General features: G+C 41.0%; 1 protein-coding gene and 1 pseudogene across 1 annotated transcript; both read right to left on the bottom strand.

Moving 5' to 3' along the window:
- Nucleotides 1-26,066: 26,066 nt before the first annotated feature.
- On the bottom strand, nucleotides 26,067-104,216 carry OTOL1 (otolin 1). Its single transcript, XM_025879478.2, has 6 exons — nucleotides 104,191-104,216; nucleotides 72,381-72,431; nucleotides 34,904-35,275; nucleotides 30,926-31,015; nucleotides 27,602-27,673; nucleotides 26,067-26,965 (listed from the first exon to the last, which is right to left on the bottom strand). The coding sequence occupies exons 3-6, from the start codon at nucleotides 35,265-35,267 to the stop codon at nucleotides 26,067-26,069; spliced, it is 1,425 nt and encodes a 474-aa protein (XP_025735263.1). The 5' UTR covers nucleotides 35,268-35,275; nucleotides 72,381-72,431; nucleotides 104,191-104,216.
- LOC112834875 (small nucleolar RNA U3) lies at nucleotides 53,885-53,986 on the bottom strand (annotated as a pseudogene).
- Nucleotides 104,217-130,282: the final 26,066 nt, after the last annotated feature.

The following is a 130,282-nucleotide window of genomic DNA, read 5'->3' on the forward strand; positions in this document are numbered from 1 at the left end:
TGCAGGAAATTAGACCCTATTCTAAATAAATTCTTTTAGGGGCACCTGGGTGGCTCAGTCAGTTAAGCGACTGCCTTCGGCTGGGGTCATGATCTCAGGGTCCTGGAATCAAGCCCCACATCGGGCTCCCTGCTCAGCAGGAGGCCTGCTTCTCCCTCTCCCACTCCCCCTGCTTGTGTTCCCTTTCTCGCTGTCTCTCTCTGTCAAATAAATTTAAAAAAAAAATCTTTAAAAATATATGTAAATTATTTTATTCTAGAATTTCTCTTTTTTTTTAAGATTTTATTTATTTATTGAGAGAGAGAGAGAGAGAGTGCAAGCAGGGGAGGGGGAGAGGGAGAAGCAGACTCCCTGCCGAGCAGGGAGCCAGACTCAGGACTCTATCTCAGAAACCTGAGAGCATGACCTGAGCTGAAAGCAGATGCTTAACTGACTGAGCCACCCAGGTGCCCCTAGAATTTCTTTAATAAATATGCATTTTTCCTGATCTACTCTAAGACCAATTTTTTGCCCATTTCATTTGCCAATGATTTATTTCCCAAACAATAAATGCCTGTGTAATGAAATAAAATTATTAAGAGGCAAACTTTCCTCTATTAAGACTATTTACAGATTTGTGAAATGTAGCTACAGAAAAGACATTAGGCCTAATGAACAAAATAGCCATTTCCACTCATATAAATAATGTGATTCTATTATTTTAACAGTTTATGTCCATCCCTCATTGAGAGAAATAAGCTTTGAGATTAGGAATGCCAAAGACTATTCCACCACCAGATACTTTTATCAACTGGGTTGGTGCCCTTTCAATACCAAATTGATGAGCAGTCATTGAAGGCAATCCTATTAAGGTAGTTTGCATATTTATGAAGACCCCGTAGCTTAATAAACTGTTATAGAGCAATGAAAGTTTATGGAGATCACTAGAAATGTCAGAATAGTACTTAAAAGACACAATAAAATTCAGTAATTCACATTTAAATCCCAACCCATCTAAAACAGAAACCAGTAGCTTTTTTCATTAGCCCTGTCTCACTCCTAACCAAACCCAATTTTTTCATGCAGTGTTCTGTTTACCCAATGTTTAGTTGACCATATTGAAGTCCTGCTGTGGTCTAGAGTGTCTACAATGAATTTAAGGTACTTAGGTTTAATTTCATGAAAGTTGACTTCTATATTCTTTAACTTTATGTGTAAAGGGGAGACAGATAGAGAAAAGGAGAGCGGTAGCTAAGATTATAATACACCATGCCAATAAAACTGCAACAGCACTACCCCTAAGGCAAAAATATTCTACTAGCACACTGTGGTCTGGAACGAGAGAATGAATCACATGTTCTTCTTTTAAACAGAGCGTTTATCACTTAGAGTTTATCTCCACAGTGATGACAATTACTGTTCAAACTGGAATTATAGTTACAAGCTTATGTATTATATAAACTAAAACTGATAATTTTATGATGAAAACAGCCTTTTTTTAAGATTTTATTTATTTATTTGACAAGAGAGAGCAAAGGAGCACAAGCGGGAGGAGGAGTAGAAGGACAGGGAGAAACAGGCTCCGCCCCGAGCAGGGAGCCCAATGCGGGGCTCAATCCCAGTGCGCTGAGATCATGACCTGAGCCGAAGGCAGAAGCTTAACCATCTGAGCCACCTAGGGGCCCCGACAATAGCCTTTGAAAGCAGGATTCGGTAAGTTACTTGTCAAAATCCAGTTCCAGCCCAGGGCCTTTTTCTCCCAGCTACAGCATCCACCAACCTTCTCCTATTTCCTGAGTCTGGACTCATTTTCATGGCTGGCAGAGAAATGATTAGAACAGTACCCAAAGCTATACTGTATATCCCAGCCCATCACAGAATATAGGATTATTAAAATGATTTCTTCAAAAATCAAAGAAGAAATGTTTCTAAAAACATATTTAATTATTTATTTATTTATTTATTTGACAGAAAGAGAGAGAGAGAGAGTGAGAGAGGGAGCACAAACAGGGAGAGTGGGAGAAGCAGGCTTCCCGCTGAGCAGGATGCCCAATGCAGGGCTCAATCCCAGGATCCTGGGATCATGACCTGAGCCAAAGGCAGATGCTTTAACGACTGAGCCACCCAGGCGCCCCTAAAAATGTATTTAATTTTAAGTAACTCACAGATTATTCCTGAGAAACTCATAGAATTAAAATCTCTGGCAAACCAAGTTAAATGGATAAGTTGTTTTGGTTTTTTTTTTTTTTTTTAACTAAGCTACTGAGTATTTTTTTCAAAAGAATTCTCTATATAGATCCAGCCAAAACTGTCTATACTTATAAGCCAAACTCCCTCAACTAGTATCTTTTCTACATATCTACCAGTCAATGTATGTTTGAGATAGCTAATAGAGAGAAAAAATCTGGATCTAAACCAAACCAAAAGGAAAACAGCCACTAGATTTTGTGTCCTTTAATTTACAACCAAATTAAACAACCTTTGAGAAGACTCAGTTTACAGTTAGAGCTGTATTAGAGTTGAAGCTTTTCTTCTCCATATCAAGGTTTCTTCCCCAAACCATGAAGTCACACCAAATTGGCTTTAAAAGATACTGTCACAAAAAGACCTTAACTTCACTTTACTTTCTTGCTGATACAGTTATATGGGTTTTTTTAGATTTTGGGGTGGGGGTGGGATGGTTTTTGTTTTGTTTTTTAACTTAACGTTCAATCATTTCAAATCAAGTAAGCAAATTTAATACTTTATAAAGTTGAATGCATTGCTAAGAATAATAGTTCCCATGTACATCCTACTTAAACAAGTTGAGTCCTTTGGACTCCATTAAATCCCTTTAAAATAATTATTGTAACACCTTTATAAGCTACACAGAGCCAATACCATTGTCTTCATTTTACAGATGAAGAAACTGAGGCTCATAGAGATTGATTTCCCCAAATCATACAAGTAATTAACAAAAGAATTAACAATAAAGGTTTCCTTCCACCTTTATTGTGCTTATTCAGAAGTAGTCACAATTTACAAATATATTTTTAAATAAACTTTATTCTAATTTGAAAAAAAAAATGTTTGGATTAAAACACAGAAATCCATAACGTACATCTTTTACTTTCCTTTTAAATTTCAGTTGGATAACCCCATATGCTGTTATTACTGTCAGTAACTGTAATATAATCTTAAATTTATCTTCAATTAATTCAATGTAGGAAATCTTTAAACAGACACCTTTTTAATGACTTTAATTGATTCCGAAGCCAATTATGCCTTATTTCTAGTCTCCCACGGAGCCCAATTCTTAATAATCTTCCTTTTGTGCAACTTAACCATTTGCATGAATCTTTTCTGCCTTTTTCAAAACTCAACATGCATGCTCAGCGGAGGAAGTTTAAACACATACCACAACGATGGAGGTACCAATTACCTACAGAAATGTGAGAGCTGTGTATTTATCAGAAAATGTTTCTAGAAGATGGTACTCAAGTGGCTTACTCTAACAAAATCATTATGACTTGATAATTTTCTAACAGATGGAAGTAAAATGTTTTACAGAAGGATGACTTTTTTATTTCACAAAAAGATGTCTTATGGGCTAGCAGTGGTCCTGCAGAAATGAAATATCTATAAAATGTTAGCCAGGCAAGGCAACCATATAAAAATCTTTAAATGTCGGGTGCCTGGGTGGCTCAGTTGGTTAAGCAACTGCCTTCGGCTCAGGTCATGATCCTGGAGTCCCGGGATCGAGTCCCGCATCGGGCTCCCTTCTCAGCAGGGAGTCTGCTTCTCCCCCTGACCCTCTTCCCTCTCATGCTCTCTCTCGTGCTCTCTCTCTCTCAAATAAATAAAATCTTTAAAAAAAAAATCTTTAAATGTCTCTAAAATGGGAGGCTTCAAGACTAAAAGGAAAATGGGAAACAGGCAACAGATGTGACAAAAAGAGTTAATAGCTTCAATTTGTAAAAAGCACTTTTAAATGAATATGAAAATAATTTTAAAAAGAAAACAAAGAATATAAATGGAAAACTTCTAGGAGAAATTATTAAATAGCACATGTGTTCAACTTCATTAGCGTTCAAAGAATGTGGGCAAGGCCATGGTGAAAGTATGATAAAAGCATGCTGCCAATGGTATTGTGAACTGGAAAGTCCTGCTGAAAAGCAATGTGAAAATACATAGTAAGGGGCACAAAAAAAAAAAAAAAAAAAGCCATTGCACCCTGACCTGACCATCCCCCTCCTGGGAGTGTATACCAGATAGAACAGACACTGTCGAGTCCCTGACCCATCCTCAGCCCTCTGTCCTCTGCCATCATCTGGCCAGATGTGGCCATGCGTCATAGTAATTAATAGTCAAGGAGAATAAGAGTAGGTCTGCTGGTGCACCTTTTATTCTTCCTGCTTTAAATGGGAAAGTGGTAGTTGCAGCTGTAGTAGCCATATTCTGAACATAAAAGACCAAAAATATTGTAGAGACATGGTCTTGAAATCAGTGAACCACCACACCCATGCCAACAACCACCCTGTAACCTCCAAACTTGTTATGTAGGAAAAACAAACCCTGGTTTATTTGAGCCACTTGATGATACACAAAGGAATGAATTCCAGAGGAGAAAAAAGTGATACGCTTATGACTATTACAAGATTTTTCTACAGGAGTGAGAAAGGAAGGCAACCTATTACCTACAAATGTTTAGGAATAGTGATGCAAATAAATCAGATTTAAATGATCACAACCTGAAGAATATGAGTCTGATAGATTGCTTGTATTAATGACCCCAATTTTTTTTTTTTACCTTTTCTTAGATTCACACTCTTTGCCATGAGACTTTGCAGTTATTCTCAACAGAGGCAAGTCAGTTTTCCTCCCCCTTGATTCTGAGTTCAGCTATAGGACTTGGACAACGAGATGTGAGCAAACATGGCCCAAATGTTCTTGTCCCCACACTAGCACCATGGCCATCTCTATGAGAATAATTCCAGGAGAACCTGCTAGAGGCCAAGACATGTGGAGTGGAGCCATGTATCCCCAATTGTCTGAGCTGAGGGTATTCTAAACTGACAGCCAGGCAACTCCCAGATACATGAGGGAGCCCAGCCAAGATCAGCAGAGCTGCCTAGATGGCCCACAGCTGCCACATGAGGATGCCCAGATGAGATCAGCTAAGCCTACCCAGACCAGCTGATCTCTGCAGATTTGTGAAATAAATGTTTACTGTTGCTTGTCACAGAGGTTTTATAGTTGTTATGCAGTATTTATGTGGCAATAGATAACTGGTCTAATACAAAAAACACAAACTTTGTTAAATATTTATTTATTCATTCAACACCCACTGCACATCTACGATATATCAGGCATTATGTTCAACGAACAGAGGCAGGGCACAGAATTGCATGACTGTGAGGATAAAGTTGTCAACAATAGGACCTATATGGGGAAAGGCTCAGAAGAGTGCTAATGCCATACGTGGTCTTTATTTCTTTTTGTGCATTTTTACTTCCTTTAAAATGGTCTTTCGAGCACCATTTTTGTAGGTTGGTGGCCTGCAAAGGGTGGAAGGGTAAATGTGAATTGAAAGAGTGGGGAAGGGCGCCTGGGTGGCTCAGTCATTAAGATTTTCTGCCTTCAGTTGGGGTCATGATCCTAGGGTCCTGAGATCGAGCCCCACGTTGGGCTCCCCGCTCCCCCTGCTTGTGTACCCTCTCTGGCTGTGTCTCTCTCTGTCGAATGAATAAATAAAATCTTTAAAGAAAAAGAAAGTGGGGAAGACGTGTGACAAGGATGATACAGAATTGGGTGCAGAGATATTAGAATGAGGTGAAAATAGGAAAACATATTTGTAAGCTCAGGTGAAAGCACTGTAAACGATGGAGCATTGGAAAATATGGGAGACAGGAAAAAACTGATAGTCAGTGACGAGAAACAGGAGGACACAGGATGCCCAGCACAGGTGAGGGCTTAGGTGAGGGCACAGGAGATAGCCGCTCGCTCCCAAACAGTGGGGAAAGCACAGAACAGTTTTATGTGCTTTGAACGGCGGTGGGCAGAAAGGTGATAAAGCTGCAACCTCAAGGTCTCTATTTTCTGAAGTCCTGATGCAACAAAATTATGTGCAAAGAGTAGAGACTGTCATGAGGAGGGAGCCAAGGGCTTGAAAGAAATAGTAAAGGTCTCTGCAAGGGGGCTGAGTGTGGGTCACCCAAATGATTCCTGAGTGGTGCTCAAACTTACTGTCATCTGCCTCATAAGAGAAGTTATGTCTGAGAAAAATTTTGAGAAGTACTTGGAACAGGAGAGAAAAACCCATATAAAAATAATGCCTTTTTTATTATCTTGATTATTGGTATTTCTGAAAAGTTTCATTTTTTAAATTCCTTGCTAATTTATTTAGGGTTCAGCATAGATTCAGTAAAACATGGAAATTTCAGTAAAAAGAATTTGAAATATAGAAAAATGCCCAGATGAGAAAAAATTTCAAGTTTTCTTCATGCACTCAATTTACAATTATAACTTTAATTAGAACATCTTAACCGCTCCATTACTTGGTGTGTTTTTTTTCCCCCAATTCTATTTGTGCTGCCTTAATAGTTTCTGCCCTAAACTGCATTAAAGATTCTATAGCTATAAATTCCTTAGGATTTTTGAAATAAAGTAACAAAAAAAATGTGAATCTAACCAGAAATATATATATGAGATAATGATGTTTTTGGTGAAAAACATGATTTAACTCCCCTTCACCAACTGCCACCATATTACTTTTTTTTTTAAAGCATGTTGGAAGAAGCTGATATAAATTATTTTAAAAGCTAGCTTAACTTTGACAACCAGGGAATTGAAAGTTTTAAGTTTTGAGGAAAGGAACAGAGTGGAACCCACAGTTAGTGACATCCACTCTTTCTGGGACTTCACCAACTTGAGGGATAACCTGAGTAAGGAACAGGATTAGCTTTGTACTCACAGGTGGCTGGATCCTCAGAAAAAAAGGCACTGTATATGGACAAATTCTGCATACGTGGTCCAAAGGTTCCTAACCTGTTTGGAGTCCTAAACCACGCCCCCAAAAAACGTATGTCTTTTGACATTGTAACTTTGTGCATCATTCCAGGAGGCTACAGATCCCAGAAGGCCCATCCTGGGGTCCTTGTTGAACCGCTTCTAAATCCGGATTTTGAAGGTTCCATCAGATTGAGGAGTACCGAACCAAACAAAGGTTACTTTTGTCCTGTTCACTGTGGCATCAGCCTTACCCAGAGTGACAGTTGAGCATTACCAAACTGGGGTTTCACCCTGAGGCAGCCACCTGTGATAGATAGCAGATCAAAATGTAGAGTTGACAGAGAAAATAATGAAAACTGGTCCCCTGACTCTTGAACCTGTCGGCCAGGCTAAGGATTTAAAAAAAAAAAAAAAGTTCCGAGAAGGGGTTTTTGTTAAAGGATTCCTTTGAACAAAACCACAGTGTTGGCCCCAACTACCCCTCTCCTAACTGCTCCCTCACCTCAAGCCTAGTAAACAGGGACTTCAAATAGCTACTCAGAGAGCCCAGTCTATGTGATTTACATCCCCCCTATTGGGAGGCAGAGTGGACTGGGAGCTGACTCCTAGCCTGAGAAATCCAGGGTGGCAGACAAGTGACTGACTACCGTAGAGGGGAGTTGCTGAGAAGAGTTGGAACTAGCCTGTCCTCCCAGAAATTACCAGAGGAAAGAACACACAAGCATCCCCATGTGCCTTCACTGGCCATACAAAAGTAAGAGCCGGTGTGAGGTCAGCATCAGTCGGGTCCAGCAGGAAGGAAAAGACTCAAGCAACAAAAAGCTAAGGTGGAGTTCAGACATGCTAGAGCTCACAGATGAAACCTCAAACTGATACTCATTTGCATCCCCTCCTCCTCCCAAGACAACTAGAGGCGAGGAATCCCCAGCAATGGGAATCACGGAGGGAGCTATGAAAGAACCCCAAAGAGAGTGAATGCTAAGTACCTGCCTGAGCCAGCTCACTCTAGCACATCTCAGGGAGGAGCTTTATTATAATCTGTACCTCCCTGCCTCTCTCTGTCCTCTCTCCTCCTCCCCTGCTGGGGATAACAAAAAGCTGTGAGTTGAGAGAGAATCTGAGGAAGAAAGAAAAGGACATAATCCTCTCTCCCACGCAGGGGGCCAAGCTGAGGGAAAGAAGACACGTGACAAATCAATTACGAAATATGGGTTATTGCGGAGGAGCGAAGATTCTAATTTCTGAATGCTTGTGACTTGAATCCATTGTGGCCATGTCTTTTACCTAGGAAAAGTTCACTGAACCTGCTCACACTTTTAGCGGGATTTTCCCGCTCGCATTTTTCACTGAATAAAACTTAAGAGAGATAGAAGGAGACAAAGTCAAAACTGCATTTTGATTTTGTCTCTCCAATCTATTTGTTCAATCTATGCATTCATTTAATCTAAAGCATGAAAATTTAACAGCATTTAGGAGGTTGCAAACTCTTGGTATGCATGCCTGATAAGGGTAGAAGTTTGTTCCGCTGCCAAAATGATTTTTTAAATTTGATGCAAGTGCCTTTAGGCAAAATAGACATCGTCCAGTTCAGCCTCTATGTGGCTTATACCCCCTCCCACCTACCCTTCAGAATCAGCCGTTTATGTCCCTGCCTAATTGGTGAAGGCATGTGAGTTCCAGATAGGAATGCCTCTACCTTAGAGTAACAGAGATGGATTTTATTTGGATTCTGGCAACTCTGAGTCAAAATTCCAGCTCCATCATCTATTGGCTTAGTGACCATGGACAAGATATTTAATGTTTCTGAAAGTTCTTATCTACAAAATATATCAAATGTCTGCCTCACCAGGTTACTTCGAAGGTAAATAAGGTACCGCGTGCAATGCAAGGCATCTACACAGTGATGGCCCAGTGACTATTAGCTTCCTTCTTCCCCTTTATTTTTTATTGCTCAGTTCATTGGATGAGAAAATAGGGTAGTATAAATAACTATTCATTACATATACTGCTAGCTTTTTTTAGCTGTTTTGTAGGCTTTAGCGAAATTACATTAAGGGAAAATTCTAATTATAAATAATAACCAAAAATTGAGTTGGCCTTAATTAAAACAATTTCATCCAAGATTCTTCAAAACATTAAAGTTAAAATATGTAGCAACAGTGTAATTAAAAAGTCAAATGTCTTGTAATTGCCTTGTTTTTGCAGTGAGTAAAGGTAAATGCATGAAATTTTTCAATTCTCTCCAAAAGACTGTGTTTACCTTTCACTTGGCCTCATCAATTTTTATTTGTTTTTTACTGTCATGTTGAGGTCCTTTTCAATGACTACTTCAATAACTGTAACTTCGGGGTGATTAGGCTTTGTCTTTGAGCGAGTAGTTTTAACTGCTGGCTTTTCCAAGGAATTATACATTCTGACTGGCATTGACGATTCACCAACTGAAGAGTTACAAAAGCTTATTAATAGATCAAATTCTAAATGAAGGCTGTATTTATGTTGACATGACTAGAAATTAAGGCATAGTCAAAGCAGCTCAGAAGTAAGCATAATTTAAGCAGTCACCTAGCCCAAATATGCATTTTGTATGGGAGCCTCTCAATCATATCTCTGATCAACGATTGTCCCCCTTCTGTCTGGAAACCTCCAGTAACACAGCTCACCATGATCAGGAGAATCTAATTAAATTTTAAGACAGGTATAATTTTTAGATAGTGTCATTTTATACTGAACTGAAATCAACTGGCTCATTAGCAGAGATCCTTCCAGTCCCTGTATCAGATCCCTACATCCCTACAGACTCTGTCTGCTCAGAGTCCTCAGCTGAATGTCATCGAAGATGAATGTTAAACCAGTTGGCAGTTGTCTCTAATGGCATCAAAATTGATCCCTTTTAGTGGTGACTGAGTGGCTCAGTCGGTTAAGTGTCTGCCTTCAGCTCAGGTCATGATCCCAGGGCCCTGGGATTGAGCCCCATATCAGGCTCTCTGCTCAGTGGAGAGCCTACTTCTCCCTCTCCTGCCTGCCACTTCCCTTGCTTGTGCATGTGCATGCGTGCATGCTCGCTCTCTGTGTCAAATCAATAAAAATTTTAAAAACAATCAATCCCTGGGCGCCTGGGTGGCTCAGTTGGTTAAGCGACTGCCTTCGGCTCAGGTCATGATCCTGGAGTCCCGGGATCGAGTCCCACATCGGCCTCCCCACTCGGCGGGGAGTCTGCCTCTCCCTCTGACCCTCCCCCCTCTCATGCTCTCTCTCTCAAATAAATAAATAAATAAAATCTTAAAAAAAATAAAAAATAAAAACAATCAATCCCTTTTAAAGGTGTCTGTGTGTTTAACTTCTTTATGAATGAAATCTAGGATAAGCAAAATTTCTGGTCATGTTTAGGAATGGTTCCTAGTAAAAATGGAATCCTCAACTTAGAGAAATCCCTTTTCCCATGTCATCTGAATGTTCTTCAAAATGAAGAAACAACTAGAAAAGAAGCTGGGGAACCCACATGACCTGCAGTGACTTTTGTGATGTTCACTTTCCTATGTAACAGATCCTGTGCTAAAAGCCTTGTTCTTATTTAAACCTCCAGTCACCCACAGGTAGGTACTATCATTGCTGCCTTTAATAGTGAGGACACAGACATTGGGAGAGAGCACTCGTCCAAATTCACACAACTAGGAGGCAGGATTTTTATACTCTCAGTTGACTCCTAGAGCCCAATATCTTTACGGTACAAATCAGTGGCTTTATCAGCATCTAGTTACCCAAACGATTTAATGCCAAGTTCCTAACCTATATTCTGTGTTTTCTTCTCCAGGGACCACCTGTGCAATCATTGATCTACTTAACTTCTTCGGTCCTGTTTTTCATAAGTTATGCACATTTTAAGGTCTTGGTCAGGGACATGTGACATCCAGGAGGGTAGCTCAAGATGGTTTCCAGCAATATAAATGGGTGTCAATGCCAGGTAAAACAGCAAAATTTGTCCCTTCTTCTCTCCATCTAGATAACACTCTCCACCTTACTCTCAGAAGTCAGGATAGTCAAAGCACTGGTGGGTAGTAGGTCAGTTGATGAGCTCTTAAACTATTTAGGCTGTTAGTGGACTGATCAACTATTGGAGATGATTTCTTTTATATTCCTGAGGCCTGGTGGCAACAGTTCTAACTAACTCTCAGTTAACAAATCAAACAAGCTTTTCTCAGATGCCAAGATCCAGAGGAAGAACTTTGCCCATCCCACCCATATGTAACATGGATCACCCCCCTCAATACCCACATGCAAACACACATGTGAATAAATGAAAACCAAACATGCTAAATCTGAAATAACATCCAACATTTAGGCTATGATCTCCAGCCCAGGCAATCTAAGAAGGAGAATGCCCCCAGGATTATATCATAAGAGTGGACTAAATTAGTCAACTCTTATTTTCTCAGACCACTATCTGTTAGCTATGCCAATGAGAAGAGACACACTTCTAATGGATCTTGCTGGATGAACTATTCCTTCAATCTTCCTAATAGAAGCCCCAATATGACCTAACCCTCCAGTGACCCCATTAGGTTCCTGCTCCAGGAGTGGCTCCTGAATAATCCTAACCAATCATTGTGATCCTATCCCTCTTTGCCAGTGATTAATTCAGCAACCTAGGTTTAAGTCCATTAATACACTCTGTTGGTTCCCGTGGAGACCATTTCTGGCCCAGGGATGAGTACATGACCTAAAGGGATATAGAATCCTGAAGAGTGGACTTTATTCCACTCTTCTATTGGTGAAGACATCAGTTCAGGAAATTTATTCACAAAAACTTGAAGTAAAACTGATAGTTTATTATTCTCCAAAAAAAATTCAAGCTGGTAAGGTAGCTTTCCTCCACAAAGCTGTCAAACATCCCAGCTCCTTTCTTCTACTTTACCACTCTGCCTTTTTCCATAGCAGACCTCCATCTCAAGGACTAAGCCCACCAACAAGCCCTCATTCCACTACATATATGAGATTTATCATAGAAATTGACTCACATGATTATGAAGGCCACAAAGTCCCATGATCTGCCATCTGCAAGCTGGAGAACAATGGTTCAATTCAATGGAGTCCAAAGGCCTAATAACCAGGGAGGTCAATGGTGTAAGTCCCAGTACAAGTCCAAAAGTCCAAAAATGGAGGGGGTGCAACTGTATAAGTCCTGGTCTGAGTTTGTAGTCTCAAGAAACAGGAGCACCAATGTCTTAGGGCAGCCCCGCTCAGGCAAAGAGCAAATCTGCCCTTCCTCCTCCTTTTTATTCTCTTTAGGCCCTCAACAGATTGAATGATGCTCACCTGCACTGGTGAAGATGATTTACTTTACTCAGTCTACTGAATCAATGCTAATCTCTTCCAGAAACATCCTCACAGACACACCCAGAAATAATGTTTTACCAGCTATGTGGGCATCTCCTGGCATAGTCAAGTTGACACATAAAATTCACCACCACACTATGTAACAAGGGAGAATAGATATTGGATAACAACTAACGTGTCTGACATATTGGGGAAGCATTATTTTCACTGGAACAGGATCAGGGTAGCATGCTTCCCTGGATGTTACTGGCAACCATGTTATCACAATGAGAGACACCAGCTTGAGTATAGAGATGATGCACAACAGAACAAAGATCCAAGAAAATAACAGAAATACAGTGAGTATCCTGGTCTCTCCATGACTGGGGCCCACACTACCTCTTGACCACCTGTTACATGAGCTAATAAATTTCTTTATTGGTTGAATTAGGCTTCCCATTAGTAGCAGCTGAAAGGACCCAACTACTATAATGGTCAAAAGATAAAAGGAGGAGGGAAGGAGAGAAGCAATTGCACCCCAATGACCTCATAACAATTTAATGAGGGTTTTAATCTCTCTCTTTAGGTGTAAGATCAAACTTCTTTCCTGGCTTTTTACTCTATCCCCTCAACACATTTTCAGTGGCTTCAAGAATTCTAACAAGTAGGGGCATCTGTTAAATATCTGATGATTGATTTCAGCTCAGGTCTTGATCTCAGGGCCGTGAATTCAAGCCCTGCACTTGAATTCAAAAATTTAAAAAAAAAATTTTTTAAATAATACAAGTAGTTTTCTAAGGGAACATTTTGTGTCATCTGTATTTAAAAACAGAACTGATTTGATCCACATAACAGGATGGGCTGCCTTGTGTTGAATTGTGAGTTACTCTAAGCATGGTACACAATGATATTTCTTAATTAGAGAGTTTCATTGTGATCTCTACATCTATTGAAATTGCTCAATGGCTCAGTTTTAAGTAGTGGTCACTGAAGCTGCAGAAGTGTGAATAATAATCTAAAATCATTATCATTGCACACTAAGAACAACACCTAATACCAGCATAAAATATAAAAGTACAAGGAGGAACAGAAAATGTGCTGTTTCCAACACACTATGAAATGTTCTATAGTCACTTCAATATTCGCACAAAATACACTGCATTTAAGCTCTTCTAAGTTTTAATCCATACTATAACCAAGTTTAACTCATGAGTTCATACCTCAGACAGAGATTTATAGTCCCATTACAAAAACTGATTTATGCTTTTCCCACACACAGGGAAAATGACTACTTCTGTCATTTGTTAGAGCAGAAATGGCGATATACCACCTGGTTTTGCAGGGGAAAAGGGAGGCACACTCTTCAACTAAACAGAACATAAAGACTCTATCGGTAACATAGTAATTATATATAGTTCAATCTACACTGTAAAAGATTCACTGTCTCTCCCACTCCATCCCAATCTCCCCCCTAAAAAAAAAGTGTTGCCATGTTTGAAATGGGTCACTCTAATCCTGCCTGAAGAACTAGTATTATCACATCAGTTCTAAATTAATGAATAACTACACAGACATTTCTCACAAATGAATACCTCCAAATTATGATAGCCTGGATTTGAATTTTTCCCACAGCTATCTCCCCCCAAGCCAAGCATTTCAGATCATTACTATGTATCCACTTCCTTTTTTCTTTAAATTTTATTGTTTTATTTATAAAAAGTATTTTTTGCCAGCTCTTTTATTTTTTTATTATGTTAGTCACCATACAGTACATCATTAGTTTTTTTTTATTTTTTTCTTTTATTATGTTATGTTAATCACCATGCATTACATCATTAGTTTTTGATGTAGTGTTCCATGAGTCATTATTTGTGTTTAACGCCCAGTGCTCCATTCAGTACGTGCCCTCCTTAATGTATCCACTTCTAACACCAACTTTTCTACTATAGCATGAAAGAAAATCTTAGAAAGAACATTTCCTTTGAAATGTATTTTCTTATAGCTTCTGATCACAACACTTCTGAGAGACATTTCAGTTTATCTGTAGAAATTATTTTACAAAACAAGTACATAAATGCATACATGCATACATACATCGTGGTAGGTTGTTTTGAACAGCAAACATTCACCCACCTTCTCCCACCCATGCCCTATGGAAAGAATATCCTTCTCAGCCCAGTTACGGGTTTGGTCAGATGACTGTCTTTGCAAATGGAACCTGAGTGAATACAATTTATATCATGTCCTAGCGGAAACTTTCAGCGGAATTGCAAGTTTCCATCATTTGTTGAGCTTCAGCCCTCCACCATGAAGAAAACTTTCCCTAAGTGGTTGCTTCTTCTACTTGGCTCCCAGAATGAAAAGATATATGGGACAGACTTAAATCCCGTACAGAGCCTAGAGCCCAGACCAGCAGAGCTATGCAGAGCTGAGGAAAGCTACAACCAACCTGCAAACACATGAGTGAGAAACAAATGTTGCAAGCCATTGAAATTTGGGGGTTGCTTGTTACTGCAGAAAAAGCTCACTAATATACATATGCAATACTTTTGAAAGGCATTTAAGAGGATATAATAAATGTAACCCTACATTGGCCTTTTTGGGGGTGCCTAGGTGGCTCAGTTGGTTAAGCACCCAACTCTTGATTTTGGCTCAGGTCATGATCTCAGGGTTGTGAGATTGAGCCCCGAGTGAGGCTCTGCACTCAGAGCAGAGTCTGCTTGAGATTCTCTCTCTCCCTCTCCTTCTGCCCCTCCCCTTCTCTCTCTCTCTCTCTCAAATAAATAAATAAAATGTTAAAAAAAATTAATTGGCCCTTTTGAACCTGATACTTTCAAGTTATTTGACCAGAAAATAGTCATTAGAAACCCAAAGGGCCATTTTCTTCTTGACACTTTAATAGGTTTATCTTTTGTCTGCTCCGACACTTCTCAGTAGAGCTGAATAGCCCAAAATCACTACAAAAGTCTTTGAACACTTGAGGATAAAGGAAGGGAAATCCCTATTGAAAGGTCAAAATTCTATCTTGATTTTGATAGAATGAAGCCGAATTGAACCATGAGCCTAACTCCTTCCATCTAAATCCACCTGTTTCTCTCACCTTAATATCATTTGTAAATGGCATTCCTATATTCAATTAGAAGAATTTTTAAGGATAAGATAGGGACCATGTCATATTCATCTCCATATGTATCTCCCCAGGGTTTTTAGTTACCATCCACAGACTAGGTCTTACTTTTAATTACCATCCTGCAGAATAGGTCTAACTTACATAGATAAGATGACAAATAGATAGAGAGACAGACTTGAGTAATTTATCTAGCTATCCCAGCCTGTGGTAGATTTTAGCTGCAACATTTTTGGGAGAATCTACTTCACTGGATTCTCATCAAATGCACTCCACATGATTGCAGCCACATTCCGCTATTTGTAGTTCTCCAAATTCACAGACCTCTTTCTAAACCCTGCAGTTCTATCTCTAGGAGCCTCTGCCAGGAATTGCCTTCCTCCCTTTTTCACCAGAAAAGTATTTCAAGACATAGTTTAATGACATCTCTGCTCTCTTTCCCACTAAACCGCCAGCTCCATGAAGGCAAAGACTCTTCTTTCTCGCTGAAAGCTGTATCCTCGGCATCTAACATGATGCCGGGCATGAGGTAGATGCTCAATAAATACTTACTGTATGGAGAAATAAATTAATGCAAAAGCTCCCCTAATCCTCACTGACTGCTTCCAACCTCTTTTCTGTTCTAATTAATAAATACTTTAAAGAATTTATAAAATTGTATGATGATTATCAGAGCACCTGACAGTCAGTGATCAATAAATATTTGAGGAGTGAAATATTTATGGCAGAAACAGATGGATTCTCAAATCTGTGCCCCCATTCTGTTTTTAGCGTATATAACTGAGAACTAGATCTACAGTGAGAGATTAAATAGCTCAGTTTGCTTAGGTTGGACATCTCAGAACCACGCTTTCTTTTCCAGCATAGTCTTACCTTGAGGATGGGCAAAGACTGCTTGGGTCCACCAAGGACACACACCGTTTTGTTTTGTTTTGTTTAAGATGAATTTATTCATTTTAGAGAAAGAGAGAGAGCACATGCAAGCATGGAGGGAGGGTAGGTCAGAGGCAGAGGGAGAGAGAATCCCAAGCAGACTCCACCCTGAGTGTGGAGCCTGATGTGGGGCTCCATTTCATGACCCTGAGATCACAAAATGAGCTAAAACCAAGAGTCTGATGCTTAATCGACTGCACCAATTAGGGACTCCCCCCCCCACACACACACACACATACACATGCACACCCTTTTCTAAATTTCTTTTCAGTGCTTTTGGTCCCTCTTTCACATCACATAAATAGCCTTCATTGATATTTTTTTTCTGTTTTTTTACCCTTATTTTCAAGGTCATGTTAAATCATTCTCCCCCCTATAAGGTGTTAGACTCCACTTCCCAATCTAATGTCACTAACTTCATAAGCGTGCTTTGTAATCTCCTGGAAAATCATCGTTGCAATATCAGCACTGGTTTCTAAGAAAACAGTCTCCCTGGAACACCAGACCATAAGGTTCCTAGACTGGCAATCAGCCACTGATGGTCAATCTTTGACAGGCCTGAAACCAGTGATCCAGGTATAGCCCCATATATTTTAATTCTTTATCTTTTAATGAAGCAATTATTTGTTGATAAATTTCTTTTTTCCTTTGTCCAACATTCCTTAAACCTATTTGGCCCAAATTCAAAGAAAATGTTAAGAAATAGTAGCATTGTTGGATTTCAGAAACAAAAAAGTGCATCTCATTGGTCATTCTTGTCCCCCAATCTCCCTCCAAAAAATTCCCCATCAACTTTCTAGTTTCTAAAATTCCACTATTAGAAATTCTGTTGGTTGGCTTCACTTCCTTTGAAGAGATAAATATCTAGGGGCAAAAGTAACAAAGTACTTTTAGTCATTTGCACCTGAGCATTAATTTGTTTTTTTGGAGAAAATGTTAGTCCTACAAAGATAGAGAACCATCAGGGGAGCTTACTTTTGTGAGTTTGAGAAACCTAAGAGGAATGAATAAAAGGGAGGAAGGGGCTCAGAAAACAAACTGACCACTTGTAGAAAAAAAGAAGTCAATTAAAACTCAAGAGTCTTGGGGTGCCTGGGTGGCTCAGTCGTTAAGCATCTGACTTCGGCTCAGGTCATGATCCCGGGGTCCTGGGATTGAGCCGCGCATCGGGCTCCCTGCTCAGCGGGAAGCCTGCTTCTCCCTCTCCCACTCCCCGTTTGTGTTCCCTCTCTCGCTGCCTCTCTCTGTCAAATAAATAAAGAAAATCTTAAAAAAAAAAAAAAAAAAAACAGCAACAACTCAAGAGTCTTGTGTGCAAACAGTCTAAAGAACTTCTACAGGAGCACCTGGGTGGTTCAGTCACTTAAGTGTCTGGCTCAGACCATGATCTCAGGGTTGTGAGATTGAACCCTGCATCAGACTCCAGGCTGGGCATGGAGCCTGCTTAAGATTCTCTCTCTCCCTCTGCTCCTCCCTGCCTCTCTCTCTCCCTCTCACTCTTTCTCTCCCTCCCTCTCTTAAAAAAAAAAAAGAAAAGAAAAGAACTCCTATGGATAACCTACTAAAATTTGACAAAAAAAAAAAAATTGGACAAGCACTTCACAAGAGAGTACATACAAATGGCCAGTTATCGCATGAAAATATGATCAACATTTTAGGTGCTACTGATACACACAGCAGCATGGATAATCTCCCAGACAGGATGTTGAGGTAAAAAGCCAAACGTGAAAGATTACAAACTATGTGATTCCATTTATATGTAGTCTAGGAACATGCAAAATTAATCTATGGCAATAGAAATTAGGGTAGCAGTTAAGTTGGTGCAGTGATTTGACTAGAAGCAGGCACAAGGAAGCCTGGCAGGTGCTGGAAATTTTCCATATCATGACATGGTGGCAGTTTCATAATTACCCATCTGTTGAAGCTCATCAGCCATACATTCCACATGTGTGCACTTTTCTGCAGGCATATCATATCCCAATAATTTTTTTTTCTGTTTTAAATCAGAAGACTTTGGTTGGAATGTGAATGCTATAACCTGTGGATCCTTGGGTCACATGTTTTGAGTTACAGAATCCAGGCTTAGGACTCTTTCCCTCAAGAGAAGCTGGTGACATGATTATTGAGATTCCTTCTAAGTAAGCTCAAGTAAATGCCTTTGACGTCTTTGTTCTGTTTTTTTTACTTTGCCAGGTCCACTTCTGATTTGCCCAGAGAGTTCTTTCAGTCCTCTCTTGCTTGTCAATCCAAGGATTTAGAAACAAGATTTAGGATCCCACATGGTAACACCCAATTGTGAAAATGTTGTTCTTGGATTTTTTTGTTGTTGTTTATTTTTTTCTCCTGCTGAGGCTGAACCTTTTGAAATAAATTGCTTACCTAGTACTCTGTGCGGTAGTTAAATAAGAACATCAATCAACCAACTTGCTGGATTAAGTGTTTTCTCAATTTTCCCTACAAAAGCCCTGACATTTAGGTCCTTGTCCATTCCCGAGACAAAAAAGATGGAATATCCATTGTCCTCACTTAGTCGCCTCTTCCATTCGACTGTGACTTCCTTGAAGACAAGAAATTATCTCATTCGTCTTCGTATCCCTGGCATGGAGCCCAGTGCCTGGTACATAGTAGGTGCTCATTAATTTTTCTTGAATTAAAATGAATGAATAAGACCTTCACAAAACCTTTTGCCAGAGGCAATTTTAACTTGCATTCAACATCCAAGGAGAGTGGGCATGCTCCTTTGGCAATAACTCTGACATTGAATAATCTGGATGTTCCAAATTTCTTGTTGCTCATTTATCCTCAGGGGGAAAAAAGAAAAAAAGGAAGCAGGGGAGGATCGTGTTTGTGGGCCTGGCAGACACATCTCAGACTCATCACCCTGCGAGATGGATCAGACGAGGCAGCAACAAGATCAAGGCCACCTGCCCTGCTGCTGTCTTCTGACGGCTGAGGTTGCCTTAATCACTGAGCCGATGCAATTTCCTGCCACTAACTCTCACTATGGTCCACTAGGAGTTCTCATTTGTCATTGTCATTACCTTTCAGATCAGCAAAACATCCATCTTTAGTTGGGCCCTCCTTCAGTGCCTTGTTCAGGTGTATAGGAAGCTCATGGTCAGCACGACAATCCAAAACAATGGTCGTGTGTGCCTCAGTATGAAGGTAAATCCATGCATTTGGTATGTTAACTCTTTTAATAGTGATTTTGGGGCGCCTGGGTGGCTCAGTCGTTAAGCGTCTGCCTTCGGCTCAGGTCATGATCCCAGGGTCCTGGGATCGAGTCCCACATCGGGCTCCCTGCTCAGCAGGGAGCCTGCTTCTCCCTCTCCCACTCCCCCTGCTTGCGTTCCTGCTCTCGCTGTGTCACTCTGTCAAATAAATAAATAAAATCTTTAAAAAAAAAAATAGTGATTTTGAAGAAAGGGTGAACCTCAATCTCATTTCAAAGGGAAAACATTTTATTATTATGTATCCTTTATAAAACACACATTTTTGGTATGTTTTTTAATAACTCAGGTATTTCACTGGAAGGCCTTAATTAAATGCATAGCTCCAATTCAATCAACACTATGACCTCTGATAGTACACTAAACCCAAACCAGCCCTGATTTCACCTCCCTTTCTACTCATAAGCTCATCACCTGAAAAACCATAAGCCCATCACCCGAAAAACCAATACATTTCTGACCGTAAAAAGGAGTCTGAACACTGAACCATACACAAAATATGCCCTCTCACATTTAATAGAGCAGGCTTTCTATGTGCCAGAGACAGTTCTAAAAGTTTTACAACTATAAATTCATTTATAACCTCAAAATCCCATTTTAGAGAGGAGAAAACCAAGGCACAGACTAAGTATCTTGCTCAAGGTCACATGGCTAGTAAATGAAATTCTAACCCAGCACCTCCACGTCCTGAGTCCATGCACTTAATCACTATAGTCAGCAAGCAGAGGTTGTTTGGACCTAAATGTCAGGCCCAGCGCTTTCAATGGTGCTCCGCAGTGTTAATTAACTAAATAATTCTGCAGCCCTGGCCCAGAACAAAGGAGAAAAGTGTGCGGTGTGTGTATGCTCATGTGTGAGTGCACAATGACCAAGTGGCCCACAAAATTCTGTCCTCTACCACTTGTTCTCACAGTTTACATCTCAGAGTCACCAGCTGGGTCTCTAGAACCAGATGTGCAGAGAGAGTTTGAGTGCAAGATGTTTAGGAATCAACACCTATGAAGGGAAGGAAAAGAAGACCAAACTGGGCAGGGAAGAGCCATAACACCATGAAGACCCAGCAAAGCCTCAGTCACCTACAGAAAGCTCTGGATAGAGTTTGGCTCATCCCGGTGGCCATGAAGGGCTCACCCACCTTGCTTGGTGACCAGATTTGAACTGCCCTGGGAAAGGCATAACCTCAAAAGAGGCAGTTCTGTAGCTCAGGCAGAACCTGAAGGAGCTGACAGCCAGAACCTGTCTACTGAACACAGTCCCCTTAGCAGGGCATCTAATCCTTCCTCCAAGAGGATCTGGGGGGTGCACCTCTATGTCTACCAACTCAGCGGAAAAGCTTAGCGCATCACAACAGCCTAAAAGTCCTACACACTCTGTGACTCCATTACTTCTCTGACCTCACCCCCTACTGCGTGCAGTCCCACTGGCCTCCTCACCAAGCAAGCTCCTACCTTCGGGATTTTGTCCCTGCACTCCCTCTGCTTTCTCAGATACTCATGACATGCTCTTTCGCCTTCTTTATATCTTGGCTCAAATAGTACATTTCAATGAGTATGTCTTCCGGTGAAATACCTGAGTTATTAAAAAACATACCAAAAAAGTGTGTTTTATAAAGGATACATAACAATAAAATGCTTTTCCTTTGAAATGAGATTGAGGTTCACCCTTTCTTCAAAATCACTATTAAAAGAGTTAACATACCAAAATGCATGGATTTACCTTCATATTGAGGCACCCAACGACCATACTCGTTGGTCATCTGACCTCTATTTTAAATCTCTCTCCCTGCTACCATCCGATTGTAATACTCCCAGTCCTCCATCCTGCCCTGTGTTCCTCCCTAGAATTTATCAGCTTCTGACATACTAGATAACTAGTAGCTTATCAGTTTTTCATTCTTTCTCATCATAAGTTCTGTGAAGACAGAGTAGTATTTTCTCCCTGTTGTGCTCACTGACTTATCCTCAGTACCTCAGCCAGGCACACAGAAACCCTAAACAAATGAATGACTTCACAGAGAGCATGTGAGCCTTCTGCCTCGTCAGCTCTTTCCACAAGCTCAGGACAAAAGAGGCTTCCATGCATTTTCCTACCTCAGAAGGAAGGACCCTGAATGTACAAAGCTCTCATACCGTCTCTGTTAGATGCAACATAATTCTTATAATTCAGTCAACAATAAGGATACTTTAATCCTAAATTCTTAGAACAATCAAGCACTCCTACTAAATTTTTCCACCAAATTCTCACGGAGACACTAGGCTGATCAGAACACCCAACTATAGTCTCGATTATCAGTAAAGCCCTTGGTTTCACCTGCAGTTTTATAAGAAGCCCACTCTTTTACCCCCTGCTGAGATGTCAATAGATTGTTGTCCCCCTCCTCATTCCCTTTTCCACCTGGGGTGCTAGCCTTGAGAAACTAGGCTACTACCATTCTTTTTCCCATTATACCAGGTTTCACTAGCCAAGCTTTTTAGGAAACTGCCCTGCTCCATTGGTTAAGAGTGGCTTCATGGATCCCCCACCTAACAGATGGGTGCCCTTTGGGACATGGCCTAATCAGCCCATGCTTAGTCTCCTCACAGGGTACGTATCACTTAAGGCACCGTAGACCCCTAAAGCTCTGTGATTGGCACTTTGGTAGGACCTAGGAAACAGTGGTTATTATGGCTCCATAATTCCCAACATTTCTCTCTCCTGCCTGCCCCCACTCATCTTGGTAATTGGCAGCAGCACTGCTCTCAATTTTTCCTTCTCCCTATGTCCTTCTTCCAGGTCTTACAGCATTCTTAAAACTTCTAGTTTGGGGGTGCCTGGGTGGCTCGGTCAGTTAAGCATCTGACTCTTGATTTTGGCTCAGGGTCCTGAGATCAAGCCTGGCGGCGGGCTCCACGTTCAGCGAGGAGTCTGCTTGAGATTCTCTCTCTCCCTCTGCCCCTCCCCTTGCTCACGAGCTGTCTCTCTCTAAAATAAATAAATCTTCTTTTAAAATTGAATAAATGAATAAATCCTTCAAGTGTATAGTCTCCTTGCCTCATTTTAAACCTTTTTGTAAGTCTACAGCTGTAGAATATATTAATGCCCAGGACTCAAAATGGAGTCCTTTTGGGCTGGAGTGGGAGATAAAAATGGATTGGGCCCCCACTCAGAAGGAGCGTCACATGCAGACGACAGGCGACACGCTCCCCCTTCCAGAGTTTTAAGTCTCTCACTGCAATCCCAGAGATCATCCCAGAGTCCTACGTCCCAACAGGGAAAGAAAATGTGTAGTTCTCTGAAACAAGATGAAACATAAAACCTGGTATTTCAGGAAGCCAGTTTCTTATGAAATCCAAGTCATCATTTTATTTACTTTGCAACTGTTGTTTTTGAAGGTGCAATCCAAAAGCAAAAATAATCTGTGAGCACCACCTTGTGGAGAGATCTACAACGACCACATCAATCTTTACTCACTGGACGCGTATTTAAGGCACCGGTGCTCGGGAGAGAGAGATAAACAGACAAAAGTCCCGGGGTTCATGGCGCTTAGTTTCTAGTGGAAGACAGAAAATAAACAAGATCAGTAAGTGAAATACATGGGAATACATGATGTATTAGAGGGTGCTGAGTGCCATGGAGAAAAACAAAGCGGGGCAGGTCAGGGTATGGGGACTGCAATTTAAAATTTCATGGCCAAAGAAGGCCTTACAGAAAAGGTGGTATTTGAACAAAGGCTTGAGAGAAAGGAAAGGGGCCAGTCATCCAGTTACCTGGGATAAAAGCTGTGTAGATAGAAAGGCACACACGAAGCCATAAGTGGACATATGCTGGGCAAATTTGAGGAATTAGCACTGAAGGCAACACCCAGAGCAAGTGTGGAGTAGATGGCAGGAAAGTTCGAGAGAAAGCGGGGGGCACGTCACATGAGACCTCTCTGGTCATAGTAAGGATTCAGCTTTGACTCCAGATGAGACAGGAGCCTGAAGAGGCTGTGAGCAGAGAGAAGTAAGATGATCCAACTTTTTTTTTTAACAGGATTGCTTTGCTAGAAGGAGCCAAGGGCAGAAATGGGGGATACTGCCTTTAGACCCAAGCAAGAGTGGTGCCTGCCCCAGGCCCCATGCTTTAGAGGGTTCTGCATAAAACAAACACACAACATGTAAATTTACGATAGGGCCCAAGGCACCATTTTTAGAGATCAAGGCTCAATTCTAGCACAGCACAGCCTGCAGTCTTAAATACGTATTTCTACTACTACCCTGGGGAAACTCTTCTCCGCACCTCTGGCCTAATGTGCATCAGATAAAAGATGACCATCTCCAAATGCCATCGAGGCTAATGGGTTGTACTGCTGCGAACATAGGAGATGGACACTGCTTTGGGGTGTGCGCAGAGCTTGAGCAGTGAATGTGCTTAATTAAGTACAACTTATCAACTTCCTAAGATTATATCTCAGTTGTGCTGAGCATCCATTTCCTTGCTCTCTTTGTGTTCCAGTTTATCATTCTTGAAAATTACCTGGTGTTTACAACAGTTGCATGCTTAGTGGCTGGAAATATTAAACAATTCATATCGCCCTAAATTTGTATTTATGTAGGTCCAGACAGAAAATTCATGATGCATCTAGATTCTAGAATATTGTGTTGAGACGGCGAAAATGGCAATAGAAGTGACCGCCGTTTATATGATAAAATTTAAATATTTGCAAAACTGTTTACAATAGTGATAATGCATTATGCACAACCCCAATTACAATTTCTGAACATGATATGTACAATTTGTGGTTCATTTCCAGACCTTATGGCTAACTCAGCTAAACAAACGTTCACCAAATTGAAATTAACTTTTAAAAGTTAATTTCTTAAATACAATGATTCAACAAAAGTGGTCTAATTTGGTCAAAGTATCAATAGAACATGAATTATGTGGAAATCTTGATCATGAAAACATGCATTTTGCTAAAACTCAGTTTTAAAAATAACATCTAGAAGATAAAGGTATAGTAATTCATGAATTAACATCTTTCTCTTACAACTCATTCAAATATCACCTGCCAGACACACACAATAGTAATGCAGTCCTATTTGATGTTTCATTAACTGTCAGTCATAAAAACTATAGCTTTTTCTTTCACTTTTTCAACGTAAAAATATACATTAAAGCAGGAGAATAGAACATATTTTAAGTAAGTATATTTTAAATGTATATATAAATCTCAAAAGGGAATCATGTTTTTCAACATTTATTTGTCCAGCAGAGCAAGACCATCATCCATTTCCCAATTTAACTCACTAAGCCTTGCAAATGTATGTAACTATAGGCCTTCATTGAACCAAGTTCCATTTGGAGTCAATAAATTAGTTTCTTTTAAAAATGAGGCCGCCAAATTATTATATATTCACAGTCATTAAATATTCATACTACAAGTGAATTCCCAAATACTCACCTGTTCACTGAATAACCAGAATTAATTATTATAGACATGATGATAATGAAGCCAAAGAATTTATCCAAATTAAATGTCCTCCCATGAAGAAAGGAAGGCTGAAATTTTAGATCAATAGTGATTTAATTTCACTCTTGTATCTTTGGGGGACATTTAGTTTTTCTAAATACAATAATCTGATGAGCGGCTGGATCTTTGGTATGACTGAGCAATATCTTTATCAACTTTCCTTTATCTTTTACCCAACACACAAGTCCATCTAAAATGGGGTATTTTTATGGGCAAACCTTTACAGTGACTCATTTTAAAGACAGTTTAGCTAGTCTTTAGCATTCTTTCTGTGTATTCTCCCTGAATTCTACTAACAGGGGAATAGCTCCATTTTGTTGGAAGGCAATCCTCACAGTTTCTAAACATTTGAGAGATACCCGCCCATCATGTGTCACTTGTTAGCCTTACACTCACACAGAAAAGAGTTCCACACATTGATATGAGATATAGAAGATATTCAGTAAGAACATATTTATTAATTACAGATGTCAATCATATTTCCATACAGATATTACCTAAATGGCATGAGAAATGCCATTATAATGCTAAATGAAAAGAAAGTTAGCTACAAAGTTAATAGATACGCGCTTTCAAGTACATATAAATATATTCTTTTAAAAAGGTGATGTCTTAAGGGATACCTGGGTGGCTCAGTTGGTTAAGCATCTAGCTCTTGGGCTCCACTCAGGTCACAATCTCAGGGTCGTGAGATCGAGCCCCACCTAAGGCTCTGTGCTGAGTGTGGAGCCTGCTTAAGATTCTTTCTCTCTCCCTCTCCCTCTGCCCCTTCCCCATTCTCCCTCTCTTGCTTGCTAAAAAAATTTTTTTTTTTAATTTTTAAGAAAAGGTGATGTCTTAAGATAGGCATAATAATTGACTCTAGGGATATCATTTCTTCTTACATTTTCTGCATTATTTTTATAATTATAAGAAAAATAATGAGTCACTCTTTTTAATCGTGCTACCTCATGTTGCCTGACTTATTCCACTGAACCTAAACTACAGTGCTGGAGACACGAGTTTATGGTGACATTCCAGAATTTTCCTCTGGGTACAAAAGGAACCCGGTAAAAATGCTGTCATCCTCAGGGCTGACATATACCCCGTTCCAATCTTTTGAAACTTCCAACCAGACTTGGTCCCCTGCACTTAATTTCAGGATGACGAGAAAAGAGGCCTGGTCTATTTCATGAGCAGAGAGCGTTTCTCTGGATTTGAACCTCTTCCTATCCCAGGCCACCAGGCTGACGTGAGCGGGTCGGCCCCTCACAGTGACATGGTAGGAGAAAACATACGCCCCAGGAATACTACAGTTAAATTTGCCGGTGATGGGGTTGTAATTCCCTTGGTCATTATAGAGAACCTTGTCAAATTTGATAGGGATGTCGGGAGGAGGGAAAGGCTTTGAAAGAGCAGCACTGAAAGCTGAGCGCTCGACTCTGGCTGCCTCCCCCTTGGAGCCTTTGAGGCCCCGAGAGCCCTTCTTGCCAATAGATCCTCGGACCCCTTTGCTCCCAAGCTCACCTTTTGGCCCTGCAGGTCCCACAAGACCAGGGGGACCTAACTCTCCCTTTCCCCCTTTAACCCCCGGCTCCCCTGGGGCCCCGGGCAGGCCATCTGGGCCACCTTTGCCTTCCGTTCCAGGATCTCCTTTGCTACCTTTTTCTCCTTTCAGACCCTCCTCCCCTTTTTCTCCTTTCCCCCCCCTCTTCCCAGACTCTCCGCAGTGGCCCTTATCCCCCATCTCGCCCTTCTCCCCCTTGGCCCCAGGCTCTCCGCTCAAGCCTGGTGAGCCCGCAGCCCCCCGGGCTCCTTTATCTCCTCGGGTGCCGTTCGCACACGTGTCGCCCTTGGAGCCTTTTTGTCCCTTCACTCCTGCCAGTCCGATGTTTCCTCTATCCCCCTTAGGACCAAGGCCACCTGAAACGGAAAATTAAAACAATGCTTAAGGATCGCATAGACTATGAACAGAACCCTATCCTCACCGAGCTCACGGGACAGAAGCAAAACCTCGCGCCTGGGACCGGAGACCTGACTCTTGCGGCGGCCGCGGCTGTGCCGTTCACATCACACTGCTCTCTCGCACGGGGAAGAGTTAACGCCACCAAGAAGCCAGGGCTTCCATTTAGAGCTCATAAACCTAGTTCTATCTGTCTTTCACTTTTAAGGCACTAAAGAGTTTCGAACTGTAGTGGCCCATTATAGTCCGTTACACTTCGCATTTTGGCCCCACCCAAGTGTTCTCCTAAATCTCCATCACGCCCTTCCAAACCCAGCATCCTACTGGCAAAGAGACGGAAACCCACAAAGTTTCAGGGATCCCGTATCCCAAGGACAGCCAGACTGAGGTCACGAGTTCAGACGCTTGTATCTAGTCTCCAAACTACCAGACCGGTATTTGCTACACCCCAGCAATCAGTAGTACGCTGAATTATTAGAATAATAGCAATTCATATTCCATCTTACCTCCCGGATAACTTTAAGCACAAGCGGGAAGAAAATTGGGAGCTATGCTGTACACATGCCTGTACAGGATAGGTATAGTCTATGCTCTACCTGGTTCTCCAGGTTTTCCTGGGTATCCTGGAACTCCACTTGCTCCTTGGTCCCCACGTTCTCCCTTTAACCCTGAAATGATACCAAGATTACCTTTCTTCCAACTATAGTACCCATGATGTAACTAAGATCCATTTCCCAACCATGTCACATTCCAAGGCGTCCCTTACCAAAAATGCGTAAAGGTAAAACCACATGGAAAAATGATATATTGAGCATCATTAAGAATATTTTGTCCCAGTTGATGGTAAAACATTTAAAAGAGATTTGGGGATAGTGCCAATCTCTTCAAACAGAATTCAGCTTTTCCACCCCACCCCACCCCCACCCCACATTCACATAGCTTTTCAAATCTCTCATGAAATTCATGACATTTTGCCAGGTGTTACTTATGTATGTGTTTGTGTTTTTCTTCTCATGAATTCTGAATGACACTGAAAACATCCCCTTCTTTATATTCCCCACAATGCCTAAAAAAAGAGTGTCACCACCATGTAAGTTTAAACAAAGAGCGCAATATTCTGCAGTTAGCTAAAACTAATCATATCAAAAACCTTTCCAGGAAAGTAAATATAAATATAGATACAAATATAAATATAAAGTCCTTGACATAGAACATAAACGAGAAACCAATTTTCATTTTGTTTGGAAAATTTTTCATACACACTTTGGACAAACCGTAGAAGTGTGAGAATTTATGTTTGAAAAGAAATCTAAACATGCAGGTTTTTAGATATTTGCCAGAATACCACAAAGTGGATTTTCATATTGGGCATGGCTAAAGGCCCATCCTGTTACAGTACAGCCACACTGAATTTATTTTAATTATAAATAATAATAGTTAACTCTTATTGAGCATTTCCTTCGTACCAGGTAATGTTCCAAGCTCTTAACATGATTTTTTAAAATTTAATCCAGCCTTTTAAATTCAAAATGAATTCTTATTTGATATTAATACAGCCTCTTGTATAACAGGGAGGCTCATATAACAGAGCACATGTCATTAATTGGAACATTTTTCACTTACAAAAATTTATAGCATCTCCCTTCAAGAAAGGTAGAGCAGATCTTTTTATCACAGAAAAAAAAACTGAGGTATGAGGGGCACCTGGGTGGCTCAGTCGGTTAAGTGTCTGCCTTCAGCTCAGGTCATTATCCTGGGGTTCTGGGATCGAGCCCCACGTTGGCCTCCCTGCTCAGTGGGGAGCCTGCTTCTCCCTCTCCCTCTGCCACTCCCCCTGCTTGTGCTCCTTCACTCTCTCTCTCATACAAATAAATAAAATCTTTAAAAAAAACTGAGTTATGAAAGTTTACAAATTTGCATAGAGTCAAACATGACCGCATATAACACTGGTTGGCATCAATTTGCCAACCATGTTATTTATGATATAACTAACTTTTTTTGTTTTATTTTGCTGGGGAAAAAGAAATCCTAAGTCAAGTTACAAGTCATGAGAAGAGACTCCCCCAGATTTCACAAGACCAACTAGAGAAATTCCACCATAAGCTGCTCAGCAGTTTCCTAAGTAGCTAATCCCCTCCCATTACCATTCCACATAAAATTTACAATTTGGAAATTAACCCATAGGCCATCAGGAAAATGTCTGGATCCCTTTGGAGAGAACCGAACTCTGAATGGAAGTGAAGGACCAATTCTATTCCCCATGCTTGTCAATACTCATATGCCAACCATCACTGCACAGTTACTCTGGTTCTCAAATTCATTTAAGGAATTTAACTGCTTACACTGGATGTACTTAATCAGGTTGTGGTTAACCAGAGTTGCAGTCATTCAACTCATTTATTTTTCTAACTTTCAGTCTTAACCAAGAGTCCAAGCTAAGTCTGGAAGTAAAAGGAAAGTAAAGTTGCCACTTTATAGAGACTGGCTGAATGAATTTCTACTTTTGATCCTTCATCAAAGCATATTCTTAAGAACCTTATCTTATGATACTTCCCTGTTTTTTCTTCTACTTCCAGAAGTCTAGCTTCCAAAAAGTATGAATCACTGGGGAGGTTCATCACTCATCTTTATTTCACAGGGTTTTCTGCTAACATAATACAGCCACAAAAGGATTAAATGTTTCTGAGAATGAAAATCGCATAACTGACAGGTGTGAAGTAGCTCTCTCACCTTAGCATTTTTTTGAGTAATTACTTCGCTGAATGTTCTACCAGAAACGAGTTAGACAGTTCCTGAGCCATGTGGAGGGTGATGTATAGATGATATTAGGTCTTTTGACATGTGACACTGAGGCTAAAACATTTAACTTGATGGATGGATGGTATTTCTACAGGCTGGCAGTATTCACTGAGGAATTTCTAAATGTCGCAGTGAATCTGCAACCTTCCCTCAATGTCTTGAAGCACTTAGAGAACCAGGGATTTCCCAGGGCAGGACACCCTCCTGGCTGATACATCTGTGGAATTATAGAATTTCTGAGCTGGAAAAGATCTATGAAAGCACACATAACCACAAATCTTCTTTGCTGGTAAATAGGGTATAAGTAAATATCTAGTCTATTCCCCCTTGGTTTCCAGATAAGGTAAAGGTCCAAGGTCATTCTTACAAACTCGATTTCTTTCATTTTAATTCAGTCCTCTTTTCCCACCGTAGGCATTGCCTAGATTTGAGCGAGCCAAAGGCCATGTCCTGTTCTCCTTAGCAGAGATGCTACCCACCTAAACAGAATGTTCTATAGGATTGCCTGCTGTAGTTAGTTCTATCTAATACAAAATTAATTTGTCTCATACGGAAGAGCTCACTCAGTAGTGTATAAGTGTATAAGCCCCCCCTCCCCCCCCCCAGAGACTATGCCCTGTGGCTCCCAGTCACTAGGTCACCTGTGTGGCCAATGAGAGATAGAAAAGATGTGTAAGAGCCTCTGTGTATGCAGGGGGAGGGAGATGGAGAGAAAGAGAGAAATGTTACCAGGAAAGTGTAAAATTTTTCAACAGGCTATATATAAAGTTAAGTAACTTACAACATGCTTTACCAAGTTTTTGCATTTTTAAAAGTGGTTCCACCTACAGGACACCTGGGTGACTCAGTCGGTTAAACATCTGCCTTCAGCTCAGGTCACGATCCCAGGGTCCTGGGATTGAGTCCCACATCAGGCTCCCTGCTCAGTGGGGAGTCTGCTTCTCTCTCTCCCTCTGCACCTTCCCCCGTCCATGCTCTCTCTCTCTCTCAAATAAATAAATAAATCTTTTAAAAAATTGTTTTATCTGCAAGAATATGGTATTTACTTTGCAAGTTGCTCGCCTGAAAAATGATGCAGAACACATCTTGAGTTTTGACATGAAATCAATATAATTACCTACCCTTCTCTCCTTTTTGGCCTTTTGGACCTTGGGGTCCGACAATTCCTGGTGGCCCTGGGATCCCCATATCACCAGCCTCTCCCTTAAGACCTGGAAATGAGATTTAAAAATCATCAGGATAAAAAAAATTCTCTTTTGAAATGCATTAGTTCTGAAAAAAAAATTTTTTTAAGCAGTCATTTTATTGAGACCAATGACTGTCAGTGTCCTAATAATAAAATCTGGGTAAGAATAGGGGCACCTGGGTGGCTTAGTCGTTAAGCATCTGCCTTCAGCTCAGGTCATGATCTCAGGGTCCTGGGATCGATCCGGGCATCAGGCTCCCTACTCAGCAGGAAGCCTGCTTCTCCCTCTCCCACTCCCCCTGCTTGTGGTCCCTCTCTTGCTGTGTCTCTCTGTCAAATGAATAAATAAAATATTTTTTTAAAAAATCTGGGTAAGAATAAACTACTACATAACTCTCAGGACAATATTTTTGTCTGATTTGTAATTTCGTACTACCTGAATAGATAAATTGAGCCCATTAGTACTTGTCACTGGATTCGTGGCAGCAATCAAATGATTCAGGGAAGCAGTGCAATATCGAACAACAAGAACAAAATGATTATCTGGCTCTTCACTTCACGTGGACCACACTTTCAAATTGGAAGTAAAACCACAATACCTAGCACTTTTGGTTTTCCCATTCACTCGCTTATGCAATTCTTCAGGAACTATTGCTGAGGCACCCATACACCAGTACCCTGCTAGGTGCTTGGCATCAGCCATCGACATCCAGCTGTCCTTTCCCTCATGGAGTTGAGGAAGTTATCACATTGTAGTTAGTGATGTGAAAGAAAATAGGAAGGTCCTAGTATAGATTGTGGTAAGAGAACTAATTTATGGGAGCGGAGGAGACATCCCTGAAAAAAATGGCATTAAGCTAAGATCCAATGAACAAATTAGGATTTTCTGAAGCAAAAAAAAAACCATAGATGAGTATTTCAGGAAAAACAAGTGTGGAAAAGACCATGGTGTTTTCAAGAAACTGAAAAAAGAGCAGAGTGGGTACAGCTAATGATCGGATGAAGGAGGCTGAGAGGCAGGCTAGGGTCACATGGTGCAGGGCTCAGACGTCATTGGGTATCCTGTCTCATCCAGGCAGTGCAGGTCCTTTCCACTTACCTGGGCCACACAGGGACCCTGAACCTAGGATAATTACCCTTCCTGCACGCCCAGCCCTGTTCGAGCCATAGGAATTCTTTCACAACCCCTGATTGGAATAGTTTATGGCTACGTTCATTGGAAGTTAACTATAGAGATAAGTGAGCTCAATGAAATTGTACTATTTCCTCTTAATTTTTGTAACTAAGGCCAATGGAATGGAGAAAATTATATTCAACAGAATTTTTCTTTGAAAAAACACTACATTTGTTTGGAAGAAGGTGCTTGTGATGGAGGTTAAAGCCAAAGGCAAACTCAAATAACCAAAGGTGGTGATTAAGTTCTATGTAGAAAAAGAAGGAGAGCAGAGAGGAAAGGAGTGAAGGAATGGGCAGTGCAGGCAGAAGCAAGCAAGATGGCCAGTTGCGGTCCACTGTGCAATGTCTCCCTTCCTCACGAGTCCCAAATGCCTGGCATGGTTATACCACTGAGGGAAATAAAAAAGGGCAGTGCCCAGGTTGGCACAGGGAGCACATGGAAACCACATGGGAGGGCACAAGGGGCAGCAAGGCTCCCTCATCCATCTAGGTGACACATACATGTGCGTGAGATTGGTATAAATACTGTAAGGCCGGACATATGGGAAGAGCAGGGGCTTGATGGTGCACAAACCAAATCTGACTCCACATTCTACACTTAGAGGCAGTATAACCTCTAGAATTACCTAAAACTCTTGGGATTGTGATTAAATCATTCACTAAAATGCAATAATATTTTTAACAGTTTGTGTAAGATTAGATACAGTAAAAAGTGCTTAATGGTTCTTGGCACATAGTAGGTAACTACAATTATAACTCAACTAAATGAGAGAAGCTGGAGATAAAATTTCACACAGAATCTTACCTTTGCTACCTATTAGCTATATCTGTACAGTTTAAGACATTTACATTCAGAAACTATTAGGCTTGTGACTTTTAAAGTCTATAGTTAGTATCTACATTACAGGGGATAATGTAAATGTCATGTATGCCATGTGTTGTGTGTGTGTGTTCATGTGGCCAAGAACTGAAAGATAATGAAGAAAAAATTAAAATAGTTGTGTTTGAGTAGGTTCATGTTCATTTTCATTTTCAAGTTTGATTAATGTCCCTCTTAAGCTGGATCTCTAATTTTTTAACAAAACAGTATTTTTGAAACACTGGAAAAGCTAGAACAAGTGTCTATGAATCTCAGAAACAAGACCGTATCGGGCTACTTCCCAAGATAGGAAAAAGCTCCTATTACAGCTACTGGAAAAAGAAACACAGTTTATTCAGCATTTACCCTATCCCAGGTACTGCACTGAGCCTTTCTATATATATTACCTCATTCCGTCTCTTGATGACCCCATGAAGTTGGTATTATTCTTATCCCATTTTACTATTTTGAAAACTGAATACAATAGGTAATGAAGCTTCCCCAAGGTAGGACTGTGAGAGACAAGATATTCTGAGCTCTTAAATACTACGCTCTGTGCAGAACCAGTCAGACCAAAATATATGAGCCCTCCAGGCAGGCAAAGAATTTGGCACGTCTCCAAAATATTTGTCCTATGTATTTAAAGGAGAGACTCAGCTCGGAGAACAGCCCAGCTAATCCACTAGTCAGTAAAACAAAAGCTCTGATGCAACAGACCCATGGCCTTAGAAGACAGTTTAGCAACCAGCGGTGTTTACTTGACCATGCCCTTGGGGGTCTTCACCCCCCAAGCAGCTCACCAGCCAGATATGATACTAAGAGAAATTCTGGTAAATGTAATTTTCTCAGTATCATTGCATTTCCAATAATGTTTCAGCAACCCAGAAATCTCTGAGCCCTGACCACTGCCCAGCAACTGTACCCTTTAATTCCAGCTCTGCATGAATACTGATCTCATTTCCCAAAAGGTTCCTATTATAAGATGAAATGAATGAAAAGCTTAATGAGGATACACAATTCCTGATTTTATAACTTTAAGTTCTTTAGGCAAGACACAACAGATATATCTATATAGTCATTTTTCCCCCAGGGGATAGCAAATTTGAAATTGACATTCTGATCTCAATTTTACCTGAGTTCTCTGCTATATGACATGTAAAAGCTGACATGTATTACAGTAAAATTCAGCATATGCATCATGTATATATTAAAGGTATCTGGAATTTTGAAATACGTAACCATGATCTTCAATGGAGAAAACTGTGGGGCAAGGATACAGTGTTGCCTTGGAATTTCAATGAAGAGCCAACTGAATCCTGCCCCTTATTCTCCACCTCACAGACATGCCATTTCTAATCCAAACTACAAAAAGCACTCCAGAAACCCATCAGTCAGCACACACTCTAACTAGACAGCAGGATTTTCATTTACCCTTTTTATATCAGCCATTAATGAGATAACTGTACTGGTAGGAAATGCATAATTTGAAGAACCGCATGCCAGCACTTGGGTTGGTCGCCCAGTTTCTGCTCTAACCAGCACTGTCCAATAGAAGTTTCTGCAGTGATGGAAGTGCTTGTATCCATACAGCCCAATATAGCAGTCATTGGCCACATTCACTACTGAGCATTTGAAATGTGGCTAGTATGACTGAGGAACTGAATGTTTAATAGTAATCTTTATGTTTATTTTTATTAATAGCCACACATGTGGCTAACAGGCAACACAGCACCCATTTGCATTTGTTACCATGTTACACCTAAGCCTGTCACCATTTGTAGGACACGTAGAAACCCTCTGGGCAATTCTGCCTCCAACCCACCTCTCAGCTCCAAGGATACCCAGGTAACAAATATGGCTTTGGGTATTGTCAAGTACCTGGCTTTCCAGTCTCTCCGGGTTCTCCTTTTTGCCCTGGTACAAATGAACAACAATCACAGCAGTTGAAAAAGAAATCGGCCGTGTCAAGAGTGAAGTTTTCAAAGGGGAAGAGAGTGGTAGCGCCAAAGGCAGACTCTAGGGCTGGGGGGCTTGGGGTCGGTTCTGCCATTTCAGCCGCTTCCGTGAAAGGAATTTCCTCTTCTTCCGGAGCTGGGCCACTGGACGGCTTGAGACCCTTCGGCATCTCTTTTCCCTCAGATTTCTTTGTAAATTTGGTAGGTGGTGTGGTCTTTGCTACTGTGTCCATACCAGCGATCACCAAAATAATTAAAATGACACAAAGCCAAGAAAACATCCACATATTTGAGGCTGGAAGAAAGATATAATGGGAATAAATACACCTATTACATGAGATCCCAATGCAATTAGTAAGTGATATAAACATATAAGAAGGAAATATAGAGTCATATACGAACCATAAGAATAAACATTATGCATAATATTGAATGATATTTTAATGTATTTTAATGCAAATATATGCTTGAATCACAACAGGATATTTTATTTACTTAAAGTATTTATTATAAGGAACATTTTGCTTCAGTTCTCCTTTCTGGTTGTTTTCCTAGCACTACATGTTCTAAAATATTGTTCTCAATCATTCAAATTATCTTGCCAACTAGTAAACATGATCTATAATAAACGCAACACGACTTAATAGCTTATACACCCTGTGGAAAACAAATATGTATAATTTCCTGACTGACCTCACTCAGATTTATAGGAATCAAATACATTTGTATTAGAGGGAGATGAAAAATATTGAGCTAGGTAGTTTACTCCAGCAAACTCAATTATTTCAAGAAAAAATACTGGTGAAAGGGTTCTTAAATCTACTAGGGCTAATGGTCCTGTTGTGAGAATAATTTTTTAGAATCTATTGTAATAAATGGAGAGAGAGAGGGAATAAAAAATCATAAACTTGAAAATATGCTATGTCCTTAGATTCTTCACATGTCATTTAACTCTCCAATTCTTTGCTTTATAATTTGAGGAGTTTTTCTGAAAAGTCACATTGATCCTTGTATTACTTTAGTGGGGCAAAGAGTGACTCTTATTTTTTTTTAAAGATTTATCTATTTATTTGAGAGAGCGAGAATGAGAGAGAGTACATGAGAGGGGGGAGGGTCAGAGGGAGAAGCAGGCTCCTCGCTGAGCAGGGAGCCCGATGCGGGACTCGGTCCCGGGACTCCGGGATCATGACCTGAGCCGAAGGCAGTTGCTTAACCAACTGAGCCACCCAGGCGCCCAAGTGACTCTTCTTATTAAGGCTTTTATTAACCAGAGGGATATGATATAAAGTTCCCAAAGAAGTGAAATTGTGAAGTTCTTAGTGGTGTGGTACCCAGCAACTCTCAGCAGTCCAGAGGCTGCTAACAGATGGCCAGGGTTAGAAATGCATGTTTTCTGGTTGGAAAAAGGAACAGTACAAGGGTAAAGAAAATGGAAATAAGGACAGTGATAACACCTAGTATGTATAGAGCTCCTACGATGAGTGGGTGCCTTACATTCATCAATCCAATCAGTTCTCAAAACAGCTCTGCCAGGTAGAAGACACACCACTGATCGCCTTCACGAATAAGGACACAGGAACCGAGAGGTTAAATGCCTCAATCAAGATCACACAATCAGGAAGCTATGAATTCAGAACTGAAATCCGGGGCTGTTTCACTTCAAACCCTCCACCCTTTCCCATGAATCACGTGGCATTTATAAGGATGAGATTAAAGAACAATAAATCCAAGCATAGGACCAATGGAAGAGCTAGAGAGGAGACAGAATAAGTCAGAACAGATGAGAATGGACAATGACAGGATGTTACATTTCTAAAATCATATAAAAATCCAAAAATGCTTACTTTCCTTCAAGTTGTCTTTGCTACCATATTCATCCACTCAGCCAGTATTTACTGAATATCAGCAATGTCACAAGCACTGAGAAACAAACATAGGCCATGGTCTCTGTCCTCAGGGACTATACAGTCTACCAGCAAAGATGAAAAACAACAAAAGCAGAGAAGAAAGTATGAAGGGCGAATGATCACACTGCATTTCCCCAAATACAGAGCCCATGCCCCTTTCTCCCCCCAGGCCCCTGCAAGAGTGAGCACATAAACCACGGTTACCAAGCATATCTATCCAACTCTCTCTCTCAAAATAAATAAATAAATATTTAAAGAAAAAAAAAGAATGAAACTGGACCACTTTCTTACAGCATACATAAAAATAAACTCAAAATGGAGTAAAGACCTAAATGTCAGACCTAAAACCATAAAAATCCTAGGAAAGAACACAGTAATTTCTTTGACAATGGCCATAGCAACTTCTTTCTAGATATGTCTCTTGAGGTAGGGAAACAAAAGCAAAAATAAATTCTTGGGACTATGTCAAAATAAAAAGTTTCTGCACCGTAAAGGAAACAATCAATAAAACTAAAAGGCAACCTACAGAACGGGAGAAGGTATTTGCAAATGACATATTTGACAAAGGGTTAGCATCCAAAATATACGAAACATACAATATACACACACACTCCAAAAAATAATCCAGTTAAAAATGGGCAGAAGACAGAATAGATATTTTTCCAAAGAAGACATAACAGACAGCCAACAGACCAAAGATGCTCAACATCACTCATCATCAGGGAAATGCAAATCAAACTACAATAAGATACCACCCCACACGTGTCAGAATGGCTAAAATCAACAACACAAGAAACAATAGGGGTTGGCGAGGATGTGGAGAAAGCGGAACCCTGTTGCATTGTTGGTGAGAATGCAAACTGGTGCAGCCACTCTGGAGAACAGTATGGAGGTTCCCAAAAAGTTGAGAATAGAACTACCCTACGACCCAGCAACTGCACTACTAGGTATTTACCCAAAGGATATAAAAATACTAATTCAAAAAGATACACGCACCCCAATTTTATAGAAGCATTATCTACAATAGCCATATTATGGAAATAGCCCAAGTGTCCATCAACTGATGAATGGATAAAGAAGATATGAGATAGATAGATGATAGATAGATAGATAGATAGATAGATAATAGATAGAATGATAGGTAGATAGATAGATAAATAGATAGTCATAACAAAGGATGAAATCTTGCCATTTGCAACCACATGGATGGAGCTAGAGAGTATTCTGCTAAGCGAAATAAGCTAGTCAGAGAAAGACAAATACTGTATGATTTCACCCATATGTAGAATTTAAGAAGCAAAAGAAATGAGCAAAGGGGTAAAAAAGACAGACAGACACACAGATAGACCAAGACTATAGAGAACAAACTGCTGGTTACCAGAGAGGAGGGGTGGGGATGGGTGAAATAGATGATGGGGATTAGGGAGTGCATTTGTTTTGATGAGCACAGGGTAATGTATGTAAATGTTGAATCACTATATTGTACACCTGAAACTAATATTACACTGTATGTTAACTAAGTGGAATTTAAATAAAAACTTAAAAACTCAGGCACAGAGAAGTTAAGTAGCTTGTCCAAGCACAGTGTGAGTAAGCAATAGAGTTACAATTAACATCTAGGCCCATGTGACTCCAAATCAGCCTATGCACTTTGCACTGTGCCACGCTGCCTGGGGATTAATGTGTGATCATTGAGGCTGCAGAAGGAACTAAGTTGAACCCTTCATGGAGCTCAACTCTAGGCCCTTCAGTAGAAGAAAGTGATTTCCCACAGAGAAGAAAGAGGAACTTAAAAATGGGAGACATGAAGAAGAGAGATGAGAAATCTGGTTCTGACAGTGGAACGTATTAGTGTGGAGCAAACAAAGTTACAGAGGGAAACAAACACATTCAACCAGAAACTAAAGAGCTACAGAAAAAAATGAGCAGAGCAACTAATACAAGGAAGGTGCTCAGTGTCCCTATTTGGGAGTGTGAATTGTCCTCATATATGTTTTCCCTTGCATTGTGGTTTCCTGCTTCCCAATTTAAATATAGATGTTAAAGGATAATACAGTTGGTACCTTAAGACTATGATGAAGGTTCCCAGGAATCAGAGATGAGGAAAACATAAAGCCCTTTGAAAAACAGCAAAGCAAAAGTTGATAGCAAGCTGATGGTACATATACATAATTCTTTTTAATTGGAATTTTTTCATGTTTATGCAAATACATAAAAACCTAACCAAAGAAAACTTCCACAGTGAGTTAAGCAAGTAAGGACTTCTGACCAAATTTTAAGTCACAGTAACAATAAAACATAACTCAAATGCTAAGTCTGAAGTTTAATGCAGGTATAAATCTTAAGAGAGGGATTAGAAGTAGATTTAAAAGGAGGTTGAAGTCGGGCGCCTGGGTGGCTCAGTTGGTTAAGCGACTGCCTTCGGCTCAGGTCATGATCCTGGGGTCCCGGGATTGAGTCCCGCATCGGGCTCCCTGCTCAGCTGGGGGTCTGCTTCTCCCTCTGACCCTCTTCCCTCTCGTGCTCTCTGTCTCTCACTCTCTCTCTCAAATAAATAAATAAATAAATAAATCTTTAATAAAAAATAAATAAATAAATAAATAAAAATAAAAGGAGGTTGAAGTCCCTGATAAACACAAATACAGTAAGCCTTTTTACTCATCCTGAAGATCAGTTACTCATCCTGAAGATCAGCTGGGCTATAAGCATTTCAAGAGCAGGAAGTTAGGTTCTGTGTGTGTGTGTGTGTGTGTGTGTGTGTGTGTTCCCAGTGCATAATGTTTGCCAATAATATGTATCCCATAAAAGTTTGCTGAACCAAAATGAAGTAAATGCAGTAGATTGCATTATATTCTCCAATTTTCCACTCTTCCCTGTATTCACACTCTGATTTTGCATCATCTCCCACAAAAGAAATGAGGTCTATACTCCAAACTCTTGACTTTGAGTTCAGCCATGATGGGACGTCAGCCAATAGAATGAGGTGAAAGTGAGAGGGTGCCATTTCCAAGCCTAGGTCTCAAGAGCCTTTATGTGTTTCCACTTGCTCTCTTGCACTTTTTGGTCATTTCCACGAGAAGGATGTACATGACCAAGCTTGCTGGTCACAGAGAAGGATGAGAGACACGTGGAGTAGAGCCGCCTCAGGTAAGTTGCCCTAGCCAAGCACAATCTGGGTAACAGTCCCCAGCTGATCCATAGACACATGATGAGCCCAGGTGAGACCAGATGAGGCCAATCTAGATCAGACAGCCCTCATGAATCCCACAGACATATGCCAGTTATCTACCATTGTGCAACAAACTACCTCAAACTCAGTGGCTGAAAATAACCATTTTATCATAGCTCACAATTTCATGGGTCAGGAATTGGGCCTGAGACATCAGGCTTAGGATCCATGAGACATCAACTCAGGATCATGCAGCGGTGTTCAGCTAGTGCATGGGCTAGTCTGGAAAGGCTTCACTACAAGTCCAGTACCTTGACAGAAATGGAAAAAAATTGGGCTCTTCAACCACCCAGTCTCTCTAGCATGCCAATCTCAAGATTGTCAAATTTCTTCAGTCATGCCTTAGGGCTCCCAAAGAGAGTATTCCAAGAACATGGAAGTGGCCAATCCACTTAGGCTATACCTGAGAATGGCACAAAAGACACTTTCATTAAGTTCTATTAGTCACAGCACTTCACAGAGGCCAGCCAGACTCAAAAGGAAGGGGGCATCAGCTCTCATTCTCAATAGGAGGAGTGCCAAACAATCTCTGGCCATCTTGAATCCACCACAGACACTCAAGCTATAATTTGTAAGCCATAGAGTTTTGACAATGTTGGCAGCAAAGGCTAACTAATACCAAGAGTTCCAGCCTCTGGCCTAACATCATATTTGCTGTCATTGAGACAAAACTGACTAAGCAGGCTCCAGGCAGCACCATTTTATCTTTACCCCGCAGCAGACCTCCTGTGTGCTCCTCCTTCTCATCCATCAGCCCCCACAGTCCTGGAAGTTGCACCCATTCACAGTTCCTGAACAGAAGCTGGGCCAACCCTTGTTGAGATGCTATCAGAAGGGATCTTGAAGATTCTTCAACCTTGAATGCCCCTTCTAACCTTGAGATTCTGTGATGTGGTTTTATAACAGTAGATATTTCATCAATAAGTGAAAATTTCTCATAACATAAAATTTCACTCTAAATTTAGGAGACATTACATTTCTTCTACTGATAAACCTTTCTCTCTCATTAAGATAGAGCCCATGCTTGGGAGGATGTTCTTTGAAGATCTGTTAGTTCTTTTCCCAATAAAGGTAGGTATTTACACGGACTTAAGAGTCTACATTTGTAAAATGACTTGGCAAGTTTCATGCTGAGGCTAGGGCCATGGATTATAAAGAAATTTAGGGTATTATGCTAAGCGAAATGAGTCAATCAGAGAAAGACAATTATCATATGATCTAACTGATATGGGGAATTTGACAAACAAGGCAGAGGATCATAGAGAAAGGGAAGAGAAAATGAAACAAGACGAAACCAGAGAGGGAAACAAGCCATAAGAGACTCTTAATCTCAGGAAACAAACTAAGGGTTGCTGGAGTGGTGGGGGGGTGGGAGGGATGGGGTGGCTGGTGATGGACACTGGGGAGGTTATGTGCTATGGTGAGCACTGTGAATTGTGTAAGACTGATGAATCACAGACCTGTACCCCTGAAACAAATAATATATTATATGTTAATAAAATAAATAAATAAATTTACAATGAAACCATGAAAAAAAAGAAATTTAATAACTGACTAGCAAGTACTATACAAGTACTATACAAAGCCACTGGCTTTGTAGATAGTCAGTTATGAGTAAGTAAGTTCAGCTCTTCTACTTACTAGTCGTTTCATTTGGAGCAGGTTACTCTATGTCTCTAAGTCTTGGTTCCTCAATTCTAAAATGGAGATAATAGTAGCTTCATTTTGTGTGGTTGTGAAACTTAATGAGATAATGCATGAATAGCTCTTAACACAGTGCCCTTAGTAACTATGGGCTATTATTTTTAGTGAGGATTAGATCTAATGAAATTAACTAGCCAGAAATAGTATTTCAAAATACCATGGCAGGTATTTCCTAGTCTCATGCTGTGTCAGACTGGCATTTGGCCCCATTTCCATCTTCTTTTATGTACTCCTCTCTATCTCAAGGACTCAAAGCCTGAGAAATACTTTTCCCAGAATCTCTTGTCATCAGGGTTCCAGTTTAGTTTAGTTTCTGACATTTAGTTTCTGACACTTTCATAAGACGTAGAAGACAGAAAAATAGCAGAAGCCATTATTCTTCTGCTGGCCGCAGTTGGAATGTATGGACTTTGGGCAGAACTGAAGTTTGGCACACCAACATCATTTCCTGTCTTGACTCTGTGGGTGGCTGTGACCACGGGCCAGGGTAGAAACTGCAGTTTTCTGCAGTTTCTACTCTGGGCATCAAGAACAAAGTCCCAGGGGCGCCTGGGTGGCTCAGTTGTTAAGCGTCTGCCTTAGGTTCAGGTCATGAGCCCAGGGTCCTGGAATTGAGCCCCACATCGGGCTCCCTTCTCTGCGGGAAGCCTGCTTCTCCCTCTCCCACTCCCCCTGCTTGTGTTCCCTCTCTTGCTGTGTCTCTCTCTGTCAAATAAATAAATAAAATCTTTAAAAAAAAAAAAAAAAGAACAAAGTCCCAATTCTCTGAAGGCTAGAGGCAAACCTGGCAGCTAGTGGCAGCCCTGTGCCCCTCCCCCCTTCAATGACTGCATTAGTACCCAATTACCTATACTAAATCCCAGATTTAATCCTGTACTTAATCTTGAATCCTGTATTATTCTTTTCTATTCGCTTTAACTCTATTTCTTTTATTATAAACTCCCAGCCTGTCTTATCCTATCTCATATCCAATCCTATATTCTTTTTCTTACTCCACCCACTCCTTGGCCACCCATAACAGCTTAATCCATTAGAAACTAACTGGATCCAATTATGTCCTAAAAAGTTTTGTCATAAGGTCCTTGCACAGGGGAGTCTGGGTGGATCAATGGGTTAAGCATCTGACTCTTGATTTTGGCTCAGGTCATGATCTCAGGGTTATGAGATCGAGCCCTGCATCGGGCTCCATGCTCAGTGGGGAGTCCGCTTGAGATTCTCTCTCTCCCTCTGCCCCTCCCCACTCTAAAATAAAAAATTAAAATCTTTTAAAAAAAGATCCTCCCACAATGTTTTGAGCCTACAAATGTAATAATCTACACCAATGTTGTATTTCAGGTGCATTCTTGAATGCTGATCAAAGTATAAATATAAAGACTTTGAAATAATTTAAGGCACGTGTATGTGTGTGGATCAGTTATCAGGCTACAAAAATGATGACCTTTTCTGACTTTATACAGAGTACTCTTCCCCCTCTGACCCCTCTATAGTTATATAAGATTCTAAGATGGACTTTTATGTATATAGCATTCTTTTCCTAATACTTTTAATTTTTCACATTTCATTATGACCGATATTCCATGCTGTGCTCCTTCTCATACCCAAGTTTCACATTATTCTTTCCTTTTTTCCATCAACAAATGTTTATTAAACACTGACTCTGAGTCAGACATTGTATTATATGCAGGAGTTAGAGCAAAAAATATCTGCTGTCATAAAGCTTACATTCTAACGACAGTGATAAATATCAGATGGCAAAAATGATCAATATTTCAGACTGTAATAAGCATGATGGAGGAAATAAATAGGGGTATTTGATAAAGAGTGACAGAGAAAGATTGTTTCAGACAAGTTCTTAGAGAAAGCCTACTGGAGGAAGTAGCCCTTAAGCTGATAGGAAAGCCTGAGGAAAGAGCACTGACAAATCAGAAGGAGCTAGTCACAGGAGGAGCAAGAAGAGCTTTCCAAGCAGCTGGATCCCAGTGCGCCCTGTCACAGAGAGAGCAGGAAGGCCCAGAGGCTCTGCATGTCTGGGGTGAGAGAGTGAGAGAGAGCCTGGCATGGTTTCCCCGGGACACACCAAGTAGCTGCTATATACTGTCATAAGGATTTGGGCTTTGTTCTACAGGCTATAAGAAGTCACTGAATGTTTGAGCAGTGGAGAGACCCTGGCTGCTGTGTGGAGGGTGGTTGCAGATGAGACAAAACAGGAAGCAGTAAAAGCAAGTGGGAGCTGTTGTAGTCCAGGCAGTAAGAGACACAGAGGCTCACATTTTTGTTGCCATTATTTCACAAATTAAAAAATCAACCCCTTCCAGAAAATAATCATTACTGTATTTAATATCTATCTGAAAAGTACATTTGCAACTAGTTAAATTGGAATTTAACTTTACAGATTGAGTCTAGAAGTTTTCTTAGAATTGTGGTATTAATATATATCACCTTGAGAAAATGAAGATAAGAGAGCACAGTAGGAGTCTACATGTGGAAAAATTCTTGAAGACTATGATTAATAATTATTTTCCCTTAGGAATATGAGATGAGGTTTAGTCGTTGGTCCAAGGTTTTAGTTTAAAATACACAATGAATCTGAGATAATTTCGCACTAGGCAGCGCAACCTAGACACACAAATGTTTGCATAGAAATGATGCTCGTTAACTTTTGTCTCCCTAAGACCAGAGTAATGAACCCCTAGCTGCTCTGAGTGGATTTTAGGAATAAAGTGAGATCTTAGCCCCAACTGCTGATAGAACTAGCTTGAGTGGGATGAACTGGGTTGGGCTGAGAGGCTTTCCCTGTGCTCAGTTATGGAAGGAAAAGAGGCAGGGTTCTAAGACGCATGAGCTCCAGTCAAGGCATGGGGATGACCTCAGGGCTTGCTCATCCTGCAGGGCTGTCGGCCTCCCCCATGAATTTCCTGCTTCAGGAATAATCCAAGGTAGAGGGAGAGTTAGGGGCAGCAGCTACAAGGGATCACTACCATCACACCCACTTCCTGTGTGGTCACCCTCAGGAGGAAGGTCCCAGAACAAGGAGGAAAAGGAAAATGGGGAAGGACAGTTGCTGCCGCGACTTCCTTCTCTGCTGGAGAGCTACATCCATCCATGGACCGATCTTACTCTCCTTTTCTTTGTAACATGCCTGGTGTTGAGCTCTCAATGCTAAGCAACCTCGAGGGAGGATTTCCGATCAGCTGTTTCCTTCCGCCCTGTTCTTCCAGGCAACTCAGACGGGCCTTCTAAAGCTCAGATTTTGAGCTCGTTCGCAAATGTAATGCCATCAAAGGGAAGAAGGAGAAATTTTGTAATGGTAGATTCTTATTTCTCACTTAATTTTTTAAGGGCAACTCCAGAGTGATTGTAATCAGCTCTGATAAGCTTTGCTCATCCCTTTGTGTTGATAGATGCAGCAAAAGCACCATCATTTCTGTTATCCAGAAGACACTACTTCTCCCAGAGTGTCTAAATAAGCGAATCCATTACAATTTTATTAAGCACATTGAATATCATATTACATTCCACCAAGTTAAATGTTTCTTGTATTTAACAAGGGGGCGGTAAAATAAAAACCTTTTCAGCATTTTTCTGTTAGATAAAAGGGATTGGCTTTGGTTCGGAATCTCACACTAAAAAAAAAAAAAAAAAAGTCCAGCAGCAAATGTGGATACTGGTTTTTTCCCTCAATGCATGCCACCACTTTCTGTTACTCCTCTTCTCCTCCCACCCTGTCTTAAATCAAGGCAGTATGACAGGAAGCAGAATGTTCCAAATGGCAAGTGAGGCCTGTGGCACAGGACTGGGTGCAGAAAAGGAACTGCACTCAGCAGAGCTGGGAGCAATGAAAACGGGGCAGGACAAAGCAATAATTCAGGGGACTGGTTGGTGGAAATGCAAACTCACCCACATGGGTGAGTAGACAGGTTAAAAATATACATTAAATTTAGACATAAAAATAAGTCCTCACTCCACATCACCAAAACATAAATGAAAGCTTTAAGGATGGGATTAGGCAAAGCCAAGAACAAAATTATTACAACTCCCATTTTCTTCACAGGGATTCCGAGTGTCCGCCGAAGGAGTTTTCCTACTTTAGGGATAGGGAGAAAGGAGGTGGGGAGAGCACAGTATGAACATCTACGTGCGCAGCTGGAGAATTTTCGGGCTGATGCAGTCCGCTGGTTGTAAGACAGCCAGGGGGAACAGTGTGTGAAAGGTGGGGGAACTGTGTGTGAAAGGTGGGGGGACTGTGTGTGAAAGGTGGGGGGGAGCAGTGTGTGAAAGGTGGGCGTCTGTGTGTGAAAGGTGGGGGGGCTGTGTGTGAAAGGTGGGGGACGTGGAGGAGATGCCAGCTGGCTATACTTCCTGCTCCATTTTTCTGTAAACTCACAACTCATCTAAACAATAAAGTCCATTCATTGAAAAAAAGGAAAAAAGCAATGGAGTCTGAACATGATTGAATTGTTCACTTATTTGTTTCTTAGTTGGTCCTGGTAGCAGTTAATAATCTATCAAAGTTACTGTTGAAAAACTGAAATTTAAAATTGACACGTGCTCAGAATACTTTTTGTTAATAAAGGAATTATGGCATGTTACTAAATCTCTGATGAAGCCAAACTGAGTTCCATGTTAGAAACTTTCTCCATGAAGCAGAGATTTCACTGAGACTTTCCTACTTCCTTGCTATAAATGATCTATATACCCATTAAATAAGGACACGTAAACTTAAGTAAACCACTTTACCTTTCTGGAGACCATGGAGAATGCCTGCTGTAGGGTATTCCTCTGTAGGTAATCACGATGGAAAAGGAGTAGTAGGTCCTAACTCCAGCTCTATCGGATCCATCAACAATTAGCCAGAGGTTCCCTAAGGGGAGGTTCTGGGGAAGCTTCAGGAAACAGAATCTAACAGATTGGAGGGTTTTAAAGAAAAGGAGTTGGTCTTTGAAGGAAGAGGTGGTTTTCAGATGACATGCTAGACACAGAATTTCATCACTAGCAGCTTACCTTCCATTGATAGCCTTGCTCCTTGGTGTTGAAAGATGTGTGTTGCTCCTTTCATCAGCCTACTCACATGCTCAGATGTAGGGAACTCAAATACGAAGTAAAACTACTACAAATATGGCATGAAAGAAGTGCTTTATTACAAAAATATTTCCAATTACCAAACTTCTGCATGTCTTTAATTTCTGCAATGTGTAAGATCCTTCCCCCGCCTTTTTTTTTCAACCCAGGATTCTGAACCTACTCCAGTGCTCTGACCCTCTCATAAACAGACATTTGGAAAGGCAGAAGTTTGTCAACAGACATTGTGTACATCCCAAAATATATCAGTCCCTATCCTGCCCACTGGAATCTGAACTAGTTCTGGAGCCATTAAACAATTTAAATCAAGCTTAGAGCAGGCACCATAGAAATATTTTAATCAGAAGTTACCAAGAGAAATCAATCCAGGCCTGTAGGTATTGGAGTTAGTTCCTACCCTGTCTCTAGTTCTCAAAAAATTCTTGAAAAATCCTTAGTTGCTCCTCACCACTCAAAAGGCCATTATCACTGACCTGTACCATCATTTTAAAAGGCAGAAGCATCGAAGGATATAGGCCACACCGTATTTATCCGGGTTGTGCTGATATGCTGATCCTAGCACCTTCCTGCTTTGCTCAAACTTTGTAATTTGGCATTAGGCTCCAAGACTTCATTGTGGATCTGGGCTCTGTTAACTCCATGAGAGGGAGCCCTGAGCCTGGGTCACTAGCAGCTGCATGAGATGTGGGGTAAGTCGCTTTGCCACTAGGGCTCAGTGTCCCTATATTAAAAACAGTAAGTTTGGACTAGATGAGCCAGAAATAAAGCCTTTTCTAGTTCTAAAGTAGTGAGACTCTTTTCCCAATAAATTCTGCCTAATCACAGCACTCGGTAATTAAATAGTATTATATCTTCATTTTGTCCCCTGGTCCAGGGCCTATTCTAGGACTTCAGAATTAGGGCATGGAAAGCTCTACCTGGAGCAGTGGTTCTGGAAGACCCTCTAGAGGTCAAGGGCTCTCCCAGGGAGAATTGAGAATCCCAGAATAATGCTATCTCTGATAAGCATCAGGTTTGGTATCAGCCCAGAGAAGAACAGAAGGGAATCTGTCCCCAAAAAAGCTACCAAGAGTTAATGCTTCATATCAAAACCAGGAGTCACTTTCTCTTTCAGGACAGCCTTGCTATTTAATACCCAGAAGACCAAGGACAAAGAACGGCATTGTATGAGCTCTGTAACTCAAGCAATTAGCCAGGTAATGGTCTATGGGGTTCATTACAGCAGAATGTCAATTAAAACACTTAGAAGGAAATTATGCAAAGCCCTTAGATTTCAAATCTTATAAACTACCCAGTAAGACTAAATTATAGTAAATGTCATATCACTACAGTAGGTATCCCATAAATGAAAATAAATTTTTCTAATGTGGACTCTTGCCTAATATCTCATAAATCCCAGAAATTGAAAAGAGCGGCCAAGTGTCTAGTCTTGATTCAACAATAAAGGAAATGAGATCAAGGATGTCATGTTTGAACTGAATATCTTCTTTCCTACCTTTGGTCTAATTAAGTAATACTTTGTATATCTCCAGTTAATTGTTTTTTAAAGATTAAAAAATATAGCTATTAGATTTAATTTGGATTTCTGCCAATGGACCTTAAGGAGGGAGATTAGAAGAGGAATGGGTAAAATGTGAATTTCAGAAAGCAAATTATTTCTCAGAAAGATCTTTAGATAAAATTTCTCTGTTTAATGACTTGTCTGACTTCATTCCCACAGAAGCACAGCATTTCTTTCTTTGTGTATGTGCAGATACATCATCAAAAAATTGGCTTCTTTAAAATAGAAAATAAATAATGGTGTTCTTTATGAAATTTCAAAAAATGCAAATAGCATTTTGCATCCAGTAGTGACTTTTCCTAAACACTGGCAGAAAGAACATGATATATAAAAATTAGTTTCTGTCCTGAAAACCCTCAAGTCAGGTTTAAGCAAGCAGTTAATTTTTATTCATGAATTATAGATCCTTTAGAGAAGGGAGGGAAAATAAAATGACTAATAGATCTAGAAATGTAATGTTCCACTAATTCTATCATAGAAAGCTAAATGCATGTTGCATTTGTGTTTTTATTCATAATTGTTCTGTAAAATACCACAGCCATAACACATTTTTAAAGCAAAATCTTTTCTCCTTACCAGATAATTGTTATGATAGAAACCATATTTTTCATGTGACTACCTACATCATCTCAACTGAAGATGTACCACACTATTATAACCTAAACAAAAGCTGATTTTTAAGACCTTCATTGCACATCATCTCTGAAAGGGGATCAAATATTGCATGGAACCAAAAATATGTAGTTCTATCCCAGTAATCTCAATATATTAAAATCTGCCTTTAGAATTTATTTATTCTGCTTATCTCACAGATATTCATAAACTTAGTGACTTTAAAATTAAAAATGATTCTATACTCCATACCACAAAACTTCCACATTTCAAAAATCAGTACAAAAAGTAGATTTAATACCATAGATGAAAGACTGCCTTCTATCAATTGCATGCTTTTATCATATCTATTCATATTCTTATTTCCTTGAGGCAAATTATATCAACGGGACTTTTTTAAGCCTGGGATCTTATTGCAAAAGGCCTGATGGAAGATAAAATAAATCAATGTTTGTAATCATCACCTACCTTATGGGTGTTTCCTTAACAGTAATCCCTTTCCTAGAAGGCACATTGGAAAATTCAATCTCATTTATCATTAGACAGGGGTCTGTTTTATTTCTTTCAAGATCTGCCGCTACCCAATGAGAGGTGAGTGCCCTTGATGAGGGGAGTGGTGACTTTTTCTGACTCTGAAGAAGGTTCTGAAATCCGATGAAAGGCAAATGACTTGGGAATACTGAAGTCTTAGCTGTTCACTGGCCTGACCTTGTCTGCCAATCTCCTCAGCTTGAGGGATTATCTTTCAGCCTAATACTTTAAGATCATGATATCATAATGTCAAGCAACTCTCCTGTTTAATAAATACTATATTTTTCTGAAGGATCTCCACCGGAATCTGCTATTCAGGCAGCATTTGGGTATTCAGAAGCATCTGCTTCTGTTGCTGAGTGAGCCCTGAATGCAGGAGAACAACCGCTTGGGTGACATTTCTGAACACACACACTCCCCACCACCACCCCCGCCTTTTACTGCATGGACTTGCCACCCATTGAGAATTGACCAAGACTTGTAGATTCCTGGCCAGGCCCATTTCTAGGAAAATATCCTTGTCATCTTGTTCGGGACTATAATAAGATGTCCCCAAGAATTTATAAATTACAAAAGCACTATCGGCCTCTTGATAGATCACTCATTCGGCAAGCAAGAATGCAAGCAAGCGAGCATTCACGAGAGCCGGCCAAGCGCCTGCTCTAGATGCTGGGCACAGAGCAGGAGAAAGACCGACAGGGTTCCTACTTTCATGGAGTTTATATCTTAATGGGAGAGACAATATTTAAAGCAAAAAGATGCAAACAGTAAATATCAAATACTAATAAGCTAGTAAGCATTATGCACAAGTGAAAATAAAATGAAGTAACGGAGAGGACCAACTGGCTTCTTTAAACTGGAAGCTCAGGGAAGACCTTTCTGACAAGCTGGCATTGAAACTGCTGCAATCTGAATGAAAAAAAACCATCGAGGGGGAGGAAACCCAAGGATGGGCAAGAGCATCCCAAATGGAGAGACCCAGAGATGGCAACAAGCGTTAGACTGTCAGAGGGACACAAAATGCATCAGAACCCAGATCCAAAGAAAACCAAATTAAATCCCAGACAAGCAAGGTGGTGCTATGATTAAGTATCTTAACACATCTAAGACTGGATCCATAGACGAGGACTGTTCAATCAACAAAACACAGAAAACGGAGTCTGTGAGGCACAAAAAGAATTAGAACCCATCCAGACAGTCCCAAGGAGCCTAAGCCAATGGGATTTAAGTATCACAGTCCCATTAGTAAGTTGATCCCCATTATGAACTGGATGCAGCTGATTAGCTTAACCAGAAGCCATGAAATATTTGATTAATGTAAATCCTCTCATTCTGATTCCACACTTACCAAGTGCTTCCTGATTCTGCCCTCAGAGAAAATGTGCTGTCATAAGACTTCAAATAATTCGACACGGTGATTGCTCCGGGTTACATACAAAGTGGGTTTCTAATCACCATTTGGCTCCCCCTGTAACTTGCTGGTTTGGAGAAACAAATTGATACAAGTACAGCAGCCCATATGGTTATATTTCTCCTTGAAAATTAATGGGCCTGATGAAAGCTATCTGCCTCCTCCTCATTTTAGTGTTTCTGGGGTCCTGATCACTGCTGGACCCCAAAAATGCACATCTAATCAAGCCTCCATCTACAGTAGCCCAGCCAAGTTCTAGCTGGCCTGTCCTTAGCAGCCACTGTCTCCTGATGCTGAGGATATATATATATATGTCTGGGACTACCACATCTTCATCAAAAATGCCTGGTAAGTTCAACTGGGCATGATGAAGAAAGTTCACGCTCTGGAATAAGCAATCAAGCTCACTGAAGTCCATCTTTGAGTTTATCATGCTATCTGAGATGTTTGGAAAGCAAATATCAGTTTCCTCATCTATAAAATGGAGGAGTTGGGCTAGGTCTTTTTCATTGATTTTTAATGACACAAGTAATATATTAATGCATTTTCTCTGTAAGTACATAAAACATTAGAGGAAACAACACCCCAGTTGTTGTCTCCTGCTTCTGCTGCCCCAAGGTGAGGACTGTTATCACATATGAATCCTTCCAAACCTTTAAGCATTTATGTATGTCTACATACATATAGCTACTTATAAAATATAGTGTTGTTCACTTTATGTTTAATAAATGGTTCCACATTGTATATCTTGCTCGGTAATTTGTTTTCACTAAGCATTGTATCTTGGAGATTTTTCCATATCAGAACATACAGCTCTCCCTTAGTCTCTTTAATTGTTGCATAATATTCCATTATATGACTACACTCTACATTTGTTCACTATTCATCAAGTGGGGACTATTTAGACTTTTTCTAACGTCTATCCTCTACAAAATGTTACAGTAAATATCCTTGCTCATGCTTTATTGTGCACATAAAAGAGAGTAGCTAGAATAGCTCCAGGAAGAGGAACTACCAAATGATGGCATCTGAGTCTAGACTAAAGTTCTAGTCCCTAGACCACCTGAATCATAAGAGTGTTTATTGGGGCACCTGGGTAGCTCAGTTGTTAAGCATCTGCCTTCGGCTCAGGTCATGATCACAGGGTCCTGGGATCAAGCCCCGGATCAGGCTCCCTGCTCCACGGGAAGCTTGCTTCTCCCTCTCCCACCCCATGCTTGTGTTCCCTCTCTCGCTGTCTCTCTCTCTCTGTCAAAAAAAATAATAATAATAATAAATCTTTAAAAAAAGAGTATTTATTAAAAATAGAGAAAGAAATACATAAGAAAAAAAGAAGGCAGCTTTCTTGGTCCCATCTCAGACCTTCCGAGCCAGAATTCATGGATGTGGGAGCCAGAAGCTATGCTTTAAACACTTTAGGTGGTTTGCACAGTAAAGTGGGAGAACTCCTAGACCATGTGGCTCTGGTGCTGTCTCCAAAAATGTACTAACATGCTCACCTACCAACCACTTCCATGCACAAGGCACCACATTAGGAGCTTGACACATATGATCCTGTTGAATCCTAACTCCCACCACCCAGGACCAGAGCTGGGTTGCAGTTACATCTGGATTCCAATCCAGAGTTAGGTCTAAGAAAATATATGACAGCCCATGAACACAGTGCTTCACACCCAAGTACACCCCCAGAAGAGTTACCTTTCACCTCCACTTCTCACCCCTGTGACTATCCCTTCCATCCAGGTCTGTTTCCACCACTGCTCCCTCCCAGCATGTGCTCTGATGAACTCCGGATCGTGCCAGAGGGAGATTGGCCTGCTGCTCCGACAGTTCGGTTCTCCTCTTATTTTCCCTCTGTCACTACCAAATCTTCCAGAAAAGCCTTTCTCCTTAGACAACAGGTGAGGAAAGGGAAGCTAAATGAGCAAAGACCCATGTCCACTGTTCTTATAAGATCACAGAGCAGAAAAAGCCACAAATATTAATATATTAATAGTTGTATTCGGTTAAGACTTTCCCATTAAATGAAACCTTGAAAGGTAGGTACTGTTATCTGCATTTTATAGATAAGAAAACTGAGCACAGAAATGCGCAGAAATTTACCCAAGATCACTAACCAGGGAAAGGTAGACCCAGCATTCAAACCCAGGTCTGACTGCTGCCAAAGCACAACTCACAAGCCTGCTTTATACTGTTTTTCATCTCTAATCCATGTGTCTGTGATTTTTATCCTGCCCCCTTTCTAGACAGTTATGGAGGACTTCATTCCCAAGTTATAAGAAACAACCTTGAGCATGAAATTTAAAGGAGTGTGGCCTACAGAAATCTTCATCAATTCATTTGGAAGTGTTCAGCAGGCATCACACATTATGCTGAGTCACATTAGGAATTCATGCCAGCCTATAATTCTTTACATTTTCTGGCATGCTAGCACCGGATGGATTTATGTACCACTAAACTTAGATAGCTTAAAACACCTCACTGCCTAAGCCCTCGGTAATGCTGACAAAATATATGTAGCTGCACTTATAAATCATTACCTTTACTTACATTTTAGAAATTGAAAATAATGTTTTCCAAGAAGTTGTTGGACAGTTGCAACTCACTAAAATTGACAGGCTATAGTTGCCTTAGCCTTAGATGAGTTCATAAGGGTGAGGCCCTCGTGACAGGACCAGAGAGCTGTCTGTCTGTCATGGGAAGACATAGCAAGAAGGCAGCCATTTGCAAACCAGGAAGAGCTCTCACCAGAACCCTGCCATGCTCTGGCAGCCTGATCTCAGTCCGCCAACCTCCAGAACCATGAGAAAATAAATTTCTGTTGTTTAAGCCACACAAGCTCTAATATTTTGTTATTGCAGCCCAAGTTGACAAAGACAATAGCATTAGATCACTTTGTTTTGGTAATTTTATGAATTTCTTTTAAGATAAAATTAACAAACTATAGAAATGATCCCTGAAAGTATAGTCTTTAAATTAATACAAAAAAATTTTTTTATTTATAACTTAGTTCAAATTCAGTTGAATGGAAGAATGTCCTTATTCTTAGAATGAAAAGCTTAAGTATTTACCTTTAGTGAAGTATCGGGATGCCTACAACTTAATTTCAATGGTCCCTGAAAAACTTATAGAGACAGAGATAAATTTATAAAATGTTAGCAATTGTTGAATTTCAGTGAAGAGCGTACAGGTACTCATTCCATTCTTCTTTCATTTTTCTATGGATTTCAGTTTGAAAAAGGAAAATTTGGAAGTGTATTAGTCAGATTCTGCTGTGCCATTGTTGTATAACAAACATCTCCAGAATCTCAGCAGTTTACAACAAAAAGCTTTTATTGATTTCTCATCCACAGGTTTACAGATTGGCTAGGCAGCTCAGCTTTAAGATGTGGGTAGAGTTTATTTCTGCTCTACAGATCCCTATAGTGAGACAGGTAGCTACCCAGCATATGCCCATCTTGTAGCAGATGAAAGAGTCCAAGCAGTTAAGAGAACCATACAATGTTTCTTCAGATTAGAATCACAATAGCCATTTCTTCCCATATCCCACTAGTCATATTGAGACATGGTCAAGCCCAACCTCAATAGGTCTAGAAAGCATATTATACTCACATGAACATAGCAAGTATGGGGAGAAAAGAAAGAATTGATGACAAGTAATACAATCTAGCACAGAGGAAACATTTCTCAAATATCAAAAAGCTCTATGGAAACAAATATCAGAGAAAGAAGAGGAAGAGGGTATTTATACCTAATACAACATGATTTAAAAAAAAAAAAAGTCAATTTTGAAAGATCAAAGGAGGCCTCACTGAAGAAGTCATGTTACAAAGCACATGGAGTCATAAAGGTGGATAAACACTTTTTTCACTTTGCTTGATAATGGGGTATGCAAAGTGATTTTAACAAGGGGGTGGCTTTTTGAATACCAACAGCCTTCCAGTCATTCAAGATCCCAGACAACTGTCCTGATTCACTGTCTCTGCAGCCAGATACCCAGGAAGAACTCTGGGATAAAATTCAACCTTAGGCTGTGCTTTGGACTTCGACTTCTTTCACAATTAATTGTACTTCCCCGACACTGACCAAATTACCCTGAAAATCAGCATTTCTTGTACTAATACAGTCTCTAAGTACTAACTTTTCCTAAATGGCCATCACAATCACTTAAAGGAGTCTTTTCTGTATATTAAATTTTGAAACAGCAATGTGTCCAGGTGAAATTTAAATTATGAGCAGTATAAAATCAAATATATAAACATATTGATATTGATATATACTTACATATATGTCATAACATATATTTCATATGTCAATATAAATATATTTATAAACATATATATTAAAAACCAAACGAATTCGTAAAAAATTTTGTGTTCCCCTTCAGGGTAGCATTTATAATCAAAATAACTTATTAAGAGGAAAACAATGAAGGCCCAGAATAAAGCTCCTTTTATAAAACAGCTACATCACCAAGCAGATTATATTCCTGACCCTGAATTGAAGGAGTTTGTCAGCTTACTTTCCCAGTACATCAGCTCTGCTGGGCTTCAGTCCAGAAGGCCTCTCTGCTTTAGCTTACCTCATCTCTTACTGACCTTTACTCCCCAGATGTGTATCTCATGTAACAGGTCTGTGCACTTGACCCTGACCACTTTGATCAAACACAGAAGAGAAAGGAGTTAAAGGAGAAAGCTTCCCTTACTAAGCAAACAGCAGGAAATCCTCATATTTCTGAGCCTTTTGTTTTTAATAATGTAATATTTCTCTTAAACTTACCTATTGAAAAATTAGTTTCACCAGTAGCATGGAGTTCTGAAAGTTCCAGTTTGAAATTAATTTTATACTTTATAAGATTTTAATTGCTATGAAGTTTTGTTTCATCCTTCCTCTTATTAAGAATCTTATTGCAGGGGCGCCTGGGTGGCTCAGTCGGTTAAGTGTCTGCCTTCGGCTCAGGTCATGATCCCAGGGTCCTGGGATCGAGCCCCACATCAGGCTCCCTGCTCAGCGGGGAGCCTGCTTCTCCCTCTGCCTCTGCCTGCCTGCCTGCCTACTTGTGCGCTCTCTCTCTCTCTGTCAAATAAATAAATAAAATCTTAAAAAAAAAAAAAGAATCTTATTGCAAAAATATTCATTTGTTTTCAGCTCTGATAAAATGATAAAATGGAAAATTTAAATGGCAGAGAGCTTCCTTCTATTTTGTAATTTAATGTGTAAATAAAGTCAAATCTTAACAACAAGACATTTCACTACACTTGTTCATCATTCAAATTGACTACCAGAAGAAAAGAAAGATTATCTTTTTGGTTGCTTCCAACGTTTTTCTAAAACCATTTAACTTTGTTCCCATTGATTCAAGCAATAAGAGACCTAATGTTCCTTGAAGAACTTATATTTGAAAATGCTTTTTGTTTCCTGAAAATATTCAAGTTTTATAACACTAGGATTTTTTTTTCAATAAAGTGGAGTTCAAGAATATAGGCAAATCTCTCACCAGGGACCTTTGAAATATTGCAATATATCAGCAATTCAATTTAAACTAAAAATAGTTTCTTTTATATTATACATTTTCTTAAGTTCTGATAGATTTATACTTCCCTCTATAAAACCAATTAATTTTTGCTAATAGGCATCCATTACTAATATACACTAATATCTAAGTGTTTGTTTTAAATACACAGTAAGGTGCCAATTAAAATTAAATCCTTTTTCAGTTCTTTGAATTCTGTCAGAGCAGTGACTCTATGCATATGGGAAGAGTCCTAGTTAGCCACAAAACAACCCCAACAATATATTGATAAATTAAAACTGAAATACATGTATGACCTGATTTTTCTCCAAGTTCCAGGTCACCTAAAAAGTAATTACTCAAACTTTACTGAATTTTTCATCTAAGACCCTCCCCTAAGTATTTCTAGGATTCCCCATGGGTGTTTTGCCAGATAGCCCCACAAGCTCTGCATAATCCACTGTGCCCCACTTCTCCTCAAGCCTCTACTGGACTCTACGTCTGCTTCTCCTCCAGCAATGGAGGGTGACAGTACATTGTGAAGCTGGGGGATACCTCTCCCCACTGTATACACCCACTTGGATGTTTGCTTATTCTCTTGACGTCTTAGAGAAATTTAAGTGAAAATCCTTTCCTGTTTCTCCTGGCCCACATAGAACTTACACATGAGACCAAAGAGGGATAGCCTGTGAGATAAATCTAAATAACACAGACAGGTTGCATTAGAATTCCCATTTCCAAGTGGCAACTTATATGGCAAGAATGAATTCTTCTCCTGGAAGAGTTCTTAGTCCTTATGCTTATCAGCTTCCCATCCTTTAGGGCTAACCCAACATTTTCCACATGACTCCAGAAATACCTGGATCCCACTTTAAATATAAGCCCCCTGGTCCCAGTGATTACCTGCATCCAAAGTAATACATAGGGGCGCCTGGCTGGCTCAGTCAGTAGAGCATGCCACTCTTGATTGTGGGGTTGTAAGTTCAAGCCCCATGTTGGGTAGAGAGATGATTTAAAAATAAAATATTTTAAAAATAAATAAATAAAGTACTATGTACATTTGACTAAAACATTTTCAAAACTATTTGCATATTAAAATAAGAACTTCCAACTTTCATAACTTAGCTTTCGAGATGCATGTTGTAGTAGACATTTGTGTGTTTTCTGACTGAAAACCTTCTTTTTTTGGCAAGTTTTTAAGCTTCGGAGTCTTGTATCTTCAAGGTAGAACCCAGGAAACTCAGCCTCCCTTGTAGCTAAGGCTCAAACATGTGACCTAGATTTTACCAATATGTTGTTCACAGTGAGACTTCAATTTGGAAGTGAGCAACCTGAGAAAGGAGTTCTGCACACAACCCAACGTGGTGGCAAGGCTTACAGCAGAACTGTATAGCTTTCTCAGAGACTTAAACTATGAAGAGACCAAAGTGAGAGACAAAGAGTCTCTTTTTTCTGTTCGCCTTTGTTAGCAGGATTCCAGAGCGCTCCTAGGAGCAGCCTCAATATTCTACAAAGCTTTCACTGAAACAGCTCTTCCTATGTTTCTCACAGCCTTTCCGAGTTACCCGGGACTCAAACATGAACCCAATAGTGACTACACTCTATTCAGAGTATGTCTTCCTGACTGATGACTAAGTTTTTTCCACTGGGTATTTTCAGCAAAACTGGCTTATTCATCCCCAAATAAGATCCCTCAAGGCTCCTACATATAGGTATGTGGTGGGGCTACCCCATAATTTCACTCTAGTCACACTCAAACCCCACTTAGACTCAAGCCTGAGTCCCTACTTTATTAATATCTTAAATGATTAAATTACCAACGAATGAGCATATTCTAACAAGTTTAAACATGTTTAACTAAATAAATAATGAAAACATTCCATTTCAACAATTTAGAATCACAAAAAAAGGTCTTTTCACTACTAGAACAATTCCAAGCCCCATGCTACAATTGCAAGAGGTGCCCCATCTTTTTCCCCAGGTTCTACTGAGATTCCCAAGGACCTCCAGTATTGTTTACTTAAAGAGTTAATTTCCATTTGTAATTATCTGAGCCTCCTCAGACAGCCCAACAGCCCCGGCAGTTCCTTCCAATAGGAGTCACAACCACCCAGACAGGGCACCTGGGTGGTTCAGTTGGTTAAGCGTCTGCCTTCAGCTCAGGTCATGATCCCAGGGTCCTGGGATCGAGCCCCGCATCAGGCTCCTTGCTCAATGGGGAGCCTGCTTTTCCCTCTCCCTCTGCTGCTTCCCCTGCTTGTGCTCTCTCTCTCTCTCTGACAAATAAATAAATAAATCTTTAAAAAACAAAACAAAAGGACCACCCAGACAAATAGCCCATCTGCTGTTGTTACTGTAGTTCTGTCAGTGCTAGGCCAGAGATGTTCAAGTATGAGCCACATTTTGTGCCCAGAACCAGCCTCTCTTAGGATTGCTCTAAGCCCGGCCAGACTCACCTTGTTGACTTTTCAGAAGGATAACTAAAAAGCAAACTCTATGCTCCGGAAGAGACCATCTCAAATTCTTAGGTATTCAATCCTTAACAAATCCGATCGAGGACACTAATAGTCCTGATTGAATATCTTTTAGGAAAACTATTTCTATCCCCTCTTTTAGAAGTAAAATATGTACATCTAATTGACATTTACTAAATAGAACACAATGTGTGCATTCTCAGATTCAAGGTAACCTCATACCTTTATCTGAGAACAATGGGCATGTGTTTCCTGATCTTACTGACCCAGAATGAAAGAGCCTATTCTGAAGAACTTCCTTAAATAAAGAGTCCGTTCCAAAGGTAAAGACATTTTTACCTCCATAAAGCCAAATTGCCAGCCACCTTGAAAAGAATAGTTTCCTCAGTAAATCTTTTAAAAGGTAAAATCCTTCTGGGTAGTTTTTTAAATCTAAAAACAATGCTTTCTTACCTAAAAAAACATCATTTTAAAGCCCTTTTAAATTGTTTTAGACATGTATTTTTTGAAAAGTACTACCTGCAGATGATCTAAAATTCAAAATATCCAAAGTAGATTTCTCTCCCACCCCATTTGCCTTCTCAAAAACAATCACTCTTTGCAATATTTTATAATTCCTTCTAGAGGTTGTAGAAGAATCAGCGCCAGCATACTTCTTTGGAAGTCTCTTGAGTCAACTTCTTCTCCTTCATTTACAACTTTCCACACGTTGAGATTCTATGGTGTGGCAGTTTCTGTATTTTTGTCTGATCCTTATAGTTATTTTGATCTGCTACCTTACCATCAAGTAGGCTCTTTCATTTTTCTTCCTCTTCCCCAATGCAAGATAGTGGCTATTTTAGCCCTTACGAGTAGCTTTGTTCTGCAAAGTGAAGAGGTTGTGTTTTTGGTGAGATTTTGCCTATTGTTTTCTTTACCCAATACAGTTGGCTGCTTATTCTGATTTTTTAAGTTTTCCTGAGATTATGCACCTTAGTGCAAAAAAACATGCACAGCATGTCAAAAACTGTGAAGGGTCTGAGATTTTAACCAACTTGCAAATAACACTTAGCTTCCCACAGTCTGAGGGATGCTGGCAGAAGAGATGAGACTCCTGGGTCAGAGACAACAGATGGTTTATTACGCACAGCAATAGCCAGAGTACCATCATTTGTGCCAGTTCCTCAAACCTTAGTTCCCACAGTGTGGCATCAGGAAGATGAAAACATGCCTGCCTCTGAAGTACAGTGCTTTACAGGAAAGGAAACAGCATAAGGATCCCAAATCATTTACAATGGAAAGTAAAGTTGTCAGACTTTTGCCCCAAAAAGAGACATCTTTATTAGTCCATTTATGGTCCATTTATGATACTCCCTCCCTTGCTCTGAGGGGAGACACTATCTCTATCTTTCAAGTCTGTTTACTACACAAACATCCTTGAAAAGACAGTGCACAATAAACATAATGAGTGCCACTGCTCCCAAGACATGCAGATGTGAGCAATTAGGGAGAATTACCTCCAAAAAGGCAGTGCCTCCAATCTCCTAGACACCAGTCGGAATTTCATTCATTCTGTAAGCTTTTATTGAGCACCTACTTTCTTCCAGGGGCTATGACCAGTGTCCATTGAAGGAAATAATGTAGGTGGAGGATTTTTTTAAAACTGTGGAGAGACCAGTGTTAGCTATTTTTCCTATTACCATAGTTGATCTCTCTTTTTAGTATTTGCCAGAAGTAGAGATGACATATATGTCCATTTCTTTTGCAGGTTATCTTCCAACAGATATGTGGGTCTTTAACTCCACAGCACGGGTTTAGTTGAAGAGATAGAGTCCTAAAACGCCAGAGCCCTGGTTTCATCTGCACAGAACAGGCTTTTCTCTGCTCATACCCAGTTTTCCTGGGGCTTTCAGTTCCCTCCTTTCATAAAGGGATGAAGAGAGAAACTGATTAGCCTAGAACTCAAAAACGTAAAACTTCTCAGTTGTGAAATCACACAATACTTAAGCACATTTAAAAATGTTAAGTCAAAGATTGTTCCATTGGAGTGCTTTCTAATTTAAGTTAATCCATTTTGCTTATTCAGAATTTAGCATGGTGTATATTTAATTATAGTGTGTGATGGGGGCATCTGGGTGGCTCAGTCGGTTAAGTGGCTGCCTTCAGCTCAGGTCATGATCCCAGGGTCCTGGGATCGAGCCCTGCATAGGGCTCTCTGCTCAGTGGGGGGCCTGCTTCTCCCTCTCCCACTCTCCCTACTTGTGTTCCCTCTCTTGCCGTCTCCCTCTCTCTGTCAAATAGATACAAAAATCTTTAATTATGGTGTGTGATGTAATGAATAAAAAAGTACTGGTAACTCTGAATATTTTTAAGATCTATTCATGAAACAAAATTTTCAAGAGGAAGAAATCAACTGTTTTGCAAATTAGTATATAGTATATAGTTTGTATAATACCAAAAAAAAAAAAAAACCTTAGGTAAGAGAATGTAAATTAATTTCTGGGGGTTTGGTTTTGTTTTTATTTTTATTTATATTTTCTTTTTTTTTTCTTTTTACAATTCAGTGAAATATAATCAGCATGCAGCAAACTGCACATATTTAAAGTGTACAACTTGAGGAGTTTTACCATATGGATACATCCATAAAATCATCACCACGCTCAAGTTAACATTCGCCCCAGCACAGAGCCCAACACATGACTCGATCTCACAAGCCACATTCATGAAGGATGAAAAAGTTCTAGAGATCTGCTGTAGAACAGTGTGCTTCTAGTTAACAATACTGTGCTGTACACTTAAAAATTTTGAAAAAGAGAGATTTCATGTGATTTTTTTACCACAATAAAAAATATTTAGCTGGGAGGGACAATTATCAAATAAATATCTGAAATGTTAGGCAAGGATGAATGCTATGAAGAAAAATAAAAACCAGGGTAAAAGATAAAGAGAAAAAAATCCAATTGTATGTATGGGTAGATCTATTTCTGGACTCTCCAGTGTATCCCATTGATCCATAAGTGTGTCTATCATTATGCCAAATGACACTGTCCTTTTTAAGTATTTTATCAAGGAAGATATGATTGGCATACAAAACTCTGTACATATTTTACTTTAAATATCTTATAGTTTCATTTGCCAATTATACCTCAATAAACCTGGGAGTAAAACTATAATTGGAGAATTCTGTGAAAATTTTTTTAAAAGGCTGGTGTTTGGGGAAAAAAAATCTGTGCATATTTAATGTATACAACTTGAAGAATTTAGAGATAAGTATATATCCATAATACCATAACCACAATCTATGCATTACACAGATCCGTCTATAAATTGTTTTTTTAATCCATCACCTACAGAAGTTTCCTCCTGTTGTCTTTATTTATTGTGTGTGTGATTAAAACATTTAATATAAGATCTATCCTCTCAGCAAAATTTTAAGTATATAATACAATATTATTAATGAGGAATCTAACATAGTCATACTAATAAAGCAGAGAATAGATGAATGGTTGCCAGGGCCTGGGAAGAGGGGGAAATGAGAGGATTAGTCAAAGAATACAAAATTTCAGTTATTCAAGATGAATAAATCCTAGAGATTTACTGGACAGCATAGAGCCTTTATTTAACAAGACAGTTTTAGACACTATTATTGAAGCCATATAAAAACTCTTGAAATCCAGTAGCACAAAAAAGCTTTATTCTTTTTCAAAATTGTTTTGGCTATCTGGGATCACTGTATTTTCACATAAATTTTAGAATCAGCTTATCAATTTCTACTAAAAAATTTCTTCAAGGATTTGGATTAGGATTGAGTTAAATGTCAATTTATTTGTGTAGAATTGACATTTTAACAATATTGACTCTTCCAATCTATGAGCCTGGTATATATCCCTCCACTTATTTATGTCTTCTTTATAATGTCTCAACAATGTTTTGTTGTATTTAGTATACAGGTCTTGAACGTCTTTTGTCAAATATATCCCTAAATATCTCATATGCTGGTGCAAATGTGAAGAGTATTGTTTATTTAATTTAAATTCTTGTATTTTGTATATTGATTTAGTATCCTACAACTTGCTAAGCTCATTTATCACTTCTAGTTGCTTTTTATAGATTCACTGGGATTTTCTACATAGACTATTATGTTTTCTGTGAATAAAGACAGTTTTACATTTTTTTCCAATCTGTATGACTTTTATTTTTTTACCTTATTTTGCAGGCTAGGGCATTTATTCTAAGGCTAAATAGAAGTAGTGAGAGTAAACATTTTGCCTTGATTCCAATGTTAAAAGGACATCATCACTCTTTAATCATTAGATACAATGTTGGCTGTAAGTTTTTAATAGCTATTCTTTATCAGGTAGGAAAATCCCTTGTGTTCTTAGTTTTCTGAGAGTTTTATCAGGAAGCTATGCTGAATTTTGTCAGCAAAATTTTTCTTTTTATTTTCTTATCATTATTATTTTTTTTAGAGAGAGAGAGCAGGGCTGGGGGGGCAGAGGGAGAGAGAGAGAGAGAGAATCTTAAGCAGGCTCCATGCCCAGCACAGAGCCCAACACATGACTCGATCTTACAACCCTGAAAGCATGGCCTGAGCCAAAATCAAGAGTTAGACGCTTAACTGAGTCACTCAGGTGCCCCTATGACATTTCGTGTGGTACTGCTCTGCCGGTAATAAATTCTAGCAACTTTTGTATGTCTGGAAAATACTTTGATTTTACCTCCATTTTTAAAATATATTTCAGCTGGGTGTAGATTTCTAAATAATAGGGATTCTATCATTTGGTACTTTAAACTTGATGCTCTACTACATTCTGGTTTACACTCTGTCATATGTATTTTTGTTTTTCTGTATGTGTCGTTTTCCTTTGATTTAATTATGTTCTCTTTATTCCTGCTTTTAAGCAATTTAATTATCTCCTTTGTATGGTTTTCTCCATGTGTCCTCTGACTGGGGTTTGTTAAGCTTTTTATATCGATGGGGTTTACTGTTTTCTCAAGTTGGGTAATATTTCAGTCATTATTTCTTCAGACATTTTTTTCCGCCTTCCTCCCATCTCTTTTTTCCTTCTGAGACTCCAGCGGCATGCGTGTAAAGATACTGACAGTCTCCCACACTTTACTAGGGTTCTGTTCACTGTTCTTTTTTTTTCTCTCAGTGTTTCATTTAGGATAGTTTCCATTACTGTGTCTTCAAGTTCTCTAATTTTTCCTTCTATAGTGTATAATCACCTGTTTAATTCCATTCAGTGTATTTTTATCTCAAACATATGTTTCATCTCTAGAAATTCAGTTTAGGTCTTATTTATATCTTTCATTTCTCTCTTCATCATGCTCATGCCTTTCTCTGCCTTTTTCAAAATATGGAGTATAATAGCTGATTTATTGTCCTTTTCTACTAATTCTATCATCTATCTAATTCCACCATTTATGTTTCTATTAATTGACTTTTGTCTTCATTATGGATATTTTACTATCTCTTTGAATGCCTAGTAATTTTTTATCAGATGCCAGACATTGTGGTTTTTACATTGTTGGGTACTGGGCACTTTGTATTCCTTTAAATATTTTTGGACATTTTTCAGGGATGCAGAAAGTTTTTTGGAAATGAATACTAGTTTTTTCTCTTTACATATTTTTAGGCTCTGTTCTAAGATGTGGTTAATTTACTTGAAAACAGATATTTTGAGATTTGCTTCTAAGCTTTATTAGGCAGGTTTAAACAGCCATTAGTCTAGGGCAGGGCTCAGCAAACTTTTTGTAAAGACCACATAGTTAATAGCCAGGCTTTGTGGGCCACGTATAACCTGTTGCATAGTCTTCTTTACTTGCCTTCAACAACCCTTTTAAAAAGTAAAACCAGGGAGCTGGGTGGTGGGGGGACAATTTAAATAGGTGATGGGGATTAAGGATTGCACTTGTGATGAGCACCAGGTGTTATATGTAAGTGTTGAACCACTAAATTGTATACCTGAAACTAATATTACACTGTATGTTAACTAACTGGGATTTAAATAAAAATTGTTAAAAATAAAAATAAAAAAGCAAAACCGTCCCTAGTTGCACAAAAAAGGCCAGATTTGACCTGCATGCCATAGTTTTCTACCCTTCATCCAGGGCTAATTTGACTCTTTACTAAATTCCTTGGGAATAAAAAGGCCTTTCCACTCTTACTGGTAGAAACAAAAGCCATTTCTGGCACCATGTGAGCTCCATAGGCTATTCTGCCTGATCGTTTCTGAAAAAATATCTGACAGCCATGTCTCCAGAACTCTCTCACTGGGCACTGTCTTCTCTCCAGTACTCTGCCTTTTCCATTATAAGTGCCTTGGCCTCCATGAATTCTGCACTCTATCTCCTCAACCAGGAGAGAGTGCCAGTTTCTGGTTGGGCTCTCCTCCCTGCACTGAAGCCTAGAAACTCCATTAGCCTGTAGCTTAGATAATCACTGAGCTCACCTGGCTTGTGTCCTTCTTTCAACGATCACTTTTCTATACTGCCTGTTGTCCAATATCTGAAAACCATTGTTTCATATCTTTTGTCTGGTTTTTTAGTTGGTTAAGATAAATCTCATCCGTGGTTAATTCATCATGAACAAAAATGGCAGTCAAGAATATAATTTTAAAATATTTACATAAAATTAAATATTAAGCTCAAGCAAAAGCATCACAGTTTTTTTCTATAACTTATATAATTAAAATTATGCTCATATATTACATAAACCACAAGAAGAAAATATTTTCCCCTATGACCCAGCAATTGCACTACTAGGTATTCACCCAAAGAAAACAAATATAGTGATGCAAAGGGGCACCTACACCTCAAAGTTTATGGCAGCAATGTCCACAATAGCCAAACTATGGAAAGAGCCCAGATGTCCACTGACAGATGAATGGATAAAGAATATGTGGCATGTACACACACACACACACACACACACGCACACACAATGGAATATTATTCAGCCATCAAAAAAAATATATCTTACCATTTGCAATGATGTAGATGGAACTAGATGTTATTACGCTAAGCAAAATAAGTCAATCAGAGAAAGACAATTATCACATGATTTCACTCATATTTGGAATTTAAGAAACAAAACAGAGGATAATTAGGGAGAGGAGGGAAAAATAAAATAAGATGAAATCAGAGAGGGAGATAAACCATAAGAGATTCTTAACTCTAGGAAACAAACTGAGGGTTGCTAGAGGAGAGGTGAGTGGGGGGTGGGGTAACTAGGTGATGGGCATTAAGGAGGACATGTGATGTAATGAGCACTGGGTATTATATACAACTGATGAATCACTGAACTCTATCTCTGAAACTAATAATACACTATATGTTAATTTAAATGTAAGTAAAACTAAGGAAATATTAAGATGAAAAATTTTCAATTTTTTTCTAAAGATTTATTTATTCATTCATAAGTTTTGGAGAGAGTGCACACAAGCAGGGGCAGGAGAGAGAGACAGAAGGAGAGGGAGAGAGGAAGCAGACTCCCAGAGCCCAACATGGGGCTCAGTCTTACAACCCTGAGATCATGACCTGAGCCAAAACCAAGACGCTTAACCGACTAAACCACCCAGGTGCCCTGACAAATTTTTTATTTAATTGTACCATTTCCTGAGAATGAAGTAGTTGTTAAAAATTATCATTAGCTAAAAAGAGGAAGCTATAGAATATGTGTCACCTAGATGTTGTAATAAGACATACTCTTATTTTTAAAATTTTGGAATATGGACCAGACATCATATTTGATAAGTAAGTAAACTTTATATTCAAAATAACAATAGATATTTTTAGGGTTCTAAACAATTTGGTTTTGGAAAAAAAATAAAATAGTTTCACTTACTTATTAAAAACTAGGACAATTTATATTTAAAGCCTTTAAATGTATAGAATAAATAAATTCAACTTACATGGGCCTTTTAAGAATCATCAGCTAATTGCTCTGAATACCTCTAATGACTTCTTTCAGATTTTTAGAATGCCAATTATTCTAAATGACATGTTCACTATAATTTTAAGTCGTCCCTATTTTAAAACTATTTCAATTTGTGGTAATATTGCTTTCCAGCAATTAAGCTAAAAATGTGCCTTAAATATTCAACATTAGAACCTAAATTACATGGGCAAAAACATCTCATCCATGAATTTCCAAGAAAAACTTTTTTTAGAATTTAACTGACTAACCATACTTCTTCCACTAACTGAAAAAATAATACTCCTCAGAAGAGCTTACGTTAAAATGCCACTTCTAACATGGGATAAATTGACAGAGAACAAGTCTACCTTCATTAGAAGGTACTAAGGTCATTCTAGTACTATACTTAAATCAATTTCATGTTCTTATCAATGAACTATATCATTTTTACAGAAATTACCTTAGCTCATGCTAGGCTTTCTGGAACACAAGGAAGTATAATATGCATGTTTCCTGCCTTCAGGTAACTGACAATCTGGTTGTAAGAGAAGGCACATAAATATAGGAAATTAAATAATGCAGGAGATTTAATAAGTAATTTGTTATTTAGTAAAAACAATGCCATTTATTAAAATTCTAAAAAGTCAGCTGTTTTACACATATTATGTCTAATCCTCTCAAAAACTATTTAAGATGAGGAGGACCTGGGTGGCTCAGTTTGTTAAGTGTCTGACTCTTGATTTCCGCTCAGGTCATGGACACAAGGTCATGGAATTGAGCCCTGCTTCAGGCTCAATGCTCAGTATAGAATCTGCTTGGAATCGCTCTCTCTGCCCCTCCCCCAGCTCATTCTCTAAATAAATAAACAAACAAATAAATAAATAAATTCTCTAAAAAAATTATTTAAGATGAGCATATTAAACAGAACTCAAGTAACATCTCTTCCTTCTCCACCTTTCCCATTCTCTGTCTCTCTCTCTCTCACTCACTCACTCACTCACATTTTTCCTTCTCCTTTCACATCGGCTTCATTCTCTAAAGATCAATGGCTACCCAAACCTGAAACTCTGAGCAGAATCATCTGGGGCTTGCATTCTTATACTCCCACACCAGAGAGAAAAGAGAGCTTTTCTCTCCCAGCTTTATTTTGGGGAAAAAAAAAAAATCTAAGGGGAAAAATTCTAAGTGGTCTGCCTTAGATCAAATGTTCACATCTTGGAGTGATGATAGTTGCCATAGGGATGAAAAAAAATAATGGGTCCAAACAGAAGTTTCCATTACCACAAGGAGGAGGAGAAACACAATAAAGTCCTTAGAAGGGGCACCTGGGTGGCTCAGCGGGTTAAGCGTCTGCCTTTGGCTCAGGTCATGATCTCAGGGTCCTGGGATCAAGCCCTGCATCAGGCTCCCCACTCAGCGGGAAGCCTGCTTCTCCCTCTCCCACTCCCCCTGCTTGTGTTCCCTCTCTTTCTGTGTCTCTCTCTGTCAAATAAATAAAATCTTAAAAAAAAAAAAATTTTTTTTTAAAGATATAACACATATTATGCAATTCACCCTTTTAAGGTATACCATTCAATTTTTATTATATTCACCAGAATTGTGCAACCATCACCACAATGACTCTTAGAACATTTTCATTCCCCACGTCAGGCTCCCCACTCAGTGAGGAGTCCACTTCTCCCTCTCCCTCTGCCCCTCCCCCTGCTCCTTTGCCCTCTCTCTCTGTCTCTTGCTCACTCTCTCAAATAAATAAATAAAATCTTTAAAAAAAAAATTTTTTTAAAGAAATGTGCATTTATATTATCTCTTATAATTATGTATTTACCTTTACCACTGCTCTGTGTTTTCTAGTGTACAACGGAATTAAGGTCTGGGATCATTTGCTTTCAGCCTGAAGCACTTCCTTTAGTATTTCAGATAAGGTGGATCTCCTAGCAATGAATTGTCTCAGTTTTTGTTTATCTGAGAATGTCTTTACTTCACCTTTTTTGCAGAATGTAAGATTCTTAGTTGGCAATTTTTTTCTTTCAGCTTTGAATATGTCATCCCATTATGTTCCAGCCTACATTGTCTCTGATTAGAAGTCATTCATTAATCCTACTGGAGTTTCCTTGTATGAGAAAAGTCATTTTTCTCTCACTTGTTTCAAGATTTTTCTCTGTTTTGGCTTTCACCATTTTTACTAAGATATGTCTGGGTGTGGACCTCTTTGTGTTTATCCTACCATAAAATCCATCTCACTAGAAAGGAACAGTCAAAATACTGTGCTCTAAAGTATCTTTAAATAATTCATTTCTGGGGTGCCTGTGTAGCTCAGCTGGTTAAGTATCTAACTCTTGATTTCTGCTCCAGTCATGATCTCAAGGTTGTGGGATCCGGCCTGGGTCAGACTCTGTGCTGCACATGGAGTCTGCTGGGCTTCTCTCTCTCCCTCTCTCACTGCCCCTCCTCCCCCTAAAAAAATCCATTCATTCATTCATTCATTCACTCATTCATTCATTCATGTGATTATGCTATCAAATTAATATGCATGCAGATCGATTTATTTATTTCTATTAGTTTTTAATGTTTAAGGGTTCTTTTTTTATTATTTTTGTTTTTAATTATGTAAACCAACATAGCAAAGTCAAAAAATATAAGAAGGTGTATTCACAAAAGACTATCATCAGTCCTGTCTCCTCCTCCTTGCCCCCCAAAGTTCCTTCTAAGTAACCATTTTTGCTTATTGTGGTTAATCATCCTGCCATTTTTTTAAATATAAGAGTAGGCATATAAGTACTCATATTCCCCTTTTCTTATACAAAAGATAGCACTTGGACAAAACATTCCTCACCTATATCTTCTTTATTCCTTTTTAAACTACATGTGGATGTACCATAGTCTATTCAATCTGTCCCCTATTGGTGGACATTTTGGTAGTATTTTTTTCAGTGTATTAGTTTTCTATTGCTGTATAACAAATTATCACAAATTCAGTAACCTAATACAAAAAGAAAATTATTATCTCACAGTTTCTGTGGGTCAAGAGTCTGAACACAGGTTATCTGGGTCTACTGCTCTGCATCACACCAGGCTGAAATCAAAGTATTAGCCAAGTCTGTGATCTCACGTGAAGCTTGGAGTCCTCTTCAAAGTTTACTGGTTGTTAGCAGAATTCAGTTATTTGTGGTTTTAAAGTGAAGTTCCCATTTTTTTGCTAGCTGTCAGCTGGGATGATATTACTCAAGACCCTTTCCAGAAGTCCTCTCACATATGGGAGTTTACTTCTCCAAAGCCATCAAGACAATCTTTTTTAAGGATTCACCTGATTAGGTCAGACCTACTCAGGATGATCCTCCTTTAGACTAGCTCTAAGTCAGCTGATTAGGGACCTTAATTATGACTGAAAGATTCCTTTACCTTTGCCATATAATGTAGCCTAATCCTGAGATTGCTATCCTATCATATTCACAAATTCTGCTTGCACTCAAGAGGAGGGGATTATACAAGGTATATATGGAGTGGGGGTGAGAATCTTAGAATTCTGTCTACCACATTTAGCATTACAAATTATGCCTGGCTGGCTCAGTCGGGGGAGAGCGTGTGACTTGATCTTGGGGTGGTAAGTTCGAACCCCATGTTGGGTGTAGAGATTACTCAAATAAATTAATGAAACTTTAAAAACAAAACAAAAAACAATGCTACAATGAAAGCTCTGTGTATATGTTATTTTATTTTATATTTTTGCTGGTTATCTTTGAGACAAATTCCTATAAGAATTATACAGTGTAATTTTGCTATGTATTGCCACAAAGCTTCCTCCACAGACGTCAGACCATTTTATATTCCCATTAGCAATGTAAGAAAGAGACAGTTTCCAAACAGCTTCACTAACAGACTATATATCAAACTTCTAGGTTTTGCCAATCTGATTGGCAACAAATGGTATTTTACTGTAATTTAAATTTGTATTTTTTTTATTATGAGATAATTTAAGCATATTTCTCATATACTTAAGGGACATTTTGAGATTTGAGCATGATGTATTCAAGCTTTTCAACCTGAAAAAGAAAATTTGGCACTGGGGAAAAGTATGAGAAGACATTGACTTTTTGAAAAGTTCATAAAACCTATGGATCTGCTCCAAAAAAAATTTTATCTAAAAATACCTGAGTCTTTTGCATAGCAAAGGAAACCATCAACAAAATGAAAAGGCAACCTACTGAATAGGAGAAGATATTTGCAAATAAATTATCCAATATAAATCCAAAATCTATAAAGAACTCATACAATGTAACACCAAATAATAATCCAATTAAAAAATGAGCAGAAGACCTGAATAGACATTTTTCCATAGAAGACACACAGATGACCAAAAGACACATGAAAAGATGTTCAACATCACTCATCATCAGGGAAACGAAAATTAAAACCACAATGAGGTATCCCCTCACACCAGTCAGAATGGCTAATAGCAAAAAGACAAGAAATAACAAGTGCTGGTGAGGATGTGGAGAAAGGGGACCCATGTGCATTGTTTGTGAGGGTGTAAATTGGTGCAGCCACCATGAAAAATAGTGTGGAGTTTTCTCAAAAAAATTAAAAATAGAAATACCACACAACCCAGTAATTCCACTTCTGGGTATTTACCCAAAGAGAACGAGAACACTAATTCAAAAAAATATGTGTTTCCCTATGTTTACTGCAGCATTATTTACAATAGCCGAGATACGGAAGCAACCTGTGTCCATCGTAGATGAATGGACAAAGAAGAAGTGGTATATACAGTAGACCCTTAAACAACAGAAGGGGGCTGGGAGACCGACATTTGTCCAGTCTAAAATCCACATAGAACTTTTGACTTCCAAAAAACTTAACTACTAATAGCCTACTCTTCACCAGAAAACTTAGTGATGACATAGTCAACGAAAACATATTTAGTATGTTATATGTCTTACATAGTGTATTCTTACAATAAAGTAAGCCAGAGAAAAGAAAACGGTACTAAGAAAGTCATGAAAAAGAGAAAATATACTTACAGTACTGTATTCATTGAAAAAAATTAACTTACAAGTGAACACATGCAGTTCAAACCCATGTTACTCAAGGATCAACTCTATATACAATGGAGTATTTCCCAGCTATAAAAAAGACTGAAATCTTGCCATGTGAGACAACATGAACGGACCTAGAGGGTATGATGCCAATTGAAATAAGTTAGACAGAGAAAGACAAATACCATACAACTTCACTTATATGTGGAATCTAAGAAGCAAAAGAAACTAATAAAATAGAAACAAACCCATTAATACAGAGAAAAAAAACAATGGTTGCCAGAGGAAAGAGGGTGGAAGGATGGGCAAAATAAGTGAAGCGGGTTAAGAGGTACAAACCTTCGGTCAGAAAATAAGTAAGTCGCAGGGATGAAAAGTACAGCATAGGGAATATAGTCAATAATATCATAATAAATTTGTATGGTGACAGATGGTAACTACACTTACCTGGTGAGCATTGGGTAATATACTGAGTTGTCAAATCACTATGTTGTAAACCTGAAACAGATACAACATCGTATGTCAACTCTACTTCAATTAAAAAAAAAAAAAAACACCGAGTTCATTTTTATATGCAATTTATATTATTGTTTTGAATGTTTCCTGCTTTCACCCAGGCAACATAGAAAAAGAAACCACTTTTATTAAAAAAAAATCATTTCTCTCAGGGCACCCAGCTAGCTCAGTCGGTGGAGCTTGTGGCTCTTGCTTTCAGGGTTATAAGTTCAAGCCCCACATCGGGTGTAAAGATTCCTGAAAAATAAAAAAAATTTTTAAGGATTTTATTTTTTTTTTTTTTGAGTAGGCTCCACACCCAACATGGGGAACGAACGGATGACCCTAAGATCAAGAGTGACATGCTCTACCAACGGAGCCAGCCAGGAGCCCCCCTAAAAATAAAATCTTAAAAAAAAAATCATTTCTCTCAATATTGCATAGGATTGTAATTTCTATTTCTCTTTTGACTTCCTGGCATATTAACCCCGTTCACTGCTCAAACTTACTTCCCACCACGGGAACCACAAAACCCAGAAGCTGGTTCCCCATCTCCTCTGACAGTTGGGGCACAGACTCCTGGCACATATTTGGTTCATTAAATGCAGCAGCCCGGCATTCTCAATTTGGACAAAGAAGAGGGTAACAGTAGCGAATCCGTTATGGTGTTGAGGGAAATAGCAGCTAGGTGTACCGTTCAGTGCCTTCTGTGACAGTGATAAAAACTGAGACATACGGGGCCCCTAATGGCAGTGGTCCTCCCTGAGTTTGGTTCTGTGGTCTCCCAGCCATGGCTCTGACTCCTAGTCTACCACTGTTCCTGCCGGCGTCACCAGGTTCCCTCGCCAGCCCTCCTGGAAACTCTGGGAACGATCCCATAGCCTTTCTGAAAAATCCTTTTCTGTCTTATCAGCCCTGGATGGTGCACTTTCTTTTTTTTTTCTTACAGAAATTCATGGCAACTTCCTGAAAATGTGAAATAAATTAAAATTGTTCAGATGAAATGAAAATGAGCTTGATGACTGCTCAGAAATGAGAATTCTGAAGTTATCTGGCAAGAATAAGAAGTTCATATGACAGTGCTCTTTGACCTAACACACTTGTCAGCTTTAATATCCACTTTATTTCCATTGCTGGTTCCTAATAAGTGCTTAATCACAAAGATGTAAATTATTATAACCCCTCAAGGCAGCTGGAGGCCTCGCTGCCCCCTTGATCTTGAGGTAAAATTTCCTTGTAGTCAATAATTCATTTTTGACTTATGAAATCCAAAGCTCTATCTCGAGATTTCTGCTAATCCTGCACCAACTGGCATCTGCCCAGCCTCACTTCTAAGCCCTGAAGTCCTTGCATTCTGCCTTATCTCACCCAACACTGATTCCATCATAGGCCCTTCTCACACACAAGCTTTTGTGACATTAATAGATTCGACTGCATCTTTTTTCGGGGCAGGGGGGCGTGCAGAAAGGTCACATCAAACAATGTTGTACTATTTTACTGACTCTAAATGTTTATCTTTCTATTAGACAAAGCAGTTATGGCCATTCTCTGAAGCTTTGAGATTCGTTGATGTCCAGGCCTCAAGGGGGCTCCCCTTTGACCCAGTGATAATCTCTGTACCTTGTTTTTGTTGTTCTTATACCACTTCTTTGTCCTGACCCAGTCAGTAAGAGGCAGCCGTGTTGCCTTGAAAAGAATTAGAATCATAAAAGCAGGCACACAAAAAGCAAAAAACCTAATGTAGGGTTTCACTTTTCTCTGGATTTCTGCTCTTTGTTCACCTTTGGATTTCTGGTTTATATCTGCAATGGGCTGTTAAGTGGGGAACAGGGAAGCCTTGAGGGAAACAGAGCATGGAATTTATTTATAATAATTTATTAAAAAGAAAACTGACGGAGACAATTCCACCCTCAAAGCTCCATGGGAATTAAATGAGGGTTCCTTGGGTAAGGATGTGACAGGGACAAGAGTGTATATTGGAGCATCACCTGAAAGGAGGTGGGAGGAAGGGCTGAATCACAAAAGGGGGTGGGGGAACAGCAAGTGAAAGAGCAAAGTCACCATCAAGGGCAGCTAGATCTCTAAAGCACCCTCTGCAGGGAGGCTGATGGAAGCTTTGGTGAAGCTCACCCACCATCCCCAGCCATTCCAGTGACAATCACAGCCAGCTCAGTAACTACCCCACAGGGGTATGTTAGCAATCCTCCCATTGCTGATGGGATAAGACTTGTTACCCATGGATCATCCACCAGCAAGACTTCTATCTAGATTCCCCCCACATCCAGAATGTGTCATATAGATTCTTCATTTTACAAAAGCCCAGGATTTGCCAAAGTCTGGAGGTGCAAGTCACCGGTTCCAGCACCTAGGCAAAATTTAGTCCTGACAAAATCCACCCCATAACACATTTATCAAAGTATGATTCCCAACAAAGACAGTTCTAAGAGGATTTTGGGGGCAGCCCTTAATGTTACAGTATTTTCTCTGCAGTAAATGGAATCAAAACTACCATCATTTGATTGGCCAAATTAAACTTGTGTCAAGCAACACCAGGATTCTCTAGGACTCTGAACTGACTCTAAGTCAAATTATCTTTTATCCTCACATCAGCAAAGGTATCTATGTTAGTCAAGTTTCTCCAGAGAAACAAAACCAAAAGGATATAGTCATAAGAGATAGACAAAGAGATAGAAAGAGAGAGTAAGAAATTGGCTCACATGATTGTGAAGGCTGGCATGTTCCAGGAGGTCCAGTGGTATAGTTCCAATTCAAAGGCTAGCAGGTTTGAGACCCAGGAAGTAACAATGTTTCCATTCAAGTTCAAAGGCAGGAAAAGGCCAATATCCCAGTTCAAAGGCAGTAGACAGGAAAAATTCTGTCTTACTCAAGGGAGGGTCAGCCTTTTTATTCCATTCAGGCCTTCAAACCGATTGAATGAGGTCCACCTACATTAGGGAGGGCAATCTGTTTTAGTTAATCTACCAACTTAAATGTTAAACTCATCCAGAAATACCCTCACAGAAGCACCCAGAATGATATCTGGCTAAATACCTGGGCACACCATGGTCCAGTCAAATTGACACATAAAATTAACTATCACAGTATCTTTAGCAAAGTCTGAATCATTGATGCTATCTTTGTCAGTAGGGAAGGCATTTCAAATACAAATTCCTATTTAAGGTTATCTAAGCAAAATAACTTTCAAATAAACTCTACCATATTGCCAGGAATCTGTACAATGCTACTTCTTCAGCATCTGCATTTCCACACATCTTTATCTAGCATCAGAAAATTCACATACGTACTTAGCCAACTCCAGCAGCAGTTTGGCCAAAGAGCTTGTGATTTTCCAATAGCACCCCCAATTGTCATTGCAGAACCTTGAATCAAAAGATTCACTCAGGTATGTGACTAAAAATATCTGCCAGGTAAGTCAGGCCATGAACAAGCTATTCCCATGTCAAAACTATCCTAAAAATAGATTTTCTTTCTTTTTCTCTCAACAAAGGGAAACTTCCAACAGCTATCCAACCACTTGTTCCAAGATTTGCTTTCGGAAAACCAGTAAATCATGGAATAGAGAAGAACTTTGTATCTAGCTCCCATTTTCTTGACAAAACCTCTTGAAAAGATGCTAGTTGTGAATTTAACACTTTTCATAGCAGTAAGCACGACTTCTTTCAGAATTCTTGATGCCAGCACATGCCCATGTCAAAAACAGTGAGTCACTCTGACATGTCACCAGGCAATAAAGTGTGGTGCCAAGCATCCAGAGACCCCATCTGTACACAGAGTATCACAATTTTTCTTGCAGGCCAAGTTTTGCTTGGCTAAGAAGAACGGCATCATTTTGAAGCTGCTGACAACCTTTCCAGTTTCCAAGAAAGAAATGGGACTTTTGCTTTGATGGCATCAGCATGCACATACCAGGCAAAACACAGGAGCTGGCCGCACTGAAAAACATCATTAGTTTTATTGAAGAAACTGGTGTGTCAGCTCCATGATCAGCTGTGAAATATCAGGAGAAATGTCAGCAGCTACATAGTGAATCACATAATTTAGGAGAGACACTGCTTCCATTACCTTCCCCTGCTCCAAGCTATTCCCAACTTGACCGTTCCCAGGGCATAAACTTTCATCAAGACCTCTCTGGATGTGTGTGGCTTCTTTCCTTTTCCAGTATAAAGCTAGTAGGATTTAAGCGTTCTGCCTGACGTCAAATCCAAGCGTTCATAAACCCCTAACCTTTTCAAATCAAGATTTCTTCCTGAAAACTTCCAATGAGTTTCAGAATGGATAAACACAAAGCATCCCCTGGTTTTACTGGATTTGGGATCTCACTGGCAAGAACTCAGCTGCACAAGAAGCACACCAACTTTTGTGTTGGTGATAAAAGGGAAAGCAAATGAAATACACATCATCACTTTACCCATGTGAGTGTCTCAATTACAAAATATGGGCTTCTCCTCATTCTTCTTTGACTGACGAGTGAGTTGAGTGTTTGGTTGTGGAGTGGGGACAGCTTCTCCCGCCTCCCTTGGTTTCCACCCCTGCTCACTGAGAAGCAGACTTGTCCAGCTCCCCAGGCAGTCTGGGGGTTCCCATGCATTCCCCTTACTTTTTCCTCCAATAAGGAGGGGAAGATAATGAAGAACTGGTCATTGGCCACATTTTATTAGCAGACGAGGCTGCTTTTTCTCAAAAGGCTTACAGCCACTTTCCAATGCTTCCCCTCCATTTTCCTTCTCTCATCTAATTAGTACATGTATGTGACCCTGGTTCTTTGGAGCAACCCCACAACAGTCTCTGTGTTCCAGCAGCTCCTCCTGAGACTGGAAAGGTAAGTCTGGCCAAAATCTTCTCCTCAGATCCACCGATCTTAGTTTCAAAAAAGTTTGTTGAGACCTTTAGGCCTTGGTAGTTCTGCTGTCCTCCACAAGAGCTTGCCAGAAGCATGGGGTGGGGGGGGAGTCAGGATTCAAGCAGAAAAATAGAAAGCACTCCGGTTACTTAGAAAAGAAATAAATGCAGGGAATGGGACTATAACATCGTTGAAAAGCCAAGGGGCAATCAGAAGGGAAGGAGGTATTAGCACATCAGGAACCCCAAGGGGCCATGCTGTTCTGCCCAAAGCCGTGAGACGATATTTGCAGCAGCTGCCAGCTCTGATGCTGACACCCTGCAGGCAGTCACACTGCACGTCCCCACTGCTGCTAGAGCCAGAAGTCCAAGGGCTTCCGCTGACATCCACCTTCTAATCACATAAGACTCCCTCCCATTAGAAGATCTCACTGGAAGCCAACTGTAAGGGAGTCTGGGAATTGTAGCTCCCAAGCTTTCCCCTCAGGGGGACAGGACAAGTATGCGGCTGAGGACTCCCAGATAATAAGACATGTGTCATGTGGATCAAAGACAAAGGACTTCATTACTTGCAGCACAGCAGGGAGCATGACGTTCATGTTCACATCAGTTCTCCTTACCTCCCCCTCAAGTGCTACAGGTCAAGGTCCAGTGGCCAACGTTAGACACTACATACACAATGGGTTTTTAGCCCAGCTTAGGAGCCCCACAGTTTTGGAAATCCCAAAGTTTAAAGGGGACTGCTAGCAAACCTGCTCAACCTTTGTTCCAGAGGGAGAGATTATCTTTATTATACTGAACAGCAAACAAATCTGCCCCCTGCCTCAAGATAGACACCATCACTATTTTCCAAGACTTTGCCATACTAACATCCTTGAAAAAATAGTTGGCAACGAAAGTTCATGTAAAACACACAGAAACACAAGAAACCAATGAAGAATTGTCTCCCACAAAGTCAACCATTAGATTTTTGAAACAACATTAGGAAAAATATTAGGGAAGCAATACCTATACCAAAGAAAGACTTTCCTTCACCTGTGAAAGTTGCTCCTTTACTGAGTGTGCTATCCTCCCTTCTGGCCAAATCAAGAGGTCAATGCTAATGATCATTAGGGTAGCAGATGTTAAAACATACTACCTTCTTTTCTCAGTTGAATTATCCTACAGTGCAGCATCTTTTTAAAATCATTAGCAAAGAGTCAAGAAGGAAGGGCAATAAAAAAAATGTCTGGACAAAAATGAGATTTCTCTTGATAATTGATTCATTTGGCAAGGGAGTACACCAGAAGAATGACTTCAGAATCTCTCCAACAATTTTGTATTAAGAGGTAGATTTTGTGGGGGTTTTTTGTATAGTTGACACACAATGTTACATTAGTTTCAGGTGTACAACGTAATGATTTAACATCTTCATACATTATGCTATATTCACCATAAATGTAGCTACGATCTATCACGATACAATACTATTATGGTATCATTGACTATATTCCCTGGGCCGTACCTTCTATTCCTGTGACTTATTCATTCCATAACTAGAAGCCTGTATTTTCCACTCCCCTTTACCCCATTTGCATGTCCTCATACCCCACTTCCCTCTGGCAATCATCAACTTGTTCTCTGTATTTATAGGTCTGATTCTGCTGTTTTTTCATTTGTTTTGCTTTTTAGATTCCACATAGGAATGAAACCGTATGGTATTTGTCTTCTCAGTCTGACTTATTTCACTTAGTATAATACCCCCACAGTCCATCCATGTTGTTGCAAATGGCAAGATCTCATCTTTTCGTATGGCTGTGTAATATTCCATTGTACATATATACCACATCTTCTTTGTCAATGGACACAGGTTGCTTCCATATCTTGGCTATTGTAAATCATGTTGCAATAAATATAGGGGAGTAAATATCTTTTTGAATTGTTTTTATTTTCTTTGGGCAAATACCCAGTAGTGGAATTACTGGATCATATGGTATTTCTAGTTCTAATTTTTTTGAGAAACCTCCATACTGTTTTCCATAGTACCTGTACCAATTTACAGTCCCACCAATAGTGCACAAGAGTTCCATTTTCTCCACCTCCTCAACACTTTTTATTTCTTGTCTTTTTTATTTTGCCATTCTGACAGGTATAAGGTGATATCTCATTGTGGTTTTGATTTGTATCTCCCTGATGATTAGTGATGTTGAGCATCTGTATGTCTTCTTTAGAAAAATGTCTGTTCAGGGGCGCCTGGGTGGCTCAGTTGGTTGAACGACTGCCTTCGGCTCAGGTCATGATCCTGGAGTCCCTGGATCGAGTCCCGCATCGGGCTCCCTGCTCAGCAGGGAGTCTGCTTCTCCCTCTGACCCTCTTCCCTCTCGTGCTCTCTATCTCTCATTCTCTCTCTCTCAAATAAATAAATAAAATCTTTAAAAAAAAAAAAAAGAAAAATGTCTGTTCAAGTAAGAGGTAGGTTTCTTGAAACTGGTGAGATGCTACCTTTCCAAAAATTTCCTGCCAACACTTATAACACAACTAAATGTGTAAATGTATCAGACTTACATTTGTTCATTGATTAACAATTTTTCTTTTTCTACATGCCAAGCATTGTGCTAAGTAGTAAAGACAAAAGTTAAACAAGACAGACAAGATCGTTGCCCTCATGAATATTACATTCCAATGGGACAGACAGAAAGAAATACATAGATACAATAATTACAGATTTTGAGAAATGCTGGAAAGGAGATGAACAGGAGAACCACAACAGAGGCAAAGATCTTAATCAGATATGGTAGTTAAGGAGATACTGTCTAATGGATATACCGTTTATATCATCATAATGGATGAGAAAGAGCCAGTTCTGCCAAGTGGGGGAAAGAGTGTCCCAAGTAGGGCAAACGTCCTGAGCAAAGACCTTGAGGCAGGAAAGTTCTAAGAACTGACCAAAGGCCTATATGACTGCCTAGTTTGTAAGAAGAGATTAAAGTAAAATTTAAATTTAAAAAAGATTACCACTATTTCTTTTATTGAAGAATCCTTTGTTTCCATTTATAAAACAACTAACAGAGTTTGATCATTAGAAGCAGATGAAATGTTGATCTTCCTAAAGATTTGAGAAAGACTATGGTTGTGCACACTCACAGTCTCTCTCTAGCACTCCCCCCCACCTTCCTCCCTTACTAAAGTCACAGAGGAGTTGGCACTGACCCCTGCCCCTCTAGATGTCATCAGAGTTACTAGAATATTTACTGTTGGTGACATCTCCCATAATCCTCTCCAGACTTTCTGAGCACCATGGGACAGTCTGACACTGACTGCTGTGGCTTTGGGGTGGGCTCTCCTTGGTTCTTGTGATTCCTCCACCCACCCCCACAAAACTCTGACATAATCCCCTGGAAAGATTAAAGCACTCTCCTCCCTAGAGGCTGAGGGTGGTTTGATGGACAGGGCTCCCCTCCCCTTTACCACCATTCAGTGGCCCAGGACCAGCTCACCAGACAGGGCAGGCATGTCCAGACACTTCAGAAAGCAATCAGCACGTAGGAGGGGAGCTGTTAGCATTTAGCTGGGGCAGATGCTTCTTCAAGCCTCTTCGTTCCAAATACCTTCCTTCCCATAGGAAGAATTCTCATCTCCTAGGTTCTCCTCCTGCCCCAAGTCAGGGGAGTCATGGTCTTGAGTACCTTCCACCTCAACCAAGGAGATGGTTACTCATCTTACCTCCCAATATCTTAGATGGGGATGAGTTTCAGTCCCACAGGTAAATGAGCATCCAACTTCTAATTCAAAGTCTCTTTTTTTTTTCAAGATGTTATTTATTTATTTGACAGAGAGAGAAACAGCAAGAGAGAGAACACAAGCAGGGGGAGAAGGAGAAGCAGGCTTCCCGCCGAGCGGGGAGCCCGATGGGGGGCTCGATCCCAGGACCCTGGGATCATGACCTGAGCCGAAGGCAGACACTTAACAACTGAGCCACCCAGGCGCCCCTCAGTATCTCTTTTTTAAGTCTCACCAGTGAGAACTGTGGTCCTGCTTGTTCCTTTCACAGTTCACCTACGTAACAGCCTGCCCACTGACTTTTTGGCAAGACTGAGAAACAAGGTGCCTTAAGACTTTGCTCAGCCCATATCCAACTCCTTAGTGCAGCTTCATCTTCACCACCCAGGATCCTCATGAGTGCCCCCCCACCCCCAGTTAAGAGTGTGGACTCTGGACTCCTAGGGACAAGCAGGAACCGTGGTACCAAATACCCTTGTTACAATGCTTTAAGAAGCCATAAATGGAAAAAAGAAAAAGCATGCTTAATAAAACCCTTCTCAAACTCCTCTTGATGAGTACATAATCTATTTGTATTCAAAAGGATAGACAGTATGCCTAAACCCCACGTGGCTTAGTTATCTATCTTCTTGGAAAAAAATCACTAAAAATTCTATAAAATTCCTAATATATTCCTAATTCCTAAATATACTCCACTCACACTTTTGTGGACTAAACTCAGGAATAAATATGATTAATGATCTAATAATCCCTATCAACAGAAAATAAAAATGAGATGAAAGATTCTTCTTTGTTAACTCTGTCAGGGAACAAGAGTTCCGGTCCCCTTCAAGGGTCCCTCCAGGTGGACTAAGATTCAAACTGACATGAGATAGATTAACAGGTGAAAATCAAATGTACTAGTGTACACACAGAGAATCCACACAGACACGGAAATTCCAAAGACAGGTGAAGTCAGGTGTATATGTCACTCTGAACTAAGGAGAAGGGAGTGGGGTCTGAGATTTCAGAGGAAAGAAATGCACTTCCCAGGGTGATAAGAAGAGGAGATGTTTGGTAATTAGATGTTCACCCTGCAATACAGATGGGTCACTCAGATAAAATTTATCTCTGCTAGTAACCCTTATTTCGGGAAAGACTGAAATTTAGATTCTTCTATGTAGTTAAAAGAATGAAAAGTTTCTCTTGAGGCCACAGGGTCTTGATGGCCCCTAACCCTAACCCTAACCCTAACCCGAACCCTTGAGCCCACAGGGTCTTGATGGCTCAGGATCATCTTTATTCCAGAGTGGCCCCTCTTGTGGTGGCCTGCCCTTGGCCCCTACAACTCCATACTGGCTTCTCTCCTGCAGAGAATGAAACTTCTCATTGCAAAGATACTGGACATATCTACTTTGGCCCTGAAGGGTTCTTTGAGTTAGTTTACCAAAAACCTGTGTTCATGTTCAAGGTTGCTGGGCACAGCTTTTATCGTCAGCAGTAGGAAATCAGGAAATCTTTCATACCGTTAATCATCTCTATCCCAGTTTCTATTTTTATCAAAGTACACAATTCAACAATAGTAAACTGCTTTAGTAAAAAAACTGGGAGTCAGGCAAAGAGAAAAGGACCTTGACACTGGTTTCCTTCTGGTTTTTTCCTATTTTCAGACACAGTATGGTTTCGTGGTGTTACTAAAATACAAGAAAGCTGATAGCTCAATACAGTGCCTTTGTTAGAACCACCCAGCTGGATCATTAGAAAACAGATATCTTCTGTTCTGTTTCATGTTTCCCTAAAATGGCGCCCAGTTTGTGGTGGTAAATTGTTTTTAAATGATAGGTTCTCTGAGACCAATAATGTATGAATCCTCCTCTCGAAGATTAATATTATTTTCCACTCCATCTATCTCGCTATGGAAAATGGCGGCAGTGGTGGAAGTTACAGCAGGCTGGGAAGGCTGGTGAGACCCAGCCATCTGCGCCTGGATCAGTTTCAGAGCTCTTTTAAAGTGAGTCTGGGTGAACAGAGGAGATTTGTTTAAAACACTTTGTCATGCTGCAAGGCCAGTAACTAGTTGGACAGGCTGAAGATGGGACAGGGTTATAGGCCCCTAGATAGTTCATCAGAGAACTTGTATTAGTAAATCAGAAATCACACACCTGAAACAAACAAACAAACAAGCAAAAAAAACAGGGCGAAAATGCTATTGTAAAAGTGATTTAAAGAAACTGTCTACTCCCCAGAGGAAAGGCTTTCAATGGTTTCTCATTTTTATTCACATATGCTGTAATGTAACAAAAATAAAAAAAAAATGCTCAGAAGTTGTCTTTGGGGCAAAAACACTTCACAAATCTCTCAAAATATGTGAGAGAAGATTGTGAGTAAATATACTGCTGTTATGAGGTGTTATACAAATTTGCTAGACTTTGGTGCACGTAGAAGTGAAAAAAGCTTACGTGAAGAATCTATGTGTTTATTTGTTTTACCTTACTAAGTACCCACAAATAAGGGAAAGGCTCCAATAGATTAAAAATTAAATTAGAAAGTATAACAGAAGATGAAAGTAAATGAGATTTCATTTCACATTTAAAATAACAATGTTTTGCATTTAAATGAAATTCTACCTTAAAATATAGCATATGTTATAAAAAGAAAAGCAAGTTTTCTCTTATCTTGCAGAGAGGGTGCAGATGTGCCCAGATGGAGAACTATTTATACTACTCCTAAAACATTCACTAAGTATTAAAATTTATAGATCATTTTCACATAATCAAATGTCACAGATGGATTTGATTAAATTATAAATGTTACCATTATGTAAGAATTCTGTAGGAAAGTTGTAGGGGTTTCAATCTGATTGTTACCATAAAATTTTCAGCAATTTCAAGTAATCCACAGTTTCTTGAATGGAAAGTCCACTTGATCTGATAAATTGACTTCAGGTTATGAAATCACCAGATGTCACTGAGGCTGTCCTCAATTAGAACCGTCCCTCCCTCATTAAAATGGTGAAAAATGGATTATGATTATATTCTTTAGTCTCACATAAAAAACACATCAGTTTTATTGGAGGCACTACTCCCCGTTACTACAACTTCAGACTAGTACCATCCACTGCGTGCACACACGCACACGCATGTACGTGCACACAGCACCTTTGTCAAGGTTCTAAAGACTGGACCACCATTCAACCTGCCGCCAGTGCTGTCTTTGCCACCCTACAGTTTATCTAAAACAATAGGAATACTGATCCTGCATACTTAACAAAAAGGTTGTAGTAAGCATCTCAAAATTACAGTTGATGAATTCACAGTCTAGCAATTCTGAATCTGACAACGTCTGTCAAACCTGGGTCCAGATCCTGACCTCATGACTTATGGCCTCTGCCACCTCGGGGTCACCCCTTATTCCTCTGAGGCTCAGTTTCCTTGTCTATAAAATAGAATTATATCAACTTTGTGCATTGTTGGGAGAATTATAGATAATCGAAGTAAGGTGCCCAGCACCAGGCAGGCTGCATGGTACTGCTCAGTCACTTAACACTTGTTAAACTCTTGATGCTTTGGGAATGGGATTCTCTCATTTTTGCTATTTGCACAGAGTCTTCTTGTACCCTTAAAAAAAAGTTATAAATTTTACTGGGCACCTGGGTGGCTCAGTTGGTTAAGCAACTGCCTTCAGCTCGGGTCATGATCCTGGAGTCCCGGGATCGAGTCCCACATCGGCTCCCTGCTCAGCGGGGAGTCTGCTTCTCCTTCTGACCCTCTTCCCTCTCGTGCTCTCTATCTCTCATTCTCTCTCTCAAATAAATAAAATCTTTAAAAAAAAGTTATAAATTTTAAAATGAAGGGATGATTTGGCCACCCTAAAGTGGTCTGCCTTCTCTTTTCCAGGTTTATTTCACTGTTTGATTCCATTTGGATTGGAAGGGATATTGGTGTGTTAGGGTCCTCCAACCCAGTACCACAAACAAATGGCTTAAACAGAAACTTGTCACAGTTCTGAAGGCTAGAGGTCCAAGAGCAAAGTGCCGGCAGAGTTGGGTCCTTCTGAGGACTGTGAGGAAAAGTCTGCTCTAGCTCTCTTCCCCAGCTTCTGGCATTTTGCTGGCCATCTTTGGCATTCCTTGGCTTGTTAACACATCACCCCAATCTCTGCCTCACATGGTGTTCTTTCCACGTGCATGTCTGTGTCCAAATTTCCCCTTTTTACAAGGACACTAGTAATACTGGACTAGAGCCCACACTCCTCCAGTATGACTTCATCTTTAATTACATCTGCAAGGGCACTTAGGACCTCAACATATGACTGGGGGTGGGGGGGGGGGAGTTGTACAATTCAATCCAGAACAGAAGGTTATAAGACTCCCATCATTTCCATGAGCTTTCTGGACCATAAACTCCAAAGGAAATAAGCAGGACCTAATTATAACTCTGGTTGTCAGCCTTTTCACATTGCAAGCCCTCTGTGCTGGAGCATGAATGTGTAACATTATATACATAACAGAAAGGATCTGACCTTCCTACAGAAGAGCAGATCTTTCTAGAATTCTATCCTTTTGTTTTCTTAAATAGCAACGCCACAATGAATGTCTCAAGTTTATTGTTCATTTTCATCTATTGCAATTCATAGTTCAGCTAACAATCACTTCATTGACAAGCTGGGATTTCAGAAACCCGGCAATAGGAAATAAAAAAAAACATGACACAGCTTGACCCAAAGCCTAACAAAGAGCTTCACCTAAATATGTGAACATTTTGAGGTTGCTCAAAACAAGGGAGCCAAAACTCTGAGGCAGGGAAGTATTTTTCATAGGACAAAATTTTCTTCAGGTAGATTTTTCTTATTGCGGTTTTCAGTTATTTGAAGAAATGATCCATAGACGGAATTCTTTTAATGGGGGACAGCTGCAGGCATGAAAAGTTCGCAGGAATACTAAAGGAGGCCTCCCTCTGTGCCTCTCAGCTACCCAGTTCCCCGCCCTGGAGGTAACCCCTGCTGCCCGGGTCTTCAGTCTCCACAATTAGAAACAAAGACACCTGTAAACTCATACCAAAGATAGCGCTGTGGACTGTGGACCGTCCTACGCCTGACTTGTTTCCTCTTTACCTTGCATCTTGAAGATCCTGCCCTATCAGTAGCTGTTTCATTAGTTGTAACCACGGCCCTCATTGTGTTCCAGCGTCAGGATTCCTCCTGGGCAGGAATTTTATCTACACAAGTAATGCAGTGTTCTCACAATACTATAATGGACCCCCACACTCCCCCCCCAACCCCCGCCCTCCCACGCCCACTAAGACTGAGAAGGCAGGTTTGTGCCTAACACACAGTATCAAATGGAAAGATGGACAGACTTACTCAAGGCTTTCAATGGCACCATTGTACTGGAAAAGTTCTGTTTGATACCTTGCAGTTTTAAAAAAATAAAATAAAATTTAAAAAAATCAGGGTCAGGAATTGTTGCTTCCCTACCCGGCCTCCCGCCCTAATTCCTTTACTAATGGAATCTGCAAGTGAAGGAATCGGCAATTCTATACCACCATTGCTAACAGCCAGAGCAACTCCACCCTAGGGCTGGAATAGGATTTATGTGAAATTCCCCTATTGTTGAACATTTAGGTGGTTTGTACTTGCATTCAAAACAACGCTGGCATACCCGTGACCTTTTGGGGGAGGGGCACAAATTGCCAATTTGATCCCCAGAAATAAATTCAACGTTTGTTTTTAACATTTGAGAGCATGGGTCCCCTTGAGAATCTGATGGAACTTTCACCTCTCCTCAGAAAAAAAAAGGCAAATACACGCAAAAATTTTCAGTTTTAGGGAAACTCTCCCCCACAAAATGACCCCAGGTTAAGAACCTAGTATCAAATTATGCTCCTACCAATATGTAAATGCCTCTTTGCCCTCACCTTCACTTCTCAAACTTTTTACTGATTTGATAGATGAAAAAAGTATACCACTCTTATCTTAATTTTTTGATTGCTGATGAAATGTGAACACTTTTTTAAAAAGTTGATCTGATCATGTATTTTTATACATGACTTATTCAAATCTTTTACATAATGACTCAGATTTTCAATAGTAAATAAAAAATTTTTTAACTCAACACTATAAAAGCAGATGATAAACTTGGAAACAGCCAAGCCCTAAGCATTGCCTGGGCTAAAATAATGAAATCGTTCATCTAAGAGTGTCAGATTCTAATATTGCATGTTTCATTATTTCCACTAGAGGGCAATATTAACTTGTCTATTATTCTCTGGCTTCTACAGCCCTCAAGACTGCTACATTTATATTCCCTAGTCTTTTTCTAAAAAATATTTACAGAGAGTAAAGAGTTATAAATACTTTATTATGCATATAACACATAATATAAAAATAACATTTTAAGTATTCTATTTAATTTGTTACAACACAAGAAAATGTACAAATGGTATTTTAATTATCATAATCAGAGCTTCATATGAAAACTATGTCTTCATTACTATTTACTATTACAGAGATTGAGTGAAATTACCATTACTTACAGAATGGTGCTTACAGCACAATTTAGAATTGAAACTTTATTAATCATTAGTATTAAAAAACAGAAGAAAAGCAATGGACTCCTGAAAAGGCAACAAGATTAATTCTTGATTCCAAATATTTATTACAACTGGTTGACCATGTACTATCAGACATAGCCTGGTTTGTTCTTTTCATTCAATAAATACTTACTGATTACCTGCATTTACAGGGTATTCCTCTGGGGCCTACAAATACAGTCATGAAGAATACCAAAATCCCTGACCTCAAGGATTTTTTCCCACTAGAGGGGTAGGGCAGAGAGGATATACAAAGATGTATGTCTTACATACACACTGGCAGGTGTTAACAAAAGTTCCTTTGAATTTGGGTGCATTTGAAGATCTAATTAGCTTTATTAAGCAATCAACTTATGAAAAAAATAAGTTAGGAAAACAACCTAGCAAATACAAAGGAGCTCTAAGATGTACAAAGTGCAAGGTTTTTATAGGAAGGAGGGTGGAGCAAGGAAGTTAGTAACAAGAGAAAAGAAAGGATTGCTTGCTTCATCAGGCAAGGTCACTTTGGGGGGTGTCTTATCATGCAGATTACCTCATCTTCCTTAGAGTGATGGAGAGACCCTCAGGAGGGATTACCTCACTGGTGCTGACCTTAAAATTCCTGACTGGGGCGCCTGGGTGGCTCATTTGGTTGAGTGACTGCCTTTGGCTCGGGTCATGGTCCTGGGGTCCTGGGATTGAGTCCCACATCGGGCTCCCTGCTCTGCGGGGAGCCTGCTTCTCCCTCTCTCTCTGCCTCTACCTTGCTTGTGCTCTCTCTCTCAAATAAATAAAATCTTTAAAAAGTAAATAAATAAAATAAAATTCCTGACTGATCTGTTAAAACTTCATTTCTGGCAGAGGTTGAAATTGCAATTAGGTTAGGTATTAGGCCTCAGTTTGGTGATTTGGGCCTGGTTTTCTTCTTGACAAAGATGATAGGGGCTAAGGAGGGAAATAAAGCTGGGAAGGGAGTTATATATACCACACTGGGGAAATGGAGGCAGCCAGTGGAGGCTTCACACACAATTTGACATCTGAGCACACAGCTTGGGGAGCTCAGTCATGTGCTGACAAAGGATCATTCCATGAAGAGAAGGGACATCAGGCGCAAAGGTGTTGACGAGGGAGTGGATCTGACTAGTGAGAAAGAGCAAGGAAGCCCATGTGGCTGGAGAAAGTGACCCAGGGAGGGGAGAAGGCCTTGGCAGCAGCATCAGAACTGAGACTTTTACTCTGAGATGAAGAAAAGCTGGCAGGATATGATCTATATGCATACAAAGAATCACTCTGACTACTATTGTAAGCAGAAAGAATTAGGGGTCCCCCGAAAAAGAAAGACAAGGCATAGCTCCCTTGACCTAAGGAAAGTCATTTCAGGCCCCCAACCACCTGTGCTGTGTGCCTTACAGGTACCACTTGCCCAAAGCCGATTTCTAGCAGAACTTCCTGGGATATGTCAAAATTGTAGAATAGACCCCAGTAGATCGTGATTTTTAAGGGAACTAAAGAATGTAAGAACAAATGACCACTATCAGGCCAGGAGATAGCTTCCTCATATCAGGGACAATAAATCAGTGATAAATCTCCCAGTGCCGGCTCAAAAGTAGAGAATGACCCCACACACATTCTTGAGTTATCTTTGTGGGATCTAAACCCCTTTGAGCACTCAGATACCCGGCCAACTAAAGCCAGAGAATTGGTGATGTTGACCCTTGCCAGCCCTCAGGACTGGGACCTGGTCTCTGTCACCTTACGATGACTTTGCCTCAATTCCAGGCTGAAAGCTTTTAAGTTCCTTCATGAATACACATGAATCCTAAGCTTGAAATTTCCCCACTTTTGTTGTTTGAGGAGACACCACTTTGGGAAATATCCCCGGTGTTCTGGACCTGTTGCGAGTAAAACCCTTCTTTTCTTATTCTTGGCTTGGTTGTATCTTTTGGCTCAACACCCACCAAGAGGTGAACCTGGTTTCAGGTAACACTGCTTTAAAGAATAGACTGTAGAGGGGCCAGAGTAGAAATAGGAGGACTAGTTAGGAAGCTGCTGCCATTAAGTAGGTGAGAAACCATGGGGCTGTGGACCAGACTGATAGCAGCAGAAGGCTGGGGGCAGATGATGGCTGAGGTGCCTACGGGTAACTGCATGCAGGAGACTGGCGTTCAAGGCAGAAGTCTGCGTCAGAAATAGAAATTTGAGAGACATCAGTGTAGAGATGGAACAGGATCAAAGAGAACAAGTGTAGAAAGAGCAGAAAAGAGGCCTGGAAACCGAACCCCAGGACATCCAGTGTTAAATGTCGAGGCAATCAGAGGACACCAGCAAAGAAGGTTGAGAAAGGGTCAAGTGAGGTAGGAGAAAAACCAAGAAGCGGAGGCTTGGACGCCAGTAGCCTTCAGGAGCACAAAGGAAGCATCGTTAAAAGCTGAGGGCAAAGACTGACCCCTGATGTTAGCAGGGCTGATCGTGAGGGCCCTGACAGCGGCGAGGTTCCTGGGGTCGTGGGGCTGGAAGCCTCAACAGAGAGGATTACAGAGATACAGCGTGACACAATAGAGAGCAAGTATAATAGTTACTTCAAGGAATTTTAATAAAAAGGGAACCTAGAAATGAAGTGATGGCCGGAGAGGGATTCGAGGTCAAGAGGTTTTCAAAAGCTGGGAAAAATGATAGCATGATTCTCTGCTATTCGAGAGAGGGAAAACTGGTCGTTGCAAGGAAGAGAGGACACTTTATACAGCAATGTCCTTGAGTAGACAAAGGGGATGAGATCTAATGCAAAAGATGGGGGATAGCCACTTTCAATATGTGGCCAAGTATATGGGCCCAGACACCAGGAGATGGGAAGATTTTTGAACAAGAAAATAAGGTCACTGGTTCCCATGGCCCTTTACTCTGCATTTTTATTAGGAAATGTGTCTCATAGGAACCATTTATAAAGCTCTATCTACTCCTATACTATATAGCTAACTAATTCAGTTTACACAGCAGCCTGATTATTCGACTCTCCATTGTTCAGAGCGGTACATTCCACAGCTGCCTGGGCTTTGGTGTCACAAGGGAGGAGTGCCAATGGGTTGATGAAGCCTGCTTCAGAAGGGACTGCTCTCATCCAGGAAAAAACCTCCCCACAAGAACAGCGGGGTCTCTGGGGCGCCTTGGTGGCTCAGTCGTTAAGCGTCTGCCTTCGGCTCAGGTCATGATCCCAGGGTCCTGGGATCCAGCCCCGCATCTGGCTCCCTGCTTGATGGGGAGCCTGCTTCTCCCTCTCCTGCTCCCCCTGCTTGTGTCCTCTCTCTGTCAAATAAATAAAATCTTAAAAAAAAGAAGAAGAACAGAGGGACTCACCCAGTTATGATACATCCAACATAGGTGCTTAATCAGTGTAATCAGGGGGTGGCATGAAATGGTAGGAAGAAGTTATGGTGAAATTAGGGTCAGCCAGGTAGCCCTGAAATCATGATGCTGCTAAATGCTGGTTTTAGAAAACTTACTTTCTTGTACACTAGAAAGAAATCTGATTGAATTATTTGCTCAATATATACTACATGCCAAGCACTGGACAAGCACATAAAAGTCATTCCATGATGAGACAAATTTTCCTACATCTCACTTGGTCCTTTTACTTTATTGACAACATCTGGCAAAGTAATCACCTTCTCAAAAATCCTATCCCCTCATTTTTGCCCAGAACCATGAAAGAAGTCAGTTCTTTCTTTTTTTGTGAAAGGATACATGATTCTATGGACAGGATTTACTTACCCAAAAAATGAGTCTTTTTCTTTTTTTTTAAATTAACATATATTATTTGTTTTAGGGGTACAGCTCTGTGACTCATCAGTCTTACACACGTCACAGCGCTCACCGTAGCACACACCCTCCCCAATGTCCATCACCAGCCACCGCATCCCTCCCACCCCCCACCACTCCAGCAACCCTCAGTTTGTTTCCTGAGATTAAGAGTCTCTTATGGTTGGTCTCCCTCTCTGGTTTCATCTTGTTTAAACTGAGTCTTTCAGGGGCACCTGGGTGGCTCAGTCATTAAGCATCTGCCTTCGGCTCAGGTCATGATCCCAGGGTCCTGGGATCGAGCCCCGCATCAGGCTCCCTGCTCAGCAGGAAGCCTGCTTCTCCCTCTCCCATTCCCCCTGCTTGTGTTCCCTCTCTCGCTGTGTCTCTCTGTCAAAAAATAAATAAAAATCTTTATATAAATAAATAAATAAACAAAAGAGTCTTTCAGTCCAGCTGTACCTGAAGGATTTTTCTCCATCATTTTCATAACCGCCTCACCCTAACTTAAGATCACAAGTTCATGAACTTGTAGTATTTACTATATATTCTATTGTCTTCCTCAGCAACATATTTTGTTATTCAAAATATATATATTCCCACTACCATCAGTTCCCTTGGCAAATATTACTGATTCTTTCCTCCTTGAGTTTTCAAAGGGGCATTTTTCAACAAGGAGCTGGGTCTTTGTTACCTGTTCAAGTAGCAACATTTAGTTAACGTTGGATTACTTCAGGCCGTACCAAACCGCCAACTCCAGGCCTGGTGTCTTTCAGGGGGAAATAAGAAGGTGTGATGTTTGAGTAGCATAAATTCATTAGTGATCTCCCACGAGATTAATCTAGTCCGAAATCTGTCAGTGAAGGACTGTACTTTTGGTTTCAGACTTGACAGTGAAGATGATAAGATTCATTTAAAAATCACTTCAAAAAATGGAGGAGAAATGATAGTTTCATAAAACAACAACAAAGTACGAATGTTGCTCTCTGTGCAGCACTGAAGAACAAATTGAAATGAACAAACCAAAACTGCTTGGTCAGATTTTGACCGTCCTGTTGTTTTGACTATTGGGGCAGGTATTATAAAAGAGATGTTCCTCTCTTCACAGGAAACAGCTTCGTGCGCTCTGAGTGGTAGCTGCGGTGATCTGGGCATTGGAAGTTTCATCTGAGAGGTCCTTGTTCTGGGGTCACTGGGCCCAACCTGCCCGTCAGTTTATGAATCACATTCATAGGCCCGAAGGTGTGTGGGACAGACTATACGGCAGCCTTGCAAATTGTATCATTCTGCATACATTTGTACACGGAAATCCCTCTGCTTATTTACTTCCTGTAATTCTTGATATTCCTTGTGGGCTCCTACCCAACTAAGAGAGAAAATGCAAACACAATTTGATAAGGGAAATCTGTGTCCTAAGATGGCCAACCGAGCCAGCAAGGGAGTCCCAGCCCCTACCCCGGGGCTCTTCTGGGTCCTTCTCCCTGCCCCGCTTCATGCACATGCCAAGATTGCCCAGTATGCAGAAGTACAAGTGTATAAATTGCCCCCTCTGTTTGGGCTCAGGGCTCAGACCTTTGGAAATCACTCTCCTCTGAGCCCACCGGCATTAAATAAACCTCCTATCCTCCAAGATCTCCGAGTGCTGCTTGATTCTTCCGTCGGTGATCCAGTCCAGGTTCCGTAACATTTGGTCCCCTGACCTGGAAACCCAACCGCACTGGCCCATTGTTGCCACCGGTTTGGGAGCAATGGCAGGGTGGTGACTGAACGAGAGATCATAATGGAGAAGGCGTGCCTTGCCTAATTTTTGGCAGTCTCCCGCCCCGGTCACCTTGGGCTGACACCACTCCACTGTTCCCACTGGACTCGAGGAGACTTGGCAGGTGAGGACCTGGTCCCAATGTCAGATTACGGTAAGGCCTGGGGCCCCAGGACCCAGAGAGGCCCGCCCATCGCGGTGGAAGGGGAACCTGATCACCAACCAGAGACCTCTTAGAGGTCTCATAGGTAGGGATTCCCAGGGAGGGAATGTAATAACTTCTGGAGTGAATGCGTGAGTGAATGTGCAGTCCAACGTGGCTTGCTCAAGCAGACTGATTCTGTGCCTCCACGGGCAGGCACCCGTAAGGTCCCCAGAAGCCTACGGAGTCTGAGCGGTCCTATCTGCGATTCTGAATGGCATACGGTCTATGGCAGCATCAGAATAGTTTCTGATCGTAAGTCACAATGCTGAGACCGCTACGGCTAAGCCTCATCTAAGCTCCTTCGGGACATGGCCAGATGGGCATCTGATTGGTCTCCTCACCTCAGGAGGCAACCCCCCTTTTGTCTGTCTCTGTGCCACCGCACACGGGAACATCACCATGGCATCAGGGCAGAGTAAACCTACGGTTCTAGAGACCATGATCAAAAATTTCAATAAGGGGTTTTCGGGAGACTATGGAGTCAGGATGAACCCCAGCAAGTTCAGAACCCTATGTGAATTGAAATGGCTCACCTTTCATGTCAGGTGGCCTTCAGAAGGAACATTGGATGTCCCAACAATTCGTTGAGTATGGTGAGTCATAACAGGAGAACCAGGACACCCAGACCAGTTTCCGTACATTGACTCCTGGCTAGGAATTGCTCAGACCCTTCCCCCCTGAGTGCGTTTAGCTTGCAATAGGCAGGGACAGGCCAGGGTCTTAATCGCCTCATCCAACCAACCTAAAGAAAATCAGCAAAAGCCCCAGTCTCCACAAATCCTAGCCGGAGATACCAAGGACGAACCAACCCTGACCCCACCATATGTACCCCCAAGACCGTCTACACCTGGCCCTTCAGCTCCAGATACTCCGCCACCATTGGTTTCACCAGAACCCCCAGGGCCAGAAAATCCACTGGCGCCCCCAGGCCCAAAAGATCCACTTTCTCCAGGACCAGTAGCCAGGTTGCACCCCAGGCTGGGCACAAGCACCCTCCAAATGCCAGTAGGAGAGACACGGGAATCCGAGACGCACGATGAAGACGGGACGGTCCAACCCGGCCATTCCATGATGTATTATCCCCACCAACCTCCTTAACTGGAAACATAACACCCCATCCTACTCTGAGAAACCACAGGCTATGGTAGATCTCATGAAATCCTTCTTCCAGACTCATCGGCCAATGTGGGAAGACTGCCAACAGTTACTCCACACCCTGTTTAACACAGAGGAAAGGAGGAGAATAATGAAGGGTTCACAGCAGTACCTGGAAGAGCATGCACCAGAAGGAGTCATCGACCCTGCTGCCTGGGCTAATATGGCCACACCCGAAGAGCGCCCAGCATGGGACTTCACAAGTGAGGGACAGGCCCACATCCGCCAATACCAGGAGGCCCTCCTCCGGGGAATCTGGACAGGAGCTAAGAAACCCATGAACATGACTAAGGTATCCTCGGTCACTCAACAACCAGGGGAGTCCCCTGGGGACTACTACAAAAGACTATGTGAAGCCTACAGGATGTACACCCCATCTGACCCCGAAGAACAGGCAAGCCAACAGATGGTAAACACCTCCTTTGTGGCTCAGGATGCCCCAGACATCAGGAAAAAACATCAGAAACTAGAGGGTTTTGCCAGGATGAACATCACCCAGCTAATAGAGATTGCCAATAAGGTCTACATGAACAGGGAGGTCACAGCCAAATGGGAACCCAACAAAAAGATGAAAAAGAAAGTCAGCCTCCTTGCCACCTCCCTGAAAGAAAAGGACAACACAAAGGCAGGGAGACCCCAACCACCAAAAGGGGGGAGACCCAGAACCCCCTTGGCAAGGGATCAATGTGCCTACTGTCAGGAGAAAGGGCATTGGAAAAATGAATGTCCCAACTGGGGAAAGGCTCAGAAGCCCAGCCCCTACAAGGAAGAACCCCGAGAGGAGGACCTCATAGGCCTTGTGAGAATGGACTCAGACTGAGGGGGACCGGGCTGTTTCCTCCTCAGCCCCCATGAGCCCACGGTCAGAATGAAGGTAGGGGGCCAACCAGTGACTTTTATGGTTGATACTAGGGCCGAGCACTCTGTTGTCACCTCCCCAGTGGCCCCTTTCAGCAAAAGGACTGCAACCATCCTTGGGGCCACTGGGACGTGGGTGATATAACAGCCCTTTTGCCAGGCTCGCCAGTGAGAACTCGGGGGCCACAAGGTCCGACATGAATTCCTTTATCTGCCTGATTGACCCATCCCTCTCCTGAGCCAAGACATACTCTACAAGCTTAGGGCTCAGATAACCTTTGAGCCCACCAGACACACAGCCTCCGACTGAACCCAAGGCAAGAGGAGATGCGGTCTCTGTTACTAGAAATTACCATGCCATGGGAAGAAGAAAGGAGGCTATCTGTGCCCAGGCCCAACAGAGCAGCCCGCCAGAGTTTAGACTCATCTTCCCTTCAGTATGGGCTGAAAACAACGCACCTGGACTAGCCCAGAATCGGGCCCCTATCATTGTTGAACTGATCCCAGGAGCTCAACTTCAGAGACAAAGGCAATACCCCCTTCCACAAGAAGCTAGGATCAGCATCCAAGAACATCTGGCCAACCTCAAAGAAGCAGGAATTCTAGTCGAGTGCCAGTCGACCTGGAATACCCCACTCCTGCCAGTCAAGAAGGCAGGAGGGGGATACCAACCAGTTCAGGACTTGTGGGCCATCAACAAGGTGACCATCTCTTTGCACCCAGTGGTCCCAAATCCATACACCCTCCTTGACCAAATCCCAGGATCGGTTCACTTGCCTAGATTTGAAGGATGCCTTCTTCTACTTCCGCATAGCTCCTCAGAGCCAGCCACTGTTTGCCTTTGAGTGGTCTGAACCTGATACAGGGCGCCAGATGCAACCATTGAGAGGGCCCCAAACTCCTTAGGGTCTCAGGTACACTCTTTCCAGACAGGGGACTCAGTTTGGGTCAAAGATTGGAAGAAAGACCCCCCTCAAACGGCAGTGGACAGGGTTTGTTAGGTATTGGACTGTTCTAACCACCCCTACTGCCCTCAACATCTCAGGTGTCACCCTGTGGGTCCACCACTCAAGAGTGAAGAAAGCTCATCATTTGGATGAGGAGCTGCGCCAGTGGAGACTCCAGCCAGACTTCACAGAGTGGGCTTCACCTTCAATGAGACCCCACCAACTGATGGACACCTGCTCACTGTGGTCCCTGACTCTCATCAGCGTGATTTTCCTCATCTTGGGAGTTGGACTCTACACTGTTGCCCCTCCTGACTGGACTTTCCCCCAGAGGCTTATTATTGTCATTGCTTATTGGGTGAACCTAAGGTGCATCACTGCACTTACTTCCCCACAGGTTTCATCTGCTGTCGGGTTAGTCACAATAACTCCCTCTACCTAAAGTCATAGACCCCGCTTTTACTGGCCCTCTGCTGTCTACTCCTGAGTGCATTTCACCATGGTTTTCCTGGCCCCAGTCAGTCCCGGTTTTCTGCTACCTGGTGTGCTGTTCCTCCTCACTGCCTCTAAGCTTGCCCAGCCCAGCAAGGGGGGCAAACTGTCATATCACTGTTACTGGCAAATGGACTTTCCAGCTTATCCCCCTCAATCCCGCACCAGCACCCCCACTGACTTCTTCCAACTGGGATGGGCACACACCAAAGGTTGACCTCCGTTTTGATGGATGTCAGCTTCTTGACACCTCCTGGGAACCTCATAGATCGTGTTCCTACCATGGCCCTCACTCAGGTTACTGGCTGGTAGATATCTACATCTGTGGGGGCCCTACACCTCAACAGCCAAACACCTGTCCTCAGTTCTGCTCAAAAGCCTGGGGATGTGACTTATGGGTGGCAACTTGGCCAGGAATGGAACAATGGTCCACCAGGTGGCGCCTCAAACAGTGCAGTGACATCAGGATTTCTTGTCACATAATGCTACCCCATCCTTTTGCCCCAACAATCACTGTATAGCGCTCACCCTCTCAGTCTTAGAACCCAATGCCATGTCATGGGCTACAGAAATCATTCTCCTGTTGGGCCAATATCACCCTATGGGGACCGACCCCATGGCCAAATTTATGATTAAGTCCATGTTCACGCCAAGCCTTACAGTCAACCCCCAGAGTCAGACAGAAAATAACTTGCCCTGGCGCATCCCTGGGTCCCCCATCCACAGGCAGCAAGCATCTATAGCACAACTGTTAGGTATGATTAACACCTCCCACCAAACACTTAACCACTCAAATCCACCCATAGCGTCTGACTGCTGGATCTGTATGAAGTCCGGTCCCGTCCAATACCTAAGTGTCATCCTCAACCAATCCACCGTGTCACCTCCCACCTCGGTACCGGGGACCTCAGATTATCCTTTTCTGGCTCCGGTACCGCTGTATGGCAACTCTTCCTCTCCCATCATGGGCCACAGTCAGATCCGTGCTCCTAACATTTTTCTGGCTTGTGATCAAGGTATATACATCTGCATCACCCTGCACGATCAATTATGCAGGCTTTTCAGTCTCTTAGCCAATCTTTCAGTCCTCCCCAGGAGCGATGCCCCACTCATATGGAGACCTCCTAGCCACCCTCAATGCTCCCCCATGGTCATCCCTCTTATCATGAGCCTGCTGGCCACATCAGGTGTTGCCCTCAGCGCCACTGGCGTCAGGATGTCAGGTTCAGTACCAGGGGTTAACTCAACAACTCACAGTGGATTTTTCCACCCTCACTCAGTCAGCCCTAGCCCTGCAGCGCCAACTCGATTCACTGGCCTCAGTGGTCCTCCAAAACAGGCGCAGGCTCGACTTGCTCATGGCCGCACAAGGGGGGCTCTGTCTCTTCTTACAGGAGGAATGTTGTTTCTATGCTAATGAGTCAGGGGTGGTCCAAGAAACTCTGATCCAATTACAGGAACGAGTACATGCCGGTGGGAAACACTCCAGCAGACAACTTGGTGGGATACCCTCTCACAATTGTTCCCTTGGTTTGCCCCCCTCATCGGCCTCCTCCTATTGCTTTTCCTCATAGTAGCATTTGGTTCTTGTATTCTTAATGCCCTCACTAGGTTTATCACTACTCAAATTGCTAAAATCAGACTCCAGTTGCTCCTTATTCACTATTGCCCCTTAGAAGATGAAAATAATGCCCTCTAAACTAGGTGTTTAAAGGGGCATCAAAGGGGGGAATGATAAGGGAAATCTGTGTCCTAAGATGGCCAACTGAGCCAGCAAGGGAGTCCCAGCCCCTACTGCTGGGGCTCTCCCGGGTTCTTCTCTCTGCTCTGCTTCTCGCGTGCACCAATCCGGGTTCCTCTCCCTGCTCCGCTTCACACACACGCCAAGAGTGCCCACTATGCCGAAGTACAAGTGTATAAATTACCCCCTTTGTTTGTGCTTGGGGCTCAGACCTTTGGAGATCGCTCTCCTCTGAGCCCAACGACATTAAATAAACCTATCCTCCAAGATCTCCGAGGGCCGCTTGGTTCTTCCATCAGGCAATCCAGTCCAGGCTCCGTAACAAATTCACTTGGTAAACTCCATTAAACATATAGTGTCTTTGAGTAACTTGGGCTTCCTGAGGAGAAGGTCAAGCACTTTTAAGTTTCTTCCACTTCCCATGCTCTTCTCCAAAATGGCAGCTCAGGAATGGTGGTGGGCCCTGGATACAAACCCACCATTTTTTGCCTTCCATCTCCTATTCTGGTCACTGGAGCCCCCACCTGCCATCTAATATTCAAATCTGGGCCTGAGGAACTGTCAGATCTTTCTCAGCTGGGTCTGATGAGGTCTGATCTTCAATTTCCAGTCTACCTCCAGCCCAGCTGGGCTACCCTCCCCTTGCTTCAAGTCACTTTGCCCCATCAATGTTTGTACCCCTCCCCTTAAGTTCACCTACTATCCACACTCCACATACCTGACCCTGCAATTGCCCACATGGTCTTGGGAAGAATCACTCTGTGAAATTTCCTCCTCACAAAAAGGAAATAGGGCAAAGACCACTCTTCTTTCACCTCTACCCTCACCCTACCTAAAATGTCTCCACATTTGACACCTTGGCCTAGACAGAGTCACTCAGACACGCTTTGTCTCACCATCTGCTCCCTCTGCTTCTGTTACCTCCTCCTCCCACAAGGATGGGCTCCCCTCTTTCTCTACCTGGAAGAATATGGCTCATGCACTCAATCCAAAGAAGGCCCAGATGGAACCTACCCTACCCTATGCTTCCTGGAAGCTTTTGAGTTCATGGTTCAAGCTTGAAGGTGAAGGAAAAGAAGGAAAAAATCTTATTGTAAGACAAAACGAAAATACTTCCAAATATTTCAACATTTTCCAAAACGTGATTCCCTCCCATCTTCTCAGAAGCAGAATTTTTTAACTCCTTTCTAGAGTTTCTTCACCAGCCTTTAGCGCCCTAAGTTGCCAGTGTACCTTCAGCATTCCAAAGACGACCTATTATCTCATTTAAACAAAACAAAACAAACCCACCCAAACAGTCCTCTGAGCTTTGATGTCAAGTCAAAGCAGCATGCAGTAAGGGCTGGAGGCTGCAGAAAAGCCAAATGTGAGAACATAATACAGTATTAAATTGAGAAAGAAAATGACTCACAGAATTCGGGGCATATGAAAGTATGTTTGGAAAATCAAGGCCAGCATTATTAATGAAGCAGACTTGTTTCATATGGTGGTGAACACACACCCATAATTACTTTAACGATCTTCAACATCACATCAGGAGGACATAACCTGCCAGATTGAAAAGGTGAGCACTGCCCTACAAAACTCATCATATAAAACCAGCCTTATCTAGCTTTTATAAATTAATCTTCTAATGCAATTGCCCAATTGAATAAAGCTTTAGTATGACTCAATCTTACTTGAATTTAGGAATTCAGTCCAAATACTGAGGTAATGGTTGACACAAACAGTCATTTGCAAGGTCAAGGGGGTTCCGATCAAAAAGACTAAATTTCTCATTACTTGTCATTTCCACATAGTGTATGTCTATTTGAATATTGAATGGATCTCAGGGGAAAGTTGAAGATCATTTCTACAGCCTTATTATTAAAGTCTCAAATAGATGCCAAGTAAAGAAATTTACATAGTTACTAATACAGACATTATTTTAAAAAGTCATTCCTAAGCAAGATAAATTTTATTCCATTAAACAGATAAAATACCCATTACCTATTTTTTAAGCAGGTTCTCTTCAATATTTACATAACAGTTTCATTGTCTTTCATGTGTGACTTAGATCCACAATCAAAAAGAGTCTCTAAAAATATTATTTAAAAAAAAGGGGGGGGCACCTGGGTGGCTCAGTTGTTAAGCCTCTGCCTTCGGCCCAGGTCATGATCCCAGGGTCCTGGGATCGAGCCCCACATCAGGCTCCCTGCTCAGCAGGGAGTCTGCTTCTCCGTCTCCCTCTGCCTGCCGCTCCCCCTGCTTGTGCTCTCTCTCTCTGTCAAAAATAAATAAAATTTAAATTAAAAAAAAAAAAAGACTAAGTCTCTGCTTTGGTGCCACTGTCATTTTAAAGGGGAAAAACAGAGAGTCATGGAAAAGTGATGAGAGGTGTTGAAAAATGTAGCTATGAAGAAACTCTTGGAGAAACAGCATAAACAGGGTGATAAAATGAGAACGTCAAGTCTACTTAAGCTCCCTAAACTTCCCTGAAATGTAATATAATCGTTAACCAGAACATAAAATGTCACTGAGGAAACCACAGCTTTTTAGGAACTGGAGCCTCTTCAGTTCTTTTCGTTTGTTTGTTTTTCCCCAGTTGCAAAATCCACTTTTCTATAACAACAAGGAAATGAATATTTATGAACTCCTGCAGCTCTTTGTTGGTACACATATTAATATACTGATGATCAACAAGCTTCCGTATATGCTTGTCCACTTCTTCACACACACACACCCCAGATTATAAACTAGAGCAAGGATTATGGCCTAATATTCTTCAATCTTCCACAATTCTTATTCTAGTTCTTGCAGACAGTAGAGACTTAGTAAATGTTTATCAAATTGAACTGGACTTTGCGTTAGTGGTTTAACTAATAGATGGCGAACCTGCCACAGTCAAAAGCTTCAAAAAAAGAAAGAGAACTTCTAAATAAGATATTTTTAAAACTCCCTCATTTTATGGTACACTGGCATGGTGTGTAAACTAATTTATATTTTTTCATCAGTTCTTTTATACTCGGGTTCAGCAGAAATTTTGCTGGTAAATCCATATGGCAAATTTCCAGGGTTTTAGACTGTCGATTCAAAACCAAAAGCTGTGTTGACCAAAGGTATCTCACAGAGACAGAGTGCCCTGGCTTCTGATTAAATTAGTGCTGGATGAGCTTAATTGCCTCCCTTTTTAATATCTCACCACTGGAGACTCAGTGCAGGAGGGCTGAATTTAATTGTTATATCAGGTTTCAGAAAGTATGGCTGTCCTTCCAGATTCTATCCACTTTTCCCTCTAGGACAATTTCCTTTAATTAAAGAGATAAGTGTCTGCTTTTTGTGTGTACTAAGAGTGGCTCAAGATTAGAGTTCTAGGACAAGCAATGCACACACGTGGGATAAAGACAAATACAGCTTTGATGAAGCAGAGTAACTAGAAGAGAAGGAAGGAGAGGAGGGAGAGAGGGAAAGGAAGCAAAGAAGTGAAAGATACTTCAGTGAAAATGAAAAACACAAATAGAGTAGTGAGTTGTGAATTTAAAGACACCACCTAGGCAGGGCCAGGATGATGTGTCTTCTTGACTTGGTTACCCCAAGTCCTTAAGTCACACTGCCATGCCCTCTGTTGTTTTCAGAGAATGTTAGTCCTGCTTTTCCAAATTGATACAGATTCTAATTTAGTGTGTCTGCCGAGGGTCCCGAGAGTCTGTATTTCTCACAACTGTCACCCGGGGACCAGCCTTTGACTACTAAAGTGTCAGCTGGTACCCTAAGCAAGAAACTGATTTTCTTGTATTAAAATATAGAACCAAGTGTCTCAACTTCGACATTTCTGCCATTTGGGGCTGGATGATTCCTTGTTGTGAGGTGCCATCCTGCAGGCTGTCCAATGTCCCGCACTGTAGGATGTTTATCCGCATCCCTGTCCTCTTCTCACTAGACGCCCGGAGCAAATCCCCCAGTTATGACAAACAAAAATGCTGCGGAATACAGCTCAACGTCCCCCAGGAGGCAAATCACCCTAGCTGAGGTCCACAGAAATCAAGGACATGTGGGCGGTCAGAGGGAAAAGTCCAATAGGTAAAACGCATGCATTTTTGTAAAAGCAGCCCTGTGTTTTGTTCTTTGCCAGCCCTGACCCTGAGCCAACCTTGGCCTTCCTTTAGAAATGACAGGGGAGGAAACAGCGCTGGAAGCCTTCATGCCAACACCTCGGATGAAAACATTACAACTCGGCCAACTGCAGCCTGGCCTCCCTCCAGGGAAATCTGCCATCCAAGAACCACCCCCTCCATTCGCTGCAGAGCTGGCAAGATCTGAGAATATTCCTAGCATCTAGAAGAAATAAAATCCTTCGGACCTATTTTTAGGGCTTAGATAAATGTTCAACTAGTAGAAATGTTCACTATTTCAGACACACTAAAAATGTAGTTTTAATATCATCTATACAATGCATCTCAGAGATTCATTCATTCCTTCCTTGCATTTAAGGAAGCAAACAGCCAATATTTTCTAGACTGTTTCAGAAACATAGCAGAAGTTGGCATGGCCTTTCGGGTGAATTTTAGTTTTCCCTCCTGTCAGGAACGCCAGTAAAATAATCTCTCTCATCATTGCAATGTGGTCATTTCCTTCTCCACTTAACTCCCAAATTGCTTACAATTTTGGTTCAAAGTCTTTTCCTTTACCTTCTTTATTTATTCTGTGTTGTTCAATTATAATTATTTGAATATTTATTGGGCCCTACTAAATTACAAAATGTGTGGAAGGCAAAAAAAAAAAGACAGTGTTTCTAATCTCAGAGTTACCTATTTAGTTAAGGGAAGACTAACACAAATAAATAGACTAGTGACCAATACAAACAATTCTAAGACTCCCTGCCTCCTGAACTATGCCCAGCACATAGGAGACTCCCAACTAATCTTTGTGGAGTGAGTGGATGAACCACTAATGCTCCAGTTTCCAAATGCCATCAAAGTTGACAGATGAAGAATTTTATTGGTTGGAGGTTTCATGGTGAGAACTGAAGAAGTCTACCCACACCTGCACTAAGAGACGACCAAACTCTAGGATGGCTTTTAGCAATATAAGTCTGTGTCCCGGGATGCCTGGGTGGCTCAATCGGTTAAGCGACTGTCTTCGGTTCAGGTCATGATCCTGGAGTCCTAGGATTGAGTCCCTGCTGATCGGGCTCCCTGCTCAGTGGGGAGTCTGCTTCTCCCTCTGACCCTACCCGCTCTCGTGCACTCTCTCTCTCTCAAATAAATAAATAAAATCTTTAAAAAAAAAAAAAAAAAGAAAGAGGCTGTGTCCCCAGGATGACCACAGTCCCACCCCCACCCCCATAAAAACACCTGCCCAGAGAAAGCTCACCTGCCAGAAAAGTTGGCTGCTTTTCTAACCAACACCTGAGGACAGGCCCAACCTCCCTTTCTTAGAGCATCTACTAAAAAGAACTTACAGCTGTGAATCCTTCCTCTGTCCCTTTGAGATGTATATGTATCTCCTACAACTCTGGAGTGTCCTCCTTAAGGACCTGAGAGCCTTGGAAGTGTAACCATCTGGCGGTACAGAGCCTCTGCCTACCAGCCCTATCAGAGGACAGAATCCGCACTTCCGTCCCCGCCCGCTGGCACCCACGGCTGGCCTCGACGCATCTATACAGACCAGCTCTTTGTCGTTCTCCTGGAGCCCCACTCCCCTCCTCCATACTTCTTCACGTTAAAAAGCCCAGTCACTCCCACCCAAATCAGGGTGTAGCTGATTTTCACCGCTTCAACTCATGCCCCCCTTTGTTTATCTTTGAACTGGTGACGTTGAGACTAGGACGGTGGGCAGAATTCCCCTGTCGTCACTCTCTTCTAGCGCCTTCTTCCAGCCCACTTCATAGACATTGATTGTGCCCCATTTTCCCACCTCCCTTTACCATAGCTGCCGCCCACCGCCAGCTCCCATTTACCCGTTGTCGCGTCTTTCCCCAACCGGTGACAGCATCTGGGGAGTGTGGTCCTGGGGCAGACTGACTGTATACCTTTGGAGGGGGTCTAGGATCTGAAGTGGCCCCCACTGCATCTAACTCCACAAAGTACTCCGAAACTGTGGTCCACACCAGGAGCCCCTCCTGGCAAATTAACTGAAATTCCTACTCCTCCCACGTGTGGTGGGGGATGGGCTTTCCCAGGCGGGCAGAAATGAAAACTGCTCCTGCCCTACTGTCTCCTTTCCCTTTCCTCCTGCATCTATAGGTAGGATCAGAGATGTTAAAATTCTACAGAGCTCCTTTACTACAATCTTCTCATGTAATAATAGAGGACCCAACCACCGCTACTACTTGACTTTTGCAGGCATACTCTGCAGCAGGAACTGTGTTGAATGCTTCACAAATCACACCCTTCTCCCCCACCCTTGGAAGAGGAAGACACCGAGGCTTGAGAAAATGGGAGTCTTAACTAGGTTTCTGCAGCCAACAAAAGGGGCAGGGCTAGAATTCAAACCCACTTGTTTTTTTAAGATTTTATTTGTTTATTTGAGAGAGAATGAGAGAGAGAGAGCACGCACATGAGAGGGGGGAGGGTCAGAGAGAGAAGCAGACTCCCCGCTGAGCAGGGAGCCCGATGCAGGACTCCATCCGTGGACTCCAAGATCATGACCTGAGCCGAAGGCAGTCGCTTAACCAACTGAGCCACCCGGGTGCCCCAAACCTGCTTTAAAAAAAAATTTTTTTTTTCCAAATCTTTTACAAATATGAAACTTAAAATTAGCCACTCTCTTATCCTCCAGATTTAGTAAAATAGTAAGACCACCACCAAATTTTGTTAGATGCATTTTTTAAAAAGAGATGTGTACAAAACGATCAGCCCTGAGGATGTAGGTGAAGGGGGCTGTGACATATAGTTACAAATTTGTACAAAGTCTTCCGTACTTACCGCAATCACATTTTCCTTAAATTTGGCAAAATTTCAGTAGCAATTGATTTAAATATGAAAATGGTAAGATAGCATGTTATCCTGAGAGAAGTTAATGCTTATAAATGTTGTTTTATTTGTCTCAGTTTAATGAAAGACTAGTCAGTAAAGAATTTTGTAAATATTGAAAGTTCCATTAGGGGGCAACATGGGGCCGTCACACAGGTGAGACATTATTAAAAAAAAACAAAAACAAAAACAAAAACAAAAACCCCTGAATCCTCTCTTTAACCTCAGACTTTTCCAGAGCCCAAGCGTACTCCAAAAATAATATACTAGGAATTGATTTTAAGAATTACTGCCAGGAATTCGAAGCTCTGTGACATCCTCCCAATGGCAATGAGAGCTAAATATCAGAATTGAGGAGTCTAAGAACTGAGGTTAGACCTTGGGTGAGTTCCTTGCCCAGTTTGGGTCTCCAAGTTCATGTTTGTTAAACAGGCTAAAATCACTTCCATTGCTTACTACAGAGGGCAGATGCTAATTTCCAGGAAACGCTATGCCTACACAGGTAAGATTTGATTAAAAACACAGTTAATTCAAATAGATTGCTGTATTACCTGTCTGGAGCCAGGATCCTGAAGACAACATATGCCCAGAAGCATAAAGTTGGAGTAATAATCTCCTGACACCTGAATCCCTAAAACCCTGATGTAAAAGGAAATCAAGGCCTCAGGTAAAAACCCTTCTTTCACTAGCAGCCTTTCACTAGCAGCGACTAGGCACCACACGGAGACATCACTCAAAACCAGTGGGGCCTGGGTGGGCAAGCTCCATCAGGGATGGAGGAGTTTCCAGTGGGTCTCAAGAAACTGGTGGTCTGTCTGCATACCTAGGGCCCATAACTGTAGATACCTCAGTTAATTATCAGCCTTTTTAAATGCCTCTGCTATAATTAACTTTTGCAAAAATGATTACACAGGCTTTTATGAAAATTATGTTGTGCCAATAGGTTGCCTAATGACTTATTTGTCTGATCCTCACTTTAAAGAAAGTAGGTATTTTTATTTTTTTTTTAGATTTTTATTTTATTTATTTATTTGAGAGAGAGAGAATGAGAGGTAGAGAGTACGAGAGGGAAGAGGGTCAGAGGGAGAAGCAGACTCCCTGCCGAGCAGGGAGCCCGATGCGGGACTTGATCCCGGGACTCCAGGATCATGACCTGAGCCGAAGGCAGTCGCTCAACCAACTGAGCCACCCAGGCGCCCAAGAAAGTAGGTATTTTTAAATCATTGCACTCCCTGATACTGGTTGATGTTAATGATTCAACTATGTGTACCTTGCTTTGCTTTGTTCATATTTAGGAACAACTATATATATTGCCTTACAGTTTAACTACTTTACAGTTTAGGATTTTATGTACATGTTTATCTCCAGAACTAATCCTGAACATTTTGAAATTCCATCATTCAAGGTTCTTTGTTTATAAGAGGGCAGATTTTTCACCAGTCTCAAAATGAGAATACTAAAAATCAAATGAATAAAGTAACTCAGCAAGTCCCATCAAATTCCCTAGTGACCTGATGTAGGTCACCAGCAGGGGTCACTAAAGAAGTGATGGGGTGAGACCAGGTATTTAGCCTAAACCATAAAGTGAGTTTTCAATGGGAGACCCTGGGTGATAAAAATCTGTTTAGCATTTTCCATAGATGTTATATAGTCTGGGTGGGAAATGATCCTGTTCTAGAAAATTCATCATTTGGGGAGGAAAAACATAATCCTTAGTCAGAGTAGTAATAGGCCCAACCCTCGAGAAAAAAAACAGAGCATGTTAATCATGGTTCCTCCATCTACAGAGTCAACATTTGCACATTCAAAACTTGCAGGTATCAAATATACATATTTGTTTTGAAAAGAATTTTTGGAGCCAGAAAATAATCTACTCTTAGTGGCAACCCTCTGACATCTCCTGACTTCTGTTCTACCATACATGAAGATGTCTCAAGAGAAATTCCAATTCTTACAACTTGAAGCGTTCTTCTGTTGTGCTGAAAAACGCATAGCTAGAGACAAATGAATTCTCATGTCTCTGGGTCCCACACTCCTCCACAAAGCTTCACTGTAGACCAGATTCTGAGGGCTGAGCCTCCAGCAAAGTGCAAAAGAAAGTCTTTAAGAAGCAATGGAAGAAGGCAAAGTGGAAGAGGGAAAGTAAGGGAAGGAAAAGGGAAAATGTTTTATTTGTATTCAAAGAGAATTCCATGGCTGTGGCGTTGAGATAGAAAAGAGCTATGTTGGGGCACCAGAAATAAAGGCTTAGAGTATGATAAATATGCTGCTATTTCGGGAAGAGTTAACGAAACGTATGAAATCAGAGCTGTCCTAGACCCAGGTTCTGTTAACCCAGGAGTTAAAGACCCTTTCACAAGGCTCTTTGGTGTAGGACTCCTGGAAGTCCTAGTGTCATCCACAGCCTTCTTTGCTCTGCCCACACACACACACACACACACACACACACACACAAAATGGCCAACTTTCCTCAAACCCTAGAGCATCTGAACGTAATGCACACCAAAATTTTCAGACCAGTTTTTACATGTAGATAGGGCTTAGCTACTTGCAATCCCTGCTAAGCCAGTCTTTGCCCTAAAGAGACATACTTGTCCCCAACCTGGGAGAGCTGGTCATCAGCCTGGTTCATGTCTCCCAGCTCCCAACCTAGCAGCCCGTGTGGTAGTTTCCATAGGGGTTTCTTCCCACTGGCTCCCTCTCCCTGACATTAGTCTGAGCCCTTTTCTGTATATTTCTTTCTCATCACATGCCAGTCTCAAAGTCTGCTGCTTCACCACACCAGCAAACGTCAGGATTGCCCACAATGATCCAACGCTTCCAGGAAGTTTAAAAAGATAAACCGTGCCTCCAGCACCAGCTCCCCCATCTTAACCACCACTTGCAGTTCTTCACTCACTCTTTAATGTCCCCTCGCCTGTGCCCCCACATCAGGGACAGCCCCTCCATGTCCCAGGACTGCACGCTGTACCACCCCTGCCAGAGGACCCCGTGGAGAAGCTGAAACTGGGGTTTCTGGGGGGCACTGCCACAGGAGTATCCACTGTGTTGGAAGGTGAATTCAAAGATGTATGAGACACATAACCCCATCTTCAAACTGATTAGCTTTGAGTGTCAGAGGTAACCTCACAATTCAACCCGATGTTCTCAGGCCTGAGGAAATGTTGTAAAACAACTAGGTTGTCAAGAATGTAGGTTTTATGTCAGCTTCAAAAATAAGTCCCAAAATTTAGGTTACGTGAGAGCAGGAAGGTTTCCAAAACCACAGAAAGAAGTTCCACTGGATTTGATGGGTCACAGGCCATGGATAAAGGTTTGGGGGCAGGGGGTAAACACAGATGATGAGTGAGTTGTAATACTCCCCTGCAGACAGCCTCCTAGAATATCTGGAGGGCGAGTGTCTAAAAGCAGAAAAACCAGGGCGCCTGGGTGGCTCAGTTGGTTAAGCGACTGCCTTTGGCTCAGGTCATGATCCTGGAGTCCCGGGATCGAGTCCCGCGTCGGGCTCCCTGCTCGGCGGGGAGTCTGCTTCTCCCTCTGACCCTCTTCACTTTCGTGCTCTCTATCTCTCATTCTCTCTCTCTCAAATAAATAAAATCTTTAAAAAATAAAAAAAAATAAAAGCAGAAAAACCAGCTGGAAACCTAGTATAATTCTCCAGCAGGGAAAACGCCAGGGCCTGAGCCAGAGAAGGGCAGAGGGAATTAAGAAATATGAAAGACCTCACAAAGGAAGCAGCCTCAGGAACGGAACACAAAACAGTCAAATGCAATAAAGACCATCTACCCTTGGTTCCAGGGAGAGGAGTGGAGCCAGGAGCGGAGATCCTTTTTGAGTTCATATAAATCTGTTCCTAAGGCACGGAGACCCTCTGGTTTTTGAAATCACTGTGACCTGAGACGTGAACCTACTTTCTCTAGTTGTTCATTCAACAAGCCTTGATTTAGTACTTCTTCTCTGCGAGGCATTAAAAAGTCAGAAATCATTAAATGAGGTCCAGGCCCCCAAGGAATTCACCGACCAGTTCCATGACTTACAGGTAATGATTTTGGTTTCCTCATCTCTCACACAGAGAACTGCCACTCCGTTTTCCTTCATGATTTCCCCCATAACCAACTATGATGATGCACTGATCTTTATTTAAACTGGTACTCTCTTGGAGGTGTCATGAGCCACTGCTAAGGTGTGGATCATTCATTATGCCCCCCCTTTTTAAAGCTGTGTGGGGGTTTTTTTTTAGATTTTATTTATTTATTTGACAGAGAGAGAGCACAAGCAGGGAGAGTGGCAGGCACAGGGAGAGGGAGAAGCTTATCAAGGAAAACACAGAGCTTAAAGAACAGCAATTCAAACAGAATTTCAAACATCACAGAGGACTAGAGGCATGGTCCTTCGCAGCTTGTAGCAAAAAGTCTCCTTCTCTGCTATTTCTCAGACGGAATTTTGTGCCCCATCAGGAATATGGGCGGCACTCTAAGCTGTACTCGAAGCCACGGGAAGCCGGGCACATTACTCTGAAGCATCTATTTTGCTTGAAGATTTGGGGTAATTTTATTGATTTGAAGTAGCTTATATTAAAATACACCAAGGGTGCCTGGGTGGCTCAGTTGGTTAAGTGACTGCCTTCGGCTCAGGTCATGATCCTGGAGTCCCGGGATCGAGTCCCACATCGGGCTCCCTGCTCGGCGGGGAGTCTGCTTCTCCCTCTGACCCTCTTCCCTCTCGTGCTCTCTATCTCTCATTCTCTCTCTCAAATAAAATCTTTAAAAAAATAAATAAATAAATAAATAAATAAAAAATAAAACACACCAAAACATCATGCAGTTCAATAAAGTTTTGTGCAGATTTTTCATAAAAAAAATTTTTTAATATTTTATTTATTCATTTTTGAGAGAGTGACAGAAGGCATCAGAGGGGGAGAGAGAAGCAAACTCCCCACTGAGCAGGGAGCCCGATGTGGGGCTTGATCCCAGGACTCTGGGATCATGACCTGAGCCAAAGGCAGATGCTTAACGACTGAGCCACTCAGGCGCCCCAGATTTTTCATTGAAGTAAGTTTACACTGGGCCTTCGGGAGCATGTGAAGGAGACCTAGGAGAAGGGAGAGGAAGGTAAATAAATTGACTTTTGGATGCACTCCAGGGTGAGGTTTGGGAATCCTGACTCATATGACTTAGGATGAAAAAAACAATCAAGGACCATTCAATGAGACACAAAACTCATTACTAAAATGTCCTTCCTTCTTCCCTGTATTTACTTTCAGTGGAAGTTTTCTGTGCTTTTTAATTCTGAGCCTCCTGACTATAAGTTAGAAACTCAGTAACTGAAAATGAAAGAGCAAGCTGTGAACGGAAGGACCATCAGAGCTGACACTGGCATGTCTGAGGTTAAAGCGATTGTGAAGGTGGACTCCATTATCTGCAGAACATAGCCAGCTCCCTCACAAACCAGTGACCGTTCAATGGCATGGGTCAACCAAAATGTCAAATTTAAGGTTTGTACACACGGTCTGCTATGGACGCCCCCCCCCCACCTCACAAGGCCTTTAAAGAACTTAGGAGCCCAAATTCTTCGGCTGTCTAGGTTGTCTGTGTAAATCTTGACACAAAGACAGCCATCTCCATGGTAACCATAGATAAATCTAGACATAAGAGTGGCTTTGTATCACTTACACAGAAATGAGAAAATCTGGTTCAAACTGTCTGACTTTTGATGCTAAAGATGATGGATTCAAAAAATAAAGTTATTTTAAATCTGTCCTCTGCGGCACTTAAATAAAGTGGACATATGATTTTCCCAGAGTTGAGTAGCTCTTGAGACTGATGGCTGGGACTTTTTGCTGCTGGCCTTGCTTGGGTGCAGCAGCAGGAGTGTCTTCAGCAGGCAACAGCTAAAACGTCACACAGCTTAGAAAGGCCCTCCGAGTGAGGTCCAGAGCAGAGCAAGCCAAAGTCCCCCATTTAGAAACATCTGCAGAGTCGAGAAGAGAGCAGAGCATTGGCAAAATAAGGGTCTTGGCAGACTGGTTTTCCCCAACGACTGTGCCCCCTCCCGCCCCTCTACTAGAAGGCCAGATTTTAGGCGGTGTTTTAACTGCCTGGAAATCACAAGTTAGAGAAGCAAGGAGAGCGGCAGGTCAAGCCAAGCCCTTGGTTCCCTGGGGAGCTTGATCTAGATAGTCCCCACGCAGGAGGCACAGGTAGATCTGATCTCAGCCAGAAGGCCCAGGCCCCTTCCCTGACTCCAGCCTGCCTTGCCCTGACAGATCCTGGCAGCCATTCGGCCAAGGCTGGTCTTCAGGAGGGCAAAGCTCTTTCTGCGCCAGAGAAAGAGGGACCATGGGTGGGAATGGTAGGCTGACTGTGGACATAACTTAGTTTATAACTTTAAAATATTGAGATATATGATATATGGCCTGCTTTCATACTGCTGAACCTGATCAAGGGTTAGTAATCAATTTCCAAGAAACACCAAGTCAGCGAAACATGTTCACCAAAGCCCAGTGATGCAAGCAGCAAAAATTCAGAATATGGAAACTCTACAGGACAAGTAACAAACAAACTGCAGGGGCGGGGGAGGCTAGGCTGTAGAAACAATAGATTAAAAGAGACTATTCAACAACTATACGGTGCAGCCCTTGCTTGGAATGGAGCGAACTGACTAGAACAGTCATTCATGAGCCAAAATATATACTGAAATATGAATGGATGACATGATATGATATCTGGGATTTGCTTCAAATCCTCTAGTTGGGGGGATAGAGATGACCTAAGAATGGCCAGGAATTGACCCCTGGCGAAGCTGGAACGTGAGATACGAGGGTTCCTGACACTATTCTCTCCAGTCTTACATAGATTTCCTTTCTTCTCTCCTTCCTTCCTTCCCTCCAGCCATATCTATTCACTAGACTAAAGGAAAAATAGGAGTAAGTTTGTGCAAATAAATGCAATGTTTTCAGCTATTTGAGGAACTTTTGAGTCAATGCTTTCCCCATGTTAAATAGAGGTATTACCTATTTCAAAACATTTACTCTATCAAGACAGTGTCTGAGAGAAAGCAACTCTGAATCCAGAATGAGCTTTAATTTAAATCTCACCTTACCACCTGGGCAACCTTGAGCAAATCATTCAACCTTGCAGCACCTCCCTGGCAGTTTTCTGACTTGTCAGCCTGCAGTAAAACCACTTTGTGCGCTTTGTTGTGAAGATCAGCGAGAATGTTTGAATGTGATAGGTTCTTAGCACACAACTGACAACAACTGATTAGAGATTATATTCCGATTATTTCTGCAAAGATTTAAATTCTTTGCCACAGAAGACCTAATTCTTGATTTTCAAACTTCCACATTTCACCATTTTACTAAAGGTTTTGTTGCATTTGACGGCTAACTCCTCCTTTTAGTCTGAGATAGCAGCTATAGAAAATAGCAAGCAGTTAAAGTTTAATGTTAAATGTTGGTCTCATAATGAAATCGCCTTTGACTATTAAATTTTACTTTATTCTTATGCCAACCTGTGACGGAATATTTTCTTTGTATATATTTATCCATAACAATAAACTTATATCGGTTGCCATAGGAAAAATTAGTCAGCTCTTGGGAGTTTAAAGAATGAATGACGAACTGAGGGTTCTAGAGGGGAGGGGGGTGGGGAGATGGGTTAGCCTGGTGATGGGTATTAAGGGGGGCACGTTCTGCATGGAGCCCTGGGTGTTATGCACAAACAATGAATCATGGAACACTACATCCAAAACTAATGATGGAATGTATGGTGATTAACATAACATAATAAAAAAAAAAGAATGAATGTAATGGAGGAATATTTATCATCAACACCCCACATCCTGCCTCCCCTGCCGGAATGTGGGAGAAGCATCCCTCCTCCGTGGAAGCCCCACCCCTCCATTGGCCCTTGGCTTCCCTCTGCTCTTTGCTTCCTCAAGGATATCACTCAGCCATTCTCCCAGGCATCTTTGGCACCTTCATTTTCTCCCTTACTACTGGATCATTCCCTTGAGTATAAAATACAATTATCTATTTTAAAAAACCCAACTCTTCCTTGACCCTATGACCCCATCCAGCCCCTGCCTCATTCCTCAGCTCTCTTTACAGCAAAACTCTCAAGTCCTCACTTTCCACTCTCTCACCCACCCCTCTAATCATCTCTCCATCCCCACAACACCCGAGAACAAGTCTTGTCAAGGACCTTCAGCCACACCAAACCCCCAATGGCCAGTTCTTTGTCTCATCCAACCTGACCTTTCACTGCACTTTGACCCAGCAGTCCACGCTCATCTTCCCATTTTCTTCTCTTAGCATCTGAGGCTCCTCACTCCGTGTTTTCCTATTCCAACCCCCTTTTCCTTCTTCTGTACCCAGCTGCCAACCATGGAAGCCCAGGGCTGGGTCTTTGGCCCTCTTTTCTGCCAGCCCTTCTGCTCCCTCCTGTCCCCACACCCAACATAGATGTCTTCTAGGCCCAGGATTTTAAATGCTATCCATTCACTGATGACAACCTTATTTTTATCTCCAGCCCTGACTTCTTCTCTAAGCTCTGGTCCCATAAATACATTTGTGTTTAAATCAAGTATAATTGACATACTGTTATATTAGTTTCAGGTGTACAATACAATGATATAACAAGTCTATACATTTCTCAGTGCTCATCACAATCAGTAATCTTAATCCCCTTCACCTGTTTCACACACCGCCCCCACCCACCCACCTCCCCTCAGGCAACCACCTGTTCTCTGTATTTTAGAGTCTGGGTTTTTTATTTGTCCCTTTTCTCCTTTGTTTGTTTCCATAAATACAATTATTTAATTAACAACCACATTTGGGTGTCCAATTGGCATTTCGAAGCTAACATTTCCAAGAATTTCCACATTTTTCCTTAATAAGCCCCACCTCTTGATTATGTGCATGGAGGGAAAAGGGATCTAAGGACACCAGTGGTTTTGCAAAAGTCACTTTAAAAATATTTGGGTTCATACGATCCAGCAATTGCACTACTGGGTATTTACCACAAAGATACAAATGTAGGGATCCGAAGGGGTACGTGCATCCCAATGTTTATAGCAGCAATGTTCACAATAGCCAAACTGTGGAAAGAGTCAAGATGTCCATCGACAGATGAATGGATAAAGAAGATGCGGTATATATACACAATGGAATATTATGCAGCCATCAAAAGGAATGAGATCTTGCCATTTGCAATGACGTGGAGGGAACTGGAGGGTGTTATGCTTAGTGAAATAAGTCAATCAGAGAAAGACATGTATCATATGACCTCACTGATATGAGGAATTCTTAATCTCAGGAAACAAACTGAGTGTTGCTGGAGTGGTGGGGGGGTGGGAGGGAGGGGGTGGCTGGGTGATAGACATTGGGGAGGGTATGTGCTATGGTGAGCGCTGTGAATTGTGCAAGACTGTTGAATCACAGATCTGTACCTCTGAAACAAATAATGCAATATATGCTAAGAAAAAAAAAAGAAGAAGGTAGCAGGAGGGGAAGAATGAAGGGGAGTAAGTTGGAGGGGGAGACGAACCATGAGAGACGATGGACTCTGAAAAACAAACAGGGTTCTGGGGGGGGTGGGTTAGCCTGGTGATGGGTATTAAAGAGGGCATATTCTGCATGGAGCACTGGGTGTTATGCACAAACAATGAATCATGGAACACTACATCAAAAGCTAATGATGTAATGTATGGTGATTAACATAATAAAAAAATTAAAAAAAATATTTGGGTTCTGTAAATCATTCAATAAATATTATGTTACAGATGCTGAGCTGAGTGCACAAGATCCAAGAGAGGTGAGATAGGACCTCCACCGTCAAGAAACTCAATATAGTACATAACCATTGCTCCTTACAGTTGTCTAAACTTAACTTCTTGCCATGGGTTTCCTCAACAGTAACATAATAATAAAAATAATTATTATACTTTTCTCATATGATTATGTGAATCAAATAAAGTACTATATATAAAAGTGATTATTCCAGTGCCTGGCACATAAAACCCACTCAATAACTGTTAAGTTTTTTTAAGATTTTATTTATTTGTCAGGGAGAGAGAGGGAGCACAAGCAGGGGGAGCAGCAGGCAGAGGGAGAGGGAGAAGCAGACTCCCCACTGAGCAGGGAGCCCGATGTGGGACTCAATCCCAGGACCCTGGGATCATGACCTGAGCCGAAGGCAAACACTTAACCAACTGAGCCACCCAGATGTCCCAATAAATGTTAACTTTTAAATAAGTGGCTAAAATCATTTGCCCTGTTGTCTCCTGAAATTCAAAATGGCACTTTCTTTATGCCTCGAAGGGAGGCAGGCATATAAATAAATATGGAAATTATGCAATGCACTTGAGAGTAACACATAAATTAGTGTAAGTTCTGAAAGAAAATGTTCTCCAACACAAAGCCCAAACCAAACAATTGCTACATAAACATCTGCTGCAGAAAACATCTTTTTCTCTAGTCTATGCTTATTGCTTTTATCTTACTCATTTTGTCTTCTGGTCATCTCTTCCCTCTCAAGTATCCTTCATTAAAAAAGGCACTCCACATTTAGAGGCATATTCATTCTTTCTTCCTCCTACACTCCAGGGATCTGCTACCTTCAAAAGCTGAGCCAGCAGAGCGATGGTGTTGAAATGCCAATTATGGAAAGCCCTACATGAAGCCTATCATTTCGTTTCCTGCATAAATACTTGGCAGGCCCTCTGATATCCAGATTTTAGGATTGTTTTGCCTCCCCAACCACGAGCACTGAGTCTTTAGAAGTATGTCCTTCCCTTGGGAAGGCTGAGGGCCCTGGGAAAGGGAAATGCTGTGAAGCAGGGCTGGTTCTGCAGGGCTCTAGGTACTTGTCGAGGTCAGCTGTTTTCAACCCTGGCTCATCAAAACTCAGTCATGTCATGAGCTGTTTGAAAATTCCCTTAGAAGCTCTTACTAACCAAACTAATCGTCCAACCATAATTTCTTCTAAGACTCATCCCCATTTTTGCTAGTTTAATGTATCCCATTATTAAATCATCCACATAGCAATCTTATAGATTGTAAGGTTTTCTTGGAAGCACACTTAACCTTATATTACATAGTACCCACATAAGTACTTTTTTTCTACTGAAATCTTTGCATGCATGTAAATTATTAGAAAACTGCACTCCTCAAATTTCACATCAAATCCTGAAGTGTGTGACAAGGAGTGCTATTTTTCTTTTACAGGTAGAGAAGCTGAAAACCAGAGACATTACTAAATCCATAACAAGGCAGGAATGGGATGATGGAAGCCTGATATAAAATGCTTTCTCCTTTTGTTTTTCCTGCAGGCCTTCTTGAAGCATGAGGTCTCATCAGCATCCTGAACAAGGAACATCCTCCTGAATTGTTCACGTTTTTCTTGAGAAGGGATGACAAGAGTGCCTTCAAAGGACACATTTAGCTTTATTCCTTTTCCCAGCCCTCTTAAAGCAAATGAGTCCCTCTTTGCCCCTCCTCTGATTTATTTCTGTGAGTACTTTACTGACAAGTAAACTTTCTTGTCTCTGTTCAGAGTCTATAAGTAATGAATGACTGTCTCCCGACACAAAGGGGAGGATTAGTTCTTCCACACAGTGGAAATCCCACAGCAAGGTCAACAGCACATTGGAATGCTCCCTTCTGCCCACCCTTGATAGAGCACAGAAAGGGCAGGTCCTGTGTAAGGAATTTCTACCACAGGACCTGGGAGAAAAGCATTGAACTCTCTCTCTTATAGATGGAAAGAGACTCAGGGAGGCGGAGTTGGGTGAGCTCCTACGGCTAGCACGTGGCAGAGCAGGAAGAGAACAGAGGCCTGTTCTATTCTGCGTCCATCCTGCTTCCCCTTTGCACCGTGGAAGACAACGCTTCTCTCCTCAAGCACCTTCAGGACGTCTGAAGGTCTATAACCTCACCCATCCAGACCCCCTGCTCTGGTTCATCCCTGGGGCCAGCCTCAGAAACCCATTTGCTGCACCCAAGAAACTAAGGCTTTGCCAAGGGCTACCCCAGACTGAGCTGAATTCTGGAATCTTGATGTTTGAGTCTTTCTCCATCAAATATGAGTCAGGGTCAGATCAAAGCAAACTGGCCTTAGAAAATGGGAGGGACGTAGAGGCCCTGGGACCAGGAGACCAGGATTTCTGCCTGGAATCATCATATGCTAGCAGTGAAAAGACATGCCCCCCTTCTCTGAGCCCCAGTTTCCTAATCTGGAAAATGGAGACAGCAGAACCTTCTGCCTATCCAACAGCATTACGCCGGGAATCAAAACGAGTAATGGAAATAAGCCAGGTGTCCCTCAACAAGAAATCAGATAAACAAACTGTGGTGTATCCACACAATAGAATATTACTCATTAACAAAAGGGAACAAATTACTGATACATGCAACAACACAGATGACTCTCAAAAGCATTACACTAAGGGGAAAGAGACACAAAGACTGCAACAATCTAATTTCTATGAAATTTCCTAGCAAGAAAAGCTAAGCAGTGATGACAGAAATCAAGAGAGTGGTTGCACGGGGCTGGGGTGGGAGGAATTGACTGAGAAGGGTAATGAGGAGACTTCCTGGGGTGATGGAAATGTTCTGTGCCTTGATAGAAGTGTATACATTCGTTAAGACTGATAGAGAACGCACACTTAAGACCTATGCATTTCACCATATGTAAGTTGTGCCTCAATAAAAAGGATAATAACATTTAAAAACCTTTGTAAATAGAAGAGCTGTGTACAAATGTAAAATGTCACAGTCCTCCTTCCATCATTTCTTGGTCAGACAACCTCATACGAGTGACTTGTGGTAGCTCCCACTAAAAATGCACTTAACTGAGGTTGCCTTCTTTTAATATCCAAAGTTTATGATTGGATCTGAATGTAGGGATTTCTGAGAAAAGCAAATAGCAGACAAACAGAGGAACACTAAGTTTAGAAATAATGATTCATATTCTAATAGCTAAGTGGCATATGGGCCATTCCACAGCATATACACATTTCCTCTAAATCAGACTCCTAGATTTCCATAGAAAAGGGAAGTTGCTATTTAAAATTTAGCCAAGATAGCAAGCAGCAATAAAAAGAATAATAGCCAGCCTCTTTCAAAGTGTTTTTTCTGCTCTCAACAGCCCTGCAACGCAATCAGCATTATCTCCATTTCACAGCTAAGAAAACGGAGGCTCAGGAGTGGCTAAGTTACTTGCCGCATGATACATAACAAGAAGTCACACTTAGGCGTGTCGAACTCCATAGCTTCTTCACTCTATCCTGACAGATTATAGATAGAGGCCAGTCTCACCTACCCTAATTAGTTATCTTCACAGTTGTATGTAATTTTATATCATTACAGAACAGTCATAATAGTGATAGCTAATATTTATTGAACATTTATTATGTGTCAGGAGTTTAACATGTATTAACTCACTAAATGCTTAAAATTTAATAACAGGTAGATATTACTAGTAGCTTGATTTTATAAATAAAAAAAATGGCCATGAGAAATAAAGGAACTTTCTCAAGGTCACAGACATAGTGAGTAGTGGAGCCAGGTTTTGTGCCCAGGCAGGCTGGCAGAGGCCACACGAGCGTTCCGGTCCCCGCATTATCTCTTCTCAATGCCACATGAAGGGTGGCTCACCTCCGAGAAACCCAAAGTACAAGGCATAACACAGTGAGGTTAAAACTCATTTTGGAAAGGAGTAGAAAACATTTCAGGTTTCCTAGGAACAATCTGCAACCAGTTGCTAGTCCTAGATTGCAAAACAATTGCACATCTCCTATTTCTGCCCAACTCATGAGACTAGGTGGGGCTATCAGTATTTCTAGAGTAGATGCAATGACAACAGAATTTTACACATCTTTATTAACAAGTACCCTAAAAAGCTCATCCAAACTGACCATCTCTTGGAAAATTTCATTTATCCATCTAATGGTTCACCCTGACACGTCCAAAAGATGTGTTCAGACTCTCAGAGTAATGACTCGTTGTGCAGTAAGGGAGGAGAAGGAAGAGTGTCAGAAAGGGAAGAGAGACTGCGAGCTCGACAAGAAACCCAAGTGTTTCTGACACGCTCCTCCCTCTTCCGCCTCCTAGAGAATTCCTGAGCTCTGGCTCCTATTCCTATCACAGGGCTCCCAGATGTTAGCAAGCATCACAACCACCTGGAGCAAGGGCAAGTTCTAACAAGCCCCCAGGTGAGGCGAATGCTGCTGGCCTTAAGACCACACCTGGAGAACCACCGCCCTCTAATATTTATTGCTAAGGAATCTCTGTTTAAATATCTCCAACCACAGGGGGCACCGAGGTGAAATTAACACTGCCCACTCAGCAAACCAGGAAGTTACAATTTTACTTACCAGCAAGAAGAGGGCACACTTTAATTTTGTTCAGAAACACACACACACACACAAACCAGCTCAAAAACTGTCTAGGGAAGGGTTTACACCTGGTGGGGGGTGGAGAGGCCCTGCAGACCCAGCAGCTGACGGGCAGGTTCTGCATAAACATGGGCAGCCGGAGTCGCAGCTGAGCTCATTTAGCTTAACAAGTCTCTAGCTCCAGTTCACAGTCAGCAGCAGAGATCAATAATGTTCCATAATGCTTTTCTGTTAGTCTCTGGACTTTCTTTGAACAAAATAATAAAAGATGAACAAGGGTCAATAGTGCGATAGACATAACCCACACCTGCCTGCTCATTAGATCTCACTCTGGTTACACAGAGTCAAGCAGCACTTTTTAAGGGGGTTTCTGTGGTTTTCTGTGGTCATTTTGGAGAGATCCCCCCCACCTTGGTTTATTACAATTCACCAAATCCTAGATATGAAAGGGGCCTTAGAAATCTTTTGGCTTCACTTTCCATCAGTCTATATTGCAAGAAACTTTCCTACAATATTCTTAGGAGATGTAAATATGACAGTCTTCAAAAAGATGAAGGCCGACCTACCAATTTGCGGAGTAACTTTACATGGATCCCTAACCTATTCACATGATATGATTGCTGTTTATAAAATAAATCCTTCAGGGGCGTCTAAGTGGCTCAGTCCATTAAGCGTCTGCCTTTGGTTCAGGTCATGATCCCAGAGTCCTGAGATCGAGTCCCACATTGGGCTCCCTGCTTGCCGGGGAGTCTGCTTCTCCCTCTCCCTCTGCCCCTCCCCCTACTCATGCGCGTGCACGCGCGCTCTTTTTCTCTCACTCTGTCTCTCTCTCAAATAAATAAAAGCTTTTTAAAAAATCTTTCATGAACTTCACTATTAAGGAAGTAAGACAACTAATAACCACTGAGTGCCTGCTATGTGCAAGGCAATGGGAAATTCCTTTTACAAACGTCATCTTACTCATCACATCAATAGGTGCTAACTTGCAGCTAGCCAGGTAATCTAGATATCCAGATGCGCACTGAAACAAACAGCCAGTCAGGCAACTTCTGTGTCAAATTTAAATTAAATGATCCAACAGCTAAGTTGAAAAGTAAATTTTTAACACCTTCCATGTGTTAAATGACTAGCCTTGGCGAAGAGAAACCGTTAGCTTTAGTAAATAAGAGTAGGAAAGATACTTCCCAGGCAAGTCAGGAATACTATTTGGTATGACTGGAGAGAACAGGCATTTCAAAGGACATTGATTATTTCCTCGTCAACAACGACAAAAAGTCAACCAAAAGGGCTGCAAGTGATATTTTTAAAAGGATACGGAGAGGGTAGGGATCCTGTCCTTTGCAAGAGGTACAGGAGGTCAAAAACCTCCCCTAAGTAAAGGAGGGCTCAAATAAAAGCGGATTATTTATTAAGATGGTAAAAAAGCAAAGTGTCTCTGGAGCGCATTTACCACTAAACCCTTCCTCCTGTCTCTCACTCTCTATCCATCAGCCTCCCTAGCTGAGCCACCTTTCATTCTCTCTTCATTCTAGGGGAGAACTGTCTGTGTGCGTCTCCCCCCACCTACGCAACACCCCATCCTCATTGTCTTCCCTCCCTCTCTCCCCCTAGTGGCCATAGCGTAGAATTGAAGCCTTCAATTTTACAGTCCTTGATTAGAAATTTTTATAATTCTCCCTTAAGAATGCCTCCGCTCTTTTTTAAATGAGCTCCAGTCTTATTTAAAACTTCAAGGCTTATAATTACTAAAGTTGTCTTGAAATCTGCTAAATCCAGAACACCATGTTCTACGCCTCCATGAAAGATAATTTTAAGATGAAATCAGGAAAAGCATGATTTCTGCCGATCCGGAGGAGTACACACCACAGGAGGATATGTATCTAGGAATGCCTGACCTCTTGTAAAGCCAATCATTGAATTTAAAACAAAAACAAAAGTCATGATAAAATCCAGTATAGAAGATTTGGGGCAAATAAAATGTACCATCTCTGAGCTATAGTGACTCAAACTATTACATTGTTTCAGTGTAAAGAATGAAAACCTGAAACAAATAAAAAAAAATTTAAAAGAGAAAAACAGTTTGTCTTAATATAAGACATTTTTCAAAAGTACAAGGAAATTCCTAGTGCTCATTTTGTTTCAAGTATTGATCTACCTCTTAATTGCTCCTTCCTTTGCTATTACTGATTTCAAAATCAGAAGGAGGGCTTGAGCATTTATTCATTTATTTATCCCTCAAATGCCCTGGGAGAGAAAAGGCTCCTGGCAGAAAGCATAGGATCTTCTTGCCCCTGCAGCTTCTAAACTTAAGAGACAAGCTCTGAGCCAAATGCCTCAAAAGGGAAGACACAAATGTTGAGATATTGCTGACTGAAATAACTTGTTCAGCTTTATAAACATCAAACAACAAAAATCTGTGCTCCGAGTAGCTTCTGAGCTACCCTGGGTCCAAATTCACAGTTTTGTTATTCCTCAAAATCAGGTCTTTGGTTATGAAGTCCAATGAGCCTGAGTCTGGCTCTCTTCTCCTGGGACTTGAAATATCCTTAGTTCTTAGAAGGACTTAAGTTTGAGTTGGTAGTTTCCAGAGAACTGTCAAAGAGACTTCTGAGTAAGCCCTCCACAAAATTGTGCCACATCCAAACAGCTACTGCAGTATAAATAACTTGACCCTGATAACTTGGAATTGATCATATATTAGTCATACAACAGTTGGAGGAGAATGCCTAGGTAACCTATTACCCAGAACTGTGTCTCAGCTTCCCTTAGAAACAATAGTAATATGACTCTTTTCTTCTTAAGAAACCATAAGCCTCCTTGAAACTAAGATGAAAAAATAAACTCTTCCAGTTTTTCTTCAATATTCTCCTCAATTAAACTTGGATACTTACTATGGAAATGCAGCTTCATGACAAAAGCTTCACTTTCCTACTATTTGCCATATCTAAGAAATTTCTAAATAGAAATGTGGAACTGCTCGATTTCCCCCAAATAAACTCTATTATCTAGGTAAAAAAAAATATCTCTATCTTTTATTATAAAGTGAAATAAAATTCAAGGAAGGCAAATATTTTGCTGTAAATATTCATGTCACCTCCTACTGGTTTTCACCAGAGCTGATGGCACATTCAAAGTGAATGCAAAATAAAACAAAACAACTTTTTAAAGATTACCTCTTACGAGCTAGGTCACTTCCTCACTAAGGGACTTGCTCTCTCATTCCAACCTCAAAGTCAGAATTCAAGCCTGTGGCTCAGCAAAAGCACAGATTTTATGGACCTCTAAAATAATTTGAATATAGTGGCATTAAAAATGTTACACCCACGGGGCGCCTGGGTGGCTCAGATGGTTAGGCGTCTGCCTTCGGCTCAGGTCATGATCCCAGGGTCCTGGGATCGAGTCCCACATCGGGCTCCCTGCTTCTTGGGAGCCTGCTTCTCCCTCTGCTTCTCTCTCTCCCTCTCTCTCTCTCCCTCTGTCTCCATGAATAAATAAATAAAATCTTAAAAAAAAAAATGTTACACCCACATATGCCCAGGGTCTATTTCGTGGCCTTCATTAAAATGTCTCCCTTTCCTTTATTTCATTGGTTAGATTCTCAGACAATTGATAAGATAATAACTATGTGGCCAAGAGCAGTTCAACTCCCATCTTCACCTGCAAGTTCTTTTGTGTTTCATTCCCATCTCAGAAGCCCCCTGTCCCTCTACTTACATTTTCCTACAGAGAAGAAATCACAGATTTTAACCTGGCTTCCTTGGGGAACACTTCCTGGAGTACTAGGTCATTTCTTTTTTAACCATTTACCATTGAAAATTCCTTCATCTTGGGCCCAGGCAGCCAGCATCATTCATCAAGGTCAGACCTGAAAGGTATAGTCAGTCATGGCGATTCCTCCTAGGCCACAATGTCTCACAGCCTTGTTGGCAGGCATTGCTCTTATTTATTTACTTATTTACTTATTTATTTTAAGCACACCCAGCATGGAGCCCAACGCTGGGCTCAAACTCATGACCATGAGATCAAGACTTAAGCTGAGATCAAGAGTGGGACATCTAACCAACTGAGCCACCTGGGCGCCCCTGACAGGCATTTCTCTTAATGCATCTCCTGTTTCCATCATCAAAACTCTCAGTAGGCCTCCTTTCCCCTTTCTTTCTTTTTTAAAAATTTATTTGAGAGAGACAGAGAGAGCACAAGTGGGGGAAGTGGCAAAGGGAGAGGCAGAAGCAGACTCTCCACTGAGCAAGGAGCCCCGCATGGGGCTCCATCCCAGGATCCTGGGATCATGACCCCAGCCGAAGGTAGATGCTTAAACAACTGAGCCACCCAGGTGCCCCACCCCTTTCTGATGAGAGTTGTGTGATCAGTAATATCTAGCCAGGTCTAGCACTCTCCTCTTGGTTCATTTGGTTGCCTCACCTTGACAATGTCTTCCTGGTTTGTAAGTGTTCTCAGAATGCTAGATAGCCTCCTCTCCTTTCAGCTGCAGTAATTATTTTTTTTTATTTTTTTTTTTTATTTTTTGTTTCAAGTTTTTATTTGAATCCCAGTTAGTTAACATAGAGTGTAATGTTAGTTTCAGGAGTAGAATTTAGTGATTCATCACTTACATATAACACTCGGTGCTTATCACAACAAATGCCCTCCTTAATACTCATCACCCATTTAGTTGCAGTAATTTAATACCTATTTTATCCCATCATGCACTTCTCTATTGGATGCTCAACCAAATGCTTAACTGGATGCACAAGTCTAAAGCCTAAGGAGATACAACATTCTAGGAGCTGTCAACTTGTAAAAGAGATCCCTACCTCTGAAACACAAGTAGAAAAGAGAGTCTAGATGGTTTGCTATATGTTTAACTCCATCTCTGGTAGTTAGACTTTAACTTTTATTAAGTCAAGAGTCTTGTATCTTCACATCAATGAGTCACTGAAATGTGACATGGGGATAACTATAAGCCTTTTCTCACTTTCCTCATTTAGAAGCTCAAAAAAGAAATACATCATCTGAGTGAAACCCTTCTTTTAGCCCTAAAGGAGCTGGATGATATGACAATATGCATTTTTAATGTAATTCAATAAAAATCATGTAGTACCATCCTGCTTTTCCCCCTGATCTTCTCCATGTGCTTCTTGGTTTAAAAGCTTTCAGAATTAATATGATACTAGTGGGAAATGTTAAATTGCGCTCTCATTTTATATTTGACATGGACTGAGTATCTTTAGCCATGCCAATTAACCTTCTTGGCCTTCATATATTATCCATCAGTTACCTTTCTTATAGTAAGTCAGACAGGAGGAGTTACCTCTTAGCCTTTTTGCTCTATTTGGGTCTTCAACTGACTGAATGAGGCCCACCCACATTGGGGAAGGCAATCTGCTTCACTTAGGCTACAGACTCTAATATTAATCTCACGTAGAAACACTCTCATGGACACATTCACAATAATGTTTGAACACATTTCTGGGGACCCCTGGCCCAGTCAAGTTGACACATAAAATTTATCATCACAGTGGCCAAACTTTTTGGATGATCCGACCATTTTACTTTGGATTTTGACAGGTAACCAAATCTCTGCCCAGAACAAACTTACTTTGCCTGTATTTTGCTAAGGGATTCATTGCTTTTTTTGTTTTGTTTTCTTAAGGCTTTTGATTTAGCAACAATATTCTCTGACTTCTTTTTTTATCCTTAATTAGTTGGAGTAAGACTCCTCAGCAATAATTAATAGCTGTGTAATGAGAAAGGGAGAGAGAACTCCAGCCCTAACATTGCCCATTCCCCACCTGAGCGCATTGTCACCCATCTTCAACAACAAAACATCTTCCTCTGACTTTAATGTACTATGAAAATTCATAGCTGCTCTGGCATTGTGACATTTTTCGGTGGAGAATTTGACATTCATTGTAAAGGTATTACTTTAATTACCATCAAATGTAACTTTTGGGTCAGGTTGCTGTTAAGGATAAAAAGAACAAACAAATCCAGAGTGAAAATAAGAAATAAGAGAATAAGGCAACAAGAAAAATCAGATGCCAACAGTAAAGAACAACAGGAAAAGAAGCTCATGGAAACACAATGGCAACTGGAAAGTAGCCAGGGTCCTTTTTGGAGCAGTCTGTCCCAGTCTTCAATATCAGATCCAGTGACCTGTATTTTAAGTTTATATGATAGCTTTATGGGAGGCATCAGGGGAATTTGGGGAAGCATCTCACAAACCACATAATAATCACCTAAGAAATTCTTCCCAGCAAGACTAGACTTTTTAAAATCAGGCAGGTCACAACATGCCATTGCCCATGTAAATTAAAACAGAATCTTACCACAAATAGCAACCAAAATTTATATTGATCTTCATCAGTTTATTTTTTAAATGGCTGTCATATGCTTTTACCTATCATTTTTTAAAAGTAGCATTATTGAGATATAATTCACATACCATACAACTCGCTCATTTATAAAATACAGTTCAGTGGTTTTTTAGTATGTTCACAGAGTTGTGCAACCATCATCACTATCTAATTCCAGAATATTTTCAGGACCCCAAAAAGAAATCCCATATTCATTAGCAGTTACTTTCTATTCTCTCACCCCCACCTCTGCCCTAACCTTAGACTTGAATTGAAAAATCAACTATCTATTTATTTATTTATTTATTTATTTATTTATTTATTTATTTTATTTTATTTTATTTTAAGTAGGCTCCACGCCCAACGTGGGGCTTGAACTCATGACCCTGAGGTCAAGAATCCCACACTCTACCTACTGAGCCTGCCAGGCGCCCCCGAAATCAACTCTTTTTGAGTCTGGAGTCTGCCATCTTTTCAACTGGAATTTGCACCATTGGCTCTCCTGGGTCTCCAGCTTGCCAACTGCAGATCTTGAGACTTGTCAACCTCCATACTAAAGTGAGCCAATTCCTTATAAACTGTCTCCCTCCCTCCTGCCCCACCCCCCTTTTCTCTTTTGCTCTCACTCTCTCTCCAATAATTGGATCTATTTCTCTGGAAAACCCTAATACAGCCACTTCAGACCAATCTGTATTTCAGACATTGAGAGTTCTGTCATTTTTTTTTAGCATTTTATTTATTTATGTATGTATTTATTTATTTATTTATTTGCGAGAGGGTGAGAGTGAGAGAGCACAAGCAGACGGTGTGGGGGGAGTAGCAGAGGGAGAGGGAGAAGCAGGCTTCCCGCGGAGCAGGGAGCCCGACGCGGGGCTTGATCCTAGGACCTGGGATCATGACCTGAACCCAAGGCAGATGTTGAACAAACTGAGCCACCCAGGTGCCCTGAGAGTTCTGTCATTATTATCCTTAACTGATGAATCAATCAATTTCTCATAAAATAGGAAGCTGTTATGTTTAAACTAATTTCTACTTTTAAAACCCGAGTTAATTTATCTTATTTTTTGTCAACTATTGTTTTAAGTAAAAGTCTTTTAAACAGATAAGGAAGTGAAGAGTTCTTTATCTAAATATATGATACAGGGGCACCTGGGTGGCTCAGTTGGTTAAGCGACTGCCTTCAGCTCAGGTCATGATCCCAGGGTCCTGGGATCAAGTCCCACATCAGGCTCCTGGCTCAGCGGGGAGCCTGCTTCTCCCTTTGGCCCTCTCCCCTCTTGTGCTGTTTCTCTCTCTCTCTCTCAAATAAATAAATAAAATCTTTTAAAAAAATAAATATATGATACTGAGTTAAAGAATGTTTTATGTTGGTCTGAAATATTAGGGTAAACAATGGGTTTCCCTGAAAAGGTAGTTCATAGAAAACACAGTTGAGTCAGTCATAGTTGGCCCAAAAGGGGAGGAAGGGAAGAAGATAGGGAGGGATGGAGGGAAGGAAGAGGAAGGAGTGACCAGTTATGTTCCTAAAAGACTAGTTTAAAGCTGTATATGTTATAAAAGATTTTAATAAGCAAAAGAGATGTATTAAGCATTTTCTAAGGGTCAGATACTTAGCTAACTGCTTTATATGCATTATAATCTCATTGAACTCTCAAAACAACAGTAGGGAACACTTATGAGACATTTACTCAATGCCCGGCACACTTCTGATTGCCTTTTGTATATTAACTTAAGTAACTTAATACATTTATTATCCTTTGTGGCAGATGAAGAAATTGAGGCTTTGGAGAAGTTTAAGTAAGTTGTCCTCATTCACAAGTTAAGTGGTCATGGATTTAAATATGGGAGGTCTGGCTCCAATATCTGTTCTCTTAACCAGCACAACACAGCCACCTTCTTTGAGAAAAGTGATACACGAGAAATCATGGAAAGATTGTTTATAGTGAGCCAACGGAGGATACGGCAAATGACAGGGTTTGACAGACAACTCTTAAAGTTGTGTCACTTTAGAGGAGTTACAACCTCTCTGATTCTTGGTTTACTGTCTATAAAAATGAGATAAAAACTCCTACCCTGCGAACTTGTGGCAAGACAAAGAGATGATGTATGGAAACCTTGGCAGTAATAGTTCAATAAATTATAGTTATATCAACATTATTATTATCTTTATCACTGTTATTATTACTATTCTTTTGAAGTTTGACATAGAGCTCAAAGACACAAGCCATACAACTTTCCTGGTTGGTTTGTTTGTTTTCAACCTTACAGTTCTAATTAAGGAAGAAAATAAAATTCTATGTTGATAGAGGGAAACTGAAACACAGCAATTGATAGTAATGGAGGATATCAGTTGCATCTATATAACAATGTAACCAGGAGGGGAAAAAAATGTTTTCCATTTAACAGAAAAACAGAATTACACCCTTATTCAGAGAAAACAAGGATAAATAAAAAATTACTAATGAAGATCCTTATACTAACCAGAAGGAAATTGAGATGGGTTCTTTGAGTTAATTAATATATTCCCATAATTTATGCAACTACCTGGGTTTAACCATGATGTGGTTCTGGAGACATTAGCTGGCTTAGCCAAGGGTGCAGAATTACTGCAAAGCTAGTTGATGACTCGGTAAAAACTAGTACATGTCAACTTCACAAACCTTTAGAATTCTCAGTGTTATAAAGAGTTAGAGTATTTTATGTCATCATAAAAATAATTAGTACTAACCTAATAATGTTTTTTAAAAAATAAGGGTTAAGGGGGCGCCTGAGTGGCTCAGTCAGTTAAGCATCTGGCTTTGGCTCAGGTCATGATCTCAGGGTCCTGGGATCAAGCCCCACCTGGAGCCCCACCTCAAGCTCAAGCCCCCCCACACACACTCAGCAGGGACTCTGCTTATCCCTCCCCCTCTCCCTCTGCCCCTCACCCCCTTATCCTTCTCTCTCTGCTCCTTTCCCCCCATCCCACCTCACACACCCCACCTCAAGCTGGCTCATTCTCTCTGTCTCAAATAAGTAAATAAATCTTTGAAATAAAATTTTAAAAATTTAAAAAATAAAAATAAGGGTTAACCTGCACACTGTGAAAGCAAACCAGAAAGAAGTCCATAAAATTTGTCTCAAATTTCTGTTTTTGCTTTTTTTTTAAGGATTTTATTTATTTATTCAATTGACAGAAAGAGAGAGAGAGAGAGACAGCGAGAGAGAGAACACAAGCAGGGGGAGAGGGAGAAGGAGAAAGAGGCCTCCCGCCAAGCAGGGAGCCCAATGCGGGGCTTGATCCCAGGACCCTGGAACCATGACCTGAGCCGAAGGCAGTCGCTTAACCAACTGAGCCATCCAGGCGCCCCTGTTTTCACTTTTAAACACTCCTGTTACTGGGTTTCTTACTTTTTCTCCTCCTGATCATAAAATGAACATAAGAGAATAAGAGTTGATAAAGAGAGATAGATGTTGCTGATATAGTTAGTTGGGGTTGTATTCTTTTCTCTTGATTTCATTGGCTTTCCATTGTCTTCTTTGTCTTGTCCGAATAGCTGTAGATACATATTGGAGAATCTTTTGTTAAACTGGTCTTACAACGGCTCTGGGGGTTTCTGTATTGTTCTTTGGGGGTCTCTTTATTGCTAAGAAGTATCCTTTTAAGGGCAAGAATTGTGCCTATTATGGTACATCTCATGTTTGTTGATAGTTAATGGGACAGTCACATTAGTTCCTTAATGAAATACTGCTTTTCCAATTTTTAGAACTACTGGCTCTCATTATTAATATGATCTTTATTTTATTATTAAAACTGAGACTGTTTAAGGGTTAGGGTCTTCCCACAATGAAAGACTTCAGCCTAAGCATATGCATATCTGTGAAACTGGAATCAGTGAGTTGGAGCAACGTCACTTACTCACTCACTCACGCTGCTAGAACATAGCTCCATAGGAACTTAAAAAAGTGTACTAGGAAGGAAGTAAAGAAAAGGAGGGAGGGAGATGGGGGGGAGGGAGGAAGGAAGGAAGGAAAGGAGGGAGGGAGGAAAGA

This window comes from Callorhinus ursinus, unplaced genomic scaffold (assembly GCF_003265705.2).
Source record: "Callorhinus ursinus isolate GAN/ISIS: 27379988/994484 unplaced genomic scaffold, GSC_fseal_2.0 scaffold1, whole genome shotgun sequence".
NCBI lineage: Eukaryota > Metazoa > Chordata > Mammalia > Carnivora > Otariidae > Callorhinus > Callorhinus ursinus.

Coding starts and splice junctions, on each gene's coding strand:
- OTOL1 (XM_025879478.2), bottom strand. CDS start 35,267: ATGTGGATGTTTTCTTGGCTTTGTGTCATTTTAATTATTTTGGTGATC. Junction 31,016..34,903: donor CGGAGAGACTGGAAAGCCAG/GTACTTGACAAT, acceptor TCTCATTTCCAG/GTCTTAAGGGAGAGGCTGGT. Junction 27,674..30,925: donor AGGCCAAAAAGGAGAGAAGG/GTAGGTAATTAT, acceptor GTATCATTTCAG/GGTTAAAGGGAGAACGTGGG.